Source organism: Ixodes scapularis, unplaced genomic scaffold (assembly GCF_016920785.2).
Source record: "Ixodes scapularis isolate PalLabHiFi unplaced genomic scaffold, ASM1692078v2 PGA_scaffold10__122_contigs__length_95168666, whole genome shotgun sequence".
In the NCBI taxonomy this organism is placed as follows: Eukaryota; Metazoa; Arthropoda; class Arachnida; order Ixodida; family Ixodidae; genus Ixodes; species Ixodes scapularis.
The window spans coordinates 14,659,264-14,799,912 of record NW_024609836.1 but is presented as its reverse complement, the minus strand read 5'-3'; the positions used below and the strand labels follow the sequence as shown (position 1 = coordinate 14,799,912).

The 140,649-nt window shown below is 46.1% G+C and overlaps 1 protein-coding gene across 1 annotated transcript; it reads left to right on the top strand.

Moving 5' to 3' along the window:
• Positions 1 to 33,987: 33,987 nt before the first annotated feature.
• On the top strand, positions 33,988 to 130,437 carry LOC120841654 (the record flags this gene model as incomplete). Its single annotated transcript, XM_042288489.1, has 4 exons — positions 33,988 to 34,017; positions 34,768 to 34,986; positions 49,915 to 50,137; positions 130,262 to 130,437. Coding segments are annotated over exons 1-4 (648 nt in total), but the record flags the coding sequence as incomplete, so codon positions are not given.
• Positions 130,438 to 140,649: the final 10,212 nt, after the last annotated feature.

Sequence of the window (140,649 nt, the reverse complement as noted above, 5' to 3'; positions counted from 1 at the left end):
TGTTTTATGTAATTAGTGGAATCGTAGAGCTTTCTGCTCCATCGAAGCCATGCCTTCTCCTTTGAAAAGAAATAGTGACCGTTGACGGAGATTATCCAGCTCACATGCAGGAGAGTTTTATCTCTCCAAGCAACATCATTCAAGCACTTGCCCTATCTCTGATATCCTCTCTGTGTGTGTTTGTAGATATTGGTGACAAGGCTTTTGTTTGTAAGCTCCCAAACAGAATTGAAAGAGATTGAGATAACATGAGTTGTTAATGTTTTCTGCTCAAATGAGGAGTGTCATGTGTTTTTAGTGCACAGGAATGATGTCCTTGAGTCGCATCCGGCTGCTTAAAATTATTATACACCTCTTGTATTGTGGTTGAAGTCTAGCGGCCTTTATTATAGGCAGTTTTCAAGGGATATTCCACAATACTCCTAAGAAAAGTTAAATTAAAAACGACTGGGTGCGGCTGGAAGATGGCAGCCCCGTCTGTCAAAACTTGCATGCGCGCACTGGAATACGGAGTCACGTGTTCATCTGGACTACCCTTTACTCTCTTCAATAGTTGTACCCTTTCCATTTGAGTGAATGATTAAAGGCCGATAGAGTTTTCTCTGGGTGCTGCCAACACCTCCTATAGTCAGTGACACGCTAAAAGTAAAGTGGAAACTCCGCGTCCAGCACACGCTCGTTACTTTTCGCCATGCTTGGGCTGCGCGTGCACGCTTGTGCTATCAAGGCTACCTCGCGTTGGAGGCACGCCTTCCACTTTGCTCTTAAAGGCCGATGTACGACCTCAATCTTCTGCAGGTAAGATGATCTTCTTGGCTTCCTTCTCTCCCAAACTGTGAGCGGATCCATGCTGCATGAAGGTGAAAAGGTGAGAGATACTTGGGAGAATAGAAAGTGCAAAAAAAATGGAATATACAAAGCTATGTCGATTTTTAATTTGTCAGTGACTATGGATAACACGGCCTTAGTGCTGAATATGCCTGAAAAACAAGTTGAGAAATTGGTGGTCTTCTTAGTTAGCTATCTTATTTTCTGATGTGTTCATTTTATTTTGTTCAGTAAGGAACCATATTTGCTCATGGTCCAGCCTCACCAAATGTTTTGCCACTTATCACAGATATGCTTGCTGTATGTAAATTCATGAGCTTTGTTTTGTAATTAACCTGAATTAGTTAGTTACTTTTTTTTCGTCACTTATGACAGGCATAGTTTCAATGTCTAACTAAACTTTTTTTGAAGATGAGGTGAGATATTTTGTTCTTTTGCAGCTCAGGCTCATCCATTTATTTTCTGTTTATTTTGCCACCTGTAATAAAATATATGTGACTTGGTCAGCTCGGTTTTGTGAATGACCTGAATTTTGTTCTTTGTAGCTCATGCTTACGAAGTGGTTTGTTGTTTTGCGACTTGGAGTAGCTATAAATTAAATGGCATGGAACTTTACCAGCCTAGTTTTAAATAATTTTTGTTACAAAAGTGTTGTTTTAGCAAATTTGTTTATTTATTTATTCGGGGTACTTGCTGCCCGGCTGTGAAGAGGCCAAGGCATTGCACAATAACTCAATTAATGATAGTACAGCAGGGTATAAAGAAACAAAAATGATATAGTCAATGGATGTGGGCACAGAAACAAAAAAGTCAGTGCCTATATTCTTAATATTTTCACATCTGAAAGGCCAGTAACAATGATAGCAGAATACACAAGAGCTTGCCGAAGCAAGGTTAAAGTTCACAAAATGGTGAGAAAGGACAAAAGAATGTTCATAAAGTGAAGGGTACAGGTGAGTTGCTTGGGCCTATCTACTAATTTGTGTTGTCAATTAGTGGTTGAAAGCTGGATGATAGTTTATCAATGCAGTCAAGATTTACCATCTACGAAGGAAGCCTGTTCCACTCTGTAACGGTGCTTAAAAAAAACTACAAAAAGGCATCCTTGCGACAGAAAATCTTCATGTTTTTGTGTCATATTACTTGCTATATAGCCAGTTGGAGTTCAGTGAAACGATGTCACCGATAGACAGACCGTACTAGTTGTTGACTTACTGGTAGAATAATTTGAGCCTATTAACCTTCTTCTGTGTAGCTGGTAGGTGGATAGCCATAAGAGGCAAATAAAAACTATATGAACAGCATAACAAATCTTTTCATATTTCACACTATTATGTGTTAAGCTATGAAAGACAATAAAAATGCCAAAATTACTTTTGAAGAGCTGCAGGTTTTTTCACTGTCAATCTAATGATCAAGTCATATGATTTGCCTTGAGGGAGCTTTATAGTTATTGAGTAGCACTACATGCGGAGTTTTTTGTCTGCAAGTTACAATTCTAGTTTTGATTTTTACACTTGTCGTTAATAATGCTTCATTTATTGAATTCCAGTTGCATGAAGGGAAATTTTAATCATGTGGATCGAATATCTTGATAATTATTTACCTATATATTGATAAAACCATTAAAACTCTGCATCCCTGGAAGCACTACAAACATAGAAAAATTAGGCGTTACATTGTTTGTCTGAATGCGATATAAGTATAGCACTGGCTTTTGTTTAATTTTGATCATTTGATCATAGTTATGATCATGTGACATCATAGGTCACATAACCTAGAGACGGACACACACAGAGAGGGTGAAGGGGGGCGAATGGAGGGCGAAGGAACTGGGGGGATGGCTTCGGACACACATAGGGAGGGTGAAGGGAACTGGGGCGAGGGGGCCCGGGGAGGGAGGGGGAAGCCGCAGGTAGGGGTCTGGGGGAGGGCGGCTTCGGACACGTGCAGGGAGGGTGAAGGGACAGAAAGAGGGAGGGGGGTTGCGTTGTCTCTAAGTCACGTGACCCTCCTCGTGTACCGTGATATTGTAGGTTACAGACCTATGATGAGGTGGTCACAGAATCCACAAAATTTAGCGGAATCATACTTCCACTAAACTTAGCAGGCTACGACCAGCTTTGGACACATGCACAGATGCCTTTTTCAGAAATGGCACATTTAGTTCTAGAGCATAAAAACAGAAACGGTGTATAAGACATGTTTTAAAGAGTAAAATCTTACTTCCTGTGATGCAAAAAAAGTCCGAAAGCCGGGAGATGTCATGATTAAAATAAGAAGACCGACTTCACAAAACAAGAAAAACAACTTCATTAAACGTTTCGCCACCCATGTGGGAGGCATCATCGGTACATAATGTCCCTAATGGAGTTTGGCATCCCATATAAGGCTATACCGGTTGTGGCTTTATGTAATATTTTAGGACTTCCTGTTTGAGTGTATACAGGAGTCGATTTGTTTCCTCACAGACCATACAGGAACTGGTTTCCTATACAAAGTACAGCCCGAAGGAAAAATCCATCAATGTAACCCTGTTTGGCAGTCAATGTTTTCTAGTGGACCGCTAACTGTGCCTGACTGTACGTCAAGCATGTCTGATTGGCCAACAAGTTACTCTGACCGACAGTCAAACTCCAGTCAGACTCTGCTTGTCGGCTTTCTGATGGTTTCCTGGTGGCAGTCGGCCGCCGCGAAATTCCATCAGGATGTCTTGGTGGCGATTCTGACTGTACATCGATTGTCTCTGACTGTACGTCAGAAAGCTTTGACGTGCAGACAGACGCACGGTCAAAGGACGTAAAGCTCGTTCGGACACCACTATTTCGTCAAATCTATGAATACGAAAAGTAATCTATGGACGAGAAAATGATTTCGGGACGTGAGCCCATAAAACCGCTGACGTTAGATATTTGACACGCAACCGACCGACAACCTTGATCAGAAGCCCGCCGAAGCGCCGAAAACGACACTTCGCTTCGCCCATAGAGGCTTCGCCGCTTCGCCGAGCTTTCATGAACGATCGCTCTCGACTCGTTTTGTTTGCCCGCTTGCTCCAACCTGTCGATCCTGCCAGGGTTCTACAATGACTTATGTTTTAGTAGAATTTCTACCCGACAAGACCCAGCCTGTTGTGAGTTCCGACGATGTAAGGGACTTTAGCGGTGTAGTTGAAGACGACAAGGTGTACCAGGTCTACTGGGCCGGTGACGCGCGAACAAAAGGATCGTTCTACGACGCGAAAGTACTCTACATGGCAGGTGAGTAGAACTGAAGTACGGCGAGTGATGTACGAGTGATGTACGAGTGCTTTGCATAACATGCTGACGGCTTAACTGCATTTGCAGCCGAAGCATCTCGTATAAAACGATTAGTGAAATCGAGTTTGAAAAACGGTTCCATAGCATAGCGGTTAGGGTGTGCGATTTGTACGCAAGTGGTGGTGGGTTCGAATCCGCGGTTGTCCTGCTCTTTTTTTTTCTTTTTTTTTCTCGAACATTTTGTTTTATCGAGGCATTTGGCGATCATTATGAGTGCGTATAGCTTTACTCTTATATAAATGCTGCCCTTGTTGATGAAATTCCCTTGGCAGTGGCAGTCAGACGTCTTCTGATGGACCATCAGATGACGTCTGATGGTCCATCACGTTCCACCAAGGCTGCTGACTGGCAGTCAGTGTCCCAAATTACGTACCTTGATGGAATTTTCAATAGGGAGATATGGGAATAAACAGGAAGTGGCTTCCTGTAACACTTCCCATACAAAAGTATCCAGGAAAGGGCTTCCTGTAACACTTCCCATACAGGAACTGGTTTCCTATACAAAGAACCCATATAGGAATTGGCTTCCTGTAACACTTCCCATACAAAAGTATACAGGAAAGAGCTTCCTGTAACTCTTCCCATACGAAAGTATACAGGAATCACCTTCCTGTAAAACTTCCTGTATAACATTTATATGGTTTTTTTCAATAGGGGAGGATGTGTAAAGTAGAACTTCTCTGGTTTATTTGAATTATATTATCTGAGCAGCATTAAGAATTTTCTTTCTTTCCAGCTCACATTATGGGCAAGTCCAAGGGTGAAAATGTTATAACCGTTCGGTCCTTACCGTGGCGAAAGTGTAACAAGGCAGCCTTGGACAGGACACGAAGCCCTGCGAAGTGAAGATTTTTTTATTATTTAAATGGCACTGAAATATCTCTTTCAATCAATTAAAATGGTTGACTTTTGTGCTACTACTGCCAAAATTGGCAGCTAACAGTATAGTCAGATACAATTTAAGAGCAGGCGACGTAAGCGAAGGCAGTAGAGGAGGAAGCCGATGGAACGTAGGGAGTAGGGGAGGTTTCCCTTTCCTTTCTTCAGCGTCTAGCCTGTTTCCTCCTTGCCAGCCTTCGTTTCCCTCGCCCTGGTCTTAAGTTGTATCTGGCTATACCACAAAAATTGGCATTTAACCTTACCAAAACAATCAATACATCATGTAACTTCACGAGAAAAAAAAACTGTTCCGCTCGCCACAGGACAGCGATTTCTTTTACTTTCTTTTTTTCTGTTGTATGAAGGCAACAGTTATAACAAGCGCCGAGTGAGAACCACGTTTTATTACAAGAAATTTCGTTTATGACGTAACGACACTGAAAGGCTTTTACTTGAATTTTCAGTGTCATTTGGTAGTTCAAATGACCTTTTTTACGGAAGAAATAAAGGCAACAAGGCGTGAAGTTAGTCTAGTTGGTTCATATTAAAACTTAGAAACGGCGCGAAAAAAACAAGGGACAAGAACGAGAAGTGAACGAACTCAACACTGAACAGCGGAAAACAATATCGGATCCTTTTATGTGTTCTCCAAGTCTACCCCATCAAACAACGATGTTCGTTCACTTCTCGTTCTTTTCCCTCGTTTTTATCGCGCTGCTTCTAAGCTTGCAAGAAATAAATGAGCTGGCATTCCAGCTTTTTTTCTTACCTGTTGTTTAAAGTGCAAGGGTAAAAATTGCAGAGTGAAGAACTACTACAAAGTTTGCAATGTTGTACACCATGCCACTTCAAAATACAAAAGCGAATGTGGTGAGTGTGTTTTTTAACAGCTTTTTTTTGGCGAAATCACACTGGACAGTATACTTTGTATTAAAAGCAGAGGCCTAATTTTCTGTTAGCACTCCACAAGTCGGCCGTTGTTTTACCAAAGAGCAGCATTACGCGATTTACACAATAGAAAACACGGTATAAAACTGCTTGCAACCTGTGAGGAAGGCATGATCAATAAGTATGCAGCCATGTACTAATTGATAATACCTCCATGAAAAGCAAATTCTAACTTTTTTCCCTTTTCTGATTGTAAAGGTGGCAGTGAGCTTCCTTGTGACCTTTTTCCCCAGAAAAGGTAGGTTTCTTAACAGTAGAAGCAACCTGTTTGAGATATATAGTACACAGACAAGTATAAATATTTCTTTAACCATGCATACTTAGGCTCAAGGCAACTTACAAAATGTTTCTATTAATGTATACAACGTATATATATCAACCTATTTATAAATAAGATTTCTCCGTTTTTATATCTTAGAGTGCATGCATTCATACTTCTCTTCGCTATCAGTGCAAAGGGGCACTATCGTTCCACCCCACGTTTCTGACAGTGCACATGGAAATGTACTGGTAAAGAAACTATATTAGGTGGAATACTGAAATGTGAGCCTTCTCTAAAACAAATTGCCAGCATTTACATAAACATCAATTCCGTGTGACGGAGACTAGGTTTCTGTCCACTGCTAGCAATTTATTTACATTCTCATCTCAGTGTAGCACTTAATATAATTTCTTTGCCTTTACACTAAATTCTCGTTATCGGGTGCTTCAAGTGCCCTTTTAGCAGAGTAAGCTCACACGCTTACAGATCACTGGAATCAGACTGAGGGCTCACCCAAGGTATGCTAACTTTTTCCCAGCAGTATGCACGGAGTGTCCTGAAAACTATTCCGAAATAGACCTGCAAGCATACTAATGGTACGCTTTTATCATCGGCGAGTATACTCGAGATCGGCCAATTTAACACAAAATTATTACAGGAGTAGTATGCATTATAAGCACAGCAGAAGTATACTACACACTAAACATTGTAACACCCATAATCGTGTAAAAAGGGTGTAGGAAGGGTGTAGGTTAGGAAAAACACCCTTTTTACACGATTTTTTCACGATTTCTGAATATCGGTTGGTGTAAAAAGGGTGTGCTGAGGTTTTACACCCTTTACACGCCCTCTTTTCGCCCCACTTGCAGCGATGGTGTCTGAAATCGTGTAAAAAGGGTGAATGGGCGAATTTTACGCCCTTCATCCACACGGTGTGAAAGGGGCGTAATGATGATGCTGTCAAATACACCCACGATTTCATAGCCGTTCATATTTATTCGTTTGGTGAAACTGTTGCTGATGTACGGCGGTACAAACATCGAGTGTAATTAATCGCCACACGGAGACGCGTATGATTAGGAAGTGCTAGAGAATAGTTTTTGCAACTCCCATTGAATTCTTCGTTCGACACGAGCCTAAAATTACGTTTCGCGCGTGCATCAGTTTTATCGGTTCAACCTTGATTACAGAAAAACTCATCTCCGCTCGCAAAAAAAAAAAAAAAAAAAAAAAAAAATGAAGACGTGTAAATATACAGCCTAGGCAGCACACACTATTGCGCTGTTATGGAATTAAATCGGAAAGATTGTGCCGATATTATTTTGGTCTAGCCAATATCTGAAAAATGGGATGGGTCGCGCCGACGCTATCCTGAGATACCGTACGTGGCGCCGTTTTTGGCCGACTGTCAAGAGTGTCCTGCGTGAATCGGCTATGCCGGCGAGGTATTTCTCTTTCTTGACTGTCTAAAATCCGACGTTAAAAACAATACAAAGCAAGATTAAGTGAAAGAGAATCTGCTTACTTTTAACCTCAGAAAGACTTTTTAAGCTGAAGACTTGAACAAACTGTGGCGCCCTCATTTCGGATATTACAAACTTACCTGACTGGGTTTCGCACTACTTATAGCACCTTCACTGATACTTTATTTTGGAGTGTAGCTCTGAAGAAACAATGTCGCAAGACAATCGAAAGTGCCGGATTAATGACACCCCCAGGGACGCGACTCATATTTCTGCGCAATGACACCGAAATATCTAGCTTTCGGACGCTTTTTTTTTTTTTTTTCTTTGGAACACGTGAAACAGCGTCTTCGGCGGCGTTAAAAATGTTTTTCGTATTTATCTTGTGATCTCGCGGTCCGTACCAGATCATGCGCGTCTACAGGAGTGGCAGTTTGAGACGCTCAAGGTTGTACTACGCAAAGCAAGCCCTGGCGAGTCCGATTTCGCGACCTTCCCTGGGCAGGGCAGGTGGCAATACAAAGCAGCAGAGGGAGATTAGCGGCTTTGTCGAACCCCCTTTGACCTCGTCTTCTGATAAGCCTCCAAACCTTCTTTTGTGTCTTCGTGTTGCTGTGAGCGAGTGCGAAGGCCACTTCTAGCAAATCAGAGGGGTGGCGCAAAACACGTGATCGCTCTCCGTAGGACAAGGACGCTTGGACGGAAATTTGCACGTGACTCGCTCCGACGCGCTGATGGGCTCACTGGGGCCGTAGTCTTTGCCGTATGCCAAGTTATGGTGAGTTGTAGGGGCCACGTAGGCCCGGTTTACAAAACGGGGGGCGCCCGTCAGTGTATTCCTGTTTTTCGTGTGGTTCAGTCGCGGCCGTGATTTTTCGTCGTGAACGGCCGGAATACATCCATGACAACTTTTCGGAAATGGTCGTTTATTTCGTCGGATTCCATGGAATTATTGTGCTGTATTTGGTGGACGCATTTCGACAAAGAGCTTCTCATCGGCGGCCTCGAGACTTCCGTTGAATGTGATCGACCGCTTTCAACCTCGGCATTGTGTTTGCGTTGTTTTGTGCTGCCCGAATCGGATTACGCATCTATCACGACAGGGAGGTGCTCATCGGCGACCGCGAAACTTCCGCTGAATGTGAGCGACCGCTTCATCCTCGACATTGTGTTTGTGGATAGTTCTGTGCTGCCCGAATCGGATTATGCATCTATCACGGATTACATGAGATCGCTGTTTTATTTGTAAGTACTCTTCAAGCATGCTTCTGATAGTATTCCAAGGGGGCTATGTTCGACAAATGTTTCATTTCTCCTAAAAAGAAACTGAAGTGACGGAAGCCACGATCGCGTTTGATTGGTTGGAAGGTCAAATGGCGAAAATAAGTAACTTTCGTCATTGAACCTCTAACCAATGAAACGCGATATCGTCGCTTCCGCCACTCCCGTTTATTTTTAGGAGTAACGAAACATTTGTCGAACATAGCCTCCCTGCTTCCGTTTCAATAGACCATTTTACGGTTTACAAACATGAACTGCCGCTTGCGTCCCAAGCAACTCCTGGTCGTACCGTCTTTGCAAGCTTGTCAGTTTTGTCCACGTCACCAGTGCAAGAAAGCATAAACGTCACAAGAAAGTACAGTTGGAGATTCAACTAGGGCCTTCGGTTGTAGAATTTGAAGGTGGTTATGAAACAATATCCGGTTGAAATATTTATGACCTTACACGCACGGACCGCCACTGGTTTAGAAGCGTCTCGGTCGTGGTGGAATTGCGAGGGTAAAAGATAACTATTTCTTTCAGTCTTGCCTTCGCCAAGTTTGATGACGTGCGCGTGAACGTAGCTTTGCCCTTTGGCACGCTTGTAATTGCACGCACTTGCCCGCATAAGCAGAGACATGGCTGCGGCCAGATGACCTGCTTGCAATCGTCTATAGAGAATTTTGTAGAACCTGTTAGAACCTTGATTAAAAAATAAAAAGTGAACCAGGCATTTGCAGTCATTTTCTCGTGCACTCTTTTGGGTTATTACGCATTACTTTATGGGTGTTGGTAATCGTGCCTTTTTTTTATTTCCCTTTCTGGCGGTGATACACACAATTTAGAGGGCGTACTGCGCAGACATAACGCCCTAATAAAAAGGTGTACAGAGAAATCACACCCTAATTGAAAGGTGTTGGAATAACGCCGTCCTTTAAGGGTGTTAGGGAAAAACGCCCTATTTTAGGGGCGTTAGGAATAACGCCCTTTGTTTAGGGCGTTTTGCTACACCCAAATGGGTGTTAGTTATAGGACAAGCCATTTACACCCACAAGGGTGTTACGATGTTTAGTGTGTAGAATTGAGCTACATTTCGCTAATGATTCATTCCTATGCTTCTCGTAAAAAACATTGGTTTTAATTCTGCACCTTTTGCGAGTTAAGGTAGAGCCCCTGAAACAAAAAGTCGCCGAACTCGACGTGGAGTTCGCAGTACTTGCCATCTAGATTTTTTTTACGTGTACATTATTGGAGGCGGTTCAGCAGAACGTTTAATATTAGTAAAACCTAAATGTCCACATTTTCAGCCCAGTACTACATTCATCGTTTAAACTCTCAGGTGAAGCGCTAACAATATGAGCAATGATTTTAGCAAAAACATCGAGTAGTAGCTGGCAAACATAAAGTGTCGTAAGCATTGACGTAAATGCAGTGTACCGGATGGCGTTGTTGCGTGCATTGTGTCTTTCTTGGTTTGTTTTATTTAACTGGAAAGAAATATTCTCAATATACCAAAATACCTTCTCAGAGGAAAATGCATTGTTCATCAATATAAGAGCAGCACCGGTTTTCGCATCTTGAAGGGAAACTTTATGTACGGACCTCGCTCATTGTTTACTCGCTTCCATTGTGTTCTCGCTACCAAGTCTCTTATTGTACTTCAAAAATAACAATTTTAATATAACAAAAATGAACTTTTGACAACTGTTATTTTGTTTGGATAGAAGGGACAACCTCTAAAGCTGCGTTCCGCAAATCTCTCGCAGGTGTGTCTTGCTAGCGGCTCCCATAGTTCAAGCGTCGCATATCAACGCAAGACGCCGAATATTTTTAAGCTGAGCAACCTAGCTCTTCATTGTTTTTCTCCTCTACCAAGTAACAACACATGTGCTCGTCAGCCATGTTTATTGCGGGGGCTTTCTTAACCGCGCTGCCGAAGCCGGCAGCCCGGAGGCCAACTGAAACACCTACAATAGCATAATGTAAAATCCCCTTTCTTTCGGCATTGTGGGATTATCAGTTTTTTTTTAAGGTACATACCCGTTCAGATACCATATTTAATCGAGTAATAGCCGCACTGTTTATGAAGAAAACCTGAGTGTCCGCTTTTCCGTGGAGCACGAGGATTGCCAATCGTCACGATCGACAGCGTGATTCCGTCTGTTAACAGGACAGAGATAACGTCTTAGCGCGAAGATACCACCTGAAAAGGTTGCATTTGAATGGAGTCTCGTGTTCTTTATCTAGTTATTCACTATGTCATTTTTGTGCAATGTGATGATTGGCTGTATATGTGCCTTGCGGAAAAGTAGACACAACGGCCTTGCTCATAAAGAGTGCGGCTATTACCCGGGTAAATACGGTAGTTCGGTACTCGGCGTTCACGAACTGGTCGGATATTTAGGCAGCTTGGAACCTTTGATTTTGCCTTCGGGGGACATTTTGCCGACACAGCTCTCTCCTACAAGGCCTTCTTCCTGATGGTGGTGGCTTTCGGCCTGGTCGTTGTCCACCTCGGTTTCTTCTTAACCACTCCACGTCGGGACTAGCACCTTGCATGACGACTCTAATTCGCCAAAGTACATACATCTCTATTCGTGTCGACATCTTACGATATGCTGTTTGCCCTCTTCACGACTAATTATTGCCCCATGTGCGTTTTCCTGTGGGTTGGACTCTCACAGAATTTCCTTGGTGTATTGGAGGTAGATCTTCCTCCTTTTCATTGTAATTTTTTACCATTTTGTTCCTCAGTGCTTGTTTTGACGCTCGTAGATAATTTTTCGACGGAGCCGGATGGTCGTGGGAAAGAGAGTGCTTCGGGTTCTTTTTTTCATTCAGTAGCTGCGGAGGGCTAGCACTGAGTTCTTGTCTCGTTCTACTCCGATAATCCAGTATTGATGGGTACGGGCCACTTCCATTCATCATTGCTTGCTGTAGTATCATCTCGGCTGTTTTTACAGCAGTTTCAGCCATGCAGTTTCAGCCACGCAGTTGGGCTACGAATGGTCTAGGCTTGATGTCACGTGTTCGAAAACCCATTCTTTTGTAAACTTCACAAGCTCTTTACTCGAAATCTGAGGACCGTTGTCGCTGAAAAGAGCTGATGGACCTCTTGCAAAGTTCGCTTTCACTTTACTGATGACCGCGGCAGATGTAGTCGATCGCAGTTGGTCTACTTCAAAGAATCCGCAGTAGTAGTCAACAATCTCGAGAAATAATTTTCTTGCCATTCCATGAGATATGAACCCTCTCTCTCCCATGGTTGGCTTGTCAGTGAGTGGGTCTTCATAGTTTGCTTCTTTTTTCTTCTGCGAGAGTGAGTTTGGCATATCTCTCATGCCGTGTGTAGTCTTTATATTCCGAGTTCATCTGTGGCCAGAATATACACTCTCGTTCTCTTTGAAGTGCACTTTTCATGTCCATGTGCAATGCATGAAGTTTCTTCTTGATCTCGTCGCTCAGTTCGGCGGGGACGACAGGTCGTTGTCCTTTGTAGATGTGTTATTTGCAACCATCAGTTTGTCCCTAAGAGTGAAGTATGGCCTCTCCTTTGGTCGGACGTCGCGCTTCGTTTCGGGCCATCCTCTAGGGATTGTTGTTTTCACTTTATGTAGAACTGACACCTCAACATCTGTTGAGACGTCAGTGGGGATTTCGAAGCCAGACTCGGACATCTCTTTCTTCTGCACAAAACAAATCCGCGAAATCTACATCGCAGTTGTTGTCTGATGTTGGTGCCAGCAGCCTGTTCTCTATAACTCCCTTCATTCGTGACCTGAAAGATGATGGGTCACGGTTTTGAGAGTTCACGCCTTTGCTTCGAATAATAGAGAATAGGTTTTCCATACAGTTTTCCGTAAGACGCTGAAGCAAGAAAATTTTGAAACCATGTCGTTCTTTAAGTTCGCTCCAGATCAGCCTTGTGGTATGAATGTTCTTCGGCCACCCACGAAGGCAGGACAAGTTCCTCTGCTTGCGAGCTACCTCCCTGAACTTTGGTATAGTAAAGGGAGAACGAATATACACTGCAGCCACTTGGACTTTTTAGTGACCCTTGTCCAAGGAGCGAGTTCATCCCGAAACGTTCACAAGTTCACAGCAATTGTGCCCTATTGAAAAGACCAGCTTAAGCTGGTACCAGCTTCAAGCTGGGTTATCGCTCCAGCATGCCAAACTTGGCATGCTGGTCATACTGGTTGATCTGGTTATACTGGTCATAGTGGCTGATCTGGTCCCAGCTTCAAGCTGGGTTATTGCCCCAGCATGCCCAGTTTGGCACGCTGGTCATGCTGGTTAAACTGGTCATGCTAGTGGAATTCCCAACCAGCTTAACCTGTTTAAATTAATACACAGGATAAACAAGCCAAGCTGTTCAGCAAAGCCAACTCGGCATGCAATTTATTATTTTCGTACTTCCGGCCGGCTCACATGAGCTCAGATACTACGTATCCTCGGCGCTGACAGAGTACTAAGCGACGCACAGACAGTGGTTCTCGGTGCAAAGACAAAAATGTTAATAAAACCAGATTGCTTATCTCTCAACAAAAGAAATACTAGACACACGCCAAATACAGGTAATAGCAAAAAAAAAAAATACTGCAGGGATGGGAGAAGCGAACCTGGGTCCCGCCAGTGATGGGGGCGAAGCGGCCTCTTGCGTGGTCGGCAGAGGCGAGGAAATCCGTGTGGCTTGGATGGCATTGGCGATACTTCTCAGCACCACTGTTATTCACGAGCACACACCGGTTCTAAGACACGAAGCGACGCGTCAATCGGGACATCCGACCTCTTCCCCCGCTGAACGGACTGCCGCTCACTCTCTCCTCTAAACCCGCTCTGCTTGCGCCTTCGTTCAAGTAGTCTCCAAACAACGCGCACACCGCCGTCCCTTCAAAAATTTGCCCAAGTTAGCCAAACGCGTCTCAAATTTCTCCGGTCCTACCCCTCTCTCTCTCTCTCTTCTTTCTCGCACACAAAGATAGCTTGCAGCGCGCCTGACGCGCCCGATCGTCTACCGAAAACAAGAGGGCAAAGAAAACAACGTGGCCTGGTTCCAGAAATAAATAAAAAAAAAAAAAACGTGGCCTGGTTCCAGCCTAAGCCGAACTTGGCGCGCGCGCTCCCAGCAATGCCAGTTCGACCCTCTCTAGCCGACCTTGGCGTGAGCGCTCCCAGCAAGACCAGCTTGACCACCACGATTATGAGTTCGACCACCTTCACCAGCTTGTCTCCCAGCATGACCAGCTTGTGTCCCAGCTTGACCACATTGGCTCCACGGAAAACCAGTTTGACCAGTTAGGACCAGACTGGCGCCCAGCTACACCAGATTGAATGTAAAACCACATTCTAGCTAGACCATGCTGGTTTTTACTTAAACCAGACTGACCAGCTTAAATTCTAGCTTGCCCAGCTTAAACCAGTGTGATTGCCAGTTAAACCAGTTTGACTACCACATTGACCAGTTTGACAAGCTTAGTTACCAGCTTGGTCAATCTGATTTTTATGGTGTTTTTTTAGTTAGGTGGTTACCGTTTCTTTATTTGTCTCATATATTTAATTATTTCGGTAAACAAGGTAGTGGGAAATACACGCCCAAGCTATAAGGTAAATAACAAGAAAAATATTATCCAAGGAAATTTGGACGCCTACAGCATTTCGCCTGGCCGGTCTTCTGCGTGTTGTCTAAAGCGTGGAATGTGGAAAAACGAAAGAAAAAATGCTCATTAAGAGTGGGAACTAGAAGTGATGTGATTCGTGTAGCATTTGCGCCAAAGTGCTTACACTGCTGCATCTTGCTACATTGTAACAAAATCTGAGGAATTCAACTTAGTAACTTGCGGTTTGGCCATATTGCCCGCGCGTCGGCGAATGAGCGCGTGCGTGATCAAGTGGTTACCGCGCTTGACTTCCGTGTGGAGGGCCAGGGTTCGATTCCTGAAGTTCCTCGTTTTTTATTTCTTCTTTCAGTATAATTTTCAGGTGAATTCAAGAACCTTGTTGCTTGTTCGAAGTCCAACTGTTATACGCGCTGAAACTTCTACGCCGATTGTTCCAGAAGCAAACGTGCGTACATAAGTCGCTTCGCGTGGCGAGCCGCAGTCAGTCTCGCCCCAGCGTTCGATCCTGCTCTTTCGCCGCCATCGACGCCTGCGACGCTAGCCTTTTCCTCTTTTGTTTTGGGCATAGGTTTTCCCCACTAAACGTTTAGTTTGATTCAGTTTTCGTCGCCTCATCAATTGTTATTCGTCATGTTCTAGTGGAGGTGCTGGGTATTGCATTCTATGCCCGTGAAGCGTACTCCTCCGAAGACACCCCGGCCAAGTGAGGTGTAGCATGTCGTGCTTTCCGGCTCCGCTCTGGAGCATAGCGCGCGCAGGAAGACGTTCAACGAAGTGAGCGGCCTTTTTAATGAGATTAGAGGCTCGGCTCGCGTTTTTCCTTTCATTGGCCGGTGAGCAGGAAGTCTATATCTGCGACCAATCAGTTGATGTGTGCGCTGCGCTACGCCACGTTTTCTGCGCTCAACGTTGAAGAGTAACAGAGCCTCATTTAGTGTAAAAGGCTGTCAAAGCTGCTGGCGCGAATATGGGGTTTGATCTCGCAGATCATTTGCGCGTGTTCTCGCGCTAAGGAAGCCATAGATGAAGCCATGCGCTTGCGCCAGTAGTTTTGACAGCGTTGCATAAGTATGAAGCGGAGTATTAGCCCAGAGAAGTTCGCGTGGCGCCCCCTTACGGCAAACCGTGGTGACGTCACGGCGAGGAGAGAATTTTTCCCCGACTCGCCTCGCTCGCCCAGTGGAGGCTGTGACGACGCTAGCTGACGGCGCGCTTGTTTCTATATAATTTTTTTTACATGTTTTTCGTGGGAAGTGTAAATTTTTATATGTGTCTTTATTGAGGTATGGCCTGTAGCTCCAGGCGAAACTTCAACCAACATTTTAAGCATGGTTGACAGGGAAGGCAACGCATGAATCACAGCTGGTATATGAAAATGAAGAAATATGGCCACAATTGCAGGAGCACCACTATAGATTTACATCTCGCACAATAAATGCTGCTGATGGTCTGAATGAATTGGCAGGTTATGTATACTGTATTTTCTTGTATCTCTGTTTTTAAACAAGATCGCCGAAGCAAAAAAGCTGCATGCTGCTCGAACAACACGCTAAATACAGTCTGGGCCATGGGGAGAGAATCCTAAGTAAAACAGCCCAAGTGCAGGGGCAAAGTAAAAAAACAAGGAACATTTATTGTATACATTGCTCGCATTTGACTTTTGCTGGATTTCGGTAGTATTTCAATGGACTACACGTGTGGTATCTGTGGACTTGTTTATATCAACCCTTAAGTAATGTATAACAAACGTAAGCGAAGGTGTCTAGCTCGTTCTTAGTCCCTTTAGCCCTAAAATTGAGATTTTACTTAAATCGAATTGCCCTGAAGCTAAAATATCAGAAGCTTTTCTCACGCAGACTGTCGCCCTTCACAGGTTCCACATTCTCTGCTACTAGTGCTGGACAGACGTTCCAATGCTTTCTTTTACTTCTGTTTTCCTCTGTTCTCAGAGAGTCCAGCTGTAGGAAGTTTGAAGGCTGAGGAAGCTTTTGGGGACCTGCAGCAGTGTGTCTTTTAATTGGAAATGACAATTCAGACTAAACGGTGTATTTTCCGGATACCCAAGGCTGGAATAAAAATGTCAGGAAAAAGTATAAACATTCCAAATTACGGCAGTATTTCTGTGCTGATTTTGCGCAGTGCAATACATGTCATACAGGCAACTGGGGGCAAGTCGGCCTTTTTTGCTGCTACCATACAAACTAATTTCCAGTAATTATGCATCTTCTGAGAAATATGCCTGCATACGTGTATAAACTATATAATTAATTCACGAAGAGGCTACACTTATGAAAAACAACCCTGTACCACGAGCACTTCAAAGATCATCAGACGCAGGGCCTTTAATACATCTGCGAACCAGCGCATGCAGAGTGGCAGCGCAGAGTCGGGGTCGCGAGCTAATTTGCCGACCACCGAAAGGCCCATGATATCAATGCCACTTCAAATGCCTTGAAAGCGGGATGTAATATCGTCCCAATTCATGAACATGCAAGGAACAGAATTCCAGCGTCTGAAACACTGGCGGCACCGCTTCACCCACCCCTCGCAAGATTGTCTTGTGTCGTGTGGACGGACGAAGAGGTTCATCGGCGGCATTGCCTCCGCCGATAGCTTTCGGGATTTGAAACCCAATTTTAAATGTAAAAGGGACATGCAGGCTTATAAAATGTACGGAAGCACGTCAATATCGGCCTAACTCAACGTCTTGTACATCGGGAAAATGAAGTCCAGCTCATCGAAGAGCTTGCGGCACACAACGCCAAATCAGAAAACCGGTGCTGGGAAGCGAGCCGATGCGAGATCGCGGAGCAGAGTCCTCCGCCCGACGTCGCGGTACACCTCACCCAATCAGGGCGCGGTGACCGTTGCGACGCTTGTGTTCGCTCTCGGGGCTAATGCACACAAAACGCGAGTCTAATATAAAAAAAATGTAGGTAAGCTTTTTTGGAACAGTGCAGCCAAAGGTAGTGCTCGTGTGGCCGCGCACCTTGAACGCCAATAGACCCTTTCCGGAATTCAGTGCCATCTGGTGTCTCAAATGGCAGTTTGACTTTTACCGTGCTAATGGTGGCGATGAACCTGTAGTCTGCCGTACTGTACAGGGCACCGTCATTTTCGCAAGTCAATGGTGAATGAGAATGTGCGCGTCACTGACCAGTTCTTTTTAAATCTTTTTCAGTGTCGATGGCGAAAAAGCTGCAACCAGTCAGAACGAAGCGCCAGCCCACATAGACGCCTTGATAAAATTCTATACCTCGATGGGCTTTGAAGCAAAGTGTGTGCTACTGACAGATTGACTGGGCACGAATTAGAAATGAACGCTTACGCAGCTCTTGCATCCGATTCCTGCTTCACGTCGCGCTAACGTCTAGAATGTATAGGCATCGAATCATCTGCTTAGGAGCATCTTCAACTTCTTCCTTCATCACTAAACAGATGGCCGCCATTAGTATAGCACATATTCCATTTTTTAGATGATGATAGTGATCAACGTTGCCAGTCTGAATTCCGAAAGGCTGTGGAAGCCCGCTTCTTAAGGAGCCGCGTGGACAGCTTCAATCGGTGCTCAAGGAGCGCGATCGCACGCGCTCTACTTCTGGCTGCATTGCTACAGAAAATGTACTCCTGACAGGCACGTAGCCAGGGGGGCGGCCCATGGGGCCCGAGCCCCCCCCCCAAAAAAAAAAATCTTCGAATTTGCTTGGATCTCCTTTCTCCCCTCCCTCTCATACAGCATTTTGTCATGGGCGGCCCATTGGGCGCCCCCCCCCCCCCCCCTTCCCCCCCGAAACAAAATCCTGGCTACGTTCCTGACTCCTGATATATTTATGCAAGGCCGCCGTTTCAAACATTTTTGTTTTCGTCGAAATGAGAGCGCAATGAAAGTTCTGTTTTTCGTGTTTTTTTTTTCATCTAGAGTTTTCTTCTTTTTTTCTCGGGGGGGGATATGCGAAAACACCCACTACAATTGCTTATCTTCTACGTCACCCCCATTTTTTTTCTGAAAAAAAAATATAAAAACATTAATGAAAAGTTTATGAGATTGTCATGCCAAATTTACGGCTCTTAACCTCGCAAGTAAAATACCTTTCATCATGCCTTCTAGGACTTTGGAGTAAACTATTTAGCAAGGAAAAGATACGTTTTCAGTCGATAACCTGTATATACATTCTCTTCCTTAACAAATTGATAAAAAAGGTTTTGCTTCTAGATCTTTCAGACAAATGTAGCGTTTTATCTATAAAATCTGAACTCTGGAGACCGTAATAATGCGGCACTGGAGAGAAAACTGCCAAACCAAGATTCGAAGGACAGGCAGTGCGTAAATAGAATCACACCCCACACCCTTAAAAATCTCTTCCGCCGCTGCTTCAAAAAAAATAAAGGTTCCTATCCGTGGAAATTTCGTACGTTACAGTTTTTTTATCGACATTTGGATATTCATGACACGGGGTGGTGTACATGTCTGGTGTAAGCAATACTCGACGGCTACTAGGCGGGCTTAGACAAGCTGCTCAAGTGACAGCTACGGATGATCTTGCGCTTCCGGAGCTTCTGATAGAAATTCGCTGGGCTTCACTAGGCTTCACGAGCCGAGAGCGCAACCCGAGCCGCATCCATGGCACGAGTGTTCGCGTGATGGGAGACATGTTTTCTACAAAAATATGTTCAGCACATGCCCCAAAAAACGACTATGAAATTTAGACAGTGTTACTCAACATAGTTCAGAACTATGTTGCGATCAAGTTACACCTCCATTGAGGAGGAACTTTGCCACTGCAGTATTGCCCCGAATTTCTAAAATTGTTGGTATATCCTACACGAGGTAAATATTTGAACAGTCTACTGTTTAATGGTCTACTTTTATGCGGAATTGTCCCTAAAATGGCATGGGTTTCGCATCCAGAATTGAATTAGACATTCTAACATAAGTTGGCCGGAAACACCTCTCAACTAGTTCTTATGCAAAAGCACTTTGTACTGACCTTTATGTGTTTTGGAGGCACATCATTTGCCTCGGAAAGCCGTTAATCCTGACTTTGAAATGACCTTAATAGACCTAGGGTGCCTCAATGTCCAAATAGACCTATTGCTATATTACCCAAGCATCAAGGAGAATGCAGGGATTGGTGTTCCACGCGCCACACGCGCAGGCCTTCGCCGCATAAAAGATTCGAAGTAAATAACCAAGATAAAACGTTGACGAAAGCGCGTGCAAAAGAGCATTTGTTTTAGGTATTTGCTTTAGAAAAGTTGCTACTGCTGACTCCCGAACGTGCGGCGCGCACAAAACACAATGATGCGCCATTTTTGTTTTCCACGTCCAAGCACAAAACAAAAAAACAAGGAAACATTGTACCGTCGACAGACTAAACGCTTTTAAAGTCAGTTTCTCTCCAAAACTCCCCGAGTAAAAAGGCGCTCTACTTTACCAGTCCCCGCGTCCGCGGACGAGGCGCGGATCGGAGGAATCAGTGACGTGCCAGTCACGTGGTGCACGGTCCGTGGACGAAAATAGCGATTCGGTCCGTCGTGTGAATCGGCTAGAAGCGAATCTCGTCCCTTTTTCGTTCTGGTTTTAAGTTATGTTAAGTGTGCTTCAATGTAAACATGCCCACCAAGTGATCGTGACAATTTTGAGCTAGAATAATTCTGCTTAATCGTCGTTTTTCATTTAATGAAAGTGTGAAGCGATCCGATGAACGAGGAGCCATGCTCGAAAACGATGTACGATGTTAACTTGTACATGGGCGGCTTTAGAAAATAAAACTGTGGGTATAGCTGGATGCGAGGCTCGTCCCAATGCAGTGGTAAGCGCTTATAGCACCTCTCTGAACCATATGTCAACGATTTAGCGAGCGACGAGACAAGGCAAACGACGGGAGTTGGCGATGAGCGACAGAGATTTCACAATCTCACTCGCGGCGTTTCTCGGTTTTCGGATTTCTAGAAATTTTCGCTCATCGCCTTGGCGCTTGCTTCCCTCGCTTTCATGCAGTGTGCCTTGTCGAGCGACTGACCGAGCGACAGCGGGTCCTCGTCTCCGTCGCTTGTCTCGTCGTCCGCCAAATCGCTTACATGTGCTTCACACTTAGATCTTGACGGTGTCTGCTTCGACAAGATGTCTGCGACTAACGCCAGAGTTCTCTTGGGCTGCTGATACAGCGTTTGTTTTAGAGCGAAGCTCCTAGACGCCCGTTTCCGGCTTGAGCCGCATCGCCGTCGCCGTCGGCGTAACCGGGCGTTTGCTTTATGGGACGTTTCCCATATTGAGGTCCCCTGTGACGTCACGTGTAACGCCACGAGGGCAAAATTTTCCCGATAAATATCGCGGGAAACGGCTCCGCTAAATTTAGCGGGAAAATTTTACCCTCGTGACGTCGCACGTGACTCCACTCAACCCGGGAAACTATTTCCGCTAAATTTAGCGGGGAAATTTTCCCGCTAAATATAGCGGGGAAATCTTCCTGTTAAACATAGCAGAACATTTTCCCCGCTAAATATAGCGGAAAAGATATCCCGCTAAATTTAGCGTAAAATTTAGCCTGAAAGTCTTACCCTCGTGACGTCAGACGTGACCCCCTTCTCCCAACACTCCCCTCCTGCTTCTCATGAGGTGTGCTTCAGTTCGGCGTTACGGAGTATTGTAAATGTCTTTCATTTTTTCACCCCGTGGATCACATTTACCGCTCATTCACACTGGAAGCGGATCCGCGTTCGCAAAGTGGTTGCGAACGCGGTTGTATAAAGGTCCAGTACAATTGCACGCGCACCTGATGACATCAAGTGCGCGTGCAATTTTACCGGATCTTTATACAACCGCGTTCGCAACCGCTTTGCGAACGCGGATCCGCTTCTAGTGTGAATGAGCGGTTATTCAAAATGGGGGCTGCCACTTGCTAAAATACACTAAAAATGGTCACGCAGAGCAAGCGTGACGCAAAGCGATTTTTTGCACGCGTCTTCTAAGCTAGGTGTTTTTCAAAGCTTAGAATTCATGCTTCCTAACCGTTAACTGTGATATGGTTTAACGCTTGGCAGACATGAGGGGCCCTTGTGTGTACACGGTTATTACGGCGGGCTTTTTCTCCACGCTTTGACGATGACGCCCTCTATGCGTGTGAAATGCGCGTCGCGATGAAACCTCTGGCCGTAAGCATGGGGCTTTCTCACATTTAGTATATCGTCGCAATAATCTTAGTTATTAGGACGATATACTAAATGCGAGAAAGCCCCATGCTTGCGGCAGAGGTTTCCACCGCGACGCGCATTTCACACGCATAGAGGGCGTCATCGTCAAAGCGTGGATAAAACGCACGTCGTAATAAGCATATAAACACAAGGGCGCCCATGCATCATAACGTTATCTGATATCGTTATCGGAGCTCAAAATTGGTCTACTAAATCTCTCTAATTACTTCACCACGCGAACTGAGTTCAAGGAAGTCCAACGTGCTTTTTCATGTATAATTACGCACATATACGAATGGCAGTTGTGAAGCAAAAGAAATTGCCCCGATACGTCGCGCAGTCGTAGAAAATGCAATACGCCTGGTACATTGCGCCAATTAGCTCCGCGCCGTTCTAACTGTGGAATTTGTGTCAAGATTTGAGGAAATTTATTCTTGGTGTCTGAAAATCCAGAAAGAGAGTTCTTGTTAGGCTTCAGTTACCGAAAGGAACAGTCCAAAACGAAGTAAATAGAAAAAGGCAAACATATTTCGAATTGGGGGCTATACTGTTTATTAAAACAAAAATTTTTGTTTGTACAAATAAGCCAAATGAAAACAGGGTTCTTACCCAAATATTGTAGTCGTCCATGGATAGCTGGCGAATTTCTGCAGTAAAGACACCAGCCAAATGGGAAGCCCTCTCTTGACTGGCATTCAGATCCGTCTCGCGCAGAAATTCGGGGCACTCGCAGTCGTTGTGTACGCAGCGATTCCGCGGCACTCCACGCTCGCCTGGTGCTGTAAACATGGCACACTGTGCCCGAAATCACACGCCGTTTCCCGATAAGCCTCGCCAGTCACAATCAGAGTCAAGCTGGTCCAGCCACAAACAAAGCGTGTCGGAAAATGACTGAACGAGCCAGCGAGCCACGGAAACAGCGCAACGGCTTTCTCGCTTTTCCCGCCAAAAAAAAAAAGAGGACGCATGCGCGCTCTGTTCTTCCAGAAAAGAAAAGCTCACATCAACAAAAATAAACAAAAAGCACGCGCAAGTGTGTCTTCGGGAGGGTCAATCCATTTGGATATATATATTCGCGTGACGATGAACGGAGGCGCGCGCGTTTCTCCGAAAGTCTACGTGTGTGTTTTACGGTCTTCACGCTAACGTTCTTGATCCCGTCGGAAAAAAGGGCGAGCGGGATTCTTCGGACTGCTCTAACAATTGGACAAACAAAACAAACGCTTAATCTCGATCACGTGGTGCTTCAAATGTCATTTGACGGCGGTTCCACGCTTGGAACTCGCGGTTAGCGTGAGGTTCAGCGTGCTAGTTTGTAGAGAGTACGATGGCTCATCATATATAAACAACCTACCCATATCAATATTTATTTAAAACACACAGCGTCACAGAGATTCGTAAAACGTCTTCTTCCAGAAGACGTTTACGAATCTCTGTGACGCTAAATTAGAGCGGAGTTCTTGAGAAGGAAGAGGATTGGTACGGGGGGGGGGGGGGGGGGGTATGCCCCTCCTTCTCCGCCATACTCTCTCCTCCTCCCGCCTTCCTCTGCTCCTTGTCCTCTCCTTCTTTCTTCTTGCTCCTCTCCTCCTCCTCCCCACCTCATTTCCTCGTCCTTTCCCCTTCTCCTCCTCCTGCCTTCTTCCTACTCCCCCTCCTCAACAACCTCCTCCTACTTTTCTCCTCCTCCTTCTTTGTACCCCACCGAAAGTCAAAGAACCCTTCGGGAATTCGAGTCCCGGATGCTACTGGGCCATGTTCCCACCATACTCCATGAGTACCTGAGGGCGCACCCTCACCTCACCGTCACACTGGAGTCGATTCCGGGTCAGCAGGCAATACAGGGGAACGAGCGTGCCCAGGCTCTGGCCCCCGCTAGCGAACCCCCGGGCCCCCCTACGGCCTGGCCCGAGATATAGAGCTCCAGAGAAGACCGCGCTGAACAGCACAGAGAACGCAGGCGTCACGTCTGCGAACAACGATACCAACGGAGTACCCCGCTTTTTCCCTCCAAGCTTCTCCCCAGAGCAGACGCGACCTACATACGCCCCAGGTGCAGACCCACTCTCTACCCTGCGACCTCTTTCACCATTACATATTAGGGCGACCCGATTAACAAAAATGCCAGGTCTGCGGAAGATACCCTTCCGATAAGCACAGATGCTAGATTTGCCCAAGGGCAGCTTCCTCATCCTCATACGTCTCATGTAACCTCCTCCCTCCGACCATCCCCTATTCCTGGGCGAGCTGGGAAGCCCCACCACAACACCTCCACGAAACCCTCTGGCCTCTTCTAGCCAATCACATATGGGGGATCATTTCTCCTTCGGCAACCATCCCTCCACTACACCCGATTGACGAAGAAGAGTCCAACCTTCCGGGGAAGAATAAAACAACAACTCGTAATTGAGTTGTAAAATAAAGTTTATTCTCCCTCTCCCATCCTCCTCCGTACGTACCCTCCCCTCCTCCCGCAGTTCAATTCCCCGCTAAATTTAGCGGGAAAGTGAATCGCTGTTGAGGTCACGTGATGTCAATTTACCCCCTAATTCTAGCGGATAAATTGAATTTGTTCATATGTGACGTGACTTCAAGTTATGTGACGTCATTTTTCCCGCGAAATTTAGCGGGAAAACTGAATTGGTAGAAAAACCACGTGACTTCAATTCTCCGGCTAAATCTAGCGGAGAAACTGAATTTTTTCATAAGTGATGGGACCCCAAGTCATGTGACGTCATTCTCCCCGATAAATTTAGCGGGTAAACTGGATTGTTGACGTCGTGGCAGCAATTTTCCCGCTAAATCTAGCCGTGAAACTGAATTTGTTCATAGGTGACGTGACACCGATTCATCTGACATCTTTGAGTTGGTGCTGAGGTCACTTTACATCAGTACCCCCGCTAAACCTTAGCGGGGAATTTAACTGCTGTGTCATGGCTACAGGTTCAGAAATATTTACTCACAAACTATGTATAAAGAGGATTGACTCAAAATATTTATCATTAATTATCGACGTTGCTCATTTCCAGAAAAGATCGCAAACATGGCACATTCCACAAAAATACTTACATTTTATTAATTTTTTCCTATACATGTATAAACACCAGAACTTTCAAACTTTGCCAGCGTGTTATCCCGTATCTTGTACAGGATAACACGAGTTATTTTGAAACTCATATTAAAAACTCATATTACGAGTTAATTTGAAACGAATATTTAAATAAAAGGCCATTTTCAATTTTTCTAATTCTCCGACATTAAAGCCAATAATAGGTACTAACAGAATCTGCAAAAGCATGTTACATTTTTTGTGTATTTGAAGTTATAAAGCTAGAAATATGACCAAATTGAGGCTGCCGCAGCACCGTGAACGGGTGCGCACAGATAGCGAATTCATTCAATTTACAAAGTATAAAATGCTGGAGGGTGGTAAAAAAAAAAAAAAAAAAAAAGATACTGACGGCACACAGGCGGACGATAGTTTTAAAGTGAGAATTCTTCGTGCGTTTTTTGTATAAGAGTCGCAGAAAATGCGCGCGGTCCCGAGTGATCAAGAGGAACTCTCATGTCGCATGCTTCGGAGGGTCTGTTTTCAATAGCCGGCGTATATGGTCTATGTGTACACCACGTGTAATAAGGCGGCTCAGATGTTTATCTTAGCCTTTTGCCTGGCGGTAACATGATATGGCGTGGGGAAAACCGGCGCCTGTTTACAGCATTGGAACAGCCGCCGCGGTTGACTGCGAAGAGCAGACAAACACTGGAGAAAAGCGTACCGGATATTTGAAAGTGATAGCAGGGATATGGACCCCAAAGATAGCGTTCACTTTCACTTGCCTTTCTCGTGGACCGTCCGGCGGACGCTTCGTGAGCGTCGTCCGTGAGTATTGCACACGCATAGTGCTCCCCGCGTTTTGATGGCTGAATCGTAGAGCTTAAAGCGAGTGTTCTGCTCTGACTATCTCAACAGGCACAAGAAAAAATCAAATATCAGTGAAACTTTCGCAATGTGAAGGATTTAGACATCGCTTTGTTAAAGGAGCATATGCCAGAAGCAGCTCGCTCCATCCGAGATGCTGACGTTTCATGTCAGAACTGCTTCAACCGCTTCAAGAAACTCGCCAAAGAATCTCCTGAGACATCCGAGTCTGACGATATTTTTCTTCCTCATGAAGCAGCCGTCGAGAATCTCAACAGATTCATTCAGTCAACAGAAATATACTTTTTGAAAGCTAAGACTGAGTTGAAATCGCATTGTCGGAAGCCTTACGCAGAGCGGAAGAGGGAAATTGATAGCGTTCTCGCTAAGAAAATTTCCTCGAGCCTTACTGCACCATATGGAGCCATGGATACGCCTGGAGCCTCGGTACAAAAGCTGCAACATCTGTCCGGAGTTAATCAGGAACCTGAGATACGATTTCGATTCTTCTGATTCGTACCAAGAACGATGCCGTCTCCTGACCTTGCTCCCGAGGAATCTCTCCAAGGAACTGAACCAAAAGATGATTCCTTCAGCAACTCGCCACCTGAATCAAAAAGGAAAAGACACTCGGAGTGTGGTCAATGCCTGACCCCTAGACAAGAATGAGGCTGAGCCAAGAGGACGTTCAGGCGGCACTGAATTACTACACTCAAGATAAACTCAACTGCTCCTAACAAAACACGAACAAGACGGAAGTTAATAGCATCATGTCAAAAGGACAAAAAGAATATATGTCAAAACGTTTTATGACAAGGTCTATTCGTGAAACGTTCCGGTTGTTTAATTAAGGCGGCTCACCCTGACACGGCCATTGGGCCTAACAAGTTCTACTCATTGAGGCCAAAATGGGTGCAGTATACATCTTGGCACGAAGTTTGCGTGTGTACGTACTTCGCCAACATAAAAATAAGTGTTTGTGCCTTAGAAAAAGACACTGGAATAATAAGAAGTGCTGGAGATATTCGTGAACTGACGATATGTGACATTCCATCTACGAAGTGTTTTCTCGGCCAGTGCAGCTTATGCCCGACAACTGAAACTCTTACTGCGCTGGCCTAGGAGTTCCACATGATGATGAAGTGTTGTACGCAGCCTGGGAGAAAGGACAGCTGATAAGAAAAGAAATGAGTCCTGTTGCGTTTGCGGAACACCTTCGAGAGTGCTTGACGAAATGGGTGCAGCATGAATACATTCGACGCGAACAGGGCAAAACGATAAGTGAAGCAAAACAATTCCTAGAGAAAGGTAATGTCCTGCTCCATTTCGATTTCGCAGGAAACTGGACAGTAGTAATGCCTGAAAAATTTTCAGTAATATCAATGGAAAAAGACGCAAATTTCGATCTTGACATGCGTGCTGAAGTCTAGAAAAGGAACGCGTAGCTTCACCCTCATCAGTGATCCCACCAGCCACAATTCCGCCCATGCATGCTACGCCGTCGCGAAAATGCACGAGTGGCTTGAGGACGTTGCTCCGCTGTACGCGCATGTGGCGTAGATCAGTGACGATGCGGCAAGTCATTTTAAGAACCGGTAGCAACTTCATGAGCTCACGAAAACCAAGTACCTGTCGGTCAATTGGCCATTTTCAGCTACTGGGTATGGCAAGAACGCCTGCGATGAGATTGGAGGCTTTGTGAAACACCATGCCACTCTTTTCAATCTCCGAGGGCGTGCCACATCCACTATTAAGTGTACGTCAGATATGGTGGACCTACTCAAAACAGAATCACCGAATGTTGCACTAATTTACGTTGCACGGCCTGACGTGCAGGTGTTCAGGAAAAATGAAAACGAGAGACCGGGATTCCGTCCGGCCCGTGCCTGGAATTCAATGCGGGCACTTCATCAGTGCGCACGCGTCGACCCACAGCGGCACGAATTGCTGGTATCTAGAACGGGAGCGTCGCCAAAGAAGCCACTTCGGAAATGAGACTCGCTTCCACCAGCGTCTGTGAGCAGTGTCGTGCAACGCGGCTTCAACAAACATCGTAAAAGTCTGATGACAAAGAACTATAAAAACAATTTTACACACAGGGCACGCTTCAGTATTCATCTCTTTCTTCGCGTTCCACGGCCTGTGGGTACCTTTTCAAAAACGCAGTACAACTCCGTGTTGTGAAACGGCTCTCAGTTTTTATTATCCAACTGAAGGCGACTGCGCACGGAGGGAAGAAACCCGAACCTCGGCCACGGTCGGCGCGCCCCGCTGTTTACACCAACGCGCGCCGGAGATCCAGGTGGAGCGCGCTCGGATGCCTCCACGTCTCAGATAAACATGTGTTAAGCGGAGCCGCTTCGGTCGTTGCCTTTATGTGGCGTACACAAAAACCTTACATGCCGGCTTTTGAAAACAGGCCCTGCGAAGCATGCGACATGAGAGAGCCTCTTGATCGCCCCGGACAGCACGGATTTTCTGAGACTCTTATAGATAAACGCAAGAACAATTTTCACTTTAAAACCAACGTCCGCCTCTGTGACGTCAGTTTGTTTCTTTTTGACCACCCTCGAGCAATATTACACTTTGTAAAATTAATGAATTCGTCATCTATGGGTATCCACACGCCCCATTCATGGTGCTGTGGTAGGCTCAATTTAGTTATATTTCTAGCTTAATAAATTCGAATACACGAAAATAATGCAACATGTCTTTACAGATTCGGTTAGTGCCTATCATTGGCCTTAATGTAGGAGAGTTTGAATATAGCCTTTATTTTAAATTGAGTTTCAAAATAACTCGTAATTATTAAAATGAACCAATGTGAGCATCTCTCATAAATTTATTTTGCCGCCCAGGACCACCATATTATGCGCCAATATTAACAACATACAGGATAACACGCTGGCAAAGTTTGAAAGTTGTGGTGTTTATAGATGCGAAGAAACAATATAATAAAGCGCAAGTTTCATTAGAAGATGCTCAAAACCGTTATGTTCGTTTCATACTGCATAACTATCATCGCACATTTAGCGTAACAGCAATGAAAACTACCCTAAACTTGTCTGACCTCTCCCTACGTAGAAAAATATCTCGTCTATGTTTATTTCATAAAATTTACCACCACAATCCAAATCTTCGTCAGCATGTGTTAACACAACAATCATACGTCTCACCACGTGTGACTATCAAAATAAAGTTGGCATCCCTCAGTGTCGCACCTCAAGCTTTCATCAGTCTTTCATACCCATGACATCACTGGACTGGAATCGCCTTCCCGCACCTGTTGCCAGCATAGCCGAGAATGCCGAATTCAAGGCTGCACTTTGCGAATATTTTTTTTTTTGATTTTGGTTGACAGTGTTTTGTTTTAACAATGTTCTGTTTTTGGATTTTTATGCTTACCCGCCTAATTACTGCTTGTCTTTGTGTGCAATTAGATGTGTGTGTGTCCACTCCACTCTATAACGCCTTCGGGCCCTGAGGGAATGAATAAATAAAATAATATAAAATAAAGTACTTTTGCGGATTGCGCCATGTTTGCGATTTTTTTTCTAGAAATTAGCAACGTCGATACTTAATAATAAATATTTCTGAACTTGTGACCGTGACCCATTTCTTTGGGAGAGGTGCCGCAAATGCTGACTTCGCGCAATTCGCGGGAAGCGCTTCGCTCTGAAAGTGTGCTAATTTTTTTTCCACCAAGACAAACATTTTTTTTCGAAAAACAAGTTTCGGTTTTGTTTTGGTAATCATTGACTCTGCAAAATATTTTTTTTCGTAAAATTTCAAAATGGTCTAGCGGACATGGTCGGTCGAACTTGTCTGCAAACAGCCAACACTTAACCAACGGCTCTCGCAACAATGCGGGGCTGAAGCTCTGTCGAAGCCATTCTAGTCTTGACAATGCAGCCCAAAATAGTTGACGCCGAGTATAGCTAGGTTTGAGAACCCGTGTTACCGAAAGCTATGCCAAAACAGCTCTGCCATCTTAAACAAAGTGCGCAAGAGCCTCGCTTGCCTAACCTGGAAAAGGACGTTTTCTTCCTTAGGCAAGTTTTAGTGCGAGAGCATTAACTGTCTCATGAAGCGAGCTGACGTTATCAGTTTGAAGCGCGAAAATGGCGCATAGCTTCCCCGATCCTTTGGTTCCATTGGCTGGCGCGCGTCTACGGGGCTCCCATTGGGCGCTGCGCTCGTCAGTTTCCACGACCGCTCACCCCTAGGGGCTGCGAGTCCATCAGAGGGCCATTGCGCCCCTGGGCACGGAGCGTCCAAGGTCACCGTGCCCAGGGGAGCACACGCGCTGACCCGGCGACGAAAAGTACGCAGCAGACGAAAAAGGGAGCAGACGAGCGACGTGCATGCTTTCACCTTCACAACTCATAAGGAATGCTTACGTGTAGCTCGATATTTTTCTTAAACCAGTACGTTCAGCCTCTTTGAAATGTTATCAGGTGACAGACAGAAGTAAATCGGAGAAAAGAAAAGGTCACTTTTGATCGTATGCTGGGGTAAAGCCAAGAACAACAACCACGGTGTCGTCACTTCGTGAGCCTATCTGTGTCTATTGAAGGCTATACACTTTTTTTTTATTTGAATGATCGTTTTCGCCTGTACTTCATGGGTTGTGGACTTCTCCCCTAATAGTGTTTTTCCTCTGAAGCGAGTAGCATGGACTCGAGCCGCAGCACAGTAGAGTTAGTTCCTTGGTTGTACCGCCGTTTGGGAAGGGTTGCACGATTGAGGGAGGGGGGGGGGGGGGGGGGAATCACGACTCGCTGGCCTACCTCGGGCGTGAACGAGATTTGTTCATTTTGAAGAATTTAGCTAAAAAAAACTGGAACCGCGACGAATGTACCTGCATGGTCGAAAGCGCCAGGCAAGCCCTGTGAACGCTTTTGTTTTCTAGCCTCTCAGTCTTGAACCCACTTGCCGAACCACATGTGTACATGGCCCGATAGGAAGGAACACTTATCTGCAAAATGGTGGATGAAGGTACTTTGCACTGTCGTTTCCATTATCAGAATTCTGTATTATGATCAAAGGTGGACTGCACATTTCCAACACTTTTCTCTTCTCTTAAATATTTCATACTACAGACATGAAGTATAGTCAATGGCAAAAAGAGAATGGCTGGGCGTCTCTTCCGAATGCCCGGCCTCAAGCACGCACTTGTACTTCTCACCCTGCTTTGGTTGCTTGTGCACGCTCAAGGCTCACGAGAGGCCCATACGTAATCGAAGGTATTACGTGTGCTAGAGGTAAACCAACTACGACTTTTCTCTGCCGTTTTCACGCTTGCAGTGAGCGTGAAACGTCTATACTATACCTTAGCTTAACGTGTACAGAGCTCGGGAGGGTAGGCTTGGTGAGTAGCTTTACTGCGTACGCATTTGTGCAGCTAAAGCACTTTCTGAATCAAGTAGATTGCTCCCAAGAAAATGTTGAAAACAAAAGGACGCCTTGGGAAGCTCAAAGTTGTTTTAATTGCCTTAGCAATGCAAACCTTCTTTCCAAGCACAAGAGGAACCTGGTTTCGGGGCAGTATGTCAACTTTCGTCACAAGTTCCGACATGAACTGCAGGGCTACGAAAGAAGGCAAAGAGCGTATTTATATGTTTTTGTGCTCCTGACAATGTATGACACTTCTTTTTCCACACTGTGGGGCGCACTAAAGCTGCTCCTTCTGCTCAGTCATGGCCAAGCTTCCTTCGAAACGGGTTTTAGTGTTAACAAGTGTCAACAAGCAGATTGCTGTTGAAAACTTGGCAGAGATTTCATATGTTTCTCAGCGGATCATATTCGACGCTATCGAAAACCATGGTGGCATGCTCCGTATTCTACTGCCGAAGGAGTTAGTCCTCTGTACACCTAGCAATGCGGAACCAATTAATATTTTGCATGTATACTAGCATACTTAATTGTTCAGTGGGATGTTGAGAAATATTTAGTGCAGTTTAATTTACATGTGTTTTTGCACTAAGTAGGAAGTGGACCAGTCATTTGGTCTCTTTCACAAATTCATAGCCTAAAAGACTATGATTGTTAATTTCTGCAAGAGAGAAGCACAGCAGTCCCCACTGGAGCTTGGAGAGGCGGCAAGGAACGCCAACAGCGAGGTCCGTTGCACCACGTCCAGCTGAACCAGCAAAAGAAAAAAAAATTACATCGTAGGTCTACGAAAGACAAGCGTATGAAAAAGATTTTAACAAAGCACCGTAGCAGCGCAGAGGGACCATCTCGTGTTCGCCGTCAAGACTTGCAACAGAGGGAGACGGAGTCGAGTGACGACGAGCTGATACCCAAGAACCAGCTGAGGAGGGCACAGAAGAAGATACAAAATTTAGAGTAAGAGTTGGAGCGCGAGCTCAAGACGAACTTGCGGCTCACAAATCGTCTTCTTCTAGAGATCGGTAGGGTGCTGTGCACTGTTATTACGAGCCAGATGAGCACCGCCTCCAGCAATACTTTGCTGGTCCGCTGGTTCAGAGTTTATTCACCTGACCTGTTGTTGTTTTTACCTGAATATTGGCGGAGTTCATCTCGTCTTTCGATTATACATATAATTTAGAGCTTTCCAAAGTTTTATTTGTTAAAAATTTTTCCAGTTTTAAACTCTCAATCATTGAATATAGCAGTACAAATAAATACTAACTGCATAAGCGTGAAACTTAGCAGGCAAAACTTGCCAGCAATAAAATTATCACTGCCAGTCACTTTGAAATCTGTATATGTCTATAGATAATGAAAATAGAGGTTTGACTACATTCTAACATGACTTAAGTATCGCTGCAACTCTAATCCATGTCGTCAGTGGCGGTGACGTGTGCAGAATTTTGCTCTTCAATAAAATGGGGCTGTAAAGAAAGCCGAGTGAATGCCTCGCAAAAGAGTCATGAAGCAGCCGAGAAGGCATGTCGTGTCCGGTTATCGTCAAATGACGGCTACCTCCTTGACTATGATGCAATTAAATGCAAAGGTGCAAGCGAGCCGGATAATAATGATGAAAATAATCCCTGGAGAAAGGGAACAAGAGGGACAAAGGACAAACATAAATCTCCAAACACAGCTAGGTGAGTAGTGCGCGACCGAAAAAATCCGCCTGGTCCGGGTATCGAACCCGGGACCTCTCCATTACAGGTGGAGCGCTCTACCAACTGAGCTAACCAGGGGTTAGACGTTGGAAGAGCAAACGGGTTTTTATCAGCTGCCACCAGTCTAACACCAACAAGGGTGAAGCTTGCAATTTAAGGTTATGATTATAATGCAATTAGGTAGTGTTTGTCGGATTTGATTGGATTTATCTGAAAACGGAGAACTCTACCTATATATCCATATATGTTACTGAACACGGTTTCGCTGAACATAATTTTTTGTATAAAATTGGGTGATAGGATTTCGCATTATTGCACTGTGAATTTTATCTTGTGCCCTGTGTTCTTACAGAAGTGGCAAGTAATGCAAGCAAGATTGCAGCCCTTCTTGCACGCTTAACTCCTGCCATCGAAACGGCTGCAGCAGGACCTGTGGAAAGTATGTACGGCAAATGAAAAGTAGCAAAAGCTTCGGACTACCGTATATACGCGTGTAATGGCCGCAGGTATTTTTTTATGATTTAGGGCGAGAACTAGGGGTGCGTCCATTACACGAAGAAAAATGAAAAAGTTTTTTTGAAAATCCTTTTTTTTTTGCCGAAAGTTTCATTACTTGCTTTTCATTAAATGGAAGTACTCACACGCCTTGGTAAAACAAGAAAACGTTTATGTGTAGCGCATAGACAGGCGTCCAAAGTCCTTTTCAGACGTCCGTAGTCGATCGCTCATCTTCGGAACTTGTCTCGGCGTCCGGCGTCTCGGCGTCGTCGATAGCGAACTTCCGCCTTTTGCTGTTGTCTTGAGCAAAGGCCGGCAGTGTAACTCGTGTACTTCCCCATCCATGAGCCTGAAGTGGGTGACAGCGGGAGACCGGGGGTACTTGCAAACACAAAGAGATACAGTGCGTCTGGTTTGAGATTGTTCGAGTTAAAGTGAGAGGCGCAAACAGACAGGATAGGGTGCCTCAATGTTGTTGGCTGCCGCAGCCGGGTGGGCGCCGTCTGCCGGCAGTACTTGAAAAAAAAAATGTCCGTACCTACGATTCAAAAATTGTACGTGCGGCCTATACACGGGTACTTTTTAAATATATTTTTCCGCTTTCTTTGTTTAGAGTTAGAAGTGCGGCTACTACACCAGTGCGGCCGTTACACGCGTATATACGGCATATACCGAAGGTTGGACTGAACGTCATAATCATGACTGCCTGGGTTATCGCTCTAGGCACAGTTTGAAGAATCACCTAGATTTGGTAAGACGCAAAAGAGCGCAGGGCTCTTTTGCGTCCGGAATAGGGGCGCAGGTGTTCTCGGAGTGCTAACAAATCATCATTTATCTCAAATTAAGATCTCGTCGAAGCAAGCAGCAGGGAGGAAGTGGCTGCTGTGCCCAGGGTCATGGTTGGGGATGCTGCGGCAGTAGTTGGCGCGATAGCTGGTATGTTTTGTTCAACCAGTGTTCAGGATATAACTTACCTGTTCCTGAGCTGGGCTAGAAACCAATCGCAGAAAATTGCACAACCATTTTGTAGTTTAATATGTTTGCGCAACAAAACCGGGCGGCAGATAAACACATCTTGAGATAACGATAGAGAAAGTGGAAGATAACGGCCTGTCCTCGTATTATTTAGTAGTCCACTAATATTTATTGAAGATATTCAGAGGTCATAGTGAAGGAAACAATAGTAAAAGCAATTAAGTAAAAGGAAAAAGAAGTTCAAGATTCTAGGTTTCTGTATCACATCTCTACCTCTAAAATTCGGCAATAGTGCGTCATCAAAAAAAAAAAAGAAAAGAATGGAGAAGTCATTGTCATGGAAGCAAGCTAATTAAAATTTTATAATTTATTCCTTTCTTCAACGCTGCTAAATGACAAATCCCATTATTTGGTCACTTTGCTTTGTTGCTCCTGCGTGCATGATTTTAAACCCACATGCCTCCTTAAAGTTATGTATTACATACTATACAGACGCTGCCTAGGGTGCTGGCTGCCCTGCTGAGGATGCTGGCGGACCAGATGGAAACAGCGGCCGTCCTGACGGGGATGCTGGCCGTCCCGATGAGGATGCTGGCCATTCTGATGAAGGTCCTGGCCACCCTGATGAAGTTTTTGGCTGCCCTGAGAAAGATGCTGGTTGCCCTGAGGAAGATGCTAGCCGCCCTGATGAGCCGGAACTTCTAAGCGTTAATTATGGCCGAGTAAGCCAACTCTTTTTCGTGTTTCCTAACTTGCGCTGTTGCACGTATCCTTGGCTATCTATGATGGGTAAGATAGGGCACCCCCTATACCAGTAAATTATATATAAAACATGGCCGCAATAATTTTTCTCAAACCCCTGCATATCCAGATGGCACTTATCTCCACATACAATGGCTAATGGTATGGTTAACAGTGCCACTATGCACAGGGATTTTGAGGGACAACCGCATGGTTTCGGTGTGGAGCTTGCTTGGCACGTGGGTCTCCCCTCACAAAGGTCATCGCAAGCGCAGCAAGCTCTGAATATGCGACTCATTTGAGAATTTCAGAAGCTTGTTTGTGATCTTTTAAGGTATCTTTAAAAAAGGCCTTTAAAAAATCAAATTTTCCCCATATATTTCTTCTGCCATATAACGTGCACACTTATTTTTGGAGTAAATCCAGGGTGTCTAGCGACCGTGAAAACCGGGAATTGTCAGGGAAATTTTAATTACCGGAAAAAACCAGGAAATTGTCAGGGATATTGTCAAAAAGTGAGCCCAACGAGGGAAAATGAGCTGGAAACGCCAGGGAGTGCCCTGAGCAACAATTCGGGGACTTAGGGGCAGAAAATGGGCTATAAATTATGCTTAGAGCGGAAGGCGGGCTCTGTTCACCCAATCCAGAGTGTGGAATCATATGCAAAGGGAACAGCCGACAAATCCAGTTTAAGTTTTGGAAAGGATTAAGGGCGCTACACTATTCTAGATCCAGTTAGAGCCTCCTCGTACTTAGGGGTGTGCACACTTTTTTCGAACCAGATTTTTAGGTCAAATTTTCGGGGTTCGACGAACCTTCAAACTTTTCACCAGATTCGACCGGTTCGACTTCGTGGACAGTGGGACCAGACCTTGATACAAGCATGTCTAGGTTTGGAAACATTTGTTTTTATGAAAAGGATTATTTTATTTTATAAGCAGTTGCAATTAAAAGAAACCAATTCCAATCACTGAAGAAGTTAATAACTTAATTTTTTGTACTCTTTTGACTGAAATTACCAATCAGTGCTGCTCTTAAAGGGATGCCCAACCGAAATTTTGATTCCACAACGCACGCTGTAAAAGCGTGCCGCGGGGTGCTACAAACACCAAAACATCACTCATACAGCAATATCTCGAATGGATGGCCGTTTTTTTTTTTTTTTTTTTTCAAGAAAAGGAGGTGCATTTTACAGAGATGTTCGCGTCATGTTTCTCCGAGAACGAGAGGGAACGGCCTTGCCTCTTCACCGCCTCGCCGCCTTGAGGGAGCGAAGCGAAGAGAGGAGGAAACGAGATATCTTGACGTCACGCGCTTCGTCGGCCTCGGTTCAATCTCGACCTCTTTTCCCAAAAATACGGCCGTCCATTCCAGATATTATCACGGGTGGTGGCTAAAAAAAAAACAATAAATAAACAGGAAGAAATAAACGTTTAATGTGGCGAACTTGTGCCAAAAATAAAAGAGTACAAAAGATAATAATAGAACGTCGCGGGCGTCGAAGTCGGCGTGGCAGCAGAGTCGAACGCTGGGGCGAGACTGGCTCCGGCTTGCCCGCGGAGCCGCTTTTGTACTATCGGGGAAAAATGAAATGCGAACAGAGGAGCGCGTGGCTCGCGGCACAGGCTGCGCCGCCTGGAAGTGAGTCTAGGGGCCAGGGTGCGTGGCCTACTTCGATGTGTTCACGCCTCTCGATTGGCGCTCCCCCAGCTTCGGCAATGCGCCTCTCAGTGCGCTGAAAGCAGTCACCGTTATCTTTGCCTGCTCGGCGAGTGCGGCGAGCTTCTTTGCATCGCACGCGTTGAGCCAGCAAAGATAGCGGTGATAGCTTTAAGCGCACTAAGAGGCGCACTGCTGAAGCTTGGGGGGCGCAGAGGGAGGGGCCTGAACACGTCGGAGTAGGCTACGCACCCTCGCTCCTAGGCTCACTTCCAGGCGGCGCAGCCTGTACCGCGAGCCACGCGCTCCTCTGTTCGCATTTCGTTTTTCCCCGATAGTACACACGTTGGCTTCTGAAGCATTCGACGTAGAAGGTTCGACGCGTAGAACATTCTGACCTCGAATCAGCTAGACGGTTCTCGATTTCACCAGAACATCACATTACAGTGTTAACAAAAATGCATATTCGCGGCCAGGAATCGAACCCTGGCCCTTCGCGTGGGAGGCAAGCGCGATAACCATTAGGCTACGACCGCGCTGCCTACTTGGCGCGCGGCATTACTCCCCTCCTTAAAAAGTGCATCGCCCCGATGCATCCCAAAACAAAACAAAGCGTATAAAAAGAACGGTAAACTAAAGAGTCACTTGGAACACATAAGATCCACAGTCCTATCGAGCGTAGTACGGCTTCAGGCGCACGACGTGGTCGACTTCAGGTCGTGGTGGGCGGCGTGATGATGTTCTTGTTCCGTCGGGCATCACCTCGTAGTTCAGCTCGCCCAGGCGACGAAGTACCTTGTATGGTCCAAAGTACCGTTTCAGCAGTTTCTCACTGAGGCCGCGGCGACGGATGGGCGTCCACACCCACACCCCGTCTCCGGGCTGGAAGTGAACGTCCCTGTGACGAAGGTTGTAGCGGCCCGCGTCAACGCGTTTCTGGTCTTGAATCATGAGTTAGGCGAGCTGGCGGACTTCTTCGGCGCGTTGAGCAACCGCCTGGGTTTCGTCGCTCTCATTGTCAGATGGCTCATGGGGCAGCATTGCGTCCAGAATGGTTGTTACCTTCCGACCATGTACCAGCTGGAAAGGGGTGAATCCAGTGGTCTCCTGAACCGCCGTATTGTAGGCAAACGTGACGTAGGGCAACACCTCGTCCCACGTCTTGTGCTCTACGTCGACGTACATAGAGATCATATCGGCGATTGTCCTGTTGAGTTGCTCGGTCAGCCCGTTGGTCTGCGGGTGGTATGCAGTGGTTCGACGATGGCCGGTGCCACTGAGACGAAGGATCTCTTGCGTCAGCTGGGCCATGAACGAAGATCCGCGATCTGTAATCAGAATTTCGGGAGCGCCGTGCCGGAGGACGATGGACTCCATGAAAAACTTGGCGACTTCCACAGCAGTCCCTGAAGGAAGAGCTTTCGTTTCGGCGTACCGCGTGAGATAATCTGTGGCGACGATGATCCAGCTGTTCCCCGACATCGAAGGCGGAAAAGGACCAAGTAGATCCATTCCATTCTGCTGGAAGGGTGTAGTTGGAGGAGAAATGGGCTGCAGATGTTCGGCCGGCCTTGTCGGCGGTTTCTTGCGTCGCTGGCACTCGCGGCATGATCGTGTGTATAGGTGGACGGTCTTGGGGAGCTTCGGCCAGTAATACTTTTCACAAATACGGGCCAGTGTCCGGGTGTAACCAAGGTGTCCGGATGTCGGGTCGTCGTGGCAGGCTTGGAAGATCTCCTCTCGAAGGTCGCTCGGGATTACCAGCAACCACGGTGTGTTGTTGTCGCCCAAGTTCTCTTTGTAGAGTACACCTTGTCGGATGGTGAAGGTCGGCAGTACTCGTGAGGAGACACGTGGCACGGTACTCCTGCTCCCTTCCAGGTGCTCGATTAATGCGCTCAGCTCAGGATCGTCCCGTTGACGTCGTGCCATATCGTCGGTGTTCACTGCTCCTAGGAAGCACTCGTCGTCATTGTCGTCGCTGCAGCCGGAAGGGGTTTCGACGGGGGCTCTGGACAGGCAGTCGGCGTCGCTGGGCTTGCGGCCTGACTTATAGACCACTGTCATGTTGAACTCTTGTAGTCGAAGACTCCATCGAGCGAGGCGTCCTGACGGGTCCTTCAGGTTCGCAAACCAGCAAAGCGAGTTGTGGTCCGTGACTACACGGAACGGGCTCCCGTGCAAGTACGGACGAAACTTCGTTATTGCCCAGACGACCGCAAGGCATTCTTTCTCACTCGTGGAGTAATTTTTCTCCGCCTTGGACAATGTCCGACTTGCGTAGGCGATGACTCGCTCGATGCCTTCTTGCACTTGGACTAGTACTGCGCCAGTCCCACGTTACTTGCGTCCGTGTGAATTTCTGTTTCCGCATCCTGGTCGAAATGCCCAAGCACAGGAGGAGTCTGGAGTCGTCGTTTCAGGTCGTCGAATGCCTGCTGTTGCTCCTCGGCCCATTCGAACTTCTCGGCGTCTTTCGTGAGATTCGTAAGTGGTGCGGAAATCCTTGCGAAATCCCGAACGAAGCGTCGATAATAGGCACAAAGTCCAAGGAATCTTCGCACGGCCTTCTTATCTGTCGGCGCTGGAAATGCCGCGACGGCGCGAGTCTTCTCGGGGTCTGGGCGGACGCCTTCGTTACTAACCACGTGGCAAAGGAACTTCAGTTCGTCATAGGCGAACCGGCACTTTGACGGCTTGAGTGTGAGTCCGGTAGTCTGAATGGCTTGAAGAACAGCTCGGAGTCGTCTCAAGTGCTCGTCGAAGTCAGCTGAAAATACTACGACGTCGTCAAGGTAGACGAGACAACTCTGCCACTTCAGCCCTGCCAGTACGGTGTCCATGACACGCTGGAAAGTTGCTGGCGCCGTGCATAGTCCGAAGGGCATCACCTTGAACTCGTACAGTCCATCCCGCTTGACGAAGGCTGTCTTCTCTCGGTCCCGTTCGTCAACCTTGATTTGCCAGTAGCCGCTCTTCAGGTCCATCGATGAAAAGTATCGAGAGTGGCGCAGCCGGTCTAGAGTGTCGTCGATGCGGGGGAGTGGGTAGACGTCTTTCTTCGTAACCGTGTTGAGCTGCCAGTAGTCCACGCAGAACCGAAGAGTTCCGTCCTTTTTCTTAACCAGCACGACTGGAGAGGCCCATGGACTGCTTGAAGGTTGAATTATGTCGTCATTCAGCATCTCTTGAACTTGCTGATGGATCACCTCCCGTTCCTTAGCGGAGACTCTGTACGACGATCGGTGCACAGGGCGCGCGTCGTCCTCGGTAACGGTACGGTGCTTGGCAACCGCTGTCTGGCGCACCTTCGACGACGTCGCAAAGCAATCGCGGTATTCGGCGAGGAGTTTATTCAGCTGACGCCGTTTAGGGTCCGGAAGCTTAGGGTCGATGTCGAGCTGCGCTGGCGACGTACTGCCTTGCTGGGGCGGCGAGGATTCGTCAGTAATCGCGGTGATTTCGGCGGGGTTTCGGAGTTTCTCGACGTGGCACACGGCTGCACCTTTCGTGAGGTGTTCCGTTTCGTTTCGGAAGTTCGTCACGAGGGCCACAGTCCGCCCATCCTGAAGTTCAGCCACTCCCCTTGCGACGCCTATGCCTCTTTCCAGGAGCAATTGGAGGCTTCCCTCGAGAAGAACTTCGCCACAGGAAGCTTCATCGATCCCGACAAGTACGAAGACACTCGACCGCGGTGGTAGGTTTACGTGGTTTGCGAGGACTCGGACCGTGGGTGACGTCGCTTGGGGTTCCTCCGCTGGTGGAGCAGGATTTCGTAGCGTCAGCCGGTTTGTTCCGAGGTCGATGACGGCGCCATACTCGCAGAGAAAGTTCATTCCGAGGATAACGTCCCTCGAACTGTCTTGCAGAACGACGAACTTGACAGGGCACGTTTCACCGTGGATCCCGACGCGAGCAGTGCATCTCCCGACTGGTGTGATGAGATGTCCTCCGGCGGTTCGTATTTGGGGTCCTTCCCACGGCGTCATGACTTTTCGAAGGCGGCGGGAGAGCCTCCCACTCAAGACTGAGTAGTCTGCTCCGGTGTCCACGAGTGCCCATGCGTCATGTCCGTCGATGACGACGTTTAGGTTGTTGGACACCGTTGCAAGCGCGTCGTAGCGATGCGTGGCGTCGGAAGGGTGGGAGCGCTCCGGCGTTCTTGGAGGCTCTTTACTCGGGTCGTCTTCGGCAACGGCACCTCCATGCGTTGCCGCACTTAGTTTTCCCGACGAGATAGGGGGGACAGGCTGTCACGGCGCGACCGACGGAAAGGCGACGCGGAACGTCGGGGGGATGGAGAACGGGAACCTCGTGGTGTGGTGGGCGCTGGTGACGGAGGGCGACAGAGGTATTCCTCGATGTCCCTTGGTCGTTCTCCAAAACGAGGTCGACGGTCGTTTGGAGCGAATCCTCTCAGGCCGAGCTGGCGGTAGGGGCACCTCCGGTAAACGTTGTCAGCCTCCCCGCAGTGGAAGCACACCGGGCGTCCGTCATCCGTGCGCCGCACGTCGGTCTTTCGAAGTCCACGCTGCTCTTGGCGCGGGGCCTACTGCGGCGAAGAGACTTCTCGTTGGGGTGCAGATGGGTACTGCCGAGCAGTAGGAGGCTGCGGACGACGAACAACGGGGGCTTAGGTCACAGCTGGTGGTTCCGGTGCGGCGTCGGCGAGAACGTCTGGCTGGAGCGCTTGCTGGACCTCTTCTCGAACAATCTCGGCGATCGAGAGTGAAGCTGGACGTTCGGCGGCAGGTATCAGCTTCTTCAGTTCTTCACGGACGATGTCTCGGACTATTTCCCGGATCCCCGGAATATTGGGGCTGAGAGTGCAGCTTGACGGCGTGAGTGCAGCGACGGCAGGAGCTCGATGGAAGTGAGCGGCTCGTGCTTGCAGGGCCCGTTCAATGTTGGTCGCCTCTGTTACAAACGTTTCGACGGTGGTCGGCGGGTTGCGGACGAGGCCTCCGAAGATGTCATCTCGTACGCCTCGCATCAGGATCCGTAACTTCTTTTCGTCGGTGGCTTGAGGGTCGGCGCGAGTGACCAGGCGCAGGACATCCTCGACGAAACTGGTGATGGTCTCGTTTGCGCCCTGGGTTCTCATTCGAAGAAGGTCCTCGGCCCTCTCCCGTCGAGACTGGTTAGTGAAAGTTCGCCTCAACTCATTCTTGCAGGCGGTCCACGAGATCAACGAAGTCTCCCGATTCTCAAACCAGTGCCTGGCCGTTCCTTCGAGCGCGAAGTAAAGGTTCTGCAGGCGCTGGTCGTCCGTCCATCGGTTGTGCTGGGCCACCCGCTCGTACTGTTGAAGCCAGTCCTCGACGTCTTCGTGCTGCTCGCCGTGGAATGGAGCCGGTGTTCGAGGAGCGACGGGTAGGTAGACGACGGTAGGAGCGGCGGGGGTCTGCGACTGGTTGGCCATCGTCTGCTGCCTGGTCCTGGGTGGTAAAAGTCCGTATTCCGGGTGTAGCCCTTGGGTGCGGCGACTTCATCGAGTCTCGATCTGGTCTTCGTTGGGTCCTCGGGAGCTTGGGTTTGGACTTGTACTGCGGGAACTCGGAGGGCTGCGCTGCACGGACATGCGGTGCCCAGCACCTCCACCAAAATGTCACGGGTGGTGACTAAAAAAAACAATAAATAAACAGGAAGAAATAAACATTTAATGTGGAGAACTTGTGCCAAAAATAAGAGAGTACAAAAGATAATAATAGAGCGTCGCGGGCGTCGAAGTCGGCGTGGCAGCAGAGTCGAACGCTGGGGCGAGACTGGCTCCGGCTTGCCCGCGGAGCCGCTTTTGTACACACGTTGGCTTCTGGAGCATTCGACGTAGAAGGTTCGACGCGTAGAACATTCTGACCTCGAATCAGCTAGACGGTTCTCGATTTCACCAGAACATCACATTACAGTGTTAACAAAAATGCATAGTCGCGGCCAGGAATCGAACCCTGGCCCTTCGCGTGGGAGGCAAGCGCGATAACCATTAGGCTACGGCCGCCTTCTTTTTTTCTTTATTGCCAGGCATAAGTATCAACAAAAAGAGGTACAGAATGATAAAAGTAGACGCGATGGTTAGACAAACACTACATACACAAAATTAAAAAGGTTTCAAAGGCAGCGCTTCTTCTTGAACAGGCACCCAATCCGGGCAACACTCATGCGCTTTCCATACCTCAATGACGTTGCGCAAAGAAACACAAAAATAATCAGAAACCGGCCTAGCATCAACTTCTGCATGACGAACCGCCATGCGCGATTTCCAGATGCTGTGTAGATCCAAAAGCATAACCAAGTCGTAAGGGACACTATTATCATTTTCTATGCTTAGATACCGGATACCCTGTGGATCCTACGGAAAATCCTTTTTCAATGTGCGTTGCAGCACGTCCCAAAAAAAACCCATCCCAACAATTTAAAAAGACGTGTTCTACAGTCTCCGGTTTTTGACACAATAAACAATTTACCCCCCACGGTACAAACAGACCCTTATCCTCCATCCATGTCTTCACCGGCAGGACACCAGTATGTAATTTGAAGAAAAAGTTTTTAACACTCGGCGGAACTGTCATTTTCTTAACTCGCTGGAGGACATCCTGCCCCTCCCCAAAGACATACAAAGACCTATACAACGGGACCGGGAGGACAACACCAAGAACGTCTCTGTACAACTGTCTTCGAGATACCCCGCTCAGATATTGTTAGGAAACACGTGCACACAAAAACCGAGTCGCTTGCACCACCTCACGGAAATAACCATAAATTCCCCCTTCGCATTCCCTCACAGAAGAAACGACAAGCTCTGGTAATGCGCTGGCCAGGCGCACCTGACACACTGTGCGCAGAAAAGATTCATTCACGTCGCGAAGAAAAATAAAGCGGTTTACAACCTGTTGCAAAAATAGGTGCGCCAAGGAGAGTCCCCCGGCGCGCACGCGCCTGAAAAGGTTCGTGCGGCTTGTTCTTTCCCAGGTGGATCCCCAGATAAAAACCGCAAAAACACGATGTAATCTCTGCACGTTGATACGCGAGCAGTGCAAGACCTGAAGCACATACCACAGTTTACAGACAAAGAATAAATTACACACTGTGGCACGCGCAAACATCGACAAATCCTTCCCTTTCCACTTTTCCGTTTTTTCTCGAAGATCCACAGCCTGCCCTCGCCAGTATGGGTCACTGTCGCGATAATTTTCTAACGGTATCCCTAAGTATTTGACTGGTGTCGTTACCCAGTTCACGTTTTCAAAAATACTAGGCTTTGCATCCCAATCTCCATGCCAAAAACCTAAACATTTGTGCCAATTTACGGCACTACCGCTAAATCTGCAAAACTTTTTCACCAGCTTTACTGCCTCGCTTATGCCACCTCTATCGACACAAAATAGTGCGATATCATCAGCGTAAGATAACAATTTTACTTCGCACGATTACAGTTTAAACCCCCTAATACTTTCGCATCTAATAATACTTAAACAAAACGACTCTATGTAGATACAAAACAGAAGGGGTGATAAGGGACAACCTTGACGGATAGAACGGGACACTTCAATGCGTTCACTGACAACTTTTTTGATAATGAGACTCGTGGAACACTTTTTGTACGCCATACGTACACCCTCGAGCAGAACTGTGCCGACATTTACGTGTTCTAGCACGTTGAACAAAAGTTCGTGTGACACCTGGTCAAACGCTTTTTCCAGATCAATCTGGAGCATAGCAACCACGCGTTGCATACAGTCACAACACTCAAGGACACTTCTGGCGACGTGAATATTCGTTACTACGGTCCGTCCTCTAATTCCGCACGTTTGGTGAGGCCCTACTATGTCTGTTATCACTGATTGCAACCGTTTTGCTAAGATTTTCATAAATATTTTATAATCAACGTTTGTTAGACTGATTGGACGGTACGCCGACACCTGCCTAAGCTTTATCTTGTCCTCGCTTTTGGGAATGAGTATTGTATGGGAACGCCAAAAAGACGGTGGTAGTAATTTACGCTCATATGCTTCAGCGTAAACCCTACACAATACCGGACTAACCTCATGCTTAATCGCCTTGTAAAAGGCCGCGCTTAGGCCGTCGGGGCCGGGCGACTTTCCAGGATTCAAATGCTCACTAGCATTTTCGACTTCATCTACGGTAATCTCAGCTTCTAAAAAGGAAGTTGTTTCACTATTTAACCGCGGTAATAGGCACATAAACTCGCTTTTAAAATTCGCTAAATTAACGGTTCGGTGAGAAAACAGATTTTTGTAGAATTCACAAAAAGCCTTCTCTATTTCTGCGCTATCTCTAGTAACGGCCCCGTGATATTCGATTTCGACAGTCTCGTTGCGCCTAGCGTACCTTTTCTCAGCCCCGAGAGCTCTTTTTGTCGGTGCTTCCCCACAGAACGACTTTCCTGCCCGCGCTCTAACCAGTGCTCCGTGGTACCGCTCCTTATCGAGAACTTCCAACTTGGATTTCAAAGTGCTTATGTCATCTTTATAAACACCAGGCGAACGACTCTCTTCGCCGATAAGTAACTCAAGATTACTGCGCAGAAGCGATTCTTTTTTTCTTTCTCTATACTTTATCGCGCTCGCTCTTTCCATTGCTTTCATTTTAATTTCTTGCTTAAAGTGTTCCCATTTTAAAGCGTAGTCATTCACTTCCCCTTTGAAGATTCCTCTTAAGCTATCCTTGACAGCGGCCATGAAATCATCGTCACTCATGAGTTTACTATTTAATTTCCAAAGCTCCCAACAGAAATCTTTTTTTTTTGCCTTGGTGCTTGCAAGTGTAAACAAAACTAAACAGTGATCACTAAATGACACGGGTATCACACGGTATTCGCTGCACTGAGGAAGAATCTCTAAGGAAATATATGCTCTATCCAAACGGGCATGACTTGACCCTTGAAAATGAATATAAGGTACATTTCTAGTGTCCCCCAAACAGTCCCCAACATCTTCTAACCCACAGAAATTTACAATTTCATTTAAAACAACAGTACTCGCGTCACTAAACGGAAGTGCACTCGTTTTATCTCGTGCCGAAAGCACACAGTTAAAGTCGCCAACAAAGATGACTACACGCTCCGTCGCAAAGAAAGACCGAATATCCTCAAAAAACGTTTTTCGTTCTTCGGCTGTGCCATATCAGATGCCATATCACAGACTATTAGTCGACCCGATTCTGAGGTCGTAACCTTTTGCACTTCCGCTCCCAGGCTCGCGCGAACTAACAACAGACACCCTGCCGATGCTCCTACTGCATGACTGACGCACACGCTATAGTTAGCAGTAAAAGGCCACACCATGCGCTCAGTCTGGTCCTCCCTTTCGACCTTCGTTTCTTGCAAAGCGACTATGTCGAGGTCCTGCTCTACGACTAGACGATACAACTGCCTTTGCTTTCTTCTCTCAGCGAGCCCCCGTATATTTAAGGTCGCTATACGTACAGGCTTTTCGAGCGTGTTTATCGTGAAGTGGGACCAGGCACAGCGTACGGAGCTTACCCTTTTGGCGCGTCTTCATACACGGCAGTCCTCTCTCACAGTGGTGGCCTATTGGGACAGCTTCTCGCGGGAATGCGGTGACGATGACCGCTGCGGACTGTCGGCGCCTTTCCACCCCGCCGCCACCTTCCACTTCCGTTCGAGCTGTCGTAGCCGCCGTTCCTGAGATAACTCAGCACCGCCTTCATGGCGACGCTTCACGGCAGTCTTGTCAAGGTCCATTTCAGAGACGGTGGGCTCACTGTCCGTCGCGGCAACGTCCCTTGCATCGCCTTCCGGCACAGAAGACGTCGACGAGTCTTCAACAGCAGGACCAGAGGCTGCAGTCTCCTGCTGCTTCGCTCCCACGACGCTCGCCTTCTTCGGGCCGGTGTCTGGCCGGCCGCCCTTGTCAACCGGGGTGGGCTGCTCGGTCGAAGTCGCAGTGGGAGCCGCCGCTCTTTCCGCCTCCTCCTCGTCCATGAGGAGGTCATTCTGGTCATCACCCGCACCACGTACCGCTGCTCGTGCGTACGAGCGCACACAGTCCTGCTGCTCGTGCCCGTAGGCGCGGCACTCAGAACACCTTGGGGCCCGGCAGTCCCGCCGGATATGCCCAGTCTTGAGGCACCGGAGGCAAATCGGAGCTCGTCCAGGCACTACGACTAGGACCGTGCCGCTTCCGAAACGCAACTGGTGCGGAAGGCGCTCGAGGGTGACTCCCTCCCGGAGTACGATGCGTACAATCCTGGTGGTGGACTCGGCCCCCTCGAAGCCAGCCACCTTCCACCGGTCAAAGGAAACGTCCTTTACCTTGCCGTAATCCGCGAAGGCCTTTCGGATGTCCTCGTTTGAGACGTCGAACGACATTCAGTGAAGTTTCACTCGAACTTCCTGCCTCGTTGGGTCGACGACGAGGCATGTGCGGCCTTTGACTTCGAGCCGCCCCGCTTCGACCAACTTGAGCTTGGCCACGTCGGTATGAAGTTTGAGCAGCCAGACGTGGGACATTTGATATGCCCCAATGCCAGCCACTTCCCTGATGACACCCAGTTCTTCCAGCGGCCGCCGAAAATCCTCAATGCGGTACGGTCTTCCGGCAATGTCGCAGTGCTAAACAACTGCCTTCTTCATTGCATCACCTGATGGCAAGGGCGGCAAAGAAATACGATATTCCTTCGGAGCAAAAGAATCCGAGTCACCGCGGCCGGCGTCGACCGTTATCGCAGCTCCGTGGGAGCCAGCCATCCTGCGTCCGCTCCAATCGGCTGCCGGAAACAGAATCATTAGGCTACGGCCGCGCTGCCTACTTGGTGCGCGGCAATATCGCCTTACGAGTAGGATTGTAGCCTCCCGCCTACATCTCCTGCATTGTTTTTTTCTGAAATCGAAATTTCTGTTCACCATCCCTTTAATTCATCCCTTAGCCAACACCATCCAATCAGAAGGCAACTGGCCAGCCTGTCGCGCATGCGCACATGAGTCGAACCTCAATACAATGCTCGTCGAATTTTCCACTCAAAGTTCGAAAAAGTCGAACCTGGTCGAACTCGAACCTCGGCCGCTTTGCGACACCTCTACTTGTACTAGATATAGTAGCAAATGGAAAAGCCGCAGACCCCAATCCAATCCAAGCCGAAAGTATCCGAAAGTTTCCGGAAGTCTGCATCTGGCGGCCATGCTGCCATTCGGTTATTGACTAGTCTGGTTGAGCGTCATGTTGTCATAGTGTTTCGGGAACTGGCCTCTTCAATGACGATGTCGGCGGCGAAAATGTGCTCGTTTAATCCTGACTGGACTAACCCGAATATTTCGGACTATGCAAGCTTGATTAAGCCCGTGCAAAAATGATCATCACAATGCTCAATGCCTTGTGTTGTAGTGGTCTTATATATTTAACCACCTCTACATTGGTCAGGGAATTTGAGATTTAATTGTCAGGGAAATCCAGGAAAATTCAGGGAATTTCAGAATAATAATTTGCTAGACACCCTGAAATCTCCTATTTCCAGATAATTAAAAAAGTAAAAGAAATGTTTATAGGTTTACAACCTACACCGAATAAACTCTTGTCCATATAAAGAAGTAATGCAGTAGAGGGTTAAATATGTTTGACCAAATGAGCAGACATGCAACTAGTTTTAACTATTTTTGGAGTACTACGGTAAAGTTTAAATATTAAAAATATGCATAGTTCCTGTTATAAACTCACTGCCTTTACGAAAATCATTAGGTCAGTCAATAAATTTAACAAGACTCGGTGCTTGTCTGAACCTTAGTGTTTTGCAGACGACACTTGAGCCTGTCACACCCATGTACCAATCCCGCCTGTCGTTGCGTTGAGATTCACGTGACATCTCGTACCACGTGATAGCCATGTTCTTGGCGGCCCGAGGCCGATGTTACCGGACAGAGCTGAAGTTTTAGGTTTCGATTTCTGCTTCTGTTAAAATTAGATTAAATATATATATCCCAAGAGTAACTACGCTGAATTCCGTATCAAATTTCGCATTAGCTCAATTTCGTATTAAAAACCCTAGTAAAAGGCGCTATGTCATTTGCTTTGCAAAAAATGGGATATATATTTTAATATAATTTTAACACGAGCGCAAATCGAAACCGAAACTTCGGCTCCGTCCGCCAACATTAGCCTCGGGCCACCAAGAAGATGGCCATCCCGTTGTAAGAGATGTCACGTAATCCCGTACGCAACGACGGGAAGGATTGGGGCGGGCATGTGCCAGGCGAAAGTTACGTCTGAACCACACTCGTGACCACGTTTTGGTGTCTACGGCATTCGACGCCGTATGCACAACGGCGGCATAATTCTGCACACACAGTGTTTGTAGTGTCGATGAAACTCCGAGATACAATAATCACGAACAGTGAGGCGACGATGGCGGTTGTGACGCGCGAGACGGTGGTAACAGCGAGACCACAGCGGGACCACCCCCCAAGAAGCGCACTGCGCATGCGCCTTACGCCTATGACGTGGGCACCGCTAAGCGCCGCGAGAAAACTATGCTGACGTCAGCAGTTCTTGCCCGGAGAAGTAAAAACGAGCACAAGGGGGGGATGGTGCCGACGTTTGGCTTAATGGTGGCTTCGTCCACGCCGTGGCCTTGACTGCACTGTTGGTTGCGCCTTAAATCGCCCGCTCGAGTCAGCCAATTTCGGCAACTTGGCGAGTTGCAAAGTTTGCCTGACCGGTTAAGGGACATTTAGAGGGAACTACGTCGCAATATTTGATTTGTGGTCTTCCTAGGTGATACGGAAGAGGTCTGCATTGTTTTTTCAAAAATAAAAATGAAGCGGAGTTTTCCTTTAAAGCTTTTATGGGGGGCCATTCTTTAATTTGTTGGTCTACAGGCCAACAAATAATTTTAGGTTGGAAGGACCTCTGAAAGTGTCTTGTATTACGGTGCCTGGATGGATGTGTCTCCATCTGGTGTGCTTACCGCATCATTCTTTTTGGTGTGGCAACAGTCCACAGTCACTTCACAGTCAGAAGTTAGGGTGCCATGACGACAACGGCACTTGTACCCGCGTGTCTTATTCACCAGAACTTTGAAGACCAACTGCCAGGATCTCGACATCCAACAGCATGACACTTCCGTTTTTTTAACAGCCTTTGTTGCCACCGTGGGGCCACTCTTAATGCATGGGAAGAAGATGATGGTAATCACACCCCTGGGGAATACGTCCAGCCACTACACCTCTACTAAAACTTGCTTGAGCACCTGTTTAGGTATGATTATGTTTACACTTGCAGCGTTACCTTGGAGGTGGGGTGTCTCTACGCCAAGAAAAGTTCGACTGGGTCATGGACAAAGCGGAGTCGGACTCTGGCTGCTGTTTCATGTTGTTCCGGTGCCTGTACAAGGACGAGGACCTGGTCAACAGGAGTGTGACGGGCCAGCCCTCCAGGCGCAACCTACAGTATGACGCTGTGAAAAGAAAGCCGATCACACCAGCCAAAGTGGACGCAATCAAAGGTGCGTGCCTTGCTGCATGTCCCTTTCCGGCTCCAAACTATGCAGCAGTTGGCAGGTTTGGCATCGATCATTATATAGGTTTTATAGACCACTCGGGTGCTGACATGTTGAGGGTTTTACTATCTTGGATGTGTAAGTGCTACTATACCTTCTCTTGCCTCAGCATGAACTAAATGCAAAGGCTGCGTAAGCGCGAGAGGGTAGCCTTGACTGGAGCAGCCGCTGCACGAGCACTTGTAGAGCCGCCGACACGTGATTCAAAGCATTTAGCTCGCGCTTTTCAGCAGGCCCGGCCAACAATAGTCCAGGCTAAGGTGACACAAAATATAGCCTGCATTTGTTTTGTTTTTAGCGGTATTGGGGTAGTGGATTGCTTTACTATTTGAGTTGACTTATTGCTTTCATGTTATGATGAGACAAAAGATGACTGCAAGGAAAGGTGAAGAATGAGAGACAATGTTGCAATTGTGACATTGCAGCTTTCTCTTTCATGTAGATAGGATAGCATAACCTGCTTGGGGCTTCGTCCTAGCTTCCACTAGCAAGGGAGATCACGTGCCATTGTTGGGGCTTTTTGTTCCATCTGCAGAGGCTGCTCGGCTGGCCCCCTGCAGAGGCCGCAGCCTCTGCAGACACTAGCCGGCCGGGGGAGCGGTAGCTGTGCGCTGCTGCGGAGGCAGCACCGCTCTGTGGGGCTTTAGAATTATCCGGTGCGCTGCCCGTGTCGCAGCCATTTTAAGAGGCGTTCTGCAAAGGGAATTTCTTTGGCGTTTCTCCCGGTTACAAACAACGCCGGCTCCACTGCATGGGACTGGTAATGCTTTCGCATAAAAAAAAGAAACACCCTTCCAGTCTTTATATTCTTCATTTAAGAAGTTTTGTTTCAGTGATTAAAACGCTAATAAAATATTCAGATATTATTTTCAGACATCATCTATGAGCGTATACTGTAAACGACTTATTTTTCGCGGGCTCAGTATTTCGTGACTTAGGTCAAAGCTGGTTTTGGAATAACTCGCGGGCTCTAATTTTCGCGACGCGGTGGGATCTCAATATAGATTCCAAGGCGCTTATATTTTGCCGAAATTGTTCGCGGGACCTATTTTTCGCAAATTGCAGGTGATTCGCGAAAATTAGGTCTTCGCGAAAATTAAGTCGTTTATAGTATATACCTCAGTTTTTGCAGCAGGGAAAAGAAATTACCCTTTTTTGGATTTTCACAATCTCAGCTCATTTTGAACTCTTTCAGCTCTGTCTATTGGCTGACATATTTACTTTGTTGAAGCCGCCAAGAGAGCTATTCAGGGCAAGAAGGTAGCACTGTGTGCCCAATAATGAAAGAGAACATTATGCAGTGTGCTGAAAGGAATACTGAACCGAAATCTGAATTTCAGCTCAGAAGATAGTGGGAGCGCTCTATTAGAAGCTACAAACCCTAATACACCACTTTTATAACAATATAGATTGATATGTCGAACCGATGGCTGTATTTTTGGCAACAGAAAAACGCAATTAAGCGAAGCTGAGATCACGTTACCGGGTTCCTCGGCCTTGTCCTTCGTCCGGGGCCCTTCAATTACTAGATGTGGGCTGTCTGTGTTTCTGAATAAATTACAAATCATATTAAAAATAGGGGCGGGTTATCTTTCGGGGATGGGGCATCTCTTGGGATATTACGGTAGCTAGGCAGTTTTCGCAGGAGGAGTACTGATGGCAGTAGTAGTTAGGGCAATCACAGCCATTCAGTTAACTTAAATACCGTAATTTGGGTCACTGGTGTTGTTCCCGTCCCGTTTACTTTCCTTGTAATTAACCACTGGTAGTGGTGATCAAGAGTTGTAAGTGCCCTGTGGTACCTAAAAGATAGAAAAAATGACAGCACATCTGCAGGGTGGAGACTTAAGATTTGAATGTAAACATTAGACAGCAGTATGTCTGGTTGGGGGAAATAATTATTAAAACGACGACCAACCAATGCCTAAAACAAGAACCCAACGTTTTTGTTTGTTTTTTTAAATTTAAGATGAAGCATCAATTTTAAAATCCACAATAACATTATTTATATATACCGTAAAGTTCCGAAAGAACGCACACCCAAAATGAAGAGATAAATCGTGAAAAACATGGGGTGGGCTATATTTGGGGACGCCACAGTAAAACATTATCAAAAACCGGCTACAAACTACGTGACGCGGAAACTGATACCGCAGATCGCGGACACCGCAAATTCGCATTTCACGATGCGATAAACACGCGGGAAGCCGCTATAAACTTGCCTGTCACAGGAATCAATATTGCACGCGCAGATCGCGGTCAAAAAGGCAGGAATCCGCTATAAACTCGCTTGTCTGACGTGCCGGTACAGCAAATTGCGCAGTTAATGTGATTCCCGTCGGACATATTGCGTGACGTCTGACAGAAATCGGTGGGTGGGCGGTGCTTCGGAATTTTTATGTTGCAGATATTCAGACCTCTTAGGGGCGGGCGTTCTTTCGGAACTTTACGGCTTGTGCGGATGGCACAAGCTATCACATTAAGAGAAGCACTTGACATCGGGCAGTGCCACACGCCAGACGCACGAACCGGTCGCACGAGCGTCTGGCGCTCGTGCCATCGCGTGACTGTGAGCTTTGTTTTTGCAATGCACCGTGCAGCGACGATCAACTACCCCTGACCTCACCCTGGTTGGGCGCCGATTATTCAGTGTTAAGTAGGAATCTTGCCGCTCGACTGAAAAGGATTATGACTGTCTGGGATGGGCCGCAAATCCGCACGGCTGGAAGTAATTTAATTACACCGGTTGGCAGATGCACAGCAAGAATCCAGATACGAGGAATTACGTTCATCGCCAGTTTTGGCGTTCTCAAGGAGTGTTCAAGAAAAGTTATACTCGGAATAGACTTTGTCGGAGAGAACGGCGCAATCATAGACCTACGTAGGCAAATGACCACATTCTCCACTGCACGATACGTTGAAAAGGAGAAATCAACACTACGGTGTTCTCCACTCCGAGTAAGGGATGACCACGTTTGTCTCCCGCCATGTAGCAGCATCCTCGTGACTGTAAGAACCGACGAGACTGCCTCTTCAGGAATCGCCGAGGCGAACTAATTTCTTCTGCTGAAACGGGGAATCTGCATAGCCAGGGGTCTCGTTCATCTCCACGACGGACAAACTGAGTTATTACTTACGAACTTTCGCTCCGAACACCAGCATGTTTCCCGTGAAACTACCATCGCCTACCTTGAGGACGTCGCTGATGTCAGTGGGCCCTTCTCACTAGAAGCTTCACTGCCAGGCAAGATAACGACAACCTCCACAAAAACATTTGATGTTAATCGTGAACTCCGAGAAAAAGAACAGGAACATCTGCTGCATCTTTTGCATAAGTATAATGACTGTTTTTCATCGTCATCGAAGGTGCGCCGGACGACTGTCACCAAACATCGGATCATCACGGATGAAGCTACAACGCTGAAACGACAGCCACCGTACAGGGCCTCGCATAAGGAACGAGAAAAGATACGGCAACAGGTCGAAGAAGTGCTTCATGACGACGTTATACAGCCATCAAAAAGTCCCTGGGAATCACCTGTTGTGCTTGTGAGAAAAAAAGATGGTACACTACGATTTTGCATAGACTACCGTAAGCTAAACACGATCACCAAGAAGGATGTATACCCGCTGCCCCGCATATATGATACTCTGGACAGGGGGCATGGTGCAAAGTACTTCTCATCGATGGATCTTAAAACAGGTTATTGGCAGATCGAAGTTGATGAAAGAGACCGAGAGAAGACCGCTTTCATTACGCCCGATGGTCTTTATGAGTTTAAGGTCCTTCCGTTTAGACTATGTTCGGCGCCGGCCACATTCCAGCGGATGCTGGACAGTGTTCTTGCCAACCTCAAGTGACAAACATGCCTTGTGTACCTGGACGATGGCGTAGTGTTTTCCACCAGCTTTGAAGAACACCTGAATCGACCAGAAGCTGTTCTGCAAGCCATAAGGACCGCTGGCCTGACACTTAAACCGGAAAAGTGCCACTTCGTATTCAAAGAGCTCAAATTCCTCGGCCACGTAGTGAGCGCAGAAGGCGTTCTGCCCGACCCCGAGAAAACGTCTGCCGTCGCATTGTTCCCTCCTCCCACCGACAAGAAGACCGTACGACAGGTTCTGGGACAGTGCCCCTATTATAGACGCTTTGTGGAGCAATTTTCCGAAATCGCCGAACCGCTCACTCGACTCACGCGTGACGATGTCCAGTTTACGTGGACGGAAGAGCAGCAGTGTGCTTTAAAAGAGCTTCAAGGTCGCCTGCAGTCGGCACCAGTTCTCGCACACTTCGACGAGCTCGCAGGGACCGAGATCCACACAGATGCTAGCAACGTTGGCTTTGGAGCCGTTTTAGTCCAGTGGCAAGATCGAGTCAAACGGGTAATTACGTATGCCAGCCGCTCACTGTCCAAAACAGAAAAAAACTATTCGACCACGGAAAAAGAGTGTCTCGCAATCATTTGGGCCACTATCAAGTTTCGCCCATACCTTAATGGGAGGCCTTTCAAAGTAGTCATCGACAACCAATCTCTATGCTGGTTGGCCACCCTCAAAGACCCTTCCGGGCGTCTCGCGCGCTAGAGCCTGAGACTTCAGGAATTCGAAATCACCGTCGTGCACAAGTCGGGGCGAAAACACAACGACGCGGACTGTCTCTCTCGTGCTCCTGTTGACCCTGCTCCGCAAACCGATGAAATGGACGACGCCTTTCTTGGAGCTATTGACACTGCGATCATGGCCCAACAGCAACGAACAAACCCCGAGCTTCGTCCTTTTATTGAGCACCTGGAAGGCCGTGATACACCTGTACCAACCGCATTTTCTCGAAGCCAAGGTTATTTCTGCTTAAAAGCAAGGTGTTCTGTACAAGAAAAATTTCCAGCCAATCGCGTCCTCATGCGTTCTTGTCATTCCGACCGCCCTTCGCGACGAAATTCTTTACGCCAGCCATGACGAGCCAACGTCGGGACACCTTGCTTTTGCCCGCACGCTCGCGAGAGTCCGTAAGAAGTACTACTGGCCTCGAATGTACACGGCTGTGCACCATTACGTAAGGACATGCCGCGAGTGCCAGTGGCGTAAGACGCAGCCTGTGAGGTCCGCCGGCCTTCTTCAACCAATTGACCCGCCTCCAGCACCATTTGAACAACTCGGAATGGACTTGTTGGGCCCTTTCCTAACCTCGTCCTCAGGCAACAAGCGGATCATCGTTGCGACGGACTACCTGACGCGGTACTCCGAGACACGGGCACTCCCCCAAGGAACCGTATTAGAGGTGGCAAATTTCTTCGTCAACACCGTCGTCTTGCGTCATGATGCCCCAAAAGTGATTATAACAGATCGTGGTACCGCATTCACAGCTCAGCTCACGCAAGACATCATGAGGCTAAGTCAGACGACTCACAGAAAAACTACAGCATATCACCCACAACCTAACGGGCCTCAAACAGCGCCTCAACAAGACAATCGCCAAAATGTTGTGCATGTACGCGGACGTCCAACACAAGACATGGGATGAGATTCTTTCCTACATCACGCTCGCGTATAATACGGCCCCACAGGAAACAACTGGTTTCACGCCATTTCGACTAGTTTACGGACGCGAGGCAACGACTACGCTGTACGCCATGCTGCCTCACTTCTTGGACATGATGGATGCTGACGGTGCTTCTTCGCGCAACGTGCAGAAGCTCGTCAACTGGCGAGAGTAGAAATCCGCCGACAGCAGCTCGTCGACGCCCGCCACTACAAACTGCGCCGCCAGGACGTCCGATTTCGACCGGGGGATCAAGTATGGGTTTGGACACCTATCCGACGTCGAGGACTCAGTGAAAAACTTCTGCGAAAGTACTTCGGCCCCTACAAGGTTCTTCGTCGCCTGAGTGACCTCACATACGAAGTCATTCCCGATAGTGGACATATTTTCCTCCAAAGCTCCGCACGCCCAGAGGTCTTCCACGTGGTCCGGCTAAAGCCCTACTACGCCAGAAAATAGACACCTCTCACTCTGCATTTATCTTTGTTTAATCATCGGGACAATGCTTCATCGGAAGGGGAGGGCGGTGCCACGCGTTAGACAAACCGGCGGATGGCACAAGCTATCACATTAAGAGAAGCACCTGACATCGGGCAGTGCCACACGCCAGACGCACGGGCCGGTCGCATGAGCGTCTGGCGCTCGTGCCATCACGTGACTGTGAGCTTTGTTTTTTTTTTTTTTGGGGGGGGGGGGACATTTTTTCCATCTACTCCGCTAGGACTTGACACTGAAGTGAAGAAGTTAAAGTTTTAGTTTTTCCACGGGGCCGAACTCTTTTTGTGTTGTACATAAAGTCGTGACAATATATACACATATATATACATATATACAGGATACCGGTGAAACGTTAGCTCATTCAGGTGGCTTTGTTGGAGAGAACCCAGAGGCACAGTTGTTTTATGTATATGCCGTAAAGTCCTTCCTAACTTCCCCTGTGAAAGCAACACTGCTGACGAAATCCTGCACGACGGAGAAGAAAGAATGAGTGCTGTTGCAAGTGCCGATAAAGGGAAAGGTGAGTTTTTACTATGTGTTTTATTTATGTGGGCTATTTTGAATTCAGATGCACGCTACTCCAAATCAATTTTAGCATACGCTGGACCGATACTTGACACAGATAACTTCCGTGTCAAGTATCAAGTCAAGCATACCGTGTACCGAATCCATTGCTGCACACGGTATACACAACAGGATTCAATATACGGTATGCAGTAACTCAGTTGAGAATACGGTATACGCTGGCAATACGATTTGGTCACGGTATGCATATTTTACGTTAACATTCCCGGTTCGATAATCCAGTTTGAATGTTATCGTGTTAAACTTCATACCGTTTTCTTTCGGTAGGGATAGCCGCACTATTTATGAATAAGGCGCTTGTGTCTACTTAACCGAAAAGCACATATACAGCCAATCATCCCATTGCACATAAATGACATAGGGAATAACTAGATCAAGAACACGATTCTCCATACCAATGCAACCTTCTCAGATGGTATCTTGGCGCGAAGACGTTATTTCTGTCCTGTAAACAGCTGGAATCACGCTGTCGATCGTGTCGATTGGCAATCCGCGTGCTCCGCGGAAAAGCGGACCATCAGGTTTTCTTCATAAACAGTGCGGCTATTACTCGAGTAAATACGGTATCTGAAGGACAATCTACCTTACAAAAGCTGATAATCCCACAATACCGAAAGAAAGAGGATGTTACATTATGCTATTGCAGGTGTTTCAGTTGGCCCCGGGCTGCCGGCTTCGGCAGCGCGGTTAAGAAAGCCCCCGCAATAAACATGGCTGACGAGCACATGTGTTGTTACTTGGTAGAGGAGAAAAACAATGAAGAGCTAGGTTGCTCAGCTTAAAAATATTCGGCGTCTTGCGTTGATATGCGGTGCTTGAACTATGGGAGCCGCTGGGAAGACGCACCTGCGAGAGATTTCCGAAACGCAGCGTTAGAGGTTGTCCCTTCTATGCAAACAAAGTAACAGTTGTCAAAAGTTCACTTTTGTTATATTAAAATTGTTCATTTTTGAAGTACAATAAGAGACTTGGTAGCGAGAACACAATGGAAGCGAGTAAACAATCAGCGAGGTCTGTACATAAAGTTTCCCTTCAACATGCGAAAACCGGTGCTGCTCTTCTATTGATGAACAATGCATATTACTCCGACAAGGTATTTTTGTATATTGACAACATTTGTTTCAAGGTAAAATGAGACAAACCAAGAAAGACACAATGCACGCAACAACGTCATGCCGTACACTGCATTTACGTCAATGCTTACGACATTTCATGTTTGCCAGCTACTACTCGATGTTTTAGCACCGCAGTTGTTTTTGATATAATCATTGCTCATGTTTTTGGCGCTTCACTTGAGAGTTTAAATGATGAATGTAGTACTGGGTTCAAAAAGTGAACATTTAAATTTTACGAATATTAAACATTCTGCTAACCGTCTCGAACGAAGTACGTGCAAAAAAAAAAAAAAAATCTAGATGGCAAGTACTGCGAACTCCACGTCACGTTCGGCCACTTTTTGTTTCAGAAGCTCTACCTTAACTCGCAAAAGGTGCAGAACTCAAACCAACGTTTTGTACGAGAAGCATAGGAATGAGTCATTAGCGAAAAGTAGCTCAATTCTCCCAAGTAGCACAACACGCCGGGTTGGGGATGGGGCGGTATTGGCCTGCCGGGATAGCGATACCGGCCAGTACCGGAAACGCCCCAAGGGGCGACATCGGCCGGGCCCAATGCCGGAATCCGGCCGGTACCGGGACCTTATTGGGAAACCGGGATGCCGGGAATACGGGATGTTCCCAGCGAGCTCCCGACACAGATCCCCGGCATGGAACCGGTGGTACGGTAGGAAACCATCAGTGTGCCAGCGTGATTCCGGGTCAGAGCCAGTCCAATTGCGGATTAGTCCCAGCGTAAAAACAGATCAGTGCCAGCGTAATTGCGGGTCAGTGCCTGCGAAATTGCGGATCAGCACCAGCGTATGTCATTCAGTGTACCCAGCATAGAGCCAGCAGAATGCTAGCTGCGTCAGGCTTTAAAGCCCAGGAATGACATCCTACTGCATTTTTGAACAGCCAACTTCTCAGTAGATCAAATTGACTTAAACGTGGAAATGCTAAATTTCTCAGTCCAAACCATTTTATTGGTTTTCATATCTTTTATAGGTGCTGACCGTTTTTAACATGTTTTTCGGACTTTTGAACTGAAAAAAGCCGGTTTAGTATTTGTGCAATTTTAAGAAACAATTCTGTGTGAACAATTGACTTTCTCCATGTATACAGTATACTCATGGCAATTACTGTATACTCGTTGAGACGACATGTCCCATTCATCTGTCGCCCAGATGCATATTGTGGGTAGTACAAGAAGGGAACATACAAAATGTTTTTTACCGTGACATTCTTTATTGTGCCTCGTGCACCCATAGCAGCTAGCTCCTCAGCCAAAGTGTCCCTCATCGTCAAAGGCGGTTGGAACCACCAGTGGAGTGTCCGTCTTTTTAACTCTATTGCCCTTGCCCGCCTCCCTGGCCGTCAGCCACTTCTGCACCGCGTCCACGCTGCACGAGTGCGACTTTGTATGGCACCTGTAAAGAGAATTGTCAGATCACACCGATTAGTTGAGGGATAGGGGAAGCCAATATCTTGCATATTAGCTACACACAAGGTGCTGTTCAAACACTGCAGTTTGGGAGCGTTTCCTTTGTGTAAATATGGGTCCCTCACCTAGCCTGCAATTCAAAGGTGACAGAAAGAGAGCACCACAGAGGTGGAGATTGTGGGTTTGGCTACCACGCTAAGGTGCAGATTCTACGGAGGCATATGGCTATTTCACGCAACATCCTATTAATCTGAAATGGGGGGCGAGACGGGGTGGGGTGCAAAGATGAGTGGCCAAAAAAATAGCAAAACTTCCCCAACTGACACTCTACAGACCAAGGCCTCTAAATGGTCGTCATTAGATTTTCAACCTGGAAACTAACAGGATAACAAAACAAGACCAACGAAAACCTTTTTTCACAGTTCCTTCAAAACGCTGCTTTTCAGTATGAAGGTTCCGAGAATGCTAACACAGGAGATATTCACAATAAAGAATGCAAGTCAAATTAAAAAAAAAAAAAACGACAGGAACTGACGACTTAAATTTCGCATACGTATTGCAAGACTTAACGGGAAACTGAAGCTGTTCTGTATTTGAGGAAGAACACCAAAATCGTCTTGATATGGCCTCCAGGATCACGAATATCGAGTTTATTTTTTCAATCTGGTGCATGGAGAAGCAGAAATTAATTTCTAAAGTACAGCTGAAGCCCCTCCTTCCCGGGGCATGACGTCATGCTGGGAGTTTTCGGAAAATTGAATTTGTAAAAAGGTCAGAAATAAATTTTACAAATTTATTTCTGACCTTTTTCTTGAATTTGAAAAAAGGTCAGAAATAGACGCCACAACTGGCGTCAGTGTGGAAAAATACAACTAGCAAGCTTGCAATTGCACGCGCCGCCCACACGAGCGACACGTGCTTGGCGCCCCAAAAATCCTAGTACGACGTCACGGCTGCTCTGAGGTTTTTCGTGTTTTCTCACGTCTAGTTACACCTTCGGGGAAAACGAAAGCGATATTCAGATTCACAGGACAAAAATACGCCAGAAGTCACCTATAACTCGTTTTTTTGTCCAGAAGTGTTTCAGTTTCCCTTTAATTGTCAACATATTTCAAAGATTGTGCTTGTCTATTGAGCTCCAATAGAGATACCATCAATTTAATAGCTAGTAAAGAATATGCATTACCGATGACCACCTTACACATCATGGCGTCCTTGAACCTTGACTTTCCTTGGTAGCCCAGAAGGGCCGGAGAACTGCTCCTGGACTTGCTTTGAGAATAGGCGTCCCACAATCTCTCGCACCACCTTCTGCAGGTTCTTGCTGTCTCCTAGAGACACGAGCTGCCCCTCCTAGAAAGAGAAAATGTGTTCTCAATATGTCAATAAAGTTATTTATATGCAGATACAATGGTATGAACATGTCTCAAGTAAGAGAATGTGAATGCCCAGGTAAATGCAGCAAGCCACACTATACATGCATCAAAATTTTACAATATTTATTAGAGAGAGAATAAAAAAATATTAGAATATATGGCAACTCTACTTGTCTTAGACGAAACCAGAAAGATTAAAACATTTCCCTCCATACTCTGCTAAATCTCAATAGTCAGTCAAATTCGTTGCAACGTTCAAATTCAGCAAACGTTTTGATGGATCCTCTTTGCCCATCAGCATCCACTCAGTAATTTTAATAATGTATGTGGTTCTCAAAACAGTGCATTCAAGACCCTGCGCATCTTGACTTTGTTAAAGCTTAGTCTAGCTGCCGGTTAGTCACCCTGCAAATTTATCACATATTTTACGACTTTACGAAGACTGGTTTTGAAAAAGGCATAAAAAGGCAGGAATTGACCAAAACCATCATCATAGTTGCAAAAAATGGCAACAGCAGCACAGTATGAGTAGTTACCTTTCCATATTTTTGTTTAGTGCTGACTCAGTGGTGGCCCTGTAGGCCAATGAACCAACTTACTCAGCTCAAGCTCGCCTCGTGTAATAATCGCTTGTGCGACTACCGTATGCTATGCCTAGAGACACAGCTACGCATGCACTCACACCCCCTGAATAAAGTAGCAAATGCAATGACAGTTACTCCTTCACCTTGGAAAATTTGATTTCCTCTCATAGGGTGACTTTCGGTTAGGACTGGTTAACATCTCATTTTGGAAATGCACTACTAATGTAAAGCAAAGATGGAATTAAGATTTATCTGGCAACCCCTTACAAATTTGTTTGGGCATACGCATATGGTGGGCACGCTCAAAAGCGATTTTAGACCAGGCTAAAAGTTATTTTCAAGCATGTACCTTTACTTCTGTAGCAGATGCCGAAAGCGCAAATGAATTTATCGCCCTAAATATTTAGGTCTCTTGACTATAGCCTCAAGTGAGAACAGGAACAAAACCAAAAGAAGCCCATAATATACTACAGCATCTCGATCCTTCTGTCAAGCAAGCATTAAACACAAAAAGCAGGCAGGCAGGTTTGTGCGTGCTCCACACACATACTCACGGCGAGAGTTGTTGCAGGTGCGGAATTTAACTTCTAAGGATAAAACGGGCAGAAGTGTCGTAGCAAATCAGCATGATTTATGATTATTTGCAGGCTGACATATTGCAAGCACCCAAAGGCAAATGTGTTGGGCGATTTTACTTCCCCCGTTGTGTAATGTTTTACTTAAAAATATTTCAAGAAGCGGCAGTTGAAAAAGACTTAAAATGCCGTTCAATGAGGATGCACATGAAGGCCTCTTGTCTACACGACCTTCGGGTGGAAAGAACTGTTCAAAAATGTAAAGATGCCCAAATATTTAATTTTTGGTGGCCACCGTCCATCATTTCTCCCTTCAGTAGCCTCTATGAAACGCAGTTTAACAATTGCGAAAACTTTACGCAGGCTACTAAACCTGACTTGCAAAACGTGCAACTGGCGTTGCGTCACCTTGACACAATTCTATCGCAGGGTTCAGTTTAAGGGTACCCCTTACAATAAATAGCCTTCCGATGTGCATTGGCTGTGCATGCACTCTGCTGTTATAAATAACAGAAGGCCCGTAATGAAGGGACGGCAACTTACTCATTTTTAATTAGCCACTGACTGTGTTTAAAACATAGTCTGGGTGGGCATCCATTTGAAATATTACGGTAAAAGGCTTCAGTCCACATTCCAACCCCATTTGCATAAATCTTCAGATAACCCAAGTTAAACCACAAAGTAAGAATCGCAGCCTTCTACCCGTCAATATTGTGAAAAAGAGGACACATAAATACCGGCAGTGTCCTGTTGGTGAAGTTCTTCAGCTGCGCTTCTGCAGCACTAAGCTGTTCCATGTTGCGGAGAGGCATCAGGAACAGCTCGGGTGGTTCAGGCCTGGCCAGTTCCTGGGGCGTCACTTGTTCCCCAGGCCTCGCCTGCTCTCCCTGGTGCTTGAAAGACACCACGTGCCCGAGCACCTGCCCAACAGACTTGCAGTTCCCTGTTCTGCTGCTGTAGGTGCCCATTCTGGATGTGCAGGTCTATCACGGCCTAAGCAGCTGAGCGTCGAAGGCTGCAAGATAACCAAGGCATAAGAAAGCATTATCCATTTTGCTGATCAACATTATGCACTGATGATGCGAAGAAACTTTTTCAGAAACTTGGGTTTCGGGAAGTTTCAGAAGAACGCTTGAACCTTCAATTGTTTCGGATGGTTTGGGTAGCTTTGGAACGGTTGCCAGACACAGTGAGTGTTTCAAATTTTTTTAAAAATTTAAGACATTATAATTTGCATGCAATATTCATAAATGTAATAAAAAAAATGTGTTAATCAAATAAACTTTCTGAAAAGGAGACACGGCCCCAATTTTCACAACGTCACAGTTTTGGCTTGTATGGTCAAAATGAATGCTCCCACAAAGTTTTATGATGTTTTTTGACAATCAAAGGAAATAAAAATACTGATTCGTCGGCAACGCACGCGAGACGCGCTGCGCTTGGCTGCGATAAGCACCAGTTTAAAAATCTGATATATAGGTCCGTGCCTATTAGGCCTAGCTTGGTGCCTGTACCCTTGTTGGAACTGCCATTTTCTGGGCTTTCAGGACGGCCTTTTTTTAACTATCAACCGTCTAAGAATGGGAGAGAATCCCGTTAAGAACACTTGCCCTGGTATAGAAAACGAAATTGGCTGCAAGCGGCTGCTCTGTGGTCACATGATACCTCGCGCCTAGGCATATGACGCTTTAGAATGAATTGGCACTTCCAAGCGAAGCACAGGTAGTCAATTGCGCCCCTTGTTAAATAGCAGAAGTTCCCAAAGCAACTTTGTTTTCTATCGTTTCACTTGCATCATACAGTGTGTAACAGATGATCCACCTTTCTTCGGTTCTGGTAGCAGACGACGCAGCGGCGTCTTGTTTCCCGCAGCAAATAACACTCTAGGGCAGACAAACCCTCCCTCTTTGCTCACGTTAGCAGGCGACGTGTCTGTTAAAGAAAGGTCAGCTCCCTCAGTACAAGCCTGCCTAGATCTCAATCTCACAAAACACCAAAATCGGGCCATTGGTACAACATTTCAAGGTACAAACAGAAGCTGCACAGCACGGCGCCGAAGCGAACTTGCTGCACCTAAAAACAACACTCTAAGCTGTCCGTCGAACCTCTCCAGAGTAGGACAGCACCACGGCCGTTCTTGGCAGCATGCAATGCTTTCCCACAGCATTACGAGAAAGTTTTGTGACCAGTAGTGTATTGAAGAACTCGGTCACTACTGTAATTGTGCATGTGTCACTACGAAGATTATGGAGCTAACTAAATTGAGCAACTGCCGCAAGCTAATCTGGTCAAGCATGCTAACAGAGGGCAGATCAAAAACGAGTGCTAGCACTTTATCAGGACTTTAGATGAAAAGGAACAGTACAAAATAATACTTACTGTATTTCTGCAAACTTAATGCTCTGAACGAAGGCCAGTCAGAGTCTGGTGCTTGGCCCGGTCGCACACGAGACAAGATGTCCGCCCCAGGCATTTTGCTTGGCCACCCGCCGTTGTTTCATACTCAAGTCGAACCACAACAGAGGGACGGACGCCACCGTTATTTCGTCATTCTCTTCAATGAACTGTACTCCTCCTCACTAGAATAAAAGGCGTGGTCAGACATGATGTTCATTCAAGTAACTTCACACTGTCAGGTCTTCGCAACCTTTAGCATATATTATAATAACTCCATAGCTATATCCCCATGCACGGCCACATTGAAACACGACGGCGTCGCATTCCGGTATACGCCAAGTAATAAAAGTAGCAGTAAAAGAGAAAAACGGTGCTCATTTCGCGTAAAGGTCTGTTTACACCATGCTTTGTAGCTTTTTACTTGCAACGGTTTCGTGATACCGCAGTTTCGTGCAATTAGCTTATTTACATCCAGTTTTTCAAGCAATGGCAACGGCGTTTCGACTATACTCCGTTCATTTTTAAGCTGAGACTAGAAGCTCCGCCTTCAACGCAAGCTTTCTGCCCTTGCTAACACAAGTGCGATCACGCAGGCACGCGCAACCAAAGCACTGCAGAAGCCAGCGAGCTCGCACTGAAGGCGGAGATTCTAGTCTCAGCTTAAGGGCGAACGGAGTATACATTCCTTGCATATGACGACATGCTAGGTAAGGACGGGGCCCTGTGCCACGCCGGTGGTGGACTTCACAACGCACGGTTGTGCTTACAAGGGCGTAGGATGCCGCTAACTGCCTGGACATACCGTAGAATACCGTGCATCCGCCCATGCCACATTAAGCGCCCATTACCAAATTTGTGAGATCTGAAAAAATATGCACAGTACATTTATATGTAAAATTGACGACCGGACAAGCACCTATCCCCCATTTTTTTGCGATTATTTCCAAAGTTTGAGTGCGCGCTTGCCCGGTATTTAACGGTACACCGTATTTTCATAGAAGGAACCTAGTTTTGTTTGATGTGAACTCGGAAAAACGAGTCGAGCTTATGATGATGACGGTTAGCCAGTACGTGCGGAATTTTTCAGCATTGGTGCGATTGCGCTACGAGCAAAAAGTTTCGATATACCGCTAAGTTATAATAAAAAAAAAATGTTGTGTCGAAAAAGAAAAAAAAAGTTGTATTGCGTGCCGCAAAATTTGACGAGCGGCTCTAGGAGTCGCCTGTAGAAAAATTGTTACGACTTTGCGAAGTATGGCAAACAATGCAAGGTTACCGTCATAATCTGAAACCAGATGCAAGGATAAATAAAATAACGGACAAGCGTCTCGCGGACGGCACAACCCGATGTCCCGCGAGCAGCGTCTCGGCGAGCTAGCATGCCTCCACCAACACGGCGCGGTCGCCCCCGGAGACCGCCTTGATCACCGGACACCGCGCGGTGCCAGCCACCAGTGCTAAATCCCCCCCCCCCCCCCCCAACACACACACTCACTCACGGATTAAGCGCGATGATGGGATGACGAGCGAGCGGGACGGTGAGACGACGCTCCTGACGCCCGACTCCTACTTCTATCTTCTCCCCTCACCCTACCCCAAGTCAGTGACAAACGCGCCTAGCGCGCGTACACGATTGACTCTATTTCCCCCCGCCCCCCCCCTTAATTTCACTTCAACGCTTACAACACACGGAGGCCGCCGCCGAACGATCGCCGTCTCGCCGGGCTAGCGGCGCGACATTCGTCCATACTCGGCCGGGAGTCCCGAAGGTGCGCTCGAAGCGTGGAAACAGCGCGATGCAACGAAAGGCAAAGGGCATCTACACTACGAACGGGCAGAAGCCGATGCAAAAACGTGCGCGAACGTAAACAGAAAAGTGCCGCCGCTCGCCACTACGAAATAATACGCGGTCGCATCCCTTTCCTGCTGCTCGTACTTTCTCTTACTTGACGGCTACTCCGTCTTGCGGGACATCACGACGAAACGATCGTCGGGATACGGCGAAAGGCCGTCAACACCGTCGAGTCGACCACCAGCAAGCGTTGTTGAGCGGAAGTTGGTTCACTAGGCCTACATACGACGAAACCGACAGAACACGAACATCAAAATCAAAGCAGAGGCGGTAACTTCGAGCGACTTCTGCCCCGCATAGATTCACATTCAGCGCTTTCACTCGCCACCACGGTCACATACAATTTTTCAACCCTGGAGCCACCGTACCTGAACCCACGACCAACTCTACCTGAACCACGCCAACGTCCCGCTCGCCATTTGTGTTTGCTCACCTTGTCCGGCTTTGGATTGGATGCTGGATCGGCTTTCTAGCAAAGTCTATCAACAGCTGGCTCGCTGCTGGATGAGGTCTGTTCTAGTCTAAACACGAAGTCGGAAATATATAATTGCGCTACTGTGCTACTCTATAAAAAAAAAAAAAAATGGGGGCACAAAGAAGTACACGACGCTTCGACGAAGTGCCCTCTGGGAACTAGTTGGCCACTCAGTTTCGGTTTCGATTGAGCAGCTTACTTTCATGCTATCACGCCGTGACCGAATGCGCCGCTTGAGTTTTCGATGATCTGACTTTTCACGTACGTACAATACATTCATTCTCGAACGATACAAAACAAAACGAGAAAAGAGTCAAAGTACAGACTAGCTGGTGGAAGTTTTCGTTTTGTCAACCATTTCGTCGTTTACCCTGAGACCTGTCTGTTTTTTCTGTTACTTCTGCTCTTCAAAAAAAACCCCAGTCTCAGGATAAACGACGAAATGGTTGACAAAACAAAAACTGGGGCAATTTCCTTGCACACAAACTACTGCACACAAATAACTATGGTGTCTTCCTCGTGTCATCATATATCGCCCACTCAAATTTTACGCTGATAGGAGATTAGGTTTTTGCAAACGCTGAGGTCGGCTAGCTACGACGGAGGCTCTAACAAGCCTCTCCTACTCTTCTCTAAGCCTTTTTGGACGAGCTTTTACTGACGCCCAAGATTTGTGTCTGAACGGTGTGTCTGAAATTATCTCGGCATACTCAGTCAGGAAGAAAGCAAACACATAAATATTACGGCCCTTACCAACCGTCAAATGCGCTTTGAATAATTTCGCTCCTTTGGCACACCGCATAGAGGTTAATAGTCCACGCTGCCGATCGAAACCGAAACCATGCCACTCTCCTCCCTGGCCAACTAGTTCCCAAAGAACAACGCGCGCCGTGTTGCACGCAGGGGTTTATGGAAGTAGTGACCCTTTCTGGTTGAATATAGGGTGCACGTGATGTTTCGATTACGATCATGCAGAATGATGTAAAAAACGAATGTGCCGCCCAAACTGTGTCTTCCTCGGACTGACCGCTCGGACCCGGTGTAGTTCTCCGCGCAGCCTTTTTCGGGGGAGTACGATCTGTAGTCACTCGCAACATTTCAGTTTCGTTATCGACGTTGTCGCGGGGGAATGAAGGAGTTTCGCTGTTTTTTTGTTTCGATTGCTGGGTGGGCTCTCTTGCTGTGCTTGCTTTCGCTCCTCTTGTCATGACCGACTGGCCCGAGCATACTGCGGCGCTGACATCGTCTAATAAAACGCAGTAGCAGCGAAATCAGCGACAGTGACGAAGATACCAGCTTAGCTCCAGCTCGAGTGACGACGAGGCAGCCGTTCTCGGCGAAGTCTTTGCCGACTCATTCGCCTTGCCAGCGAAGAGGCCCAAGATATGGCGTTACGTCGAAGACGTTGTGCACACCTATTCGGATGAAGAGCTAGGTATGTCGTTTGCTAGAAGACAATACGACAAATTCCCCTCAGATGGAACTCGCCTGCGGAGATGACGGTCGCTTTACGGCATGCGTGTTTGGTATTGCTTAACAGCCCCTTTGCAAACCGTACAGCGCCACGACGGCAGGACATTTTATCAAAGCATGAAGTTCCGATCAGAACTTCATGCTTTCAGCAAAATAGCAATGGGAACCGAAACTGTTAAAAAGCGAGGGCAGACGCTATGAAAGCGGTGGCAGCGTGTGCAACTGGGTGGATCGCTTACTGAGGCCGACCGCTGAACGACCGCTTGCGCGGAGCGCTCGGCATCTGCCTGGGCAAAGGGCTGGATCGCGCATCCCCGCTTGGTCGCTGCAGCTGTAGCACGAGAGTGAAGCCACCGATCGGCGATTTTGCATGTTGAAAAATCGCGTTTTTGGAGCGTTTCGGAGGCTGGCGGCAACATGCTGAAGACACGTTTTCTACTCGTTCGTAGTCAATCGTCGAAGAAGCTCTTTAAAACCCTGTGTAAGCCCTAAGACTTGCCGTTGAGAACATGTGGAAATTTTTACGGAAGCGCAGCGCCGCAGTAAAAATGCCCAACTCATCGAAAGCAAGTTTCGCCGCCACGATGCAACGCGCGGGTCACGAGTGACCCGCGCGTTGCATGATTGGACTTTTTCCATAATGCAACGTGCGGGACCCTTGTGACGTCACATGTGACGTCAATTGTGATGTCATTATAGGAAACGTCCCATAATGCAATGCGCGGGTCACGAATGAGACTGCACATTGCATTATACGACGTTTCCCATAACTCAACGCGTGGTTACGCCGACGGCGATGTTGGCGTCGCCGTCGCCGACCGCGCGTTGCATCATGGGACGCTTCCCACAATGCAACGCGCACACGCCGTCATTATGGAAAAGGCCCCATAATGCAATGCGCGGGTCACGAGTGAGACCCGCGCGTTGCATTATGGGACGTTTCCCATAATGCAACGCGCGGTTACGCCGACGGCGACTGCGACGGCGATGCCGCTCAAGCCGGAAACGGGCGTCTAAGAGCTGCACTCTAAAAAATTAATAGGTGTAAACCAAATTGAATTTTCATTCCACAGCCATGTTTGATCCCGTCTTTTTTAACAAAACTGAAATAAGCCTTTGTTAACTGGTTTAAGGATGATGCGGCGTTAATACTAGGCCAAGGATAATATTAGGTGTCACCTTTTAGCATATTGAAGACATGTCCAACCTGACGGTCATTTGTAACCATCATATAGTTTTTATATCAGCGAAAAAGCCATGTCGGTTACATATCAAAACTTGCATGGCTCGAATGGCCTGTGAAAGCAGCGAGAAAACGATGTCGGTCAGTCACCGAAAACTCCGTGGCTGAACTGGCCGGTGATTACAGAAAGAAAACAATGTCGGCCAGTCAGCGGAGACTCCACGGCTAGACTGGCCGCTGACTACAGCAAGAAAACGATGTCGGCCAGTCACCGGAAACTCTATGGCTAGAGTGGCCGGTGACTACAGCAAGAAAACGATGTCGGCCAGTCACCGGAAACTCCATGGCTAGACTGGCCAGCGACTACAGCAAGAAAACGATATCGGCCAGTCGCCGGAAACTCCACGGCTAGACTGGCCGGTGACTACAGCAAGAAAACGATGTCGGCCGGTATCGGGAAGTTTCCGGCTGGCGCTGGCCAGTTTAGACAACGAGTCCCCGATATCGGCCGGGATCGGTTTCTTACCGGCGTCCCTGGCCGGGATCCGCCGTACAACTCCCGGTACTGGCCGACGTAATCCCAGTATCGGCCGACATGGTGTGCTACCTGGGCTAGTATACTTCTGCTATGCGTATTATTTTTTACTACTCCTGTAATAATTTTGTGTTAAATTGGCCAATTTCGAGTATGCTCGGCGACGATAAAAGAATACCATAGGTATGCTTGCAGCTCTATTTCGGAATAGTTTTCAGGACACACCGTGCATACTGCTAGGAAAAATTGAGCTTCCAGTCTGATTCCAGTGATCTGTTAGCCTGTGAGCTTACTCTGCTAAAGGGCATTTGAAGCACCCGATAGCGAGAATTTGATGTAAAGGCAAACAAATTATATTCCTTGGGTGAGCTTCCAGTCTGATTCCAGTGATCTGTTAGCCTGTGAGCTTACTCTGCTAAAGGGCATTTGAAGCACCCAATAGCGAGAATTTGATGTAAAGGCAAATAAATTATATTAAGTGGTACACTGAATGAGAATGTAATAGAAATTGCTAGCAGTGGACACAAGCCTAGTCTCCACCACAGGGAATTGATGTTTATGTAAATTCCGGTAATTTGTTTTACAGAAGGCTCATATTTCAGTATTCCACCTAATATAATTTCTTTGCCAGTACATTTCCATGTGCACTGTCAGAAACGTGGGGCGGAACGATAATGCCCCTTTGCACCATGATAGCGAAGAGAAGTACGAATGCATGCGCTCAAAGATTTAACAATGGAGAAAATTTATTCATAAATAAGTTGATATATACCTTGTATACATGAATAGAAACATTTTTATGTTGCCTTTAACCTATCTATACCGGTTTACAACAAATATTTACACTTGCCCAAGTAGCACAACTCGCTGGTTTGGGAATGGGGCGGTACCGGTCTGCCGGCAAGATCCTACTGGCCCGGCGCTGGAAACGCCCCGTGGGGCGACAACGGGCCAGTGAGATTGCCAGTCACTGGCCAGCGACTGGGACTGACAGGGACGCCCGGCACTGGGCGTCCCAGTGAGTTCCCGGGATGCTGCCAGCACAAACCCCCAGCGTAGTACCAGTAATACGGTAAGATACCAGCAAGACCCCAGGCTAGCGGCCTCAAGCCATACAGTTCTCGGTCTTTTTTCCCAGCGAGTTCCCGGGCTGCTGCCAGCACAAATCCCCGGCATAGTACCAGCAGTACCGCAAGATACCAGCAAGACCCCAGGCTAGCGGGCTAAAACCATACAGTTCACGGTCTTGTTTTCCATGCTAACATTTGGTTTTGTGTGCAATTCACACCTGAATAGAAATTATGTAGTTCATAACAAGGGTTATTTTAACACGTAATGTGTGTAAACAATAAATGAAACATACAAAATTGTTACCGTCATTGTTTATTGTCAGTTGCAGTGAAGCTACAGTCGGCTGGTAATCATGCGCTTGTCGCCAGAGGAGTGCGCTGAATGAAAGAGGCTGCATGTCACGGGCCTAGGAAATTTTCTTCACACTTCTCATGCAGCTTGTGATGCAAGTCGACCATGCACCCGAGAAGGCAAGTCCTTCATTACAGCACCTGTAAAGAGAGTCGACACCACAGTAGAATGACAGGGTAAATCAATACCAGCTGGACGTGACAATCCAGAAATTCCAAACTGGGGTGAGGGGCATGAGACAAGCAGCCCATGTAAAAGGAAATTTTTTTGTAGCTAATGCACTAATTGTCTTTATTTTATTTTCAATCTGGAAACTATATCAAAACAAAAATCCCTAAGGGACACACCTGTAACAACACACTGGATGACCAAGGGGCGAAAATGGTCCAGTTATCTCATAATCAAGGTCAGCTATTTGTATGAAAAAGGCCCACTTCAGAGAAAGGCTTGTGGAAATCATCTATTTTAATTCAAAAGGGCATGTCGAGAGACGGGCGAGCTTGGTAGAGTAGTTGGCATGTTGTTTAACACTGACGTTTGTTACGATAGGTGTGCAGTCCCCGATATCCACATTCAGCATTTTTAGGTAAACATAGCGATGCATTAGCATTACTGAGACAATGACAAATCATATCCTTGATATATACAGCTCACCGTTGTACACATACTAATGAGATTGGGTAGACACAGGTAAACATGTAATGCATTGCAGAGCATCCCACATAATGGCAACTTGACGACTAAAAGTCATCTGCAGACTTCATAAAATAAAAAATAGCGACTTACACAAAAACTAGTATATATTATCAGCGTCCACCATCAAACTCACATTGAGTGTTTTCCATCGGCATGCCCTAGCCCTTTAAAATGCCCGCAAGCCTCACTTACTTTAAGCATATGACATCCCATGAGATGAAACATTCCCTCGTTATCATCATTAAGATGTCTACAGGTGCGAACAGTTCAGGAATATCAATTGAAAGATACCAAATCAGTAGTGAGGTAGTGTACAGTGGCTGGTAGATGCAGGTTAATATGTATGGGACATCTATTTTCTAAGTGATATTGTTTATCTGGTCAATTTTCTTCACATACCAATCACATACTGGGACAAGGTTCTCAATACAGTGGAAAACAGGAAGGAGGAGTGAGTTCCAGATTTAGTTTTGCACAAGTTATGTGGCAACTGACTTCATCCTCTCAGAATTTATTAGAGTGGATCTGGGTGTAATGATGTCTAGCCCGACAATACTGCCAGGAGCACATGTCCCAAAACCTTCAGAAACGGGTAGAGGAAGTTTTAATCATAATTTCCGTATTGCGATGAGAGCTGCTCACACTGAGAATTGATGTGAGCAGTGTCGGCCATCCCTCTGTCTGAAATATCTATGCGTCAGCCACCCCCTATCAGAAAAAGTTTTAGTTGAGCGCTTTTTACGGCCCGCTCAGCTCAGCCACTGAGCGGGAAATTAACCAGGCATGCACGTAACGCTCAGTCGGCAGTGGCCATAGGGGTGCAGGAATTGTCTTCTCCATCGGCATCTGCGCTCCGGTTGGTCGTTGCTGACTGAGCGTTGTGTGCATGCAGGTGCTTTCCTTTTGAGTGGAGCGGGTCTAACAATGCTCAGATAAAACTATCTAATGTCTATGTCACAGCCTCAACAGCCAAACGAGCAGTCTTCTTCCTCGCTTGCACAATAGACCAAAATTGCACTGCATACTGCTTTAGAGGCTTGTTGGCATGTTTCACACTCACTCTCTGCAGACAGCTAGGACTATAGGTAAGCGAGGGAAAAAAAAGTGTGAACACATATCATGCATGCCAAAAGAAAACATCAATGGGACTACACGAGACTGCATTAAAGTTGCCAATTGGGCGCGTTTTATACTGCACAGCCACTGGCTGAATCACATGAGGGTCACACTTGCCGAGCTTGAAGTACAGTCGTGATCTTTACGAGTGTGAACAAGCGATCGTCGACTGTTCAGTACTGGGAGCATCATGCACCAGCGGACTTGCTCTCCTTTTAAAATGCCTTGCGAACCAAGCATGGTAAGTCATCTGATAAGGAGAGAACGTCACCACGGACAGCACTGAGCAGTTGATAATCACCTGCTTACCTTCATATGGATCAAGTCTCTACTTGGCCAAAGTAGGCAGTATGTGTGCAGCAGAAACGGCTGTACTGAAATCTCAAAAGGATGAAAGATCAGAACAGGCTTGGTGAGGTTTCACGTTGCAAGTATGCCCATGCAAATTTCACTTTCTAAAACATAGACACGCATTTCAAATTGTCATCCAGGACAAGCTGCTATTACAGAGCTGTATATATAAGGCAGCTTACCATCAACAACCTTCGCAGACTGCCAAGGACCTGATCCTCGGCTTGGCTGATGATGCAGGAACGAATTGGCCTAGTCGATGCTAGCTTCCGTTCGGCAAGGGCTGCACTGAGTATAAAGATGAAAAAAGTGTTGTAGATTATGTGAAACAAACAAAAGCAATCCTAGCATCCACAATTCGCTAGAGGCACTGAAAACAAAAATAAGAGGTTGGGTCAATTATTTTAATGCAATATACTTCGGACACATACCATGACTGCAGGTAAGATATTTGCTGCCTTCAATCTAGATCTGCTTGAAAATTTACAAGCCAAATAACAAATATTTTATAAGCTGAAATATATTTTGCTGGAACTACAAAATCTGAAGACTATCTCTGCAAATATGGTGCTATCTAGTACATCAGAGATGAGTAGAATTGGATTACAGCGCCCCCCTTACAAAGATTGAAGCAAAACAAGTATAGAATCTGCCGTGCCACTACAGTAAAACCTTGTTAATTCGGATCTCATGGGACCGGCAAAAATGTCCGAATTAACCGAAAGTAGAAATATCGAAAGGACAAAGAAAGCTGCGCGAAAACGTTGCCCTGTGACACACCTTTATTTTGAGAAAAAATCTGTTATTACCGCCTGCTTTCTGGACGACACTTGGGCGAAGACGGCAACTTTCCTTAGCGCGGTCGAGTGCTCCACCGCACTCGCACTGTCGGAGCTACGCATCCCGTGCGCTGACAATGTAGCACAGCAAGGCACCGATGCCGGCCAGTCACTGAACTTCCGTGTAAATACTGGCCATCAAAGACAGCAAAGTGCCGATGCCGGCCAGTTACTGAACTTCCATGTAAATACTGGCCATCAAAGACAGCAAAATACCAATGCCGGCCAGTTACTGGAACCTCCATAGAAAGACTGGCCAGCAAAGACAGCAAAAACCCGATGCCGGCCAGTCACTGTAACTTCTTCGGCGGAACTGGCCAGTGAGCAAGACGAAACCCCGACGCCGGCCGTGGCCGGTAGCTCACCGGCGCCAATGGCCGGGCGCAGCCATCCTGTTACCGGGACCGGCCGGCGTAGTCCCGATACCGGCCGACGCGGTGTGCTACCTGGGTGCCTGCGTACTATATCTCTCAAACAGGTTGCTTCTAGTGTTAATTAACCTAAATGTTCTGGGGAAAAAGGTCACAAGAAAGCTCATCGCCACCTTTACAATCAGAAATGGCAAAATAGTTAGGATTTGCTTTTCATGGAGGCATTATCAGTTAGTCAATGGCCGCATACTTATTGATGATGCCTTCTTCACAAGTTGCAAGCACTTTTATACCGTGTTCTTTATTATGTAAATCTCGTAATGCTGCTCTTTGGTAAAACAACTGCCACCTTGTGGAATGCTAACACAAAATTAGGCCTCTACATTTTATACATAGAATACTGTCCAGTGTGATTTCGCCAAAAAAAGCTGTTAAAAAGACACACTCACCACATCGGCTTTTGTAATTTGAAGTGGAATGGTGTACAATATTGCAAACTTTGTAGTAGCTCTTGACTCTGCACTTTTTACCTGTGCCACTTCAAACAACAGGTAAGAAAAAAAGCTGGAATGCCAGCTCCTTTATTTCTTGCAAACTTAGAAACAGCGCGAAAAAAAATGGGACAAGACGGGAAGTGAACGAACACAACGCTGCTTGATGGGGTAGACTTGAAGAACACATAAAAGGACCCGATGTTTTTTCCCGATGTTCAGCGTTGTGTTCGTTCACTTCTCGTTCTTGTCCCTTGTTTTTTTCGCGTTGTTTCTAAATTTGCAATATGAACCAACTAGACCGACTTCACGCCTTGTTGCCTTTATTACTTCCGTAAAAAAGGTCCTTTGAAAGACCAAACGACACTGAAAATTCAAGTAAAAACCTTTCAGTGTCGTTTGGTTATAAACAGTGTTGGAACTAACGCGTTACAAGTAACGATGCTGCTGGTAACGCGTTACTTTTTTGACAAACGTAGTGACGTACTCGCTAGAATCCCAAATGACTAACGAGTAAAGTAACGTCGTTATTATTTTATGGTATTTTGTCTCAAATTACGTGACCCGTTACTCGTTACTTTTTATCAAAAATGACCGCACGATTGTTTGAAAGCAAAATAATTTTTATTCTGCGCACTACGAAAAGTGTGAAAGAAACTTCAACAAAGCTATGTAAAAATGGCGTCATTTCAAACGCCCTCGGAAGAAACTTTCAACGTTCCCACGACCGGGCCCAAAAGACGCGAAATTATCGATTTCCGATATTCCTAATCGTCCTTGGTGCAGTGTTTGTATCGAAGCTACTGAGGCCATTGTCGCCATGCCCTGAAGGAGCAGCCGTCTCGCTGGAAAAAGACATCCGCTAAGAAGGCGGCTCTCGAAAGATTCTGCCTAATCGTCCCTAGCTACTCCAGCTGGTCAAATCCTTCTCTTCAAAACAAATAAATTCTGTTTCTGTCAACAACAGAAAGGATAAACTCATAGTTTGAAGCGTTGACCTTCGCACGCTTTGAACCAAAACAAGTGGCAAGGTTATGGCAGGATTGAAGCGCGTCCGTCACCAGAAAGACGTCACAATCTTTTAGAATCCTTCCCGCCGTGGTACAAAGGTGCGGTCACTCGCGGGATAACGACTCCCGTTCAGAAAGTCGCCTCCCACGAAACCCTCTGGGCATCCTTCCTCCCATAGCGCCTCAAAAATTGGACGAAACACCGTGTAACCACCACGCACGGCACCTTCTTTGTACCGCAGTAAGTCCCGAACTCCCTGGCATTCAAAGACGGAATTATCTATTGCTTGACACTGCGCCCGCCTTATCCTTCTCGCAGTTCCTGGTTGTGCGTGAAGGCTACTGTACCATTCTTCTAGATACACAGGTTCGTAGCAGTAATAGTGATGGCTTTCGTCTGCTTCGGCCTTAGTTTGCTGCTGCCGGCGTGAAAAAAAAAAAGCTTTTGGACGTGAAAGAGGAACTTAGGGTAAAGAGCTTATAAACGCTCGCCACCTTTTTTAGTCGAATACACGTAAAGATACTATGAGTATGCATGCGGTTATAACCAAAGTATGGCCGGCGCTATACTTCCTTCATAACCATAATAAGCGATTGGTGTCCTCTTTTTGTTGCTTGTATATCCTAAACCAGACTGTGACTGAAACCGGCGTGGCTATGAGGTGTGTTGTTTGTGAGCAGTTCGTGTACTGTACAGTCGCATTTGCCATCCAACGTCTGCCTCTAATCAACAAGGCCGTTTTGGGGCGCTTGTTGCAAAAGCCCGTTTTACTGCCATCTCGCTCTCACTTTTCGTGCAAGATGGCAACGGCCACCAAAACTCCGCTATAATGGACCGGGCTAACTGCTATATTTAAACTAAGAGAAACGAAGTCAGACAATTTTCTGTGTAGATGTCTGCTCTGTATGCCAAAATTAAAGCTGCTGAGCACATCAAGGACGGCGAACTCTAATTTGAAAAAGCACATTAAGGTGATTTATTTCTCAACGTCACTTTTTCCATTAAAATGCCCTGGTTAAGTTTTGTTAGCCAAAATAATATACCTTTCTTCCGAGATAATTTTGTTAGTTGCATAGTTTTTCAGCTACATGTCACAATGCTCAATATTGTAAGCTAGCGAAAACTTGTCGGAAACGGCTTAAATTAGTTCGTTTGTATATTTCAAATCGAGGGTAAATCAAATCATGGCAGTTATATATAAACACGCTTTTTGATATTTGTTCAAGCTTCCGATTTCTTTTGACAGTTTTTTCTACACTGATTCGTGATGCAGTTTATTTAGTTAATATTTCAATGTACCACACCACTAGTAACCAGAAATTACCAGTGGTGCTTCGCATCAGCGCTAATTGTCTGTCTTTTCCGCCAGTCCATCCATTCGCAGAAGCTATCAGAGTTCCTGGTAATCTAAAAAAAAAAAAAAAAACGAAAGGCCGAGGCTACAACCCACTGTCCCGACGCGCCCATGCTGAAGCAAATCAAGATCGGCCGTCTGCATCAAGTTCCTGTTTCTCAAGAACTGTTCGACTACCTTGTGGAGGGAGCGTTTGTGGTTGAGACTTTACAGTCATATACTAACATCAGTCATAAACTAACAGTAAAACACACAGTAACGACAAACTAACGTAAAAGTAACATCCGTTAGTCAAGGCAAGTAACGACACCGGTATTTCGTTACATTGGCAAAATGGTAACAACGCGTTAGTTTTTTTTAAGTTAACGAGTAAAGCTATTTCGTTACTTATTTTCCGTAACGGGACAACATTGGTTATAAACAAAGTTTCTTGTAATAAAACGTTGTTCTCACTCGGCGCTTTTAATAACTGTTGCCTTCATCCAACAGAAAAAAAGAAAGCATAAGAATTCGCTCTCCTGCGGCGAGCAGAACAGTTTTTATTTTGTGAAGTTGCATGATGTATTGATTGTTTTGGTAAGGTTAAATGCCAATTTTGTAGTATAGTCAGATACAACTTAAGACCAGGGCGATGGAAACGAAGGCTGGCAAGGAAGAAACAGTCTGGATGCTAAAGAAAGGAAAGGGAAACCTCCCCTCCTCCCTACGTTCCATCGGCTTCCTCCTCAACAACCTTCGTTTCCCTCGCACTGCTCTTAAGTTGTATCTGACTATAGTGTTAACTGCCAAGTTTCGCAGTAGTAGCACAAATGTCAACCACTTTAATTCACTGAAAGGGACACTTGAGTGCCATTTAAATAATAAAAAAAGCTTCACTCCACACTGCTTCGTTTCCTCTGCAGGGCTACGTTGATACACTTTCGCCACAGGAAGGACCGCACGGTTATAACATTTTCACCCTTGGACTTGCCCATGATGTGAGCTGGAAAGAAAGAGCATTCTTAAATCTGCTCTGATAATATCATTCAAATAAACCACAGTTCTACTTTACATATCCTTGTGTCACTGCTCCACTGATGTTCCCAAAAATGACAACCAAAAAGTGACCACGTGGCCCTCCACATTGAGGAGGGCAAACAGCTACCTGATTGGCCCTTTCAGGCCAATCAGGTAGCAAACCTACAATGAGCACAAAACAACAGGCAATGATTCTTCCAACACCTATTTATACTTTGTGCAGTTGCTGCATAGGACAAGGTGCAAAAGGTAAATTCTAGACCAGGGGTTCTCGAACAATATATATCTTGAACACCCATTTCTCTTACGGGATATCATGGCCGGCTTGCTGAAACAAGCATCTCAGCTGAGTCTGGATGAAAGAATGCAAAACCGAGGCTAGCCGAGGCAGCATTGCGGCAATAAACAAGTGCGGAGGCTTATGCACCTTATAAGAAATAGCAATTAAAGGAGCACTGAATAAATTTTGAGGTCATTTTTTTCAAAATATAGCGGTGCAGTTAAAATACATTCAATGTTGCAGATAACAAAATTGCTTACTGTGCATGAGAGAAATAGGAATGTGTGAATACGTTTTTTTTCCTTGCATTATTCCACATAAGTAACATGTCTGCTTCCCTGTCACACTAATGTGATAACAGACGAAATTTAATGTCCCCCAAGCACTCCTGTGGGTCACATATGACAAAAGACCATTGATAGAGAAAGGGGTAAGAGGAGTTCCTGACACTTCGGGCCACACCCCTGGCTACGTGTCTGGTGTTTGGACGAGCCGAAAGAAATCATATCACATTTGAAAGAAAGCTTTATCGAGTCACAGGGTGCCCCCCGCCTCCGTCTGATAACGTCTGAAAGGCTCCTCCCCCATCCTGCACTGAGTACAAGCTTAGCTGAGAACAGCGTTTGACCCAAGCCTTTAAGCTCACGAGGCGTGTGGTGGACATACAGGCGACCGCGGCCACCACGTCACGGCGCTCATAGTGTGGAGCAGCCAACGGCCCTGCATTCACTTTCAAATCGAAGAGGGGTGTCCACCAGTCATTGCAGAATATTCCAGTATATTCCAAAGTTTTCAACTTCTGCTATCTTTGCTGGCTGCACATTGACATTCTGTTACTCTTAAATACACAGGTCGTCAAAAGGCATCTATTGGGAAGCCTTTAAAGAACCTAAAACATCCAAACCTATTCAAATCTAACATACCAGTTCTTAAACGCCTCTCTGGTACGCTGGGGGTGCTGTGACAACCGGCTGCCGCAGGGCTCTCAGAGACGAGGAAGCTGTGGTACAAAAAAAAACAGTTAACAGAAATGCTGAGCGGCAGGAATGCTGGAATATGACTGCTCACTACCATTATCCCCTTAAAGTGTCTTCCACTACGAAATGCACAGGCCACACGAGGAAGCAAATTCTATTCCATCACCCAGCACAACTCCCTCCTCAGCACCGCCGCAGGGTACAGAACACGACATGTCATCTTTCGAGACATCCCCCCCAGCAAAAAGATACCTCAAGCAGACTGATCTGCAAGCAAACTGGAGGTTGCTACGCACCATAAGCTGCACACGTGCTGTTTCTGGGCTTGCTATAGTTACCATTATGTGAGACTATTGAGCCATCTGGCAATATTATTTGACTGGGACAAAGAACACAGGACGATATAATTGAGGCAACGACAGCTTGAGTATTTGGTAGACACATGTGAACGTAAGCGACATTGGAGTGCTGCTAAACACGAAGAAACAAGCTGGGTAGCAAAGCTGGGCCATGGCACACTCGTCCTCATAATTTCAGCCACTGCTGCTTTCGCTTCTCGCATCGAGACACAACCACCGGTATCTTCATGTCATTACGCAGTCACTTCCGCTTTGATTATCCACGACTGGAGACGACCCCTAACATGCCCAAGGGCCGAGGATAAAAAGAAGCAACCTACTAACCTTTGTGTAAATGTGATTAAAAAAAAACAGTTTTATAATACAAAAACAGGCTTTCAGCTTAAAACCTACGGAATAAGAATCATCATACAGAGGTGAGACAGGTGAAACAGATTTTGGAGCAATTGTTGGAGCAGAAAAATCAGGATTTTGGAGATGCTTGGGATTACAAAATTCTTATTTTGGAGCAGCAGTTTATGCATTTTGGAGCAACCTCAAAGCAGAAAAGTCCACAGTTTGGAGCAGATTAGGAGCAGAACATGTTAGAGCAGCTTATCAGCAATTTAAATCATCAAAAGTCTGATTTGAATTACAGAAATCAGATTTTTTTCTTTTTTAGTCATTATTTTTTCCATCCTGGTTCTAAGTCAACAGACAGCGCCGATACACACCTAAATAAAACTAAAAAAAAACGGAAAAGGCAAATGTGAGTTTTATGCGCATAGATGAAAACAGGAAACACAGGTTTGCGGCAAAGTTAGGTGGGCACCAGGCACCTCAAGCTTATACGAACTGGTGTCAAAGCGGAAATTTTAGAGCGGTTATTCGAGTGCATCCACAGGGAAGCACGGTTTACTACAACCAGACATCGATTGGACTCTCGTAGAAAGCACTCCTGACGATAGAAAAAACACCACACAAAAGTAAGTCTCAAGGTAAATAGTGAATTGGCAGGAAAACTATGAGCAGATCATGCACGCTAAATACGGGTGTGTGACCGATTCTTTCGGTTCACGCACTGGAAGCACGTGTGTGATAACCAAAAGTACTCACGGCGACGGTGCCGTCCATCTTGACAAGACGATTATGGAGAGGAATGAACAATTACACAATGGAGGCGCTCAATAGCACTTTTAAGAAAATGTTTACTCTTAAGACGAAAGAAATACTTAGGTTCGCTCATCTTAATAGCCTGTGCGTCGTACCTCACGCGGCCAGACAGCGAGCCGCGTGACAGCGCACCTGTAGCATGCAGTCACAAATGACAGGGTAGGAAAATCGGGGAAGACCAAGCATCAAAGGTATAGCTGGGTACTACAGCTGAAATCATAACATCTTAATTGCTAAGCTTGACATGTATGGTGTTCGTGGAAAAATGTTATCACTAATTAAATAATATATCCTAAACCGCAAGCAGTGCGTATCTCATAATTCATTCCTATCATCTGCTGAGGATATTAAATCAGGCATCCCACAAGGCAGCATTTTGGGGCCCCTATTATTTATTATTTATAGGAACGACGTTTTCAATATCAATACCGATGTTCAGTCAATAGCATATGCTGATGATATAACCTTGTTTTTTACTGGCACTGACCCCGACAAACTTATAGTTTCTGCTAACAATTTCCTCTCTTCCTTATAAATATGGGTTGACTTGAACTGGTTAAAAATTAACACCAATGAAACAAAGGCCTTATTGTTTAGACACAGAAATAAAATAGCACGTGTGTCTACAAATCTTTGCTTGGGCGGAAATAATATTGAATTTATTCAGGAAATTAAAGCTCTGGGTGCTTTCTTCTCGGAACATCTCATGTGGGACCAACACATGAATCACGTTGGCATGAAATTAAACAAACTTAATGGCTTTATGAATAAACATAGACATATTTTAACACAAAACACAAGACAACTTCTATATAATTCTTTTTTTCTGCCGACTCTCACTTACTGTCATGTCATATGGGGAACAACTACAAATCAGAACATGTTAAAGTTACTCGTCGCACAAAAAAGGGCTCTACGTATTATAACCAACGTTCCATGGTTTACATCAACTAGTAAGTATTTTAATGAATTAAATATTATAAATGTGTTAAAAATGCATGATTTCAGACTAGTTTCTCTTTACAAAAATGCAGTAGCAATAAACAACACACCACTGCTAGAATTATTTAATCTAATCAAACACATACCATCGTATAATATAAGACAGCCCGAAATATGGAAAATACCAACCGTCAGAACCTCGTATGGACATCAATCTATACTTCATACCTTGCCTGTTCTCCTTAACAACCTCGCAAAACAAAACATTACACCCGAAGCATCAACAAAACAGTCCCTGAAGTCCCATTTCATATTTTACTGATGCGGCGTTTTCGAATTTTTCTTTATGCTTATATGGTTTCTCGCTGTAGTATTTTTCTTATGTGACCTTGTTGTATAGTATGTACGTATGTTTTTTTTTGTGTGCATCATGATGTCTGCAGTTTCATCACCTTATGTTTTACTTGACTAGGTATGTGGCATGTATCTGATGTATGTAATGTGTGTATGTATGTCGTGTTGCATGTATAGCGTGTTATTTAAGCTGATTCACCAGTTATATTATTTGCGTTATCATTAATTGATTACTACTTGACCCGGTATATATATTTTTGTGCGTTTATGTCTGGTATTACTGTCACTTCACCTCTTCGTCGGTTAGACTTTTACATTTTCTGTTATGCTTTGAGTGATTATTTAGTTTGAATTTTATTGTGTACTCTATATCAAGTGCTGGGGGGCAGGGGCCTGTCAAGCTGCAACTGCAGATTTTTTCCCTGCTCTCCACACGCCTTTGGAGTGGAAATAAACGGTTATATTATATTATTATTAAATCTTCGAAATCACCGGTTCCTGGCGCCACCCTGTTCCCGTGCCATGTACTTTACTACGACGAGATTAAATGTTGCCAACCAAGCACTCGTTTCCCGCTAAATCTGGCGTCGCCGCAAACATTTTTTTGTTCTTGTTTTTTAGATACTTTGGCGCATTGTGACGCATTTTCAACCAATTTTGCGCTTCGGGCGCAACTAGGCGCCGAAAATTAGGTTTGTATAAAAATTGCGCAATTGCCGCAGAGGTCACACCCCTGATCACGCAAAAACTGAAGCTTCTAAGAACAGACATACACCAAACTTGGTGTTCCAGAAAAATTATAAATCAAGTAACTTCTTACACTAAGAGCCAAAACATAGCAGTCTTATTCAACATATTTCCACGCTTTATTATTGTTAATGATTATTTCAGCTTAAACGTGTGGTCATTTTCTTCGGACAAAGCTCTTTCAGCAGAGAACTATAATAAAGGTACACAATTATTCCATTATCCCAAACACACAGCGCTGTATTCATCTCCTGCTTCTTAACTGTGCAATTCCCATTCTTTGTTTTTAATATTAATACATGTTTTATGATTTTTTGTTTGGTGTCGTTTGTATAGGGGTTCACTGTAACGACCCACCTGCCATCGAATTCACTTTGGGGGCAGCTTCTCCTTCCTTATGGTGCCATCGTTGAGGAAATGCAGGGTGGGCGTCACTCTTACACTTGTGGTACAGTTCCCCAGGTTCCCATAGGTTGCAAGTTGCCAGCCAAACTGAGTGAGGCCTGCCAGCCCTGCGGGAAATGTCAATTCCACTCTTTTTGATGTAGACACTAACGTTTTGCGCGTACCTGAAAAAAGCTGTAACAGAGGAGAAACGCAATAATTGGTCCTTTTTGAATACATATTTTTTTTGCTGAGAACATACATAAACGTTACACGCTATTGTACATTCAGTGGTGCGGCCTAATTTATGATGAGCATTTTTTTATATAACTTCGAGCTTTTAGAGAAAAGATTTAATATAGCAGGTCGTACATAAATGGTTGCTATAAACCATTTACATTTACCATTTACACATTACCTGATATCATAAAAGTACTAGAGCAGGGTAGGGCTGTACTGCATCAATTACAAATTTGTAAGCAATTAAAAGTTTGCATTTATTTATTACTATTGGCTATTATTCTTTGAGAGAAAGAATAACTGAGTGAGTTGTTACGTTGGTAAGTATTTTAACTCCATCGAATATTCAGGTACTTCTCGCATTGTTTCATGCTTTTTCCTCTCTAACTGCTCTGCTGTTTGTAGCGGCTTTCGCCGCCACTAAAAAAAACGTGACATCCAAACTCACTTTATTTACATCACACAAGCGTAAACTTGGAAAGCGCGCCGCTTCGGCATAGGCAGAGAGACAAGTTGCGGACAGTCCATGATCGACTCTACGGCACAGGCATCAGCATAGGCAAGAAATCGTGCTGCTCGCTCTTGTAACGCTTTTCTCGCTCCCGCTCTATGAAACAAATCGGTGGCTAAAGGCTGTTGGGAGCACACGTCAGAACTAGCATGACCTCTGATTGCTTGAACTGCCATCAGACCGCACTTGAACGCTCCTCAAATGCGTCGTCGGACGAACGTCGTAGAACGTCGCCCAGAACAGTCTTTTGGTTCAGCCGCACGCGAAGCTTTCTCACTCTGCGGAGCGACCATACGTTTTGAAAAAGGTGCGCTCTCTTCAAATACCGAAATAACACCGGCCAGAAGCATTGTAGGAATCAAGCATGGCTTAGCAAGCACATGGTACACGACAAAGTTTAAAACAGCGGTGCACTTCGCAGAAACAAAATAACACTGCCAACCGGTGCTCGCAGCAGCAGTTGATCATGGACTGTCCTCAACTTGTGTTGGTAAGACGCAGCCTCTCTCAGCTCTCAGTCATCGCTTACTATTGTTGAACACGATATTCGTAAGGACGATATCCAAAATATCTGTTAAAACCAGATATTTTCATAACAAGAAGATACAAAAGCAGCTGCCCGGCAGTTCCAGCGAGGGGCCCGGTACCGACATGCCACAAGCAAGTCGCTTACGTAAATTTTCATCCAGTTTGGTCTTTTTTACAAACCTGTTGACCATCACAGTGTTAGACGTTACTTGTTGGTGCCAAGCCCCTTTGCTTTTGTCTTTGTGCTTTGTCATTTTGAAGCGTACACTGCCTGCGTGATTTGTGTATTGCGCTACGTAGCATCCATAGTAATAAGGATAATGCTGCTACTTTCTGGCAATGTAGAAATGAACCCTGGCCCGTTCACTCAAGAGCAAACTAAGAGAATACTAGAAGTCTTGGAGCTACTACCGGGGATACAAACAAACCAAGACGTAATTTTGGCTGACATGGAGGCTATTAAGCAAACACAGACATCGATCGAAGAAAAACTTTCATCTGTGTTTTCAACGCTAGAATCGCTTAAAAAAGACGGTACTTCACTGAAATCCCTTGAGACTAAAGTGCAGCAAATACAACTTGCATTCACGGAAGTTATCGAGCAGTTAAATTAGCTGGCAAACAGTCATGATGACATAGAAAATCGCTATCGCAGAAATAATCTAATTTTTAATGGGTGTTGCCGAGGATACAAATGAAACATGGGCAACGTCCGAAACAAAAGTTCTGCAGCTCTGCGAAACTGTACTAGGCATCAAATTTGACCATTCACATGTGGAACGCGCTAACCGACTGGGTAGACACAATGGAGAGAGGTCCAGGCCAATCATAGTAAATCGTTCCTCGTTCAAAACAAAACAAACTATACTATTGCAAATGCCCAAACTAAAAAATAGCGGAATATCTATCGGCGAGGACTTTTCTGTAATCGTGAGTCATGAAAGAAGCAGGCTTCTGGGATTTGCCAGGACACAAAATAGTCAATTTAAACTACGCTACAACAGACTAAATATTGGAAACAAAGTATTCTACTATGACAACGATGAACAGAGAGTAAAAGAGAAAACAATCTAGCAACCAGTACTAATTCCACGGACTGCCCTCAAAAAGACCATAACTGTGAATGAACTCGATGTACTTCTCGTGAATTGTCGTAGTGTAAAAAATAAAATTGATGACTTAGCAGAGCTTGTTAATCTGACAAGGCCCAGTATTGTAATGGGTACAGAGTCCTGGCTTGATGACTCGATCAAAAGTGCGGAAGTTTTTCTACCTGACTATACTGCTTATCGACGAGACAGAAATGGGCATGGTGGCGGAGTATTCCTGCTGACTCATAACAGTCTCCAAAGCACCGCCATTGACTTTTCGCAATTTTAATTTGAGTCTGTTTGGTGTAAGGTGTCGCTTCGAAATGGCCAATTACTTACATTCGGTTCATTCTATAGACTGCCTGCGTCTGGTGACGATTCCATTCTTTTTTTAACAAATGCTCTTTCAACAATTTCTTACGACTACCTTGTACTGGGAGGCGATTTTAACTTTCCTGATGTTAAATGGGTTGAGAAACTTATCCACACCTTACAAGACCTTTATTGAATTTGTCTTAAGCTTTTCTTTATACCAACACGTTACATTTCCTACACGCTTAGACAACAGGAAGGACAGCACGCTAGGCCTAATCTTTAGCAGTGAACGTTCTGTTATCTCTTCTATTTCCGTTGTTCCCGGTATCAGCGATCACGAGGCGGTAGTTGCGAAAATAAAATGCGCAAAACGAAAAAACCGTAAAAAAACACTCAGGGGGAAATTTATTTTTACGATCAAGGGGACAATTCCGCTTTAGCTGACAAACGTTTTGATTATTTCCAAGATTTCAAAGAATTCAGCTACCACTCTGATGTAGAAATGCTATGAAATATGATCAAAAATGAATTAAAAGCTTTAATTAAAGTTCATATCCCTTCAAAATTGATAACCTGAAGAAAACGCAAAGACAAGCCTTGGATAAATAAAGAACTACGAACAATTATTAAGAAAAAAAGGCCTGTGTATTCTAGATATAGACGAAATGGAAAACAGAGCCTCCTGGTCCGTCTAAAAGAACTATAACAGCGTTTTTTTAAAAGAAAAGCGACACACTACAAGAATGATTTTCTAGCATCTCATGATGATAAGTTTAAACGAAATCCGAAGGAATTTTGGAGTTACGTGAAATGTTCGAACAAAGATGAGCCAGGAATTCCAACTGTCAACGACTCGGGAGGGATGATAGACAATGAGGCTGAAAACGCAAGCCTTTTAATAGCTATTATCAATCTGTATTCTTGGCTCCTATAGTGAATAACCCTTCTCTCATTTTTGAGCCTTTAGTGGACAGCATTTTGGTTATCGGACTTCGTCCAAATGGAATTATTAATTTACTTAACAATTTTGACTCTCACAAGGCCACTGGGCCTGACGGTAAACCAGGCCGCATATTAAAAGAGTGTTCCGGCATTTTGTCTAGTTTTTATTTGTATTATTAGATAACTCATTATCAAGTGGTAAATTACCAAGCGAATGGAAAACAGCTCACCCCGTTCCTGCCCACAAAAGCGGTAAAAAAGATAGGGTTGAAAACTATAGACCAAGCTCTCTTCTTACTGTGTGCTCGAACGTTTTAGAACATATAATCTACAGCCACCTGATAAAACATCTCGAAAGAAACAACTTTCTTATTCCTTATCAACATGGCTTCCGAAGTGCTTTATAATGTGATACGTTGGTCATCTACTTTTATCACGACATTTCTTCTTTTTTCTGATAAAGGCCTGCAAGTAGACTGCGTTTTCTTAGATTTTCAAAAGACCTTTGACAAGGTCCCCCATAAATTGATCCTATACAAATTCAAATCTTTCAATATCCCTGAAAACATTAAGTAAGTAAGATTAAGGTTTTAATGGCGCAGCAGCAACTGAGGCCATAATGCGCCAAACAAAATGTTTATTAAAACTCAGCAAAACAGATGCTAGACTAGAGAAGATTTTTATAACTTGTGTAGATAACCAGTTTTGTTAAGAAAATTAAAAACTCGTCTAAGTGGTACTAAAGCACTGTCACCAAGTAAAAACATAGGATGAAAGGGTAGATAGTTTCTAAAAAGTTCAGGAAAACATGATACGCGCAGTTGATGATAAAACCTACACTCCCATAGAATGTGTAAAATTGTAAGTAATTCCCCACAATGGGCACAAAGTGCAACTTCTTCGCCACAGAGGAGGTACATATGTGTTAGACGTGAGTGGCCGATTCTCAAGCGACAAAGCATAACCTCGAGACGACGGTTTCTGTGAAATGAACTTTCCCAGATGCCTATCATTGGTATAATCACGTGGAGTTTGTTGTTGGTTTCAGTGTCCCATTCTAGCTGCCAAGTCTTTAAAAGAGATTTCTTTAAAAGTGGTTTAAAATCCTGATAGGGCAGGCCAAAAGATGCTATTGAATCTGTGGCAGATGCAGCCAAGCGATCCGCACTCTCATTCCCTGCAATTCCCACGTGACTTGGTACCCAGCAAAATTTGATATTACTTCCAAGGCGCAGAGCTCTGTTTACTTTAAAACGAACATGTTGTGTAAGTACATTCTTTGTGGAAACTCTGGAAGAGATAGCAGCTAAGACGCTTTGGGAATCGACAAAAATGACTGCGTTCAATACACTGTTATCCAGAATATGCTCAATGGCTAATAAAATACCATAGAGCTCTGCAGTGAAGATGCTTGCCATTGAGTCAAGCTGCACAGCTCTTCCAAAGCCACTAGAATAAACTGCGCAACCAACGGAACATAAAGATTTTGATCCGTCGGTGTAGTATTCGGTACAACCACTAGATATCCTTTCTTGCAAAGATAGAAACTCTTGCTGAGGAAACTGTGGAGCCACGGTCTTCTTACTGTATTTGGTAAAAGACCAGTCACAACATATGGGTAGCTCATTCCAAGGGGCAATTCTCTCCATAGATTTTAGCAAGTTAACACCACTTGTGGAAGGAACAGGGAGGCTGAGAGAGCTACAAATACTTTGAACTCGAAAACCTAGGGGGCGCACAATTGTTGGCTTGTTTTCAAACAAATTACAGAACTGAGGAATTTGTAAAATACTATAAGCAGGATTTTTCGGATCCGAAAGCACATTGTAATAATAACACAGGCTCAAGTACTGTCGGCGTTTTTCCAGAGACATTTGATGAGTGTCCACATACAAGCTTAATACGGGTGACGTGCGAAATGCCCCAGTGGCTAGCCGCAGTCCGAGGTGATGAACCGGATCCAACATCTTTAGAGTCGAAGGTCGTGCCGAACCATAAACAATCGCTCCATAATCCAGACGTGACCGAACTAAAGCATTGTACAAACGTAGGAGGCATCGTCTGTCAGACCCCCAAGATATATGTGACAGAACCTTAAGAATGTTTGAGGATCGCAAGCACTTTTGCTTTACTTCCTTTAAATGAGACTTGAATGAAAGATTTTTATCGAAGACCATGCCTAAAAATTTATGTTCCTGCTTCACCGATATTTCTATGTTATTCAATTGTAAGATTGGGTCCAAAGTCAAACCTCATCGCAGGGAAAAGGGCACACACACAGTTTTCTCTGGGGAAAACTTAAAACCATTTTCATTTGCCCACTTGGTCATTCTGTTTATTGTGAGCTGCAGTTGCCGTTCACAACTGGAGAGGTTGCAGGACGAAAAAGATATTTGCACATCATCCACGTAGAGCGAGTATGAAACAGATGACGGTATAACTTGAGCCAGACTGTTTATCTTAACTGCAAATAAGGTGGCACTTAAGACTCCGCCTTGGGGGACACCATTTTCTTGCAAGAAGACATTGGATAAAGTCGAGCCTAATCGGACTTGAAATGTACGCTCACTTAAAAAATTCTGCAAGCAACGAAGCATACGGCCACGCACTCCACAGTTGTATAGATCTCGAAGGATACCATACCTCCACGTAGTGTCATATGCCTTCTCTAAATCAAAAAACACCGACCCGCAATGCTGCCGGTGTACAAAGGCCTCACGTATGACGGTCTCAAGTCGGACCAGCTGGTCCATGGTGAACCGTCCAGCACGAAAGCCACACTGCTTAGTGTCAAAAAAGTTTTTCTCTTCCAAAAGGAACATAAGGCGGCGATTTATAAGCCTTTCATAAGTTTTCCCAAAGCAGCTTGTAAGTGCTATGGGGCGGTAGCTGGAAGCCAGAGAGGGATCTTTTCCAGGTTTCAGCAAAGGTATAACATGGGCACTTCTCCAAGAATGTGGGAAAGCAGCAGCTTCCCATAGGTAGTTGAAAAAGGACAACAGGTGGGACAAAGATTCATGAGACAGGTGCTTAAGCATCTCGTAGTGAATTCTGTCTGGCCCAGGTGCAGATTGCTTTTTTAGGCTGAGAGCAACTTCCAGTTCACACATTGTGAACGGTCTATTGTATGCAGCAGAGTTGAAGCCTGACCTGTGATTTTCTGCTTCTCAGCGGTAGACCGGTACTTTAAAAACTCCGTACTGTAATTGGAAGAGCTGCAGACATGCTGAAAATGTTCTGCGAGGAAGTCTGCTTGTCCTGTTAGAGATGCTGAGATTGAAGGAAAAAGTGGAATCCTGAAAGCGTGGTACCTCCCACGAACTTTTTTAAAACGATCCCATACTTCTTTAGCAGTAACGAAACTATTTAAGGATGAAACATACTTTGTCCATGAAGCCCACTTGGCCTGTCTTCGCATCCACCGAGCTTGTGCTCTTTTTTTTCTAAACTCTATCAAATTACGGAAAGTTGGATAGCGACGAAAAGTTCCCCACGCCTTGTTCTGGCTTTTCCGAGTGGAAGTACATTCCTCATTCCACCAGGGCTTGCACCTCCGGGGAAGATTTCCTGAGGTCTGTGGAATTGAAGCAGAAGCAGCATTTATAATGCATTCCGTAACGTAAAGCGTTGCATCTTCAGGAGTCATATGAAGACACAAAGAGGGATCAAGTGTAGCTTCTAGACCAAAAATAGACCAGTCGGCCTTTTCCAACTTCCATCGTGGAAGGCGGGTTGGTATCGATGAAACTGGTAAAACGCTCTCTAAAATTATGGGTAGATGGTCGCTTCCAAAAGGATTGTCTAAAACGTTCCATGAAAAGCATGAAAGTAGAGATGGTGATGATAGTGATAGGTCGATCGATGTAAAAGTGTTATGGGCAGCGCTAAAAAATGTTGGTTCTTTCTTATTGAGCAGGCAGATTCCAGTTGATAATAAAAGCCTTTCAATAACTCCACCTCGAGAGTCTTGACGAGAGCTTCCCCACAAAGGATGGTGGGCATTAAAATCACCAAGAATTAAAAAAGGTTTGGGAAGTTGTTTGATGAGTGCTTGAAGTTCATGGAGATGCAGCGGAACATTAGGTGGTAAGTAGAGTGATACTAGAGTGATGAGGCGATCAAGAAGGATGCGAACTGCAACTGCCTCGAGTGAAGTTTGTAAAGGAACTTCAGCACATGCCACTCCACTTTGAACCACCACTGCTACACCACCCGAAGGGGTTGAGGAATGGCGGTCCTTCCTAAAAACTTGTTGATGACGCAAAACCTGCGTGTGCGAATCAGTAAGATACGTCTCCTGTAGGCAAATAGCAACACGACGGAGCTCATCAAAAAACGAATTGATGTCATCTATGTTATGTAGAAGGCCGCGACAGTTCCACTGCATAATGCCTATATGCTTAGCCAGTGCAAAAGTGAATATAAAAACTGGTAAAAAGTAAAATGAGGTGACTATGGCTTAAAATCTATTTTTTGCGCGGGGCGTTTTTCTTCTTTACAGCCTCTTTCTGCTGCCCAGTGGAGTCACTGGTGGCAGAAAGAGAGGAGTCAAATCCAGCGAGGAAACTTTCCTCGCCGGACTTGGGTCCACCCTCGTCCATAGGCTCCTCAGGAGGAGCCGGAGGGAGACCTGGTGGGGTAGGCAGCCTCAACGGCTCACTAGGTCTCTGTTGGGTCGAGACGCGGGGTTGTCCCCGGCCTCGAGGAGGCAGGGAGGCAGGGGCGGCGGGGGTTGCCGTCCCTTGCTTCAAGGTGGACGTTGACGGAACAGCGTCCACCGTGCGGTTGGGGTGCAGTGCAGCTGGCATTGCACCCGCTGGTTTTAGAGGGGACACTGACGGGAGACACACCCCCCCAGGAGGGGTCTGTGTTCCCGCCGATGCCATTACGGGTCGTGTGGGTCCCCTGCGCACGACCTCGGCATACCCTCCTTTAGATAGGAAGGAGAAACGTTTTTTAGCCTCATGGTAGGAGATGTTTTCTGTGGACTTCAAAGTAAGTATTTCCTTTTCTTCTTTCCATTTTGGACAAGAGCGCGAATATGCTGGGTGACGGCCATCACAGTTGACACATCTCGGTTCGCTCTCACAACTGTCAGCAACATGCTCTTTACTGGAGCACTTTGCGCAAGTGTCACTTCCCCGGCAGCTCCGTGACCCATGGCCGAACCTTTGGCATTTAAAGCACCGCTGGGGATTCGGCACATAGGGGCGAACACGGCACCGGAGGTAGCCTGCCTTTATGGCCTCTGGGAGAGTGGTGGTGTCAAAGGTCAGTATAATGTGCCTTGTTTTACGCTCTACACCCTCACGACGAAGGGTGATGCGACGAGCGGCAACAACTCCTTGGTCTGAAAGGCCTTCAACGAGTTCTTCCTCAGATGAGTCTATTAGGTCATCCTCCGAGATAACTCCTTGAACTGTATTAAGTCTGCGGTGTGGAGTAACGTTTACTCTGTATTCAGACACAGCGTTGAGTGAAAGAAGGGCATCACTTTGCTTTTTGGTGCTGATCTCAACAAGAAGATCACCGGATGGCATCTTTTTAGCAGAGTAATCTTTCCCAACGATTCCTTCCAGTACCTTGGCGACTAAGAAAGGAGACAGTCTGGCAAGTGGTTTTTCTTCTTCAGAGTGTAAGACCAGGAATTTTGGAAATTTTTCGAGTGCTTTGGATGTTTCGGGAGTGACTTGAGCTTCGGTGCGGCCCCTTTTGGGGGGCCGATCAAAAGGTTTAAGTTTGGAACCCATATAAAGGGGGAGGGTTTTCGGAAACTGTGGTGCACCGCCCACCACCGAGCTTAACAAGGGAATAGGTAACGCTCCATAACAAGAATGGCTTGGCTGAAGACGTTACTCTATTAGTGCTGCCCAGTCTCTATAACCAAGAGTGGTTCTGGACAAGGTGTCTGTCGCCACCCAAGGTTAGCCCTTGCCGCCAAAGGAGTTGAAAAGGAAAGAAGAGAAATGAGAAGAGTGAAAAGGAGGAGAAGACAAGGGTGAAAGTAGAGAGGGGATAGTAGAAGTGGCGACTAGACTGAATCATCCTGGCCGGGCCTTACCAGGACTCCCGTCTACGAGAAGCAGGGGCCGAAGTGGTGTATTTCCTCGCCCGGGGGGCCCCGAAGGGTCCAAACCTACCCCGGGCTCGGCTCAACCACCAGGATGCCCTTTTCCCCGGACACGGGAAAGCCACGCACAGCCATACGTGGGCGGGCGAACCCGCATGGCTCGGGGTCCGTGGAGACGCCACTCTCCAAACACCTGCTTTCACAGGTGCCCCCTGCGGGGCCTGAAAACATTAATAACTGGCTTACTGATCATCTTGCAAACAGAAGACAGGCTGTTTTAGTTAACGGGAAAACGTCGTCGTATTTACAAGTATCATCAGGGGTCCCACAGGGATCAGTGCTAGGTCCGCTTTTATTTATAATGTATATAAATGACATTTCTACAGACATTACGTCAAGCATTCGTCTTTATGCGGACGATTGCGTCTTATACCGCAGAATAAAGACATATTCAGACTGTCTAGAGTTACAGGAAGATATTGATCGCCTTACAAGATGGTGCGAATTATGAAAAATGAATTTAAATATTCTCAAATGCAATCATAACTTTTACCAGAAAACGACAACCTGTTTCTTTTAGCTATTGAATTGATGGCGCCCCACTGCAAAAGTTGGACAAAGTAAAATATTTAGGTGTTCAGTTTTCGGAAAACCTATCGTGGAGCGCGCATGTAGACTACGTGACAGTCAAAGCTAACAGTGTGCTAAATTTCTTGAGGAGGAATTTTCGCGATTGTCACTGCACTTTAAAAAACACCCTTTTTCTTTCTAATGTGAGGCTTATTTTAGACTACGCTTGCGTGCTCTGGGACCCTAAAAAACGCTATCTAGAAGAGAAAATTTAACTAATCCAGAGCAAAGCTGCTAGGTTTGTTACAAAAATTACAATCTCAAACAAAGTTACCTTTATTTTTGTTTGGTTATTTCAATGTTCCAAATATAATATGGGATGGCGAGACACCCAGCATGGCCCCCTTTTCCATCCTAGCTAATGAATTTTTAGAAATGTGCTGTCTTTTCTTTCACACAACTCGTAAAACAACCTACCAGAACGCCCTCATCTGTCGCAAATGTCCTAGATCTCATACTAACACCTCAGCCCGATCTTGTAACTGACATCAGTTATTTACCCGGCCTGAACGATCATTCCCTGCTATCACTTCACATAAACCTGTCGCGACCTAAAACCGCATATCAGCTTGCTTCCGAGGAATACGTAACAGCGATAAGAAAAGCTAAAGCAGAGTATCTTCAAAATACTTTCCCGGTCATGCTAACAACTGACAGAAAAAAAGTTTTGGCGTGTTATTAGTCCAAGAGATAATAACGATATCACCCTCGTCAACATTGATGGTCAGGTCATTCCCTCTAATCAATGTGCCATCGTTCTTAATTATATATTTTCAGGTAATTTTTCCGTAACTACAGACGTCCCATTGCCTAATAAAAGCTCACGTGATTACCTTGCAATGTTTCCTGTTGTTATTGATCCCAGTGGTGTTGAAAGCATAATTAGATCACTAAAACAATCTTCTGCCCCTGGTTGCGATTTAATTGACCCAAAATTTTTAAAAAGTACCAGTGTTTATTCTTCTATTATTTTATCAAAAGTTTTCCAACAGTCCCTTGACGATGGTTTTTTCCCTGCTGAGTGGAAGGCGGAAAAGGTTGTTCCACTCCACAAATTAGGTAACAAGAATTCTCCCCTTAATTATAGACCCATTTCGCTCACAAGCATCCCATGTACACTTTTAGAGCGCATTCTGTTTTCTAACCCTGCCAACTTTCTTGAATCGAATTCATTTTTCACACCTTCACAACACGGCATCCGTAAAACTTATTCGTGCGAAACTCAATTGGTATCTTTCACTCATATACTAAACGCCATTCTTGACCTATCATCACTTGTCGACTGCATATTTTTAGACTTTTCGAAAGCGTTTGATAAGGTGTGTCATAAGCTTTTACTTCTTAAATTAAGTCAGCTTAATCTCTATCCCAAACTTCTAATATGGCTTGAATATTTTCTCGTTTATCGTTCTCAGTCCACTTCAGCTAACAGCCTCACATCTCCCCCAAGTGGCGTCCACTCTGGTGTGCCCGAAGGCTCTGTGCTTGGCCCTCTCTTTTTTCTTATCTACAATAATGACCTCTCTTCTTGTGTTTCTTCCCATATTCATTTGTTTGCAGATGACTGTGTAATTTTCCGGAAAATTTTATGTGATAACGATATAACCACCCTTCAATCTGATATTAACGCCGTCTCTGTATGGTGCAAAACATGGTGCATGGAACTAAACATTAACAAATGTAAACTTATGCGTGTCTCTAGAGAAAATATTTAGTCACCCGTTTACTCTCTTAATAATGTGCCTTTAGACGCCGTATCTAATTATAAATACCTTGATATGCACATTTCATCTACCCTAACTTGGAGCGTTCACACCTCATACGTTATTAATAACGCTAACCGCATGTTGGGTTATCTTCGACGTAATTTTGCAAAAGCACCTTCATCCCTAAAATTACTACTATACAAGGTCCTAATTCGCTCTAAACTCGAATATTCCGCTTCAGTTTGGGATCCAAGCCACGAAAATTTGATACACTCACTTGAAATGGTCCAAATATTTCTGTTTGTTTCATATTGTCTAACTGTAATAGAACTGCAAGCATCAGTACAATGAAATCTAACCTTGATCTGCCATCCAGAACATCCCGCCGCAAAACCTCTCGTCTTTGTCTTTTTCACAAACTGTTTCTTCATCCCTCCTTGCGCGCCCAACATATTTTACCCCCCCCCCCAATACATCTCATCTAGATTAGATCATGTTCATAAAGTCGGGGTTCCATCGTGTAGAACTAATGCTTTTTTTTAGTCATTCTTTCCTCGCACATCAGTGGAGTGGAATGGCCTTCCCGCCCCAACAGCAAAAATCAAAGATCCCCAGCAGTTCAAGAACGCCATAGCTAACATTGTATAAATAAGAGTCATTTTACTGTACTAATAACCACTGCATTTTTTTTAAACTTTATACTTATACATTGTACCCACCTCCCTTCCTAATGCCTTTGGCCCTGAGGGTATATGAAATAAATAAATAAATAAATAAAAGTGTTACTGCCCTAAAACGTCACTTAGACTGGGAATCTCTGAACTCTAGAAGACGCCACCTCCGTTTAAACTTTTTACGTAGGATTTATCATGATCAAACTGGACTAAATGAAACTAAATTCATTGAACTGTCACACTTTGTGTCACGCAGCCTAGATCATTCCAACAAAATCAGAGAATTTTCAGCTAGGACAAATATATTGAAATTCTCATTTTTCCCTAATACCATTAAACAATGGAACGAATTGCGAGACGAAACTTTTTCAATTCCATCGTCTGATAACTGTTTTGACAAACTGTCAGGTGATAGCTGGGAATAAGGAAAGTGAATTTTCTCTTTCTGAATGTGTATTCAGAATGCTTGGTCTGTAACACTGTGTTTTGTCTTCTTACCTTTACTTGTACGGAAAATTATATTGGTGGCTAAAGCTTAATACCATTGTGGATTCATTTGTTAAAGTGTTATAATTTTGCAACACAATTGCTTTTTTTTTGCGAACTTGTTTTTTTTTTGTGTTTCTGTATTCGACGACTGTAATTCTTGTGCACATGTAATCTCACACCTCCCCCCCCCTCCCCCCTGCAATAATGCCTCTTGGCGCTGCGCTGCGGGGTAACATGTAATAAAAAAAAAAACGTCAAAAGGAAGAGATTCTCGAAGCCTGCGGAACCCCAACGGTCAGTGGCCACGGCAGCCAAATGGACGCTGATTGCAATAGCGATGGTCTTTCGCAGTCTTCAAAAGGCTCCTTTTTGTTTGCTTTGAAAACGAAACTAGCAAATTAATATTATATTACTGATAATGATGTAACTATAATGTTGTAAAAAATTAACAAACATTTTGTCGATCTTAGGTTTTACCTGAACTTAAGGTTTTCTTTTTCAATGTAAAAACCGAAACCGAAACTATCTCAAGCTAGGTTTCGTTCGTCGTATTCGCTTTCGTGCGTGTGTGTGGGTATATGCGGTCCGGGTTCGTGTTCGCGTGTGGATGCGGCCGTGTGCTTGTTTGGGCATGCGTCTGTGCTTGTGCGTGCGTTTGCGCGTGTGCACGCGTGCGTACGCACGTGCGTGTATGTGTGTGTCTGGCCGAGCGCAACCATATCTGTGCGTTTTATTGAACTACGCCAGAAAGAAGACCAATTGGATGTCCGTGTACACTGTAATAAACACTAAATGATATTATTATTAATATTATTGAAATATACCACCGCGAAGTCGAGTGGTTTTTTATTAACTCTGCAGTGAACACTAATTGATTGATTGATTGATTGAGCTTTACTTTTGCCGGACGTGATTTGAGAGAGATACCAATCGACCACTTTCGCAAATAGGGCGAAGATCCGTCGCTCTTCTAAATATCGCTTTGGAACGTACCTCGAGATGTCCGACGCCTTGATTAGCTTCACTTCACTTCACTTTACTACCTTAAAGACCCCCCATCAGGGGGTATTACATAAGGGGTGGGTACACATGTATCAGTTCTAGGGTGCCATAAATATTCAGAGAGAGATATGAGATGCTACATTGTCCATGAAAGTTGATGGGCAGGTGATGGCAGCGATGTTGTGGGAAAGGCCGTTCCAGTCTGAGGCTGCTCGGGGAAAAAATGAGGAAAAAAATGTGACAGTACGGGCGCGTGGGCGTGCCACTTGGAGCAGGTGACCAATGCGTTGAGAAATGCGTGCCGGCGGTATGATGTAAGGCATCGAACCAAGCGGAGAATAATAGAACTTGTGAAACAAGGAAAGCGTGGTGGTGCGACGACGGGTAGAGAGCCTAGGCAAGCCTGGTTCTGCTTTCAGGGAGGGTATGCTGACGTTATATGAATACGAGGAATGAATGAATCTAGTTGCGTGATTTTGAACTGCTTCAAGTGCGTTTATGAGATATACTTGGTGCGGGCTCCAGATTGCGGACGCATATTCCAGCTTTGCCCTGATAAGTGATTTGTAGGCGAGTAATTTCACATGTTGGGGGGAGTGACGGAGGTGAGCTTTTAAGAATCCCAATGTTTTGTTTGCAGATGAGATAACATTAGTAACATGCGTGCGCCAGGATAGATCGTTGCACAGAGTGACGCCGAGGTATTTATATCACTCTACGATTTCTACGGGTATGTTAGCGATAGCGTAAGGGAAGAGAAGGGGATTACGGCGGCGATGAAAGGACGCGAGTTTGCATTTATCAATGCTTAGCTTCATAAGCCAGTCGTCACACCATTTTTTTAGGTGGTTAAGGTCATCTTGGAGAGAGTGTTGATGAGAAATATTAGTCACAGAGCGATAGATAACACAATCGTCAGCAAACTTACGGATATGACCAGACACATGAAGCAGTAAGTCGTTAATGTATATTAGGAACAAGAGGGGACCAAGGACGGATCCTTGGGGGACGCCTGATGTAACTGGAAGTGAATGAGAGGACTCGTTGTTAACAAGAATAGACTAAGAGTTATTGTTCAGGAATTCTTTAATCCAATGTAACATGTCAAAGTTTAAATTTAACTGAGAAAATTTTAGAAGCAACCGTTTATGCGATACTTCATCGAATGCTTTTGCGAAATCCAGAAAAAATCACGTAAGTCTGTAGGTTAGAATCAAGATTAGCATGCAGATCATCAAGGAACAAAGCCAGCTGGGTTTCGCAAGAAAAGCCTTTGCGAAACCCGCGTTGCGACGGGTGAAAAAAAATTAATAGAGCCTAGGAAATGTATTACTTGGGAGTAGATGACGTGTTCCATGATTTTGGAAGGCACGTTCGTTAAAGAGAGGGGACGATAATTTAGTGGAGAATCTTTGTTACCTGATTTCCCTTTTTCCAGTCCTCTGGTATGATGCCTGTGGTGAGGGACTGAGTGAACAGTAAGCACAGATACGCTGCGCTCGCATACTTAGTATTTTTTAGGAATTTAGAGGTGATTTCATCTACGCCGTCAGATCATGACAGTTTGATATTTTCGATAACAGAAGAAATGCCATCTGCGAAAAAAGTAACGGGGGTCATTGCTGTCACTATGTTAGTAACATACATGGGAAATGACGTGTAGGGTTCTTCGGTGAAAACTGATGAAAAAGCAGTGTTAAACATGTTCGCGCACTCCGGATCATTAGCAACTTCACACGATTCTTTTCTAAGGGAAACAGTGTGCGTCTGCTGAGGGTTTTCAATTTGCCAGAACTTCCTGGTGTTGATGAGTAGGATATAAGGTAGGTCGGTGTGAAAGAAAGAGCGCTTAGCGCATTGGATAGCAGACAGATACGCGTCTTCAGCTGCATAGTATTTGTCCCACGCACAAGGGGTTGTCCTTTGCTTGGCTGCACGGAATAGTCTTTTTTTCTTATTTTCTAGTCTTTTCAGAGTATTGTTGAACCATGGTTTTCGGCGATTGGTGCGAAAACTGACTTTCGGAATGAATTTATTCACCAGTTCTTCTATCTTACTTTTGAAAATCTTCCAATTTTCGTTTCTGGATTGGTCGTGAAAAGATGACTCAAAATATCTGAAAGACGTGGTCAATTCATTATTTATGGCGTCGTAATTTTCTCTATCATAGAGACGGATCGTTTTCTTATATGTTTGGCGTGCTATCGGAAGAAACTCGGAAACAGCGTGAATAACTTTGTGGTCACTGATTTCGCGGAGGAAAGTAATTGATTTCTCTCGATTTCAGCATTTTGGTTACCAATATGATCACTTTGATTTCAGTATGTACAGTTTGAAAGTCTGCTACAACCAGGTCAAATAATATGTATGTATATATATAATAATATATCATGACGACGATTTACACAAGTATACCATGCGACATAAAACTTATGCAATTTTCAATTGAAAACTTTTGCACTTAAAGTAGAAAGCTCAATATTATACTGTTTTAGGCAGAGGAGATACTCGTACATGAGTCCAAGTCTTTAAAAAAGTTGTAAATTTTGAAAAACGAACGCTTCCTTCTTTTCTGGTGTGTTTCTCCATTACCTGTAAAGGCCCCTGTGGGCCTTTAGAGGTAATTAAAAAAAGAGGAACAAAATCGCAAATTAATAAAAAAAAAACAATATTGCGAAGAGTTTAAGCAGAAGGAGTTTTTAGTAACTGGAACAAATTTAGGCGGAACAGGTGATCAGCCTGCTTTAAATGCACAAGTTCAATCTAACAAAAGAAATTATAGATAGAAAAAAATATCAAGCGTTCCACTTAAACCCATTTGATCCGTTAAAAATTTGCCAGGACTTAGTCAAAATTAGCCGAACGCCAGCCTTGTGAGGAACTTAGCTTGTTTACCGAGAATGCGCTACTTCAATAATCCTAAACAATACTGATGGCGCGCCTAAATTATACTTGAAGTGTCAGCGGTTGCTTAGAGCGTACTTGGAGTAGGCTAGTAGTTATATGATCTAAACATACTTGGCAATTATACTTGGATCATGGAACGACCCCAGCAAGCCATATATTACTACTCTACTTTTTCTAATATTCTATTACACTCCCTGCCTTATGGCATACTAGAAGTATGTCGAGTATACTTTTATTGCGCTCTTTTTCGCTGACGGACAAGGGTGGAGTCATTAACTCTTTGCATAACTCTACATAAAGCAAAAGCAAAATTGCCGAAATAAAACAGATGATCTGTACGCGACTTGATCAGCGACACACACTTTCGTTGGGTTTGTGCACTAAGCGCGTTGAATATTTTCTCAATTCGAAGCGTCAATAACAGGCCTCGTCCACGTTTTTTGCTGCCGCTGGCCAAGTCGCCACAAGACGGGGATGGAGCGGAACGGACGGAGAAACAGGTTGGGGGGGGGGGGGGGGGGGGTGTTAGCTTATACAAATAAAGGATGAAAAACAGTCATACACTTATAGTGATGTGCAACTATTTTCTTTGATACAGACACACGTAACATTAAATTTCTCGAGCCCTTGTTAAGTAAGATTTGCGGTGCTGAATATTGCTTTCCAAGATGCGAACGTTCACATTAACACTAAACTGAAAGTCGTAAAACATTATCGACGTTTTGACGTCATTCTCAAAGCCCACGTGTGACTTCACGGTTTTCATCTTAAAGACACATGTTCGCAGATATATACGTGCTGTAGGGAAATGAAGTTCATTGCGATATTTCGTAGACTTGAAATGTTTAGTTCTGGGAACTGAGAGGTTCGTTTTTAATCGTTCCTCGTGTTTATTTGAAGCCCGAGTGTAAAAGATACAGAGGACAGAATGAAATTGTTTAGTCAGTCTCGCCCTTGCTCACTCCCGAACTTTTTCGGTCAAATATTTGAGAGGCCGAGTGTAGACGATGAGCCGAGCGCGATTTCGCCGACTCATTCGCCCTCGCGGAAGCCAGCTTTCACGCCAACGCAACGTCGCTCGGTGCTGCCACTGTCGACGCTCGCTGCTGCTTTCTGGACGTTTGTTGTTCCTTTTTGTCTCTTACACAAGTTCCCCGATTAAACCTTTTTTTTCAGTTCATTATTTATCGCCAACTTGCAAGCAGTTTCTTTGGATACTGTAAATCTCAGAGAAATATCAAAATGCAACTGTTCTTGCTTGCCTTGATGTGTTTTATACATTCCAGCCCGTTGTTAGTTCTTCGTGTAAAAGTATCAATATGTCAAGTAAAAAATTCAAACGCACACAGATACTTTTGAATACGAAACATGCGACTAAACAACGACCACGGCGACTATAGGAGGTTTCCGTTACAGCAAATTCGACTCCCTACAAAAATGATGACAGTTATGTATTTGTTACCCAAGGACGCGTGCTTGTGAAACACCTAACGTTGCAAAAAGGTTGGCAATTCTAGGGGTCTCACTTGGGCGTCTTGTGTCTGCTCGGTTTCGCTCCAAGCTGTTAGTTATTGTCAGAGTAAAATAATTTTGAATTCCTATGACTAATATTTTTTTCTCCCCACGTGACATTTAAGGTGCAGGACTTCATCAAAAATGCCACTAATGACTTCAACGAAAGTTGCCGTTATAACTACAAGTATGGCGGCTTCCCGCATACATGGAAGGCTTGAGATTGGTCTCTCTTGATATGTGAAGTGAGCATAAGGACGGCAAAAAGTTAGACAAATTTCTACTCATTTCAGCAATAAACCTCTCTTTTTTACGTTCGTACGGAATGTCCTGAATGGAGGTAATCCTGGACTTATCTTTAATATTCTGATGTAGTGCTCGATTGTTTTCCTCGCTAGGCGCTATAACTTGAACATGACCAGTATGTATGACATGGAGGGATCGGTGGCCGAGAGTGTTAGCGCACAGCAGCCCGGAGCGAATGCATGCGTATAATATAGGGTCGGCTGGATTTCGATAAAGAAAGCAGGAGGGGAAGGGCTGAAATCTCCCCCTCCCCCTCCACCTGCCCCCCTTTGAACCCAGGTATCCCGGGTTCAATCCCCACCCCAGCCCGTTTCGATCTTGATGAGCATCGTACCGGCGTGCGTCACTAGTGCGTGGCACACGCTTAATATCCAGGCTGGCGGTTATAGAGCACAAGCAACTTTCTCATCTACAGCTGAGACACCAGACGCTAATTGGGGATGACTAACTTCGGGCTGTATGAACATACACACAACAAAACGATTATTTCTGACATCATGGTCATTTCCGCCTCCAATGTTCCGTCGGTGTGTCATAGGACTCCGCTTTACTGCATTCTGGCCTTCCGCCATCCCTGGGCTGGAGGAGAGTCACTCATCAATGGCTGTAGCTGAGAGTGGCTCTGACGTCATGCCGGTGTGGTGGCGCCGCTGTCGGCGCACGGCGCATGCGCAGAGGCTTCCGCTGATCTGGCCACGTGCTTTGTGCGAACACCAGCTTGTATGTAAATAGCGCGATGGCTCACCATCTGTAGTTCTGCGCCAACGGTAAGTGTGAGAATCTTTTATCACTTTTTTAATACGAAACTCGGCCTCACATACAAGTAATTTCGGTTTATATTAAGATGCTTTGAGCTATTAGATTGAGTGAAGACTATAGAACGTTCTATCATAAAGCGTCTGTAGGTGTACTACACGCCCGACCGCCAAGATGACTCGCAGGAAGACTTCGCCGAGTCGTCGCCCCTTGTCCTGGCTGAGGACATTGTTCGTCTTACAAAGAGGAATTGGTAAGAGCTTGAAACGCTCGCAACCGTCAAGCACGAAGTGTCTGACTTCTGCGTTGCTCTTGCGAGAGGCGCGGTTTTCCTCTGCTCCGCACAACCAAACAAACGGGAAGAAAACAAAACGCTGTAGGGTGTAGCTGCGTGATCTTCTGTGAAATTTCTCTTCCTCTCTTCCCCGGTCCAGTTTCGGTTTCGGTTCCGAACAATTGCGTTATTTTTTTTTTACTTAATTAAATATATACGTGACGCTGCAGCAAAATATCGATTGGGAAAGGCAGTCTCCCTAGTGAAAAATACACCAGCTCGAGGGCTGGTGTGAGTTGATGTTACACCAGACTTTTTCACAGATGTGATTCGGGACGTTTTCCGGTGTGACACTAGAAACCTGGTGTTCTGTTGTGACACCAGAAATCTGATGTGTGGGTATGACACCAGAAATCTGGTGTTCTGATGTCACACCAGAAATCTGGTGTTCTGGCGGGACATCAGGTTTTGTTGTAATATGATACCAGACCACCTGTTGACTGGGTGTTGCTTTACTCACAAAAAAGCGTACAATGATAAGTTTGACAACAACGCTGCTGCCATAATTACTTTATTCAAAAAAACAAAAAAGCACAACAGTAAAGCTTCTGAAGCTTAACTGTTGTAGGGAGTTGGCCGTGATCAACTGGAGTTTGTCCGGAGCCACTGCCGTGCGTCGAAGAACCGGACGCCCTGTCGTTTCGAAATTCTTGGCCTTTCAGCTTGCGGTTGACTCGTGTCTTAGTTACGGAGATCCGTTCCGCGTACCCCTCCGCACCAGAAATGTCCTCTTCTAAGGCATTATATTCGACAGATAGCTCGATTGCCTTGTCCAGCTCTTTCAGGGAAGCCTCCTTAAGTAGAAGAATATCAAATGTTTCTTCGAGCTCACCGATGTCGGTTGGATCCGTGGCCAGCAGACGCCAGTCTCGTTGATGATCTTTGTTGTGGCGGCTCGCAGGGTAATCCTCTTTCGCTTCAGGCGGTCGACGCCCTCCTCGCTCGTAGTAGGCATTTCGGGCCAAAAAATCGTAATAATTACTAGCTTCCTTTGTTGCTTTGCTACCAAACCAAGCTCGTCGGAAGTAAGGAAAGCGCACCAACACATCTTTTCGGCTTCGACTCACAAAGAAGACTTCTTTACTTTCTCAAACTTAAACAAGAATACCGGCGGAAAGGGAAAGAGAAACCCTCGAAGAGGCGAGCCGGCGAGCGCCCCGAGCTGCTCAAGGCCGCCCAGGAAAGTGCGCGGGACGAGGGGGACACTTCTTGAGCACAAATGAGCCCGCCGCGGGGTCTCCGGCGACCACCAAGACGGGAGGAAACAAGGCACCCCGTCGGGGGACGGAGCGGCACACAAACTAATAGAAAACACGCGCGCGGACGGGGGGGAGAAGTCAACAAAAACGCAACTCTGGTGTCACATCAAACTGCGTGGTGTGCACACCAGGCTGCCTGGTCGGCGCATGAGTCCTTGTGATGTGACACCAGATACCCTTGGTGTACCCATCAGGCTGATGTGCGGGTACACCAGCATTTCTGTTGGGCACGCCAGGCTGGTGTACTCGATACATCAGCATCGCTGGTGGGCACACCAGATATTCTGGTGTCACATCAGGATTCTTCGATGTCACACCAGGATTGCCTGGTGTATTTTTCATTAGGGCTGCAAACACTGTCTTTCCTGTATGTCACGTGACGACAAATGTCCTTTGCTAAATTTAGACGGAAACTGGATTGGCGTTTAGGTCACGTGACGTTAAGTCACGTTAATTTTCCCGCTAAATTTAGCCGGATAACTGGGTTGTGTAATGTATCCCGGTGTGTGGCTCGTTCAATCGTGACGCTGCGTCATGGCGCTTGTTCATACCTGTTTTCTTATAAAAGCAAGACTCATAAAGCACATTTGGGGTTAAAACACTTCCCCGTCACACAAAGGTTATTGCACATTATTTATGTCGCTCCAGGCTCGCTTTGATTACAAGGGCTTCTATAAATATTCACGACCGCTTCTATTTTGGAAGTGCACGCCGAAATACAAGCGCGTTTTAGAATCCCCCCTAAATTAAAATGAATCTCATGCCGTAAATATTGTGTCAATTTCTTTTTGTTCGAAGAAAGTTTATTTGTGGCCTTCATGGAACAGGAAGCCAACTGGGCGTATGACGAGTGTTTTCTATCGTCAGAGAGCCAGCCAGACCAGTGGCACAAACCGTATCTTCGATCGACCGGGTGCTCCCGCTGCTCGCTTAGAAGCTCTACCACAAGCTGAAAGACAACAAGGCCCGCGTTCGCGAAGATCGCCGCCCGGCTAACACCGGCGCGGACCTCCGGAGCTCCACCACGCGGGTGCTGGACTCCCTGCGTCACCAGGAATGCGGCCGAATCTTCTGCATGCTGGGCAAGCTGGGAGCCTTCGCCAGGCGCCCGTGTGTGGCCTGCTAAACGTCAGCAGCCCATGGCGGGAGAAATTTACAAGAACTGCTTACACAGGGGCATTTAATGAAATTTGCATTATTTTGAAAATCATAAAAAGGCAATCTTTAATATTTTTTTTATAATCTCTGAAATTACGTTTATATCATGTACTAACAGATGTGGGATTTGTGAACTTTACCCCTGGTCCTCACTGAGGTAAATGCCCACTGCGTATTCCGATCTTTGCGCGGCTGCGGCCGGGTCCGTCCATTGATTGCCTTTTTGGGCACGGGTGATCGAGAGACAACACCAACACAGTGAGTCCGTTTTAGAGGTGTTTATTGACTCAAATGCTAACACGCTTCGTTCTCAGACAGGAAAAGTCTGGACCTTGGCTCAATTGCCAGTATCTTACGGTCGGTTTCCAAAGCTACCGCAATAGACAGATTCACGGGAAGTCTTAGGCCCATAAAGAAAAACCGTGCTCCGTAGAGCCAGGGGCTCTGCCGACGAGAGCCGCCGGCCTTCCTTCGGGGCCGGCTTATGTAACCTCATAGATATGGATTCGCCCGGGGATGCCGGTAGCAGTCACGTCCATTGTCACTCTCAAGGGTGCGCCAGCGGCACATTCAGCCCTGCATGGGCAAGGGAGGGCCGGCCCCTTCAGGGAATTCGGCCTCTGTTCCTTGTATCCAGGTAGCCGTCCACACTGATGGCGACGACTCCCACGGCCTGCTCGAAGCTAGACCTAGATAGGCATATTGTCACGAATGACAAGTGATGAGACGACAATAACCGAAGAAACTAAACATTTAATGGGGCGAACTTGTGCCCAAAAATAAAAGGAAAAAGAAAGATAACAACAGAGCGTCGCGGGCGTTGAAGGCGGCGAAGCAGCAGAATCGAACGCTGAGGCGAAACTGACCTTGGCTCACCACGCAAAACCCTTTATGTACACGCGTGGGCTTCTGGAATAATCGGCGTAGAAAGTTCGACGAGTAGAACATTCGGACCTCAACCAAGCAAACAGGATTCGCGAATTTTCCAGAACACTAAATTGCAGGAATGAACAAAATACACGTCGCTCCCAGGAATCGAGCCCTGGCTTTTCGCGTGGGAGGCCGGCGCGATAACCGTTAGGCCACGCGCGCGCTGCCTACTTGGCCAGCTGCGCGCGCGGCAATATAGGGAATCCCGTCGTTCCCACATAGAATCGGAAAAAAAACGTAATGCAATATTTGTATGGATTTGAAGTTATAAACCGAGAAATATAGCCTCATTGACGCTAGCGCCGTTGCCATAAATGGGGCGTGCACATACCCGTTCCTCACAATTTCAATATTGTTACAAAGCGTTAACAATCTACCGGGTGGTCAGGACAAGACAAATTGACAGCACAGATGAGGAGAATAATTTTGAAGGGAAAATTCCTAATACATTTGTGTACAACTGACCCAAAAATGACCATGGACCGGAGCGATCTAGAGGCGCCACCCTGTAACATGCTTCGCGATGCCTGTTTCAACAGCCGGCGTGTAGCATCTCCATCTACGCGACGCAAAGTAAGTAACCGGAGCGACTTTGCGAACAGATCAGCCTACAACCTTGGCGATAACATGATATCCGAGGTAGCGCGTGGCAGGACTTGAACCTGCGCCGCCCTGGACGGCCCCACAACGCGCAAAAAATAAATATATTTAAAAAAAAAGCCTGATTGGCTGAGATTGTCTGTATTGGACGTTTTCAAATAGGAATGAACGACCAGGTCCGGCTGACCTTTCTTTTTTTTCCGATATATTTTATGTGCAACCGTAAAAACATATTCGAACTTTTTTTCTTACGGAAAAACAATTTCTTTTTGAGGAACAAAAATCAAAAAGTCGCTCTCGGTATCCGCGCACGTATTGGCGACCTGCCTTAAAAAGTCCCTTTGGATATTTATAAAAGAACAACTGTTGCCGCCGGAGGCCTAATATTTTTTTGCGCGGATACTCTAGATAAAATAAAAGGAGGCAAACATGTATTATCGATTACGAAGCAATGAAGAGCTTTATGGATCCGGATCTGAAAAGACTCAAAGTTCAAATTTCTTATAATTATAATGCAATTAAATGCTAAGGTGGAAGCGAGCTCGACAAGAATGACGAAAATAATCCCTGGAGAAGGGCAGCAAAAGGGACAAATGACAAACATAGCTGCGTTTGGAGACTTATGTTTGTCCTTTGTTCCTCTTGTTCCCCTTCTCCAGGGATTATTTTCGTCAAATTTCTTGCGTGATTTGGACGCGTTTGTTTAATATTGACATAAATTGTAATTAAAATTGAAAACGATAACCTTTTAAAAAATATACACTGAAATTTTGACAAGGTACCGATTTCGCAATATTTGTAAAATGAGTTTAAAATAAAGACCATCTTACTTTTTCTTATACTCTTCACAGATCAAGGCTCATCATGTAGCCTATCAGGCCCTTCAAAAGTGATTTGCAATGTTGTTTTTTTTTTTGTATTTATAATTTTACAGAGCGCTAAATATACGAAATTGCCGTAACGGGAGTAGAGAAAGATAGGACGTTGCCGATTTATAACAGGGGCGATAAAGGGGTCAATAAATGTAGGAGGTTTGTGAAGAGAAAGCTTCGTGACAGGAGTTCGTAAAATCATAAGAATGCATACAAAAGATTACAGGTGAGTTTGAGGCACAAGTCAACAATTTAAATACAGATTTCTAGGATCATTTGGTTTCGGAGCCTACCCTTTGTACAGAGGCTGTGCTGCTGAGGACCAGGTTTAAATAGTGATAATAAAGACCACATGCTTGAAGTGGTACATTTAAAACGAGTTTAATGAATCAAGACTTTGTGCGCACATTTCGCGCTTGTCGGGTGCTTTCTTTCTGCCAGGGGCTAACCTGAGTCGGTCACGGCGCTGTTTTGGCACTCCGAGGAGGAATATTTTTTTTCCCGTTTTGCCTGTGACGATTCTTCTTCCTTTCTTCTCAGTGTTACGGAAAGCTCGCGACCTCGATCTGCTCTTCGCAGCCATTCGAGACTTTTAAAAATATATCTTTTCTGCGCCTAGTGTTCTTGCCAAAACAGCTGTGTCTGCGAAGCGTCGGACCGCGTACACTTCCACAAATGACAGAACTGAATGCCACGCACAACAGAAACAGAGTCCTACTCTTTTGCTTTCATGTCCCTGAGCGCTTTGACGTCATAATTCGGGAGGTGGATTATTTTCTCGTTCGGCAGTGGGGCAACCATCTCTGACGCCGACTTGATCACCGACGTGGTGGGCCGTCGGAGGTTGGACAACATTGCCTGGTGCTTGGCACGACCCCCGATTCTATCGCAGGCACTCTTGCCGTGTCCAGTGGAAGAAAAAATACGCTTCCCTGACGTGTACTTGTTGCTGTGCAGCTCGTGTAGTTGGTGCTTGTTTTTAAAGTGGCTTGCTGCACCATCACTGACGTAGGTGACACGAGCACACCCAAAAGGGGTTTCACGATTCTCCAAACCGTTGTCATGTAAATTAATTTACAGACACTCTCATTTAATCGCAATTCTTTTTTTTTCGTCCAATATACAGGGTGTTTTTTTTTATTTTTACACATTTGTTTAAAAAAAAACCTTAAAAGCTACACTAATGCAGTTTGTGCAGGTGGGTTATACGGCCAGGCGGAGATTATGTGGGTGGTTAATCTTTGCGATAAGTCGGCTAATTAATTAAAATTCGTTAATTAACTTTTTAATTAGTGGAAATAGACATATGGTTTCAATCAGAAACTTGTAGAGCATCATCGAAAACCACTAAATCAACCATTTTTGGAAGGATGTAACGCCGGGGAAGCATTCTACAGCATTCTGTAAAAACGCTCCATTTGGACGCGTTTCTACATTTCAGTTTCTTATCCGAGCGCATCTACGCGCCCGCAATCCTGCTCCCCGGCCCGGTGGTCGCGGCGTGAAGCCACCTCCTCGCCTCCTTCGTAGAATAGAGGGAAGTACAGCGCACGTGTGTTGCGCGTTTCAGCCGCTGGGGAGCAGGACCGCGGGCGCGGTGATGCGCTCCGATAAGAAACCGATGCGCTCACAGGCGGCGCAGGTTCAGGTTCTGCCGCGCCCTACCTCCTATATCATGTTACCCGCCAAGGTTGTAGGCTGACCTGTTCGCAAAGGCGCTCCGGTTGCTTCCTTTACGTCGGGTAGGCGGGTACGCTACACGCCGGCTGTTTAGACAGGCACCGCGAAATATGTTACAGGGTGGCGCCTCTCGATCGATAACAGTTTTCATTATTATTGTTCAGATTTTCGTATTTTCCCAAATCACGCATGCGAAAACTAATGCATAGAAAAGAAGAAAAATAAAAGAATAAACAGTTGCCAGTCTGCGCCCACTCGTGTACGTTCTGCTTCTTCTCATCTCCGTGTAACTCATTGGTTTCCTTTCATTTTCTCGTCACCCGCATGGTCCTCGGACTTCGCTGCGCAGCACATTTAGATAGCAACCTCTCGATCGCTCCGACCCATGGGCATTTCTGGGTCGGTTGTACGAGAGTGTAGTAAGAATTTTCCTTTCAAAACTACGGTCCACCTCTCTGCTGTCAATTTGCTGTTTCCTGACCACCCCGTAGCATATTCACGCTTTTTAAGATTAATGAACTTATGAAGAACAGGTATGTGCTCGCCCCATTTATTGCAACGGCCTTAGCGTCAATTTGGCCGTATTTCTCGCTTTCTAACTTCAAAGCAGCACAAATGTTGCATTATGTTTTTACACATTTTGTTAGTACATATTATATACGTGAATTTCGGAGAGTTTGAAGAATAATATTTATGGCCTTTGTTTTTAATAATTTTCAAAATAATGCATATTTATTTAAATGCCCGTGTGTGAGCAATTGTTGTAAATTTCTCCCGCTTACCAGGATAATAATATTTCATGCAAAGATGAACCATATATTGGGCAACGCACTGGCAAAGATTGCTTTTATAGCTTTCATAGAAACGTTGAAAAAAATATTTAATCAAGAGCGTTATTGCGCAATGTGCCGTGTTTGCGATTTTGTTTATCAAAATAACGAACCTAATACTGGGTGATTAACACTTTTTGTATATCTTTCTTATGCCTAATTTCTTAGTAAATAGTTCTGGACCCGTTGTCAGAACAGTTTTTTTTTTTTTTCTTTTTGGGAAGCCGTCCGAAATACCAACATCGCGCAATACGCGAAAAGCGCACGTCACTTAGAGGGTGCTTACACATCTTTTTCGCAAAGACAAATTTTGTTTCCATGAGAAGGATTGGTTTTACTCTTCTAAGCAGGAATCCACCAAAATAATATTTTTCATCAAAATTAAAAATGGTCACCGGATATGGTTGTTCGATCTTATCTGAAAACGCCCCAAACTCCTCTTTCCCGCAAAACGCACGGGAAAGCCAATCACTGCGATATACTGAGGGAGTTCGGCGAATGACAAAAGTATCTTTAGAAGTTAGGGCCTAAAAATTTGAGTCTGTGCTATCCCCCGCGCGTGACGTGTCGCCTGCTTACGTCACGCTCATTCCCACACCCCTGACTGTTTTTATTTTTTTTTTGTTATCTTAAATTCAGCCTTGCTATTCGGTGACTTTACTAGCAATTTCATTGTTGCTGGCGAGTTAATTGTTCCCTAGCTTTCCCTACATCCTCGCGCTGGAACACGAATTCCTGGGATCGAGTCCGGCGCTGAATGACCGAGCAACCCGGACAACTCGAAGTGGTGTGAAGCGGCATCGGGCAATCAGGGAAGCGACATTTTCGCGTAACAGCGCCGTTGGCGGTGATGATAAAAACTAAAGTCTTCGATCTGGTTTGAAATAGATCGTTTGTTTGGAACAAATCGTTTCAGAAAAATGGGTCAGTATTCTCAACGCCATTTAAATATATAAAAACACGTTTATAACACGTAACTATGCGTCGAAATAGTACACGAAAATTAAAATTCAACGATGATGACGGCACATCGCGGAAATTCGGTTGCGACTGCACGCGGGCGAACCATGTTGCTGGTGTGGCGGCGTCAAGTTGCTGAGAAGAATTGCCCCATGTGAGGCGCTTTTTTTTTAGCGCGTTATTAGTTTAACCGGTGAAAGCAAACGCACATAGACGTCGAGTGCCGTGACATTATCAGCGCCGCTTGATTGTCTCTATTCTATCGTTGCTTTGGCATGCGGTCGGATTTAGAGTGAGACGGAGCATCAGGCCAATTGCATTTATTATTCGGGAACTACGACCGATCACGACGAATTCAGTCGAAACTAAACGCGGTAAGTCAAATACCCCCACATACCGAGGTGTGTGTTGTGGTCGGTTTGCCTTGCTCCATACCCGACCCGCAGAGATAACACGGAGCCAATGGTTTGCCCAACAAGAAACTACATTCAATTGGACATAGACGAGACGATGGAGAATACTAATAAAAAACCAACGAGTACCGGCGGCGCTTGAGTCCAGCCAGCGGCTGCCTGTGCGCCGCGTCTGATCCGCCTTATCAAGGCGGCGTACGATATGTGTGCGTGGCCGGCTTGATTCCGCCGCGACGCGGGAAAGTTCGCCACCTGTGCCCCGCAGTCGGGCAACTGAGCTAGGGAGCCGCCAGGGTTCCAACGGTGTAAGGCGTACAGAAAGAAATTTTCCTTCGTTTTGGTTTTTCGTACTATACTCTGTCGGGAAGCGAGTACCTCTTTGCGCTTGCCCTCAGCTTCGCGCTTACCCAACGAGTGGAATAGGCCAAATTTATGCCGGCAATGAAATGACGTTATTGTCGGATATCCGCGAATATCCTCGGATATGCAGGGTTGTAAAAATAAGACGTCACCGAAACCAAAACTAACCTCCAACTTTACTTGCTGGCCATCTTGTTGTGACGTCGGATGTTGTGTAAGCATCAGCCTACGGGCAGCTTGAGCCTGTTCCGTCCGGCGCCAGAAGTAATCAGAAGGCCGTCACGATTGTCCGCGGAAAATAAGGAACTACAATTCATAGAACTGATCTTGTTCAAGCAATGACCAGGAAATGTTTTAAAATTTTCAGCACGAGATTTCAGACGATTGGCATTTCGCATTCGATCTGCCTGCATCGCCTTCCGGGGAACCTTCCCTGGGGCCCCCTTGAAGTCTACATGTCGGCAGACTCGCGATCCGCCTGTATGTATAGACGCAGATACCACGTCGAAGAAGAATGGGAGGGAAGGTTTTATTTGCTAGAAAGGTGGGAACTGTTTTCTAGCACGACGTGAACTCTAGGACTCAGCGTTCGCGTCAGACTGCTGGGCCTCACTTCCGTCGCAGAGACCTCTCAGTCGAGACCGATAGGATGTCACTCTCTTGTATCCCTTCGTGGTGTTTGTGCACCCCACAGCCCATCACGAATTCCCCCCCCCCCCCCCCCTTTATCGCATGCCGCGAACAGCCTAATCCAGAACCATATTCGCAGAACCACACACGTTCACTATCACAGCAACGCACAACACCGTGGAGTAGCTAGGGAGCGTCCTCTGCTCATGGATGCAACATTTGACGTCAAGTGCGCCCCTGCTCGTTGTTGCCAGTATTCTACTGGCAACAACGAGCTCACGGGTGTATATTTGGTAAGCGGTGAAAATTTGATAAAAACCAATGACCATCAATATTTCACCGGAACTCCCCTTTAAGAACTTGGATATATACTAAGTCTTTCTTGGGTACATAGACAAGGCGGCTCAAATTTGTAGTCGTGAAGATGCGCCTACGACGCCTCCAAGGAAACGCTTAAGAACGAATATCGCCGTGACGGTGCACTTTCGGAGCTGCTTGATTGGCTACCTATAGGGTCCTAGCGTAGTCTGTGGTGGGACTCGAGGTGAAAAGGACTACATTGCGCTGCGTGATACTGCTTTCTCTCGAAGAGAAGCTTGCGTCTCATTGGCGGTAACAAACCACTTCTCTAGGACAAATCCCTGTATAGTCTGCTCCTGTAAAAAGTGCACACATCGTAGAATATCAACTCTTAGAGGCGTATCGTGCTCTTGTTCCAAGAAATACTCGAAGAACTAAACAAGGTATAAAAAATAGAATTACGCAAGTGCAAAACGTCGATAAAGGAAAGAAGAAATATAACAAGATATTTCTAGACGCAGATTGTTTGCTGTATTTATTTTAAGGGCGGGACAATACCTCCCGATTTGAGTGGAAGGGCAGGGCGTACAGGTGCAGTCCTCGACTCCTCCCGCCTGCTTCCAAAGCTACCATTAGCGAGAAAATTCTCACGGAACCGCCCGTTGCAAGGAACACGCCTACAACCTGGGATATAAATAAAGCAGCAAACATTCCACACCTTAGACGAGCAATCGCCCCATCAAGTTCCTTGAAGCAAGAAAGCCTTGCGTAAGCTCTCTTCGAAATTGCTACACTTTTGTGTTAGTTTTTGTCGCAATGCAGCGATGTTAGTGGCCACAGACGTTTAATGTGCGCTCGCGAAATGGAATTTATAATATCGTTCGTTTAAATACCGGTCTGTTGTAAGGCGATATTTTCAGCTACGTTTTCATGCTGTTCCTGCCGTTTTGGGTAATATTCGCTTCCAACAATATATATATATAATACGAATTTTGTCTCCAAATCAGTCTTGGGTAAGTTACTTTCAAAAAGTAATTCGTTACAGTTAGAGTTACGGCAAAGAAAAACTAGCGAAGTTACCCTAACGGAGCTTGGTTTCCCTGGTATGTCCCGCAGTTGTAAGTGGCAACGGTGACAACACTATTTGCTCTGGAATATGCCTGTGCGAAGCGTTCGTGTTCTCGACGGTCTGGAAATCACTACGATACGACGTTCGTTAGAGCCAGTAATTGATGAAATTTACGTGAGACGTGTTTTTCACTCCTCCTATTTTCAAATTGTTCTTCGCTTGCCGGCGGATTAAGTAGACGTGCTTGAATTCAGATGATCGTGACGGTTTTTGCCGGCGCATGGAGGGCACCTGTGCTGTCATGTTCAAGGTCTCCTGTAAAAAAAGTTAGCCCTGAACGTAGCGCTGTGCTAAGCTAAGCTAACCTTAGAAACTAAGGCTGGCTGCTGTACTCTTCAGCGTCGTCGGAAATCTATCGTCAACGAAGCGGGGAAGCTTAACTGGTGAAAAATATAAGAGGCAAATATTTAAGTGCAACGACTACTGAATAAAAAACAATCAACTATGAAACCGAAGCAGTTGTGTATTTCGTTGTCAAAGTAGCGAGAAAAGTAATTCGCTACTTTTGAGGTAAAGTAACGTGTTGCTTTTAAGATTCCATAACAAGTAAAGTGTTTAGTTAGTTTCTGACCGAATAAGGAGCCGCGGTATTTATTTACTTTTGGAGGTAACGTGTACATGTCTGGTTTTGTCCTTTTGAACCTATGTTACAGTGTTCCGTTTGAAAAAAAAAAACATTTACGAGAGTGGTATATCAAAGCATTGAAAAATCCTTGTTTTAAGTAGGATTTTGTTTGCTGTTTATTTTGCTAGTCCCATCTTAATTCTGTCTGGATTAAAAAATTATCAATGCAATATTCCGATAGACATTCTCAAAAATATCCTTCGTAAAACATGACACATATATTTCGGCCTTTGTGGGCCTTGTTTCGTGTTATTAACAGGGCTATACGTACCACAATATCAGTATTAACTTTACTAGTCCGCCATCTTGCCTTGACGTCAGATGTTGTATAAACATCAGCACATAAGGGAAGCTTAAGCCTGCATCGCCCAGCGTGAGAAGCCGTCGCGATCGTCCATGGAAAACAATGGAATAAGCTTCGTTATGCTTTTCCGTGTCAAGCACTGACCAGCAAATGTTTCAAGTACAAGCCGCCATTTTAAACGATTCGCCGTTCGCATTTCCTCGGCCGTCATCGCCTCCATACGTTGCACCCTACCCGGTAAAAGACATATGCCAAGGAAAACAAATTAAACAGCTGCATAAAAAATGATGTCATAAAGCAAATTTATCACGAAAACAAAATAATTTAGGGCAATATTTACCGCGCGAAACTAATTTGCAGTGTGCGCCCACGGGAGCCCGCTGAAAAGTGGCTACTAGAGTCACGTGACTGGCCACTATAGCCACGTGGTGCTTGCTCTCTTTCGGGAGGTGCCTGCAGGCTTCAAAAGTTACTTAAGAATTTTCGTATTAGATACAAAAAAAAAAAAAACACAAAAAATAACAAGATTTAGAAGAAATTGTTAAAGCCCATGGGACGTTCCCGAAGTAGCGCAAGCACCACATGTTAGGCCCAAGCGCCTGTCGGAATTTGACAGCGCCGGCGCGTCGAAGTGTTCAATTCCGGCGGCGGCGCGGAAACGCGTTCATCCTAAAGCCCCTCGATGTTTTTTCACTGGTGAGTTAGGTGCTGTAAATTCATCCGCACGGATCTCGCATCGTCCAAACTCGTCAAGGTCACTACTTCGCACGACGTTTGTTTTCCATCCAAACACTGCTACTAGTACTTATAACAAAATGCGTGTTGAAGTCATGTAGATACACCCCAAGAAAAATGAGTTCCAGACGCGTTTGCGTCTACACCGTGCAGACGTTTGCGTAGCATTACCAACGCTCGCCACGAGAGAGAATAGTTGCAAACAATAGCTTAAGCATGCGGCTCTATCGACGACGGAATGAAATTTTTACAAGGCATTTGTCTTCATTACAAATATAAATAGTTTATTGTAACGCAGGCGCGCACATATCTAGCATCGCCAAGAGCATTGCTCGCGAAAGCTCTCGCTGCGGTATGATAGGAATTGCGGCAAAATATTGATATATATATGTGCTTTTCCGGAAATAACAGCTTACCTTCGGTTCACGTAAGTAACCCGATGATATCCAAATCAATTTCACGCGCTGAAAATTACCAAAACAAGGAAGACTACGCTACTGCTAACCACATAACAACACAGCGGAACCGCCCTCGCGTCTGACGTTAGGAAGCGAATGGCGGCGCTAGAGAGGGAGAGGAGAACATTTTTTGGGGAAAGAGGAATCGTAGATGGAAAGGAGGAAAGTTGTCGCTACCTGTAAAAACGAAAAAATATCCAGGGACGTTAGTTCATCCGGCAGCGCGCCACGCGCAGCGTGGAAAGCTTGCGGCGGCGGCGTGGGGGTTCTGGTTCTGGGAACTTCAGCCGCAGGCTGAACGGCGCCAGCGTAACTTGCGGCTGCGCACAGGTATACCACGAGACTAGTGGCGGCTTCCACGGACGCTAACTGCAAATTCGTTTCACACGGTAAATATGGCTTTGAAAATTTTTTCGTTGTGAATTTATTTTAAGACGTACTTTACCCTATCAGGCTGTTTAATTTTCTTGTTTTATTTGCATGTTTTTTTTTTAAGTTTGCATTTGCGATTCAACGACATATGAACCCAGGTGCGTCCTCGAGTTTTGTTCGCTAACCCGGTGCGAACTGCTTACACGAACGCTGAAAGCCGGCGTTCGCGTCGCACTGGTCACGCCCACTCCCATCGCAGACACTCGTCGGTCGTCAACCGCTGATGTGTCACTCTGCTGCATTTCTTTGCGGTGTTGCACCCCTAGCAGAGTGTCAATATCGCCCCCATTTCCCCTTTCTGTCCATCGTATACTAAACACAGCACGCAAAGCTAACAGGTGCTAAATATTGAGAGCGTGCGACATCTAGACGGGGCGTGGGAAGCCACACGGCAAGCCACACGGGAAGCCACACGGGAAGCCAGTGGTTGGCAGCGACAGCAACGTCAGCGTCTGCGTTTAGTGAGGCTGTAGCCGCTCGGACCTCTGCCCGCAGCATCTTCGCCGCGTCTGCACCTTCCCGCGGTCCTGTTTCTCGATCTCGTTTAGAAGTCAGCGACCCCGGAAGTGTATTTTACAAGGGGAGGGGGCTAGCGGACTAAATAAAGGGGGTGATGCAATGGATGGGGTAGTAAAAAAAAAATTTAAATTGAAAGAAAAACAGCCATTACCAATATGTTACAGCTTATAGAAGGTTTATTGTCACTATACCTATACCGTGTGTCCATATATTCAGACTAGGACCAGTACGCCTCTTCAAAGTCATCAACATCCGAACCCGATATCGCTTCATGACCCCTTTAATTACTGACTCGAACAATAAAGCGAAACATACAACAAAGTAATATTGGTGGTTAAAGTGTCGAGAGCCAAACCGCCTCGTCCATCCTCTTCTAAAAACGGAACTCTCGTGCCTAAACTAACAGACTTCTGCATACAAATAATACAAGAAATTATTAAGACTGGGCACATTCACAGGCATCTCTCATGAAATTCAAGGCGGTATTTTCAAACTCCTCTCCTACCTGCTGTCTGCGTAAAGGATAAACTATTTCAATTAGTTTTGGAAATGGTCTTGTTTCTTCCAAGTTCAGTAACTTAGAGCTTCGCAGCCATTTAGACTTACTATTCTAAGCGAGGGGTGGCCAGGCTTATCCGGGCTAAGAGCCGCAAACAAAACCACTAAACTTCCAAGAGCCGTCTTAAAGAAAAAAGGCAGAAAACAAAAAGGGGGGGGGGAGGTGTTAGGCATACTAGAGAGCTACCAGCTGCACTTTAACACGCAAAGTCATTCCTCAGAGGTTCGTAAAAAAATTGCAGCGATCATATCACTCGATGGCAGAAAAAAATGTCCCGCACTGGCAAAGCACACACGGGCTCCAGAGCAGTTGCTTGGAGTTGTAGAGAAAGACAGACGAAAAGCGACTACATCTGACCAATTCCAAAATCGAACTGATCTGTCTTTTTAATTGCACCCGATCTTCTTCTTTTCCCCGCGGCTATCGCCACAGTCACTGCGTCTCGAAAAATTTGGGGGGACATCTTAAGAGCCGGCTTTTTAAAACGCGCGTTAGTGGTTAGAAAGAAATGCTTCGGGAGGTACAACGATATTTCCTTTTGCTTTTCTTAAACTTGTCGTTTCGGAGGAAACTTTCCATATGGAACTACACTAAAAAACCAGAAGTATACAAAAAATAATGTGAGCATGCATATTGCATGTGCAGCCTTCGGCAATCCTTGCATACCTTCCAACACACCATTGTCCATACAACGCGTTGAGGGTGCCCCAGTACAAGTGAGAACTCCGTGGCCGTCCTTCCGTCTGGTTTCAATTAGAACAGACCTCAAAAGGACCGCCAGCGTCGACAGCTTCGCTCCCTCCGAGAAGGAGGGTGGGAGGCAACGCTTACATTTTGTTGCTGTTGCACAGTTATATTACAATGAGCTCAAAAACAAGAGCTCTTGTAGAGAGGGTAATTTTGTGGCATCTCTGTTTCCCCGTTGAAGAAAATGAAAAGGGGGGGGGGGGGGGGGGGGTGGATGGAATAGCACGACTTCAAAAAGCCAGGGCCCAGAGGCTCCTTCGAGTTTTGTTTCTCCTTTAGGTCTCAGCTGTTCTGAACTAAAGCCGACTAGCATTCTTTTTCATATTTCCGGGGACCAGCACGGGGCCCCCTGGGGCCCTGGGCTGCAGCCCCCTTATCCCGTATCTTAATTCGGCCCTTGGGGAGAGGGAGGCCTTGAGCCAAATGCACGGGGGCTCAGGATATTGCCCAGCACCCACTGAAAAATGTCACCGGGTGCTCAAGTCCGCGTTGCCCCCCCCCCCCCCCCCCCCCCCCTCGGTTCCGGGGTCCCTGTCAGGAGTAAAAGTGTGACACCCTGAAATTTGAACACCCACCCGCGTCCGGCATTCTATGTGTGTGTTTTCACTTCATGCGACCCGCAGGAGTTGCAGGCAACTCGGGTTCCATCGTGTGTCCCGCAGTTGTAAGCGTGAACGGCGGCAACACGACGCCAGGTTTTCACAGCGGAGCTGTTAAGGGCTAGTTTCCCCAGGGTCGTGTCCCCTCCAAAGAAATGTCGATACAAAACTCTGGTTGCCACCTTCGCTCATGATCAAAAAACTGCTCCGACTTTACTCAACAAGATTACCAATTTAATCAAACGTTTCGTCTCCCATGCTCTTTCTTCTTCACCTGAGTGGAAATGCTGTATAATTTGTAGCGTGAGCTACACTGGGTCGATGTTGAGCAGTTTCGCGTGGCTCGCATAATGACCCGTGCTCCATGCTGCCCATGCGCGAGGAGCAGTGACGTCACACCGCGCACAGCTGGCGCGCTGGAATGCACTCCTCCGGTCTGCGCATTCCAGAGGAGTGACGTCATAGCCGCGGCAGACGCACTGACGCCGCCGGGTGTCCAGCTGTGCGCCTTCGTTGCACAGTAGCGCAGTCCAACGCTGCACGGGTGCCGCTTGATAGCGCCTCTCATTTTGTGAGCATAAGCTCACGCTATGTATATCCTGGCATAGGCGAGCTAAGCCACCGCATTTTTTTTTCTTCTATATACTCTGGAAAATGCCTCTGCAAAGCGTTCGTGTTAGCGGCGGTCTGGAAATCACTACGAGACGACGTTCATCAGAGCCAGTAATTGATAAAATTTACGTGAGAAGTCCTTTTCACTTTTCTTAATATCAATTTGCTCCTCGCTTGCCGGCGGATTGCGTAGACGTGTTGGAATTGAGATGATCACGACGGTTTTTGTCGGCTTATGGAGAGGATTTGTGTTCCCGAATTCGCGGTCTCGTGTAAAAAGAGTTAGCCATGAGTGCGGCGCTGAACGTAGCGCTTATCTAAGCTAAGTCAACCCTAGAAACTATGGTTAACTGCTACGGAGAAATGTCTGTGCCAGTGTGGTCGCATTCAACACGAAATGCTTTTGCGAGGCGTCACTGTCTTGTCGCTTACTTCTGATTGGTACAGCACACAACGAGGAGGAAGCGTAAGCTTTTGGACACAACATTTGACGTCAAAATCAATGTCGCCACTGCTCGGTGTTGACAGTAGAGCGGAAGATTTTGATTCGGATGCGTAAACTTCCAAATTTGTTTTCTCAAAAGATAGTAAATATCTTAATGAGATACTTTCTAAAATTATTCAAGGGTAAATATTTAGTGAACCCTGAATGTTTTATAAGAATAGGTGACCTTTTATATTTCGCAGGAGCTCTCCCTTGAGCATGTTGACTCTACATTCCGAACAAAAAATTGCGCTCTCGAGTTTCAAGGCTATATTTGTTAATCTTTCTCTTTTAGGAGGACGTTCCCGTTAAACTTGGATTATGTGTCGCAATATAAGCAACATGCTGTTCGTACTTTTCGCCGTGGTTCTTGGTCTACCGGCATCTCAAGGACGTAAGTCGTATAAAGATATTGTTGTTGTTGTTACACTTTATTACGAGAAGGATGGCGCGACGGCCTCGAGGGGACAGTTTACAGGGAAGGGTGTATAAAGATATATATATATATATATATGTATTTAACAAATATAACTTTTTTTTTCTGCTTTCTTTCGAAACATTTTTTGCCAGGTTTACTTCTTAAAGAAACACCGGTGAATGAATGCCACCGCTGCTCTCTGAACGTCGTTTGATATTGCAACCCATGCTTTAGAACAGTGGTTCTCAAATGGGGGTCCGCAGACTTTTTGGGATCCGCGAAGGCATTCGATGGGTTCGCGAAGTCCTGCCTCATTAGTCAAGCCCGGCAAAAGAAGTCGTTTTTTACCAGGTCGCGAAGAAATGTTTAAGTTTGGGGCGAGTTTCCTTGTGTGTATGTCAATAAGAAAGGTCTACTACAATACTTGAAAGGTACCAGCACTTTACGCAATGCTAACGCAACGCACAGTGCATGCTATGATAATGCAATTATTGCAAAGGTGCAATCGAGCTGGACAAAAATAACGATTGCAATCACTGGAGAAGTGGAGCAAGGGGAAAAAGGACAAACACAATTCTCCACACTGTTTTGAGATTTGCTCTGTTTTGAGATTTAATGTATTTTCCTTTGTCCCGCTTTCTTCCTCTTCTCCAGGGATTATTATCAGTGCTAGCGTTTGCTTATATACGCAAATCTAAATTTCACAGCAATCCCCTTGCCCCCCTAAAGGGTACTTTCATCACATTTTTTTTTTCAGAGGAGGGTTTGTCTGCTGCTGATAACTGCGATCGTGCTCTTTCGCACAGTGGAGATATATATTGCCAACTCTTTGGATATGATGTAAGTCTTGAGGACAATAAAAAAAATATTTCTTTAGATAATTTAAAGGGTCTTTCTATTTTTTAACGCGAAGACTTATTATTGGAATAACCGTTTGTACTAAAATCATGCCTTTAGCATGAAACCCCGTAATTTATTAGGAAACACTCACAATGTTACCAAGTTAGTGACACATCACGTAAACACAGGGGCACATAAGGGGCCAATACACGGCGATCTTTCTGTATCGTCATTTCTACTGGTGTCAGGGGGAGCAAGTAATTTGACTTGCTCGAAAGCAGTAGGTATTCAAGAGGGGAAAGATCCTCGACTTAAAAGTTTTGAAGGGTTTCATTTCGGAAACTTTTCCCAGCGTAAAAATATTTTACAATTCTTAGCACAAACGATTACCTGAGCTTTCTGATGCTCATTCGTTTCTTTCCGCTACGGTGACGCTTGTTCCTTCACTAGCATATTATTGCACATTCCAAGGTTATTTAACACCTCGTGCAATCTCACAGTACTCTAGGTACGATTGACGACCACCACCGTCATTGATCAACTTACGCACTAATAGCCCGGCTATGACGTCACGCAGCTGTGGGGGCGCTGCTGTCGTCGCGGCACATCCGCAGACACTGTCGCGGATCTGGTTTTTTTGCACACTCTCAGTGCCCACCCCTGGTGCGGGCAAATGCAAAGTTGTTTGTAATGAGGTCTCACCAGCACATTGCTGACAAACAAGTCCGCGTGTGGTGTGGGCACTGCGTTAGGGCCGCCGCGCCGGTGCATACACCTCTCCAAGAAACCCCCCGCCACAAAAAAGAGACCCTTTTTCGAGCCCATTCGAGGCTAATGTCTCAATGGCGTCTCTGTTGAACTTGACCCTAATCGAGTGGACTTGGTTTCGAAAGGTACAGCCTGCGTAGACACAGTATCAGATAATGCTGGCGGCTAGATTCTCGCCTTTCGCCGCTCTTTTTTGTGTTTCATGGTGAATGCATATTCCCGAATACATTTAAAAAGCACTGTACCAGATAAAAAAGGTAGGTGCATAGGTGTATACTGTTGCATAAATTTCCGTAGAATTACATGTGGTGTTGGGACCGCATGGTTGCCCGGGAACTTTGGGTACGGCAGGGAGCCGAGCCAGGGCGGAAAATCATGTGGCAGCCGGACTCGGGAAGGACCAGGGAGCAGGAGGGGTGTCTCGTATATAATATAACTCTTTATATATGCATATGAACAGGTTATATCAACTCAAGAACACTTGAGAACACTGTCCAGAACACACAGTAGCAGCCGCTGGCTGCTACTTTTATAACGTCACTTTTCCCCACATCTCTACTAAGGAATCCCTATCGTTCATTGTTCGTAACGTCCAGGCACGCCATCTCCCTCTCCCTCCCACCGCCACACGCGGCACACACACGGAAGGGCCAGACATCCTTGGCCGCGGTGTCGCCGGTCAATGGTGCCATCGAATTCAAGGAAGGCGGAAGACATCCATAATTGCAGGCGTCCTGGCTTTCGTGTGGTAGGGGATAATCCAATGGGCGATCAAGCTGGGGAAATTGAGTAAAGCCCCCTTCTTTGTCGAGGTCGTCCCAAGGCTGTAGGGTCGCCATGCGTCGAGGTCAGACAGAAGATGCAAGGAGAGGGGTCGGACGGCAAAGTCGGCTAGATGACACTGGCGTGGGTCAACCCGATGATCCCTCGGAGAAGGTCACGTCGTCCCCGCAAACTAAGGTGCGTTGGCTACTCGAAGGCGCCTCTCGCTCTGTATCCGGGTGCAGCAAACCGTAGCCACCTGGCGACGGTGCTCCAGGGCATTCCCCCGTCCCGGTCGGTTAGGAGGGGCAAGGTCGACTTCTGGGGCCTTCCGCAACAGTGGGTGGTACAAGAAATGAGACGGGGGGGGGGGGGGGGGGGGGTAGGTCGCGCTTGAGATTCGCGTGAACTGCCCGCTGTGCAGAGCGATGAGCGAAGGTTGTGGATTCACGGCTGCCGGAGCGGCATCTATCGCCGTTTCAATCAGACAGGAAGGAGCGCGTCGCGATGAAACAAGCAAACGAGAAAAACAGCAGATAAGAAATAGCTGCAGAAACAACTATTGTTGGTTGTCTAAGAATTCCGATAGCATTCGTCTAGGGCAACCTCAAGGACGACGTTTTAGAAGACGGCATCAAAGACGACCTCTAGGGCGATCTCAAGGGCGACGTCTAGAGCAACCTCTAGGGCAATCTTAAGGACGACCTCAACGACGACGTCCTAGAGGACGACGTCGGAGACGACATCTCGGCCGACCTCGAGAACGACCTCTAGGGTTACGTCGAGGACAATGTCAAGGTCGTGAGTTCCTTCGAAGAGGGTGCGGATGTGACGGAGTGAGAATGTGAGCTGAAATGGTCTACAGCGCATACCTACTGCGCAATGCATTAAGAGGCCGGTGTTGTCTGTGTGATGTCACTCCCGTGACCAAGTTTTTGTGGCATCGATATCCAAACTTTGCACTCTCTTTTAAGCTCGGAGAAAGACGTCGGTCTAAGTGAAAACTGTAAACTATTACTTAAGTGACAAAGCGAATGCTACTCGAATGTTTGTTTTATTTTACGATGAGGTTAAAGGCCGCCGCCCGCACAGGCACGTGAATCGACAAAGCCTTTAGCTGTCGAAAATATATTTGCAAGGAAAGATAGCCGAGAGGCATGCATATTTGTCGCCCGGAAATGACGTGATAAATGACCTCCATGACAGGACTCGTGCATAAAATTTAGCAAGTGGGAGCATTCCATCAATGCAAATCGCAAGTTCGTCTGCTTCAAGCATGGGGTAGCGATGATGTCAGAACGTCGAGCTCTTATTTTCTGATTGAAAAATGTGATCGCCGTTTACAACTCCCTGTAACGCCGAGTTGGAGCGCAGCTCTTGAAGAGGAGGAGGGAAGGGTACTGAGGGGAGGGTAGACCCCTCCTCGTCCTCCCTCTCCCCCTTCTCCCCTCATTCTTTTATATGCTCCGGGGGCTCACCTGACCTCGGGGGGAGGGGGTCACGTGACCTCGGGGGGGGGGGGGGGGAGTCACCTGACTTCGGGGGAGGGGCGTCACGTGACCTCGGGGAGGGGTCCACCTGACCTCGGTGGTCACATGACCTTGGGAGGGGTCGCGTGACCTCGGCTGGTCACGTGACCTTGGGGTGACCTTGGTTACGGCGACGGCGACGGCGACGCCGACGCCGGTCAAGCCGGAAACGGGCGCCTAAGAGCTGCGCTCTGAAATGTGTGGGTGGACTTGAAGGCATCTAGCACTCTAACAAGAAAGGTATCACCTTACACACTTTGGTCCCACATATTACACCCCAAAAATTAAGTGCGACGTACAGCGCACTACAGTCGAACAGACGGTCTCAAATTTTACAAGGGGCTTGATATATCGGTGCGATGTACCTTATTAAAGAGTTAAAGTACGTATCAGAGACCACAAAAAGAAAACTGAACTTTGGCAGTAGAAAAAAAAAAACCCGATTACTTTTTTTGTAGTAAGTAACACGTCTTTAAATATTTTAATAAGCTGTACCACACCGCCCTCCCTCCTTCTCACCTCGTCACCCTGAGTTACCCCGCCCCCCTTGAGGTCACGTGACCCCCGTGACGTCACGTGACCTCGGGTGGGGGGTGACGTGACCTCACGGTTACGCCAACGCCGACGGCGACGGCGATGGCCAAGGCGATGGCGACGGCGCTAAAGTCGGAAACAGGCGCCTAAAGCGCGAAACACATGTACGACGAAACCGTTCGATCTGACGTGCGGACTGCCGGAATGACCTTGGAGGGGCCGAGGGGGTTTTCGTAGCATCGGAGAGCGTTGAAAACCCTCGCCTCCGACCGTCGTATTGCGCGGTCGGACGTCGGATCGGACGGTTTCGTCGTACATGTGTTTCGCGCTTAAGGGCTCGTTCACACAGCCGGCGTTGCTCCCATCCCGGCACCGTCCGATGGGCGTTCCCGGCAGGGGAGAGGATTTTCGGCCCGGTTTTCGCCGGAAAGCTGTGCCGCTCCTGGTGCCGGGCGTCGTAGGGAGAGCTTCGCTTGCGCGGCCGGTTTGGACACTGTGCTGTCGCGTCCCCACCCTGGCGTGCTCCCGTGACGGTGCCGGGATGGGAGAGGCGCCGGCTGTGTGAATGAGGCCTAGGAGCTGCGCTCTGAAATGGGCCGAAATCGCCGCGGCCACTCGCTGATTCTCGAACAAATGCGTGAGCATTTCGCTTAGCGGTCAAATATAACAAAACATGGTGACTGCAGCCTCTCAGAACTTTTCCGCAGATTAAACATTCCTCAAAAGCCCCTCTTCTCGCTGCTGCAAGCAGATAAGTTCTCTTACCGTGTCCATGAAAGGACAGAGCCCTTTCGTTGTGCGTATTTATTCACCGCGAACACGTCTTTATTACTGCGGCGGATAGATGTGCACATGAGCGGCCTGTGCAGCGTGAAGTCCTCCACATATGTTTGAATGTTATGTACATGGTGAGTGATAGATTAAATCTACAGCGGTGCCGTTGCGCCAAGTGGCTTCGTTAGTGTCTGTGCGCGGCGCGGGAGGTCGAGGAACCCAAACACTGCCCCTGTGCGTCCATACGTCTCCAAAACCGGCAGCAGGAGCTTCCGATGGCGTTCAAGGCACGCACCCGCACCCCGCCCGCCATCTGTCGGCGCTTGCAGAAAGTGTTTCCTAGGCAGTTTCCAGAGCCAGTGCGGCTCTGGCGCCATCCCGTGGCGACGTTGCGAGCTTTGGTTAGTCCGAACGAGTCTAAGTTAAAACAGGTGCTTGGGCAGAAATGCGAACGCATTAAGGGGGAACTGAAGAGAATCTCGAAAAAAAAAAAGATTTAGAGTTAAATTCTAGAGTATTTTTATGCCGCGAGTCTGAATAGTTCGTTTTCCCCGAAGAGGATTCTAAACGCGAGAAAACATGAAAAACCTCCGACTATACCCGTTTTCACCTCAAGAACCGTAGTAAAAAAAGTCCGGCTCCTCGCGGAGCATTACTAATTTCCCTTTTTATGCTGAGAATTGAGATATGTGTAAGTGTATATTAGATTAGATATGTGTTCTCTTATCAAGACGTACACGTTTCAAACGCCAAAAGCACCGCTCCTACGTCCAACGACCAAATTTTGTTTGAGAACTATTTCGCGCGGCGAAATAGTTCTCACACACACAAACACATGAAACATGGAACATGGAGCAAAACTTCCTTTTTTCTTGAGGTGAAAACGGGTATAGTCGTTACGTCATAGAAGCATCTTTCGACCGCCAAGCGCGAGTCGCTTATGCAGGCAGTGCGTGCAATTACAGGCTTGCCAGGTATGTTCCCCCTAACTAACACTAGTCGCGACGCCTTTTCTGACCTTCTTTAAAATAGCGAGATTGTGGGTGCATAGTTTTGACAGGCGCTGAAAACTCGCGAGGGCGGAGATTTTGAAAATGTCTTCTATGACGTAACGCTCCGGGGGGCTTCAGCGGTACTCTCAAACTATTTTGTGCAGCCTACGTGCAAAAAAATAAAAAAAAATAATGATCACAATATTTATGATATTGACGGCAAAATGTTGTTTTTACTCAAATACACAACCGCTTTATTAATAGTTTTAAAGCGCTCACACAGGTGCGCCAGAAGATTACTGAACGTGAGGCTGCGGGACTTAGTTCTCCTCGCGGAATCTCTGTCTGCCCCCGAGCTGCTATCCCAAAGGAGCAGCCTCTCTTCGCAGGACGCCGTGCTCCTGTTTCGCCGGACGCATAGAAAACCTAACGGGCTTCTCGTGAATCGGGCACGCCTTCGGAGTGGCCTCAGCCATGAGTAATCGTGTCTTTGTTTGCGAGTTCCCTCTTGACTGAGAAATAAATGTTTGCGTTTTAGAAATAAAAGGCATAGCAAAAAAGAAAGGAAAGAAAATAGTAAATTTTTGTTTTGTTTGGATTTACTTTTAAACTTTTATTGTACCAACCCCAAACTTGCACAAAAATAATCAGCAGGCGTTCAAAAAGAAAAAAAGAAATGTCGGAAAATGTAGAGGAAAAAACGAAAGGTGATTTCCTCTTTTTATGTTGTGGGAGGGTTGGAGAGAAGGAAAGTGAAGGTCGGGGGTTTCTTTTCTCTGCTTGAGGGCAGGCCTTTAAATTCACCTTTTCAGCTTTTTTGTTTTATTTGCTCGCTTTTATATTGGACGTACCTTTGTTTTAGTTTGTTTTGATGCAAAAGCATTAACAGTCTCATGTAGCGAGCCGACGTTTTCAGCTCTGATACCGCGCCAAACGGCGCCTTAAATCCTCTCTCCAAGTGAAGCCTGCTCCCAGCTATGAAACCACGTGCAAAGCTAGCCAACGGCACCGAAATTCCCTGATCCCAGAAGAGTGGAGTAAGCGGGTGAATTTTAGGCTTAGGTCTCATTGGCTGGCCTGTGTCGACGAGACTCCCAAAGGCCGGACACGCAGTGCCATCGAGTGGCCGGACCTTCAAAGACGCTGCGCGTCAGTTTCAACGACCGGCCACCTCATGGCGCTGCGTGTCCGTCGTCGGCAGAGCCGTTTATCGAGAGAGTTTGGCCATACATTGGTTTGAATAGGCAAGCATCTCGGGGCCAACCACAGGCCGCGAAACAGCCCCTAGCGGTGGTCGTGAGCTCTAAATTTGTGACACGACGAATTCAAGCCGTTTTAGCGTCGCTGGAGCTAAAAGGTGTAACTCTCAGTGACGGAAAACTTTGTGCGTGCGAGGTTTTCGTCACGCCAATATTCAAGTGTAGAATAAAGGAACGTGCGCTCCAAACCAGGGCCAACTTCTAGAAACAGCGTCTCAGACCGTGGTCTCAGAAAGAAAACACTGCCAAAGCCAGAGCACGAGCCGAGCGGGACTCCGCGTCTCCAGACGCTCGCGCGCCCCACCCTTTGCAGTGTTTTCTTTCCGCCAGTCACAGGACGCTGTTCTAACAAGCCAACATCAGCAGTGCAGAGAAAGGCATGGGCACGAGCGCGTGGCTTTGGAAAGTGGCTCCTATGCACGAGTTCTCGTACAAACAAAAGCGTTTTGCTGAGCTAGGTTCACGCGCCTGTACCTTTGTCTTCACTGCCGGCATTTGTGAGATAAAGCAGAGACGCCGAGACTGAACGCCTCTATTTCACGCTTCGAATGTCGTTTGCAATATTGTGACGTTGCGGTCTCCTGATTAGTTGACGTTGTGTCAAAAAATTAGTTTACGCTCTAAGCGCGGGGGGAATATTCGGCGCTGGCGACGGCCTTTGCTCCGCCTATTGGCCAAACTCTCCCAATACACGGCTCTGGTCGTCGGTAGAGTTCCTCGATATGCTCCTCCGAACGGGGAGCAGAGTTGCGCATTTGTTTTCCCCGGGCCGCCACGCCGCTATTCGCCGAGACGCATCACGTGAGGAGCAAAGCATTCGGCGGCGTGCAAGAAAGCCACCTTTACGGTCGCTCCGCCGACGTTGCTCGCGCCCCGGCGTTTGTTCCCCTGCTTTCGCGCTAATTCTCCCCCTCTCCTGTTTTCCATGTGCGGCGGCACGCGCGGCGCAGCTACTCGCCAAATTTAGTCACGTGAGGAGCAAAGCATCCAGGGCGTGCAGGAAAGCCGGCGCTACGGCCACCCGCCGAGGCTGATCGTGCAACTCTGCTACAGCAGGTGGCTATATACAGGAACTCTAGTCGACGGGAGCCAGAGGTGCGCGTTCATCACCTTAGCGCCATCTTTCCTGCACGGCAATTTGCTCCCCCTCGTCACGTGACTGAATCCGGCGAATAGCGGCGCCGTGCGGTCGAGGCGCACGGCGCGTTCAAGAGCAGGGGAACGTACGCCGGGGCACGCGCAAAGTGTATTCTCTTGTGCGGCACTTGGTCCGGCTCATCACGTAATCAGATCTAGGCGAATACCGCCGGGCGCCGAGTGGAAAACAGACGCGCAACTTTGGCTCCCGTAGGGACCCTATCCAGGAACTCTAGTCGACGCCGTTGACGCAAATACGCTGCAGAGGAAATAAAAGTGGAAGAATGGTGTACATGCTTTCGAATTTACAACTCATAAGAAATGCTTAGGTGTACCTCGAGCCTGATTTGTGACATTATATGTCGATGCATTACAGAAATTAACTGGTGTGATTTATGGCACGTGCGAGCTCGCATGCGGAGCCCAGATATTGCAGTTGCCAAAGGAAGCTTGCCCCAACGGTTCTATGCACGTAAGTCACAAGAAAATGTTTCCGCTGCCTTCACGCTTTTTTGTTGTTATTTTGCGGGTATTAGTTATACGACAGATGCCCTTTTTTATATATTTTTCAAAAAGGTCTTTAGCTTTGAATTTTGCTTTACTAAGGCCATTACACAATTGTGAACAAAAAGTAAGGGCGCAAACGAGCTGGTGTACATTGCACATGGTTGAAAAAACCCCGAGACTGCGGGTAAACGACACAACACTAAAAGTCTTTAAAGTCTCACAACACTAAAAAGTCTCTTTAGAGACTTTTTAGTGTTGTGTCGTTTACCCGCAGTCTCGGGGTTTTTTCAACCATACACAATTGTGTTGTTCACTAATAACACAAAAGGTTCTTATTGGCTCTCATTTATTTTGTGCAGAGCTAGTAGACGAACCATTTTTTAAATTTGCAAGACCATGCGTCATTCCATCGAATCCCCTGGGAAAGACGTAGTCGGTCATATTTTTGATGTATATTTAGATGATCAGATATTTTCTTATATCCCGTCTATTGACGGTACATAGCACAAAATAATTTTAACGTGCAACAACTGCATAACTTTCTTGACAATTGGTTCATGAAATCGATAACACCTCTTGTATTATACCCAACTCCAAACTCCGAACGAGTCCAAGGTCATCACAGGTACTACGGCAGTAATTCGCATGATCCACATGATCATGTCGACTACTAAAGGGGCTGATAGGAAAAGAAAAGTAACGATCCAGTCACTTTTCCTAAAGCCTCCTAGTGTTACGTTTAGGCAAACAACTCTCTTGACCATGACTGATGGATATAGATGCGGAGGAAATGACCACGTGCAATACCGTCCGTCGTTCAGCCAGGTGATGAGGCATATTCCTGCTTAATATTTACGACCGGTCCTCCCAGTTGGTTTGCTGCAATAATTATTAGAAAGCATTAACTGCCCCATGGAACGAAGCCGGTGTTATCTGATGTCCGTAGCAGTGAAAAACGGCATATAAATTCCCATTGGCTGAACAAAACGGCCAATAAATTCCTGTTAAATGAGCGAAACGGCATATAGATCCCCATCGGCTACAAAGCGGACGGGCCTTAGAAAAAAATGAAATACAAAGCAGAGCACAGCAACACAGATGCCTCGTCACGGAAAGCGGCGCGTCGCTCAAGGTCAAATGGAACGCGCTTTACAAATATAACACAAAGAAAAGCACAGCAACGCAGATGCAGCGTCGCGGAAGCCGTGGAGCCGGCGGAGGTGCCGCGCCTGCGCAATGGGGAGCGTGACTTCACCGCCGGAGCGTCGTGTGACAAACGAAGACGTGGCGCGCTGCTTGCAGGAATGCACTTCGTGTAGGAATGCTTTTGCATTTCTTCACGCAAGCAGTTTGAAGTGTCTTCGTTTAATTTTATTACATAATATTAGAAGTACTAAAGGTGGTTGTATATTTATCAAATATAGGAGCAGGAATAGAAGCAAGAGTATTAGCAGTCGTAGCAACATTAGTGAAAGTAGCGAGTAGCAATATTATCATTTAAAATGCCTTGGAACGATTGGGAAGAAATTATATGGGGACAGAATGCATAAATTACATTTTTTTTACAAATGTTATGTTCGTATTTTGTTAGGTTTTTCATTCTTTGTCAAAAATTTATACTAAACCAACGCGCTCACCTCCAAAGGAACAACATTAGGCTTCGACGTTTTTCTTTTTACGCAAACATACCTGTATTTCTGCTACCTTTTTGTACCTGAACGCAATGCCACTCACCACGAAGCGTCTTTGTGGCTGTGTAATTTCGACGATACGTTTGGACTTTTTCTAACTTCCCCCTCGCCAAACATAATGACATAGTTACGAATATCGTATCGTTGTCGTAGTCGCGGGATTATCTTTAGTAACTATATCCAAATGCAGCTCATAGATTGCACACGAGTACTGCAGGAGCACACGGCTTGCTCTCATGAGAGTCAATGCTTTGAGAAGTATTCGGGTGGTGATTGAAGTCAAGTCACTGCAGCGACGGGAACAGCCGACCCCTAATAACGACTGTAGCCGTGCACTGGAGTTGGCAAGTGCGATGGGCTTGCCAACTCCAGTGCACGGCTGTGATGAATTTTGGGTGGCATATAATCGGCGCCATGCAGAGTCGTATATTGAGAGAGTTTGGCCATATATGGTTTGAATAGGCGAGCATCTCGGGGCCAACCGCAGGCCGCGAAAATGTCCCTAGCGATGATCATCAGCTTTAAAACTGTGACTCGACTAATTCAAGCCGTTTTAGCGTCGCTCGAGTAAGGAGATGTAACTCTTAGTGACTGCAAACTTGGCGCATGTGAGGTTTTCGTCACGTTTATATTCAATGGTAGAATAAACGAGCGTGCGTTCCAAGCCAGGCGGACTCGCTTGAAACAGCGTCTCAGCTGAGACTTCGGGAAGAAGAGTACCAAAGCCAGCGCACGAGCCCAGCGGGACCGTCTCAACCCGAGCCGATTAAACCGCGTCTCGAGAGGCTCGCGCGCTCCACCCTTTGGATTGTTATAATAATAATAATAATAATAATAATAATTTTTAGTTAACAAAAGCAAATACGCAAGATACAGAGACGGGTGTGTCCAAGCCAATGAAGGCTTGACAGACAGGACCCGGCAGTCGAACGACACGGCCGATAGCATCAACACAGATAACCGATACACTTGAGCAGGAAACAAAAATGCAACAGAAACAGAAAGCAGAACAAGCACGGTATAAAACACTCTGACTGCTAAATTGCTCAATAACTTCTTCAATTTTATTTTGTTAATAACTTCACGAAAGAAACAATCGGGAAGTTTATTAAATATGAAAGGGTTATGGTAAGAACGTTCACGTTTACCGTACATTGTAAAACACCGGGGGATCACAAATCGATTCGTTTTGCGCAAATCGCTTGGGGGTACATAAGGTTGTAAAAAATCACTAACCCAAAAGTGTCGTAGAACGACACATTGCACAAAAAAAGAGCGGAAGCTTGGCATTTGTAGGGTTTCAAAAATGTCTGTGTCATCGCAGATGTCCAGGTGGTAACCGACACTTTTTAACAAGTTTTTTAGAACACGGTCAATTTTAGTCTGCCACATTTCCGCACAATTACCAAATACTGTTATGCCGTACCGAATAATGCTGTAGGCAATAGCATAAACAATCGATTTCCTCACTGCAAAAGGCATGAACACTCTGTTATTATAAAGTAAGCAACTTAGGCTACGGAGTCTGCCACAAAGGTAGGAGAAGTGCGTCGCCCAAGAAAGGTCTAAATCAAATTGTATTCCCAAATACTTGACACTCTCTACACAATTCAATGAAGGACACACGCAGCTAACACAATTGGTCCCGTGTAACATAACTGGTGTGTCTAGGTTCACACGCTTCAACGGGTTTTTAAAGAAGACTAGTTTTGTTTTGGAGGTGTTAATTGAAAATAGGTTCTCAGAGTACCAGTCCATTACTTGCTCCATGTCATGTTGCAGAAACTGCACAGCTTGATGAATATCTAGATGAGTGGAGACTATTAGGGTGTCGTCTGCATACTGAAACATTTTGCAAGTGGACAGCCTGGCTGCAACATCATTAACGTAGAGATTAAATAACATAGGCAATAAAACAGAGCCCTGAGGGACACCCGCTTTCAACCCTACTCGAGGACTCTTAAAATGTTCGACAGACACTGGTTGCGAGCGCCCAGAAAAGAAGTTCTCAAGCAAAACATAAAAGGGGCCAAGGAAGCCGTAATTGTAGAGTTTATGAAGTAGGACCTTGTGGCTTACGGTGTCAAAAGCTTTGGCGACATCCAAAAAAATAGTACAAGAGCACATATTACGGTCAAATGGATTGTGTAGTAAATCGGAGAAATACTCGAGCAGAGGTTGTGGGAAAGTTACCTTGCTGCGTGCCCAACCCGGCGGAACAACACGGAGCCAGGATTTCGGAAAACGTGAAGCTACATTTATTAGTAAATTGTAAACATGAAGTTAGTATTAACAAGGTCGTTGGTCGACACCGCCGCAGCGTGTACCTTTCCTTTCGCTCCAGGCCCCGCTTCTCTCTCCCTTGGTCGGCGTCCCCGCTGCTGCTTTTATGCGTTCTTTCACAGGGGGTAACGCCCCCGCGCACTATACACACAGTGGCGCCCCTATAGCGTCCACAAGGTTGAGTGCCCCCCCTGGATACAAAGCCGTACTGGCTGGGCAATAGTACGTGCGAGCTATCAACAAAACTAGACATCACAAGATATAGATGCCTCTCCAAGATCTCCTCCACACATGGCAGGACAGAAATAGGTCGATAGCACTCCGACTTGTCGGCTGATCCTCCTTTGAAAATTGGTCTCACAAGCGAAGTTTTTAAATCAGCTGTGGTAATGCCAGAAATCAGGAACGCATTTACCATGGTAAGTAGGACGTACTGGACGGAACCAAAATTGCGACAAATGTCGGTAACACAGATGCCATCAATACCAGCAGCTTTATTACGCTTTAAGAAAAATAAAATTTAACGCAAAGAAAGTCCGTGAAGAACGGGCAGAAATACAGACGCGGACACTCTATAATCATGACTACACGGGAAGGATGATAAAGCAGAGTCCCTAGACAAACCAGGTGGCGCAGCAAAAAAATTGTTGAGGTCATTGACTGATGATTGTAAGTCAGATCCAGAGTGTTTGTGCAATTTTTCTTCAATAGATGTCTTTGTTGCACACCCCCTAAAAGTGTTTATCAAGTCCCACATTTCACGTGGATTCGACCTTGATTCAAAGAACTTTTTTTGAAAGTAACGACGTTTGGCGGATCTGATAATGGTGTTAGTTTTATTTCTTGCGCAACAAAAAGCGGCCCTCAGTTCCAAGTTGTTTGGAGCCCGACGAGAGCGCAACCACGCAGCATCTTTTTCCTTGATTGCAGTCATTATATCAGTTGTGAGCCAGGGCTTATCGGATCGTTTCTGGAAATTCACCGTTTTCTTCGAGTCACGATAAAAAGACTCTAAAACCTTGACAAAAGTAGTGTACAGATTAGCCGGTTCCACCAAGCTCAAAAATGTATCCCAGTCAAAAGCGGCCACTAATGCATCAAACTTCACGGTATCAGTTATAAAAACGTACGAACTTTCGGACCTGCTACCCTCGGACCCAGAGACCTGTTTACCTAATTGGCATCCTATTAGATAGTGGTCCGATAACTTCTGCGCAATGACGGCGGATCTGACTGTGATATCGGGTGCACGAACGTTGATATGGTCAGTACATGACACCACCAATTTTCCGGACAACAGCTCCTCTCTTGTTGGAAGGGAAATTGTGTTTTCGAAACCATATTCCGACAGCAGATTTAAATAATCGCACACTATGGATTTTCCAGGCTTCAGAATGTCGATATTAAAGTTTCCAACTAGGCGAAATCGGCCCATTGAACGAGACTGCTTGAGCACCTGCTCTAGCTACGAAAGGAAAAGTGGTGCATTCTCGGATGGGGGCCTATAACCTGCTAATAAAAGCAGTGAAAATCCAGGACGGGAAACATTAACCGCGAGCGATTCCGCATGAGCGAAATGTACATTGACCTTTGAAAGTAGCCATAAATCTTTAACATAAATTGCGATGCCTCCGCCTCTACCAGTATCACGTGTGTAAAGAAGTTTTTTTATAGCCGTTCAAAGTGAATTAAGCACATTGTAGAGATGATATACAGATCTCAGTAAGGACGAACACGTCTACTGGAGGCTGAAGAGTAGTAATAAAACGCGAAACTCTTTCCAGTGCTTACGCAGGCTCCTAATATTAGCATGAATGAGTGTTAGAGAGTTTGCCGAAGTAGGTCCCAAAATTTGGAGAAAAGAACTGCAGTCTGGGACCGAAAAACAAGTCGTCATCATATAAATAATCTTCTCAAGGTCTCCAACTGTGCTTATGCGCACCTCTGGCACACCTTCACTTTTCCTTGCGTAGATTTTCACGTTCTTTAGCCACACGAACTTGTAGGCCATTTCCCTGCCCCTCGTTCTTGCCATCCAGAAGAGATTTTTGTTGACTTGAGTGAGGTGGTCATTAAAGAACACCTTAGGTTCATCTGATTGAGACAGCCTATGTGTGACGGTGTCGCGTGAACGCTGGGAGAAAAAGGAAAGGAAGAAGAAGCTCGAGCTGGAAAAGGAAAAGAATGTCACCCCGCCTCAACGGAGCCGAACATTAAAAGATATATTTCGACGACCAATCGAGCTTCGTCGCACTTGGCGCCCGAACGGGGACTCCGTAATGAGATAAATTTATGTGGGGACGGCGGTCATTATCAAATCGCCCATTGAGCTCTTCGCATCAACCAGAAGGCTTAACTACAACGTCAGCAACGATGGATGAAGACGGCGCAAAAAGCGGCAGTGACGCGTCGTTGCAAGCTAAAGTTGAGGCGGCAGTTGCACGGAGCGAAGAACTTCAGCAGATCCTTTCGAGGTGGTACCAAGAAATCGCTGAATTGAGGCAACGCATCGCAGAGCTTCTTCGCCGACAACAGACTGTACCCGCACCGACGCCTGCCTATTCTGCAAGTGCTGCTGGGGATAGCGCCCCTCTGAAAGCCATGGAGACCCTGGTGTGCGGATTACTGTCCCCAGTAATCGAGAGACTCAACTGCTTGGAGGCCGCGAGCTCGAGAAGCAACTCTGAAAGCAGGGACGAGGGCTCCAAGCACCAAGGGCAACAGAATAAAATATCCAAGAAAAAGAAACGGCAGCAGCGGTCGCTGCGTACCGAACTACAAAAGAGCTTTCCAAACTCATGCAGCACATCTGAAAGCAGAGACAAGGGCTCGAACCAGCAAAGCCAGGGGAGAGGACTGGGAGATACCATCAACCATCGAGTTCAGCCATCCACCGCGGCCGTAAGTGCAGCTCCTCTCTTTGCCACTGACGTAATTGGTTGGTTCCATCAGGTCGAATTTTGGCTGAAAATTTACGGGCTGCCGGAAGATATCGTACTGCCGCTGCTCATATCAAAACTACCTTCCAAAGATTTTGCTTGGATGCGCTTCGAGCTTAACTCCAAGAAGATGAGCACTTGGAATGACGTGAAGTCCGCGTTTCGGCGGCACTACAATTTAGAATGCCCTGTGGAAAATCAAAGAGCAATGTTTGCTCGAAGACAGACCTCCACAGAAACGTGCATGGAGTACGCTATTCAGAAGCTGCAACTGATAGAAGAATGTGTCTTCACAGGAAGCGAAGCCGAGAGGTGCCAATTGCTTCTTGAATCGCTGAACGACAAGGCAAAGCGGATGTATTTCGATAGAAGCTTCACATCGCTTGATGAATTGCTCGACTCTTTTATGAAGTCTGATCGGGCAAGCGGAAAAGCCAAGCAGGCCAAAAAAAAGTCATTAAAAGTTTCAAACTTCCACGAAGGAGGGGCCGATGAGCTGTGCAGTTTCGTCAAACTTGATCGGCAACAGCAGCCTGGGGAAAAACGTCAGGAATACGATGCAGCGAGCAGTGCGAATGACAAACCACGACCAAGCCTGACCTACCAAAGGGAATTCCGTCGCCAGAACAATGCAGCCCAGACCAAGGCTCAAGGATCCCGTCGGAAAGTACTCAAGCTTTGCCTAAACTGCAAACAGGAAGGCCACTTTGTTACATGGTGCCCCCAGCCTCTCACGCAAGAATTTCTTAAATGGCAGCGCGGATTTCAAGCGGAGCCTAACGTTCCGACTGACCTGGAAAACTCCGACCTGGTGTCTTCGGGGCCTGCGGGGAGACACCAGTAGTGCAGCGCGTTAGCTGTGAATCTTCTGTGGGCGTCAAACGGGTCCCAGTCTTTATGGGATCCATTGAACTCAGTGCAGTTTTGGATTCTGGTTCCACCAGAAGCCTTGTGAATGAAGCTGTTTGCCAGAGACTTCAGATGACACCTTCAAAATCTTCCCTGAAACTTGTGGGAGCAAAAGGGCTGCCACTTAACAATAATGGAGAAGTGAGTGTCGACATTACGGTGGACGGAAGGTCATTCCGACAGACTTTTGTGGTTGTCCCACATTTAAAGGAAGACTTAGTCTTACTTGGAGATGACTTTCTACGCTCTTCAAAAGCATTTATCGACTGGGGTACAAACACGTTTTCGATCCAAGCCGAAAAACCACTCAAGGTTTATGCAACGACCACCCAAGTAGTACCGCCTCTTTCCCGGAAGGTCATCGAAGTCGATTTGGAAGTCCCAGACGGCGAGGCAAGTCGCGATATCTTATTCGTAACAGGTTCTCAATCAACTATTGAACGGTACCTGTTGGAACTGCAACCGGCAGTCATCGATGCAGGGACAAAGACTTTCAAACTTTTGGCTACAAACTTTTCCTTGAGGCCATCCAAAATACATGCGAGGGCATCTTTAGGATCAGCAGAAAAGGTAGAAGCTGTTGAAGCGGTTGACTTGTCTCTCATCGAATGGGAATCAGTCCTGCAATGTTCCAGTTTTTCTGATCTTGAGAACCAGGAAGATGTGCCGAAAGTCCGCAACGAAACGCAGCAGATAATAATTGATGAGTTGAGCTTCAACGTGGGAGCTTCGCTGAACTCCGAAGAGCTGGAGGCAGTAAAACAACTCTTGATGAAATATCGTTCTAGTTTTGCAACCGACACTGCACACCTGGGATCTTGTACGATAGAGAAACATTCCATTTCTACTGGTGGTGCAAAACCGATTGCACAATACCTAAGGCGAATTTCACCGGCTCAAAGAGATTTGGTGAAGGCAATGATAAAAGACCTAATGGAATGCAAAATTTATCCAGCCCTGCGAAAGCTCATGGGCATCACCACTGGTTCTAGTTAAAAAAAAGGACAAGTCGACAAGGATGTGTGTAAACTACAGAAAGCTAAATGTTGTAAGTGAAAACGTTGTCTATCCACTACCACGAATCGATGATGCTCTGGCGGCATTGAGTGGGAGCAAGTATTTCTCGACATTGGACCTCCTTTCAGGTTTCTACCCAATAGAGGTGGAACCTGGCGACACCGCTAAGACAGCTTTTGTTACGCAGTTGGGGCTGTTTGAATTTCTGAGAATGCCGTTCGGGTTAAAAGGGGCACCGGCAACGTGTCAGCGAACTGTAGATGCCATTATCGGTGATCTAAAGTATCGCAACGCACTGGTCTACATGGACGACTGCATTATTTGTTAGCACAACGTTCCAAGATCACCTTCGACAACCGGAAAATATTTTCGCGCGTTTTGAGGCCGCAAATCTCAAGTTCAAACCGCAGAAGTGCCATTTTTTTTGCACCAGAGTGACTTACCTTGTACATATTGTATCCCAGAAAGGTATTGCACCTGATCCACAGAAAGTCGATGCCGTAACTCGATTCCCCGTTCCTAGAACTGCGGCTGAAGTTCAGTCGTTCTTGGGACTGACGTCCTATTTCCGAAAGTTCATTTGGAACCATAGTGCCATCGCAGCCCCCTTGAGAAAGCTCCTGAAAAAGAAGAAGCCTTCACATGGGGTGCTCCACAAAAACACGCCTTCCATGAACTGAAATCTGCCTTATTTCACCGGCTTCAGCACTTTTCAGAAGACTTTAAATACGGCCTCCAGGTCCACACTGATGCTTCCAGAACCGGCCTCGGCGCCATCCTCCTCTAGGAAGATGAAACTGGGGATTACAGGCCTGTTGTATTCCTCAGCCGTTCTCTTCACGGAGCTGAAGAGAACTACACATCCACTGAACTTGAGGCCTTTGCAGTTAAGTGGTCCCTGGAACCGCTACGTCCCTACCTAATGGGCAGAAAGTTTCATGTTGTTACAGATCACCATGCGCTCTGCTGGGTTCTTCGTTACAAGGAGGGACATCAACGCCTGCTCAGGTGGTCTCTCCTCCTCCAAGGATTCGACTTTGAAGTTGTGTACAAGTCTGGCGCATGTCACACTGCCCCCGATTGTCTGTCCCGTATTCCAAGCCGCTTGTGCTCAGGGGAACCTTCGAGTACCAGCGGCTCAGGAGAGACTGGGAGGACCCGCACTTGCGATGTGTTTGAGGTCAAAGAGCCCAACTTAACCTCCAAGCAGAAGGAGGATCCGTTCTGTACAAAAATCATAAAGATACTGCAGAAAAACGCTGGTACAAAGAAACAGCAGAAGAGAGCAAGTAAACAATTCGTGCTTTTTCATGATGTATTGTACAAAAGGGATGCAGAACCAACGATTGAACGATTTGTTTTATGCTTGCCGACGACGAAGCGAGCGGAAGTATTTCACGAATTTCATGGAAGTCGAT